We start from the raw sequence: 144179 nt of genomic DNA on the forward strand, positions 1-144179 counted from the left end.
GTGCGAAATGCAGCACATACGTGGCTGCGTGAAGCAGGTGCTGAGGGCGTCTCTTCTGTGACAAAGGAGGAACTGAAAACCCAACTCTGTCTATTTGTGGGAATAATCTGCTCTTGCAGAGCCAGGCTGTTCATCTGCACATCTTGAAGACATGTCGTGAATCTGACCTAGAAGCGGGTAGGGTGTTCAGGCATATGTCATAGGTGACACTTTCTGAAAAAAAAGTATGGGTGGGCGGAACCTTTCAAACAGAATCAAGTTAGAAATCACACATTTGCGAACACAAAAGCCCTTACCGTGGCTTTGTACCATAAATATATTTGCTGTGGTTAGCGCACCATTTGGGTTGCAGTTGCTTCATGAGGAGCAGAGAGTAGGGAGGTTAAAATTAGGCAGCTCTATCTCATGAAAAAATATGGGTCTGTCTGTTGTTCGATGCTAATTGTAATTCTTGCTTGCTGTGCACAACTTTCAAGGTCCCTGTGCTTAATTCTTGGAACAGAGTCCAGGATACAAAGTCCTATTAGCCTCAATATGCCATTATACCAGTGTTTGGCATCAAGAATTTCAAATAATACCACGAAGAAGGCCTCTCAACTCATATTAAGGCTGAAACATGTTGAAACTTTTAATTGGGCAGAGTGAAAACATCACTACTTTAACATATGAGGACTTACCAGCCACAATATATGAATACTCGTACTCTATTCTGATAGGTGTCAAGTGGTTGACCACTTTAAACCTGGGCTTTTGTCCTGCTCACGTGGTTTACTGACATCACTGATGTGTTTTCACCAGTATTTACTAACAGAGAACAGAAAGTGAGATGAGTACATTTTTATTCATCTGTGAAGGTCCTCTCAGGATGCTTCTATGGTCCCAACCCACTTTCACCTCTCCTTGTTATAATCTCTTTCTCTAGATCCCTCCTGGAAATGTTCTAAGGACATCTTCTTCATTTCTCAGGTTCCAAGGATGTAGACCTGCGGAAAGCCCCCTCTGTCCCCTGTGGTTAATTTGTAAAACAATAGGTGGCGGGCTCTCGGCAGGAGGACACAGCGGCTTCCACCATCCATTGCCCCTGCCAGCGCTGCACTTACAGTACCAACACAACTACTAGACATCACACCCCTGCAAGTGTAACAATTCAGACTATTCTAGGCCCCTGAAGCTGTCAGAATGGCTTGGGTGGCTGGTATTAGTGAATGTTAATGTATGTTTAATTAATAAACAGCTCTTCTTGCTCTCCTACCCAAAGCGGGCAGACAGTGCCACCATGTGGCAGACTGTCACAAGCGCTGGTGCTAAGATTTAAGTGCTGGTGCCTAGCACCGGAAACCACCGGCTCAAATGTAGCACTGTCTGTTCTTGAAAAAACTACTCCAGCAAGGGCATCTCTGCAGGTGCACATGGTTGTCAGTATTCCATAATGCTCACATTCTGGCTCCATGGTGACTGGATGCATCCCGTATTGTCACCAGACAATGTGTAGGTCTTCTACACAGCCAGTGCTTCTTTTCAGCCGGGCTCTTTTTTCTGCATCAGATATTTACCTAGAGCAAAAGAAAGAAAAACACACAAAGTGGAAAGCCTGTGGAAGAGGAAGATGTTAAAACATCAGAAAGAAAGCAGGGACCTGCTGAAGTAAGATAAAGTGGCAGGCAGAGTTTGGTGGTGGATTAAAGAGGCTTTGAGACTCGGCAGCCTTGGTATTCGGCTCACCGACACTTAATTTCTTCGGGCACCGCCACTCATTGGCTTACAAATTAAGCACTGCGAACAGTCTTTCAGCTTAACCAAAGGATTTTTAATGGTACTGTCTTTCTTGCTAGAGTTGCACACAGTATGCAGGGACCGGCAAGTAGCGCATTTCTCTGCTCGCCTGAGAGCAGCAGTCATGCCCGTGGCATGTAATTGGCATGGATGCTGGATTCAGCAGCCCATAGGCCGTCCTGTACAAGCTAACTGTGTGGAGTCAAGGTGAGTGAGGACAGACAGACCCCCTTTCTGCTCCTTGGAGGAGCTTGATTATATGAAGCAGATTTGTAGCATCCTAGGCCACAAAGGCTATAGATCTTAAGGGAAATTTACACTGCACACTTGCGGTCATTGTACATAAGGTGAAAACGTGTTTCATCAATGTTCTGCACTCATCCTGTTGCACAAGCGTTGCATCTAGACGGATTAATACCAATTTTAATTAATACATTACGAAGTTTGCAAATTTTCCTAACATTTCTCATTTTGTGATTTTGTGTAATTTTAAGTCACTTGCGATTCGTTCACAGAAAATGTCTCATTTGATAGGTGGTTTCTGCTCAAATCTTTCTCCTGACTTTATCTTGCATTACTTTTTTTAGGAGAGGCATTCTGTCACGTGACATTTCCATGAGAGATATCAGCAAGCAACATTTGTAAATATTGCAATTAACTCCCTCCGCAGAGCAATTTCTGGGGATTCTCCATGCCAAGTCAACAATGGACACAGTGTCCTCATCTCTTTCTCAGCCTATGAGAACCTCAGCCATTTCCATTCTGCAATGAGAACCTCAGCCATCTCCATCCTGCCACGAGAACCTCAGCCATCTCCTTCCTGCAACGAGAACCTCAGCCATCTCCATCCTGCACGAGAACTTCAGCCATCTCCATCCAGCAACAAGAACCTCAGACATCTCCATCCTGCAACGAGAACCTCAGCCATCTCCATCCTGCAACGAGAACCTCAGCCATCTCCATCCTGCAATGAGAACCTCAGCCATCTCTATCCTGTCACAAGAACTGTAGCCATATCTATTCTGCCGTGAGAACCTCAGCCATCTCCATCCTGCAACGAGAACCTCAACCATCTCCATCCTGCCACAAGAACTGTAGCCATATCTATCCTACCATGAGAACCTCAGCCATCTCCATCCTGCAACGAGAACCTCAGCCATCTCCATCCTACCACAAGAACCTTAGCCATCTCCATCCTGCCACAATAACTGTAGCCATCTCCATCCTGCCATAAGAACCTCAGCCATCTCCATCCTGCCATGAGAACCTCAGCCATCTCCATCCAGCATTGAGAACCTCAGCCATCTCCATCTTGCATGAGAACGTCAGCTATCTCCATCTTACCACGAGAACCTTAGCCATCTTCTTCCTGCCACAAGAACTGAGCCATCTCCATCCTACCACGAGAACCTCCGCCATCTCCATCCTGCCACAAGAACTGAGCCATCTCCATCCTACCACGAGAACCTCCGCCATCTCCATCCTGCCATGAGAACCTTAGCCATCTCCATCCTGCCACGAGAAGCCTCAGCCATCTCCATCCTGCAACGAGAACCTCAGCCATCTCCATACTGCCAAGAGAACCACAGCCATATCTATCCTACCACAAGAACCACAGCCATCTCCATCCTGCCATGAGAACCTTAGCGCTCTCCATCCTGCCACGAGAACTGTAGCCATCTCCATCCCGGCAGTAGAACTGTAACCGTTTCCATACTGCCATGAGAACCTCAGCCATCTCCATCCTGCCAAGAGAACCACAGCCATATCTATCCTACCATGAGAACCACAGCCACCTCCATCCTGTCGCGAGAACCACGGACACCTCTATCATGCACAAGAGCCGTATCTATCCTACCACCAGGGCCACAGCCATCTGCATCCTGCCACAAGAAATTTAGCTGTATCTATCCTGACACAAGAACCATAGCCATCTCCATCCTGCCACGAGAACTGTAGCTGTACCTACCATGCCACAAGAACCATAGCCATCTCCACCCTGCCACAAGAACCACGGCCATCTCTGTCCTGTCACGAGAACCAGTCATCTGCATCCTGCCACAAGAAATGTAACTGTATCTATCCTGCCACAAGAATCATAGCCATGTCGATCCTGCCACGAGAACTGCAGCTGTATCTATCTTGCCACAAGAACCATACCCATATTAATCCTGCCACGAGAACCATAGCCATTGCCATCCTGCCAGGAGAACAGTAGCTGTATCTATCCTGCCATGAGAACCATAGCCATCTCGATCCTCCCACGAGAACCACTCATCTGCGTCCTGCCACAAGAAGTTTAGCTGTATCTATCCTGCCACAAGAACCATAGCCATCCCCATCCTGCCATGAGAACCATAGCCATTTCGATACTGCCACAAGAATTGTAGCCGTATCTATCCTCCCACGAGAACCATAGCCATCTCCACTTTGCCACAAAAACCACAGCAATCTCCATTCTGCTACGAGAACTGTAGCCATACCTATCCTGCCACAAAACCATAGCCATCGCCATCCTTCTAAGAGAACTGTAGCTGTATCTATCCTGCCACGAGAACTGCAGCCATCTCCACCCTACCACAAGAACCACATCCATCTGCATCCTGCCACAAGAACCATAGCCATCTCCATTCTACCACGAGAACCATAGCCATCTCCATCCTGCCACGTTAGTTGTCGCCTTTATCTATTCTGCCCCTAGAACTGCAGCCATCTCCAACCTGCCACAAAACCCTATAGCCATCTCCATCCTGCAGTGAGATCCCTAGCCATCTCCATCTTGCCACGAGAACCATAGCATCCCCATCCTGCCTTGAGAACCGTAGCCACTTCCATCCATCCACGAGAACCATAGCCATCTCCATCCTGCCACGTGAACCACAGCCATATCTATCCTACCACGGGAACCGTAGCCACCTCCACCCTGCCATTAAAATCACAGCCACCTCCACCCTGTCAAGAGAACCAGAGCCATCTCCATCCTGTCATGAGAGCCATAGCCACCTCCGCCCTGCCATGAAAACTGTTGCCACCTCAAACTTGCCATGATAACCAAAGCCATCTCTATCCTGCCACAAGGACCATCCTAACATGAGAACTGCACCCATCTCCATCCTGCCACGAGAACACAGCCATCTGTATCCTACCACAAGCACCAAAGCATCTATATGCTGGCAGAACAACAATAGCCATTTCCATCCTATTGTGAGAACCATATACATCTCTATCCTGCAACAAGAACCATAGCCATATCCATCCTACCACAAGGACCGCAGCCATCTCCATGCTGCCACGAGAACCATAGCTATCTCCAGCCTGCCACGAGTACCATGGCTATCTGCATGCTGTTGCAAGAACTGTAGCTATCTCCATCCTACCATGGGGGCCGTAACCATCTCCTTCCTCTCACAAGAACTGTAGCCATCTCCATCCTGTCATTAGAACCGTAGCCACCTGTTTCCTGCTACTAGAACCATAGCCATTCCACCCTGCCACAGCAAACCTGTGGACAGAACCACAATCAGCTGAACCTGTGGCCTTGCTGACATTTTCAGAGTAAGAAAGGCCCAGTACACTTGTCCTTGAGAGCTGGAGGCCCACTGACTTCGTGAGCCTTGATCTTCCTGGTAAGAGATGATGATGCTACCCATTCCATTCCATCATACCCACTTCTGAACCACCTGAGCAATTCTTTTAGCCTAGTGCATCAGTTGGCAAATATATTTCCTGAGGCTAGAAAGAAATCAACCATTTAATCTCTCTAAAAGTCCATTGGTATGGGGGTGGTATGTTGTGGAAAACATAAATGTTAGACTAACCTCATCCTAAATCACCTTAATGTGGGTTGAAATGAAGTTTGTTTCATTGTCAGCGATCCAACTCCTCAAAGGATGCCAAGCAGAGCCATTGCTAACACAGTTACTGCTACTGACTGTTTTACCACATGGTAGCAGCCAGCAAGATATACTTCTTCCAGTGGTTGTGGAAGGATCCAGTGGGACAATAATGGATTACTACCTCTTAACTTACTCCTACCACTAGCAGTAGACCTAGGTGGCTGCTTGTTTGCCTTCCATGGATTACTACCTCTTAACTTACTCCGAACCACTAGCAGTAGACCTAGGTGGCGGTTTGTTTGCCTTCCAGATTTCCACACTCATCTGATAAGATGGGCATGAGCAGCAGAACTTGTCTATATGTACTCCCATTCTGAGGCACAGGAATGGCAGAAAGGGCTCCCCTTTTGATCCCTTAAATGTTGAATAACTGAAACTCATTGGTTAGCTGCACTAGGAGGTTTTGTCACACATATTGGTCTGCCAACCTCTTCGTGCACTGCTCTGAGCAACGGTGACCCCATCTTGGCTTTCATGAGACAAGTGGTAACGGAATCCAAGGGTGGTCAGACCAGTTCAGTGGTATGCTACCTATTATCTGCCGAAGGTTTCTTTGAGATGATTACATCTGGAACGGAAAGCTTCTCAAGTGTGTTTGGTGCACTTTTGAGTCAAATCATACTTTTGTAGGAAGGAGGAGAAGCGACATGGGGCAGATTTGTAATTTTCACCCTAGAGTAGATCACAGTCACTCAGGACGCTGTTACTGAAGGATATAGTACCTAGATACTAATGTGATCTACATAATCCTCAATGATTGTGTGATTGTTTCTCCAGGGGCGATTAGTAATGTTTAATCCAAAAAGGATGATAAATAATGTTTAACCTAGAGGCAATAAAGAGATAGAATTTAAGCTCCAATATGAGATGCTGCAAAGTAGGATAAGATTCATATTTTAATTGTTTGCATTGAAGGAAGTTTCTGTGTATACTTCAGTTCCACCTCTGGTCCTAAATTCTGCCAACAAATTTCAAGACCTCAAAATCAATTGTTGCTTCTTCACGGCAAACACCGGGGGGTCTAAAAAAATATAACAAGATTAGAATCCAGTGGACTTGTTAGAGAGATCCGGCCTCCGAATTCAGGGAGAAGTAGACCATCTTTAATAGTAATAAGGGGAAGTGTTTTGCATCGATTTTTAAGGGTGTGTACCCAATTTGATCGATGGCATGATAACCACGGATCTCTCCTACAAGTTGGCTGGATCTTAAAATCTTGTAATACTGTTTTGAGAATGTAATAGGTACTCAACATTGCAAATAAAGATTTGTCATGAAATGTTCCACACCATCCTAACTGATAATGCCATCATAAGATATGGGCCAGCCTGCGCTGTTGGATCAAGAAAAGCACAGCTTGGTTGTCATGGCACCTCTGTTAAACAACGCCGCCCAGTGGTTGCACGCTGGCAGTGCCCTAAGACGTGGAATGGCTGCCACTTACAACTGGAGCAGAAGAACCCAATTAATATGAGACATATCGTACAGCATTAGGCTACCTTCCAGCACTGCAGGCATAGAGTATCCAATCAGACGTACTCTCTACGGCTGAGTGGTTTTTTTTTGTAGTCCACCTCGTTGGGCCACCCCTAAAGCAGCATACGGAAACCTGCAATATGGGAGCTACAAACCAAGTTCCTGGTCTGTAATCGTACCCTGAGGTCTATCTTAGGGAGAAGATTGAAAGATCATTATTTCTTGGCCAGATGTAAAGGCAGGCACAGACTTTAGGAACAGTGACTTAACTTTTAGTACTGCCTAAAATTATTTTCCAAATGCAGCTCCACCCATGCAACACATACATCTTTTAGTAAGAATTGTAAGCATTTTGAAGAAGCATACCAATAACATTTCTTTAACAATACAGCCCTCCAACTTCCACCTACAACGGTTGGAACGCAGGCCGCTGTGAGTGTAGACCCCCGTTACTTGGGTGGATCCACACTAAGGCCCTCATTCTGACCTTGGCGGGCGGCGGAGGCCGCCCGCCAAAGTCCCGCCGTCAGGTTACCGTTCCGCGGTCAAAAGACCGCGGCGGTAATTCTGACTTTCCCGCTGGGCTGGCGGGCGGTCGCCTTCAGGCCGCCCGCCAAGGCCGCCCGCCAGCCCAGCGGGAAAGAGGCTTCCACGATGAAGCCGGCTCGGAATCGAGCCGGCGGAGTGGAAGCTGTGCGACGGGTGCAGTTGCACCCGTCGCGTATTTCACTGTCTGCGCAGCAGACAGTGAAATACATTTAGGGGCCCTCTTACGGGGGCCCCTGCAATGCCCATGCCAGTGGCATGGGCACTGCAGGGGCCCCGCGACCCCCCCTACCGCCATCCGGATCCCGGCGGTCGGACCGCCGGGATCTGGATGGCGGTAGGGGGGGTCGGAATCCCCTCGGCGGCGCAGCAAGCTGCGCCGCCTTGGAGGATTCAATGGGGCGGCGGTACACTGGCGGGAGCCCGCCAGTGTTGCCGGTCCGACCGCGGCTTTACCGCCGCGGTCGGAATCCCCATTGGAGCACCGCCGGCCTGTCGGCGGTGCTCCCGCGGTCCTCCGCCCTGGCGGTCTTTGACCGCCAGGGTCAGAATGACCGCCTAAGTGTGCAACTTTCTGTTCTGGGAGTTTTGTGCATCTCCCAAATCTGTTTTTTAAAATACTCTATAGATTTGATATTTGAACACACAAACAAATCTTAAACGTACTACTGTTTGCTTCGTTGTTTTTCAGGGCACAGCTCATTGTTACCATCAATGCAAGCGCTCCGTGATCAGTCACGTTCCACGGTATACATTGACGATACCCCACGAAGATCTTAGCTCACATTTGTTTCCAATCTATAGAACTGAAAGATCTGGGCTCTGGCCTAGAGTTGCATTATACAGATTACAGTGCTTTATTTTAATCAGAAAAACAATTATTACATTTTTAAAAAGCAACAGAACCTAAATGCTATGTTTAAAGAAGTCTAGACATATTTAAACATTGCCAACTTAATAAATTCATTATGAAAAATTCTTAAGGGGGGGCAGTTATTTTTTTCCCACTGAAGGAGGGCTCGGCATTAAAACGGTTGAATACCACTGGTCTAAGCTGACATGAAGAAGATCAGCTGATGATCTTGGTTTAATTTACTAAACTCAGTGCCAAAAGTGTTTCAAGGTACTAGGAAGTTCTGTAACACAGCACCCCATCCCTTCCCGCGCCATGATTAAAGCAGGACCTTACGCCTGATCCCACGTGGCCAGAGACAGCGTTTCCCTGACCACGAAGGTTCCATTGGTCTGTCTCTCACTGATTATCTGTAGGGTTTTTATTTCTCTGCACAGTGTGGCGTCAGTGGGTGCAGCACGCATACGTTTGACGTGTTTCCGGGTATCCCCCCTTTCTGGATGTGTCCATGGAAGACATTGCATTAAACGTACCGTACCTCTGGACTATATTATATGTAAGCAAGCAGACACACCTGAGCAAGAGTATAATTTATTAGAAATACAGGATAGTTCATCATATACAGTCAGGAATCAAATTCACAGTGGAAACATATTCTTTAGAGTTTATATAGTGCTTATTTTAAAGGGGGTGGGGGCTCCTTCTCTTCGTGGCTATTGCTAGAGTACAGGTCAGAGTGAAGTCTCCGACTTTCACATCCAAATCTTGAAATGTTGAGGGATGTGATGAACTTCTAATAAAAATAAAGGTATTTCAGACTCAACCCATCTCCCATAATGACTTTCTTCCGTTTTCTCTCCTCTGTCCACTTAACCTGAAAGCCTCCCTACATGGGCAGAACATCACTGGCTTCCTGGGTGAGGGGTTACTTTATCATATAAACGTTTTACCCCTGGACCATGGGTAACCGGTAGGATCCATGGTAATGGGGAGAGAAGGACCCCAAGTGTGCAACACTTGGTCAACTGCACTCATCACCACCACCAGGAAGGTTGAGTGGTGCAACATCAGCGCAGCAATTTAATCTAAGTGGGAGTCATGGCGCGCACTGACCAAAACCTGGACATCAAAAAATAAAATTCACTAAAAGCAACATGGGTTTGGCCTCCAGTAGGATTTATCAGTCCAGACAGATGCCGCTTGTCAGTAAGGTGGTTTTGTGATATGGAGGCAGGAAGTGACATCACTGTAACCCATTGGCAATCTATCTGTTCGCAGATTTTGTGATCCAGGAGGCAGGAAGTGACATCACTGCAGCCCTGGGGCAGTCTGCTGTTGACAGATTTTGTGATCCAGGAGACAGGAAGTGACATCCCTGCAGCCCCGGGGCAGTCTGCTGTCGACAGATTTTGAGATCCAGGAGACAGGAAGTGATATGGCTGAAGCCCTGGGGCAACCTTTCTGTCGCCCAGGGGTGGTCTCTCGATTGGTTTTGTGATCCAGAGACAGGAAGTGATATCACTGTAATCCTGGGACTTCATCTCTCAGATGTGGACATCACTGATAATGTCTGTCTGTGTTATTTAACTGTAAATGTGAAACTTGTGAAACTGTTTAACCCTTGGCAAGGTAGTTATTGGCAAGGCAATTGTCCAGCCCCAACTCCAAGCGCGTCTAGATACAAATAGCTGCCAAAAAACAGCATCTTCCAATCCCCTTGCAGACCCTGATTTACCATAGCAACTTTTTAACACAGAAAAGAGATTGGTTGCTGCCCCAAAACATGCACAACTATAGAATCCAGGCTGGGGTTACCCCTGTTGTTTGGAATGGAATGTTCCTGCCATGTACTTAAGTGCATGACTACATAATGGTTCCCATGGTTCATTTATATTCATTAATTGATGCCCATGGTAGTTTTAAGTGCCTATTTGTCAGAAAAGGTTCCAAGTGACCCCTCCCTTATCAACTTGTAGCTTCATTCAGCCCACTTCCCACACCCCTTTATCACTAGAGCAGTGTATTCCTCTGCCCTGCCCAGCAGCACCAACGTGGTTGGCCCCAGAGAAATTAGTTGTAAGTGAAATGCTGCTCACCTAAACATGCGTTTCAGTTGTGGATATAATCTTTTTAAGCGAATCCCTTTTGGAATGGTACAGTATTCATTTGCTTGAATAAAACTCAAGTAGACTTGAAAAAAACAGAAATATGAGAGGCCCTTAGGGCCGGGTCAGAGTCAGTGGCATAGCAGAGCCAGACATTATTCAAGGTAATTCTTCATTCTACATTCCGGTACTTTACATCACTGCTGCTGCTTTAGGTTCCAGCAGAAAGTCCTGCACATATATATAACTACATTGCTTAATATCAAGTGCTCTGTTTAGCTCATTACATTAAGTCATTACAAATATAATTTTCCTTTATCATCTAAATATATATATGTTATATATAAATATAATATTTTATCTAAAATATTGATCGCAAGATGTATGGTTATATTAGTTAAAATAATCAGTATTAAAAATATTAACAAGAACTCAAAAAACAATAATTTACATTTGTTGTTTCTCTTCAAATTCATTGTCCGCAGCATGCTCTGGACTCCAGGGCTCAAGCTTGCTAAGATGCTGGAAACCTGAAAAGACATCTGTCAGTGTAAAGAGAATAGTTTTTCCTCACTCTGTAATCTTTAAAATTTCCTGCCTCAAGTGTCACTCATCATGAGTGAGGCTCACGCATTTTGAGGCCACGCTGAGCCCTCTTCATGCCTGGCTGAATCTCACACCTGGTTGGGGGGGTTAGAAGCTGACTTCCAGGCACTGCTCTGTTTAGACCTCTTCAGACTGCCACAAATTCTATGATAGCTTGAGAGGGCTGCAGTTGGCCCTCCAACCAGTGGGGGACCACTCCCACAACACCACTAGCCATCTTGTCTCTAGGCAATTGTGTTTAATCGTGCAGGCTAGGGAAATCCCCTTTTTTGAAGGTAATGAGCATGCTTATTTAAATGGGGGTGTAGTTTTCTTATTAATTTTCCTTTTAGCATTTTCTCCGATTTAGCTGACACCCCTTCCTGTGGCATCACTGGAGTCAGACATCATCTGACACTATTTACTATCATACCAGGGAACATTCTAATTAGCATTCCAAAGAATTTCGGAGCTATGCTCTTTGTTTTCTATTCTTGAAACCGGCCTCCTTCCAGTGTTTGACACGACGACCCCTGAGAGATACAGTCTCAGCAGAATAAGGGTCTGATTTAGAGCTTGGCAGACAAAGGAGCACATTTAATAAAAGTGGCCCTGCACTGTGTGTAGCGCCACTTTTCTTGAGCCCTTTACCCCCCCCACCGCCAACATGTGTGCACTTTATTTAAAATACGGCGCACCATGGTGCAGGGTAGGGGACAATAGCATAATTTTTTATGACGTTATTGATGTACTCTGCAGGAGTAGTGCCAAATTATTGGCGCTACTCCTGCAGAATACGTAGGGCCCATTATAAATAATGGAAGCCCCCTTTTAACGCCTGCTCTGAGCAGGCATTATAAGTGCTGTACAAAATGACACAAGGAAATCTGTTGGATTTCCTTGCGCCATTTGTTTGGTCCCCCCTAACGAGGGAACGCCCCTTTGCATACATTATGCCTGGTGCAGGCATAATGTAGCGCAAAGGGTTACAAAGTGGTGCAATGCATGCACTGCGCCACTTTGTAAATGCAGTGCAAGGATTTTGGCCTCGTTGGGCCACATTAGCGTAAAGAAATGACACTAATGTGGCGCAAAGTGGTGCTAGGGGCTTATAAATATGCCCCAGAGTTTGCTATGTGAAAGTGCTTGTACCTTTTGGAGCTGAGCTCTGATAAGTACAAGAAATAATCAGTCCCCCCAGTTGTCACCATGAGACTGGACACTGCTTAGATGGTTACTATGCCTGCTACACAAAGTAATGAGGAGATAGAGCCAATGAGAGCGCTTGGAATGCTGGCACACCCTATAGTTGGTTGCCTTCGTTCTGGTTGGCTGAGAGTTTGAAGCCAGGGCATAGAGCACACATTGGGAGCGGGCGTCATTGTCAGCCATATTGGGTGAAGGCACAGGTACCATATTGCTCTGAAGCTGTAAGACCCTACAAGCAATTAATTACCCTCACCCTCACTAAATACCTTTGGCTTCAGCTCAGGCCCCTGTGGTGGGCAATTAACTTTGTTTAACAGTCACTGCAGAGGGTGATATCGACTAGAATTGGAATATATGTCTCTTCTTCTGAACTGCGTGTAAGATTAGTGCAACAAGTCATGCAAGCAATAGCTTTTAATTTGGCTCACAGTTAGTTTACATTCACAAATATAGCACTGCATTATGGATATATAGTGCTATATAGTGGTTCTGGTGATGTAATACATTTTGCCAGACCCTCAGATTGCCAGGATTGTACTGTAATACACACGTTTGTCTCTGTTCTCTTTATTACAGGTGACATCTGATGTTTCTGGGCATATGTAGCAAAGAAATGACATAGCTACACAAATGTAATATGTTATTACAGTTGACTTCTGATGTCACAATGACTGCTGCCAGAGCCAGCAGCTAAGGGAAAAAGCAAGTCACGAATCATGAGTGCGATGTGCTTTCCGAGAATTATGAGCGTTACAACCATCTGCTTGCAGTGCATTACCAATAGCTAAGTATGAAACTACCTATTTATTTTAATTTCTTAATATTTCTCAAACCTGTTGTTAACAACATCTATATTTTACTATGTATATTAAAATAATCTTTAACAGCATTCACTCCCCACACAAAATTTCTAGTCCACCTCCCCTGATGCAATCTTTCAGGAAAGGTGTCCGCAGGCATGGAGTGGCGGGTGTGTATGTGTGTGTGTGTGTAGGAATGAATAGCGGGTCCCACCTTAACACCCGCTTTACATAGGCTGCTGCACAATGCCATAAGAGTAGGACTGGGGCATTTGCTGGGGCATTTGCTGGTGCATTTGCAGGGGCACTTGCATGGTGGTGGTCTGGGCGGTGACGATGTTGAAGGGCTGCTTCCTCTTCTTGATCTCTCTGGCCATCTGGCACCAGGAGCAGGAGTAGCACCAGTACAGAATGCAGCAGTCACAGCAGATGGAGCCCTGGAGGTGGCGGTGTGGGATAGAAGATAGAGAAACAAGTTATTTTTATGTAAATTATTGGATTAATACTGCCATGAGGCCCTTCTAACATCTGCTTTTCATGGCACAAATATAATATCCATCAACAAACTTGAAATCACATTATATGTGTGTGTGTTTGTGTGTGTATGTATATATATATATATGCCTATGTGTGTGTATGTATATGTGTGTGTGTGTGTGTGTAAACTGTGATCAAGACCGAGAGGTCGAAACGCGTTGGTGGTGTCTTCTCTTTTTTATACTTCTTTCGATAGAACCAATAAAACTCTCCTGGAGTGCAACAAATCAATTGTCTTACAATTGTTGGTTTTGGATATGTCAGAGGAATGGTCCCTTCCTCATGTTTGCACCCGTAAAATTTGCACGCCACAAGGTGGACCTTGGATGGTATAATATATATATATATATATATATATATATATATATATATATATATATATATATATATATATAAATAGCTATTTGCAGTGAACCAGGTGTTGCCATAAGGACTTCTCAGGAAAAGTATAGCCTTTACAGATAGCGAACCACTCCTTGGGAGTGAGGAAAGCTGAATAGTGTTTACAAGTTTCAGCTTTGCTTTACAGTGACTGACCACTAGGTGTCACTGGATTTCAGCAGTGCAACTTTGCAGATTTATAGGGTCTGATGTATGAGATTTTTATTTGCACAAAGTGTTCATGAATTGCGAACCAAATGTTTGGGAATGAAAAGGAAATTTGCAAGTCGACCTATGTATTTATTTCAAACAGTGGTAGGCTGCATTCCAACCTAGCTCATCAATATTCATAAGGTCTGACATTAGTTGTGACTCACTACAACTGAATGCCATCATAGGGATTGCATTTTAAACAAAGTCACTTTTTTCTTTTTGAATGTGGTCTATTTTCCTTAAAGGAAACAGGCCTGCATTTGGAAAGAAAAGTTTTTTTCTGTGTGGTTTGTTTGAGCGTTTTCAGTGGTCCTTTGGACCACTGCCAACCCCAAAAAACGTTTTAACATTCACAAAGAGGACGGGGTCTCAAGGATCCCATTTGTAATTAGGTTAATACCCTCTTTGAGGTGCTGTTTAAATTTCAATGTTTTGGGACAGGATTTTGGTAACAAAACATTGATACATATCTTAATGAATCACTAATTGGAAGGAGCGTCCTAAAAACACTTCTTTAAAAAAAAATAGCAATATATTATTCAGTAACATGTTACCAAATCAGAAAATAGGTTTAGTGCATAAGAAAAAGCCATATTGCAATTGCAAACCAAGTCATTTTGTGAATCGCAGGCTTAGAAACTTGTAAAAAGGCTTTGTAATACATCATGCCCTAGGTTAGCTAAGTATTCATGCAAACAGATTGTACTGAAATATCATACTTCACCAACAGTACACTTTACACACAGCTTGTTGCAACATTATGGGCACAACATGGTTTCAAGGTCTTTAATTGTTTCACAGTTTGGCAGATCATCCATCATAACAACTTTTGCTTACCCCACCCACACACATGAAATGGCGTAAAAGCCACAGTATGAGCAGAGATGCGATGGAACAAGGCACCTGAAACCGAGCAAAGAACAAACTCACACCCCAGCAGAACAAAACAAGAACTAATTACCCAATGCAATCTGTCACTGCACAATACACCAGTCTATTCCAACCATGCTGCCACTATCCATTATGAACAACCTCTGAACAATATGAAACAGAACCAAATGCAATACCAACAGGTCACTCTGACTCCAGTCAACAAGTATCCCAGGACCATAAATTGCGACCATACTCTAAAAGACCATGCAAGTGTTAGGAATACACTTATCATAGTTCTCATAAAATGAAAAATACTGTAGTGACTCCTAGTGGCTACCAGGGAGACTGCAGGCTTCTTCCTGGCCCACGATCATACTGGTAGTGGAGGGCCCTCTGACATTAAAATACTGGTCCAACTTGAGGTTTCCTTAGAAATGCACAGGTTTGGAGAGATAATGTAGCATCCCCTGGCAGAAAATGTTTTTTTAATTAAAACTGAGCGCAAAATTGTGGATTCTAAATGGCAAAGGAACACCAGCTGATAGCAATGAATCTCTGAAAGACCACCAAGCAGCACAGCTACATCTCTGTCTGCACCTAGGGCCAGATGTAGCAACCCGTTTGCGAGTCGCAAACAGCGAAATTCGCCGTTTGCGAGTCGCAAACGTGGGTTTGGCATGCAGAAATGCATATTGCGAGTCGTTACCGACTCGCAATATGCATTTCCGACTCGCAAATAGGAAGGGGTGTTCCCTTCCTATTTGCGAGTCGCTGTGGGATGCAATTTGTGACTGGACCCCAAAATATTTTTTCAGGGCACCAAGGGACCACTCCCTGCCCTGAAAAAATACCGAAACAAAAGGTTTCGTTTTTTTTTGCAGTGCAGCTCGTTTTCCTGTCAGGAAAACGGGCTACACTTAAAAAAAAAAAATACTGCTTTATTTAAAAGCAGGTCGCGAACATGGAGGTCTGCTGACGTCAGCAGGCCTCCATGTTAGCGAGTGCCTATACTCGCAATGGGGCCGCAATTTGCGACCCACCTCATGAATATTCATGAGGTGGGTCATTGCGACCCCATTGCGAGTCGCAGTCGGTGTCTGAGACACCGTACTGCATAGCAAATTGCGACTTGCAATTTGCGAGTCGGATGGACTCGCAAATTGCAAGTCGCAATTTTGCTTTTTGCTACATCTGGCCCTTACTCCCCATAGGTTTCACAATCTGCAATAGCTCCTCAAACCACACAACAGCACCTTAAGGTACCTTCCCCTGGCTAACAACTAAGGATCAGGGATTCTACCTCAAGTTCCTAATTTAGGCAATATCCTACTCAGATACAATGAGACTCCAATCCAAAACTAATATTATTAAACATGAAGTACCTCAAAAATATATTTCTGTTCACAGACATTAGTAGCAATAGATATATCTTCTAACTAAAGTAGTTCTTTCTTTCCTGAGTGATTGGTCCCTGGTTGTATCCCCAACCCTTTTTAGGTCTTGACCCTTTCCCATCCATTGTGGGTTCTGCCCCATACTGTTTTATGTGAACTCCCAGCATCTAACAACATTTATCTGATCCTAATGTTTCAGATTATTTTACAGTGCAAGCAATATGCAAAGCATTATCCTACTTGAGCCAAATCTTAGACAGTTTTTCTGAATGTCTGTCTGCCCTCCAGTCAGGGATGGGTCAAAAAGAAGTCAAGCCAAACTTTGACTTGACCAAGATGTTGCCTGTGAGGAAAGAGAAGGTTGATGTCCACTGACTGTTTTGGCCATCGTTACTCAGACCTGCTCCAACCGGGAGCTTATTCATCTCTGTAAAATCACCATGAACAGCACCATGCGGCGCTCCTGAGGACGCTGCGTCTTTCTGCCGCTCGATAGATTTTCTGCTTGAGCAGCACCTTTCTCACCGCGAACGGTAGCGACACGCCGCGCCTGCCTGCATTGAGAAATCTCGCTGGGAAGCGATCTAGCGCTTGATTCTGCTATTAATGGCCCCTGAGGCTTCACTTTTTGGTGACAGATTTATTTTACATATCTCATATAAACATCCCCCCTAACAAACCCTTTCTTTAAGTGGTGAATTTTTTCAAGAGTTGATGAGGGGAACATACGGTCAGTTTCTAAACTCCAATTTTGGAAATAAAATTGATATTTATTTTTATTATAATAAAAATAAACAGAAATGTTTTTCAGTGTGCGCTGGTGCAGAGCATGTAGATCCCACATAGTTAAATGTTTTCTCTGCTAAACTTATTACTGAAACTCCTGCTGATGCCCCTTGGATGCAGGTGGCAGAGGTGAAGCACTTCTACTGAGTAGGTGGCTACTATTAGGGTACGGTTAGAGCAGGGACCCCCTCACCGTTCCTTGCACGGGGCCATCTAAGGTTTTGTTAGGTCACTGGCAAGAAGTCGGCTAGGTCCTGCATCACTCCCACACTGCTCCATGAAGACAAGACCTGACTCTTTTGGGGTCTCCTCCTTTGCTTACCTCAATATTGTATCTCTCGCGGACTGCGGCACGCATCGCCATGGAGATGGGTGGGCACGCTCCGCTGCAGCCAACGTAGCCCATGCATGTTGGGTCCATGAGAGGAAGACACAGGCACTCTCCAAAGTTGCTGACTGTCTGGCACTGGAAGCACGGGAAGCACCAGAAGGCGCAGCAGCCTGTAGGGGAAAGAGGGAACAATCACAAAGCCATCAGAGCTGAGGTCTTCAGTCTAGGGGAGGGGCATTGCTGGATAACCCATGTGAAGGAGGGCCACAGAGTGATACCAGGGAGGAAGGGAAAGGCGCAGAGGGATATCAATGGTGAAGGAGGGCCAGGGAGGGAAGCCAGGGAGGAAGGAAAAAGCACAGAGGGTATCCCACATAGAGGAGGGTCACACAGGGATATCCGAGGGGAAGGGCAAGAAACAGAGGGATATCTCTGGTGGAGAATGGCCATGGAGGGATACCATGAGGGAAGGGAAAGGCACAGAGCAATATCCCTGTGGAGGAGGGTCACAGAGGGATACCGTGGAGGAAGGGAAAGGCTAAGGAGGGATATGTCTGGTGGAGAAGGGCCATGCAGGGATCCTGGGGGGAAGTGAAAGGCACAGAGGGATACTCCTGGTGGAGGTGGACCACTGAGGGATGCCACAGGGGAAAGGAAAGGTACAGAGGTATATCCTGGGTGGAGGAGGGCCACGGAGGGATGCTAGGGGGGAAGGGAAAAGCACAGAGGGATATCTCTGGTGGACAGAGGGATATCTATGGTGAAGGAGGGCCATTGAGGGATACCAGGGGGACATACCACAGAGGGATAGACAGGGATTCCACAGTGAGGAAGGCAGAAGCGCGTAGGGATACACGAGACGTGGGCACAATATCCATTCAATCTTTAGAGCTTCCATCTTAAACCCAGGGGAGGGCTGTGGCAGGATATATCAGGTGGAGAAAGTGCATGAAGGGATGTAGGGGAGAAGCATAGAGGGATATCCAGTGTGAGGGAGGAATAGTCACTTATGTCTTCAGAGCTGTAGTCTTCAGGGGAGCGGTGCTGAGGGATATCCAAGGTGGAGGAGGGGCACAAATAAACACCAGTGAAAAAGAGGGGTATAGGAGGAGCCCAGGGTGAACAGTCCTGAGAGCTATCTCAGGGGAGAGGGAATAATCACTAAACCTACAGAGCTCCAGTCTTCATTTTCGGGTAGGGGCACAGGGGCACAGGGTGATAACATAGTTACTTCAGCAATGCCAAAAATGCTAAATTTCTAGCTAATGCAGCATGTTCCCTTGATGTTCTTGTGATAATCAACTATTTACCACTGTGTAATACTCCAACTCTTCAACACTTTACGACACCAGTCAACCACAAACTGTGGTGCAGATTATACCCTCCATTATCACTTCCAGTGCTTACTTCAAATGATATGGCCCATGTGATGTTTACACTGCTGCTGCCTGTGCACATACTGTTCTATCTGGGGATGAAACCAGCCCTTCTGATGTCTGTGCACTAAGGGGCATCTTTATGAGCCCCCTGCACTGCTCTTTACATCACCTTTTGTGACACAACAGTGGTGCACACTTCCAAATCATATTTGAGTAGCTTTGAATGGCCTCATAGATTTAAAGCAAGGCAAGGCAGAGCAAGTTGCTGTGTCGAATTACTCTGCGTCAGGGGGCGTTCCATGGGCACTTCGTGGGGGTTCACTACAAGACTGCAGAGACTTTTATGAGGGCTTTTAAGGGCAGATGAGGGACCCTCACTCACTTTTCTTCCATACATTGCCTTGAAAATAGTCTAGGGTGTATTTCCTCAAGCAAAACATGTGTCAGCTGGTATTCAGATAGTGTTTTCTGGCATTGTTGGCAACAGCAAAATGTGTGTGGACATGTATGTAATGGGAGGTGTGATTGCTAATTCAGATGGTACCTCTTTTGCGGAGAATTGGGGCTTCTAGCTGCGTCCATTTCCCACTCTAGAAAGAGTAGATGCATAGATAATGACGGAAGATATGGCCCATCGAAAGACCATTTACCTCTGCCTATCGCTCTACAAGGTCTAACTCCATAGAAGCTACTGCATAGTTCAGTGGGTCCTCCCACTCAGAGAGTGGGTTTGTCACCAAACTTAGTCCCCTAATAGAGCAGTAGATGATAACGATAGGGATACTTGGGCTGGACATCATACCACTTCATGAGCTAGAAAAGGACGAAGCCCAATTAGGAATCATAGAGGGTGCCGCCTTCCTGGACAAAGTCTGTAGGAGTCATCACCCTCGACTTCGATAGAACTAGGCTTTTCTTCTGCTGGAATAGCTTGAAATAGTCCTCTTTTCTCACTCTCATTTCCAAGGGCCTGAGGTTTTTTTCAGGTGTCCATTGGCCTACACTTGGAAAGCCTTTAGGAAGTCTGAATAGCCAACTGAATATTCACATTGAAAATAATAAAATTGTTCAATGTTCCACCATTTTGGAATTTGCTTACCCCTTAATAAAGTGGGCAGAAGGGCTCTTGACTCTGTTAGACTCCAACAACCTAAACTCAAGTAATCAACAACAGTTATGTCCACGGTGTCTCTTAGGGCCTGATTTATGAAAAGTTAGCGCCGCCTTTGTTCATTTTTTGATGCAAAAGCGGCACAAACTTACAAAATATAACTATAGTTTGTAAGTTTGCGCCACTTTTGCATAAAAAAATGACTTAAAGGCGGCACTAACTTTTCATAAATCAGGCCCTTAGATTCTACTTTCACCCTATTCTGGATATAAGCGAATGATGCCACCATTGTTTCAAGACTCACCCAAAGCTCAGTCTTTTCAGTGGGGATCTTGGGCAGACTTGAAATGCCAGCCTGTGAGGTTTCCTTTCACATGGAAGATATCCTTTGATTATCATTTACTGTCAGATTACTGCCATAAGTACCAGCAGAAGACATCCAGATTCAAGCTCCATTGTAGAGTTAGAGGAACAACCTTGTTATCAACAATTACTCAAAGATTCCACTCCCAGGAGTAAAAGGGAGATCAAATCTTTCCACAATTATCAAGGGAAGGATTTTGCACAACTACCATCAGTGACTGGAGGTTTTACACTCCTGACACCATTAATTAAAAAAGACTCCCACTACTCCCCCTATTTCATGAGTAAAATAACCCTAGCCAGATTCTGTTGCCATAAGTTGATGTAGAAATTACAAATTTGCTAACATGAACTAGTGAAGGATCCCACCGCTGTCACCATTTGCGTGTAGGAGCATCACAATAGTGAAACTATTATAAAGTAAACCATATATCTACTTTCATCATTAGTGAGAAGGAATAATCAAAATTCTGCTACCATTTATTAGTGAACAATCACAACACTGACACCACTAGTGAATAGAGCATTCATAATAGAAACACTGTTATCTAGTAAAGGATGCTGCCACAATTAGTGAATAGGCGAATCACAATCTTGCCACTTTAAAACAATGAATGATCCCATTGTGGCCACTACTAACTAGTGAGTAGAGGAATTGCAACCCTGCCACTTCTCATTAGTGAAGGATCCCATGATTCATGTTTAATTTGAGCCGTTGGTTGCAGGTGGCGCCCTCTGGCACTTATATCTCGACACCGGCACTTATTTTTCTTCATCAGATTTTGACCCAGAACAAGAGAAAGAAAAACACAAAAGAGTGAAAGAAGAAGGAAGAGAAAGACAGTAAAAAGTGTGACAAGGGTAAAAAGCAGGAGCAAAAAGGAATCAACAGGAGTGAGTTTGAGAAGCAGAGAATGTCAGGTGATGAATTAAAGATGCATGAGGGGGAATCAACACAATGCAACTTTGGTATTTGCCATCAGGAACTTCTTCAGTGCTGGTGACAGCTTCTGAACAAAAGAATGGGCCTGGCACATATTAGTCTACAGGTCATGCAATGCTCATAGTTGCTAATATGTGTCTAAGTAGGTATCCAACAATCATAATGATGCCACTGTTCAACAGTGGGCACCATAATGTAGACAAAATTGGTGAACAGCAGATGCTATTGTCTCTTGATCTGACAAGTAGGAGAGGCTGTCTGAGCTACCCAGTTGAAGTGACTCTCCAGTGGTGTTTACCATCATGTGGTGCCAGAGATCAAAGTAAGGCCTGATAGGGAGAACCCCATGTTGATGAAAGAGGGGCATCATTGAGCAGCCTCAAAGTGGGGTAACTTACAGACACTGCAGTCCTCACAGCAATCACAGAGGCCGCTGCTCCACTCTCTGTTGCGCATCACCGTGACCTGCGTGGATGTCACGGCGACAGGCTGGTTCACGTGTACCACATTCATTTTGCCCTGCAGGAGATAAGAATGAAAAAACGGAATGAGGGTAAAGAGTGAATGTGCTTAAAGTGTAGCTCCTGGTATAATCCCAGATATCCCTCATAATCCTCTGGAACAAGAGTCAATATTTAAAACAAAAAATGTGTTCGGTGGATGTAATGAGCTCATTGTACTGAGAACTGATCCTAAACTACATCAGGAGGAGGTAATTTACTAGGATCCATCAATCATTCTATGTGTTAATTTCAATTTGAAATTAACATGGTGGCTCAATTAATACCGATCCACCAATAATTATTTTTACAACCTCATCAAAACTACAAGTAATAACTTTTCAATCTGAAGGCAAGCAATTTTTGAAACATTTTGGAAAAGAATGATCCTGTCCATTCCACCATGCAACATATAGAGTAAGATTGGGACGCCTAACTACACCTTCCTGGCCATTGTCCCTTGGTCAACCTCCCCATCGACAGCTACCTCTAGTAACTTCCTGGTCTTTGCTCCTCTGCTTCCTGTACCATTCTCCACTCCCTATCCTCTAACCACACCTTCTGATTCCTTTCTAAGTTATATCAGATGTGTGAACAATTGTGAAGATCTTCCCAGGCAAATGCCACAATTTCTTTTACTGCAACAATCTGTTATAAATCCATCCCAGGGGTCTTAGGTCAACCAGCTCCGCATGAAAGCGCCAAGCTGTGAATTTCTGAAAATGGCTTGCACATAAGTTTAAACAAACCAAGAAGTTTTTTTAAATCTGCTTACTCTGTGCCAGACAAGGCCTTTCAGTGGCACTGTTTTCCATCCTATGCTCAGAGGAGCTCAGATAGAGCCCAGCAGATATGCCAGTCCATGGCCTGGCTCGGCAACTTCCTCCTCACTAGAAGCTCAGAGATTCTCTTCCATGTTACTACTGTGAATTCAGTTTAAATACATTTCCAGGCACTATGGTGAAACATCATACATTTCCATGAATGCGTTCCCCATGAGTTAATTACTCATAAGCCTCTTGGACAGTCATGTGAAATGCATCAAAAATATAGGATTTACGACGGGTAACCGTAAAACGGTGACGGAGTAATGCGTCCGCCGAGTTCTAAATAAGGTGCTTAATTTTCACACGAAAAAACGAAAAACGTCACAAACAACTCGATGTTGCAAAGACTATTGAACTTTGCGAAGATTGCAGAAACATGCGCATCACTCATCGCTGACTGTGACTGTGTACTCAAACAAGCAGTGTGTCAAACTCGTGACGTCACTGGAAGGAGGGAGCACACAAACATGTGCACGCCCTCAATCTGAACCACACCCCAAAGCCCACCTTATCGCACTGTTCTAGTGCCTACCTGGTAGGCTTTGGTTTTAATGAGGTGAGGAGCGCAAGGTGCATCAAACATCGTGACCGGCGCCAGTTTCTTGATATGTGTTTGCTGTGGTGGTGAACAGCCGTAATGTCTCTCCAGCTTTTGCACTTGGGGTGGCACACAGCACATCAGCACCAGATGTGTGATCAGGCTCTTCCACATTGTCATAGCAAACAGCATCCCAGTTCTTTTGAGGGGCTGTGGAAGAGTGTACATGACACATATTTACAAGGCATCATGTGGCACAAAGTTCAAGCACTGTGATGGGATATCATTTGACTCTCAAAGCTGATTACTTTGGAGACCCTCCTGAGACCCAGTGCCTAGAAGCGGACTTTATAAAGTAGTAGAAAGGGCAGAAAACGTACCTCTTTCAATTGAGCTTATAGAATTATTCGTAAATAACTGTCTACACATTTTTATATGTTGTACTTTTCCACTTTCTGTTTTCTTTAACACTTCCCTATGTTAGTGCTGTGAATCTGAAAGCCACAGTGAGTGCCATACAATATCAATAAATTTGAGTCCAGATTTACAATCCTTAAATGAATGGAGTCCTGCATAAAAAACTGCAGTGCAGCATTGCACGAAGGGCAGAAATTAGGGGGCACTAGATGTAGTGCATAATTTGAGACAGTGTTTTCTAGTGTTCAGCACCAGCACTTAATTGTCAATACCGGCACTTATAACTGTCTGCCCCATGGTGGCGCCATTTGTCTAATTTAGAGATCGGCAGAGTAACAGTTGTATATTAATTCAATATAAATTAAAAATGACTGATACCTCCACCAAAGCTATTCTTATAGATTTGGGGGCCGGAAATAGTTTTTACTGTCACAGTTGTAGGAGTGTGGCGATCAGTAGTTGTGTTGTTACTGTTATTGGCAGCGCTGGCGGGGGCAATGGGTGGTGCAAGCATCAGTGGACTCCTGACACGGGTCCTGGTACTTATTTGTTTAAAAATTAAGCACTGACCAGATGTAGTAAGCGTCGCCTTTGAGCTCTTGCACAAAAGTGAGCCAGCAGCGCCTAGCCTAGGATGAGTACTCAAGTTACTTGAGTAGAAGTTCCTACATGTAGCCCAGGGTGCAGGAGCTATTCATGTAAGATGCGTGTTCCGGAGTAAAAGAACATGTCACTCATAAATATATATGGGGCAATATACCGTTTGACCCCTTGCCTGAGCCTGCTGTCACTTGGTGTCAGGATTTGGGGCAAAGCCAGATCAGGCTCCTGAGTAGATTTGTATATATGTTTTTTCATGATGGCCGACACAGACACGCCTACTCTCAGCGGGGGTGGCATAAAGAGGTTAGATCACAGCGCAAGGGTCAACTTTCAGCACAAAATAGCGTTTGCACATGGAAGTTGATGCGTTGCTTCAGTCTGTGGCGCTTTCCGTTGGCCACGCGCCAGCGCAAACCTTTAGGAAATCTGGGCCTAAATCCTCAAAGCAAAATTAACCTCCCAAAGTGAGAAGTAGCAAACCTCACAGCAGCATATCTTGCTGCCCTTTTATTTTGTTGAAAACTGAGCTCAACAGCAATGCTGTTTCCCCAACCGTGTTGATAAAATACAGCACAGCAGCACCATGGGCCACATGCATCAAAGGTTTTTGCATTTGCAAACGGTGCGAATGGCCGTTTGCGAATGCAAAAATGCCTTTCAGTATGTATGAAAGACATTCGCTATGCGATTTTAAGGAATCGCGAAGAATGCGATTCCTTAAAATTGCGACCCCGTTTAGAGAATCGCAAATTGCGATTCTCTAAATAAGAAATCGTAAATAAGGAATCCTTATTTGCGATTTCTTAAGCACATGTATCAAGCTTTTCCTTAATGCGAATTGGGCATTAAGGAATCGCAATTATCACTAAGTAAAAACTTGGTGGTAACCATGTGCAAATTTTTTTAATGCATTAAAAATGCATTTTTAAAATTGACATGTAAAGCACACATTGCCCTTTGGCATCTAGGCGCCTTACATGTCCTGAAATATTTTTTTGGGGTGCAGCAGAGGGGTCCTTAGTCCCCCAACACCCTGGGGTTTTGCATTTCCTAAACTGAGAATTCCAATTAGGAATTCGCAATTTGGGAAATGCTAAAATTTTGCAAAAACTGGCCTACAGGCCCATAGGTGCGAATGGGGTCTGTATCGCAATTTGCGATTCGGTAATAGCATTTGCGATTTTTAAGAAATTGCTATTACTGAATCACAAATATGATACATACAATTTTGCAATTCAGAAATTGCGATTTCTTAAAAGTCGCTATTAGAGAATCGCAAAGTGGACTCTTCATACATCTGGCCCCATATGCTGTGTGGTAGCTGAAAACTCACACATTGGGAAAAAAGGTGGGTCTGCGTTTTCCTTGTTCTGATTGTCGGTGGTGGTACTGTGTGTATATGTCAGAATTGTGACTGCACCCATATTTGTATTATAGCTAAAGCAAGCGGAAAAACAAATCCAACAGGTTTAATTAACGAACACTACACACCCCGTGTTTGCTGTGGGCGTCTGGCTGTTTAAAGGTACAACAAATAAAGGCACTGAGAAAAAATGAAAGTACTATGTGCACTAGTACAGGGTTCTGCAAAGTCGGTCCTGGAGAGCCGGGTCCATGCCAGGTTTTTAGCATATCCACATTTAGAAAAAGATGTTTCAGAAATCTACATTTTTCTAAATGTGGATAAGCTAAAGACTGACTATCTATCTATCTATCTATCTATCTATCTATCTATCTATCTATCTATCTATCTATCTATCTATCTATCTATCTATCTATCTATCTATCTATCTAGCCTTCTATCTATGTATCCAGTTCCACTGAGCTGCTAGGGTCAGGGTCAGTGAGCGTGAAGATGGGATCAAATACATGGCTGAAAGGGAGGGAAAAATGAGGCATTTTATTGGCTTTTTTTCACCTTCTGGTTACCGCGTATAAAATCATGCACACGCCTCAGATGCAAAATAAGTGCAAGTTAAACTAATCAAAGGGAAATTTACTCTTTTACCTTATGAAACCTCAGTTGACTAATGTGACTAATGGGATCTCAGAAGGAATAATTATGTGTCACCATTTAGCTGAGTGACTCCATGAATTAAAACTTATAAAGGCTCGAAAGCAGTCTTTATATTTGGTGAGTAACCACTGCACACATTTACACTTCTTTCAGGTTGCGGGCACTTTGGTGAGAAGGCATGTTTCTTCTTTAGTTCTCTACTGTCTGTTTCACAGAAGCCACGCCCCAAACCCTCTGTGAGGGAGCACCGGACCCCAGTTATGGTAGTCTACGATGAAAAAAACATGGGGTGCATTTTCCTTGCTAGCATTAGGGCCCAGGCCACCATTGTTGCACACGGAACTGGGCCCAAGCAACCATGGAGGGGGCTAAATGTGCTTTTTATGTTGTTATATTTTACAAAAGCAGCAGAAAGACTGCTTTGGGCATCTGGCCTTGAAGGAATGGCCATGTTGAGTGGACCGCCTGCTTTGCAGAGCTGTAGGTATCATTGGTGTTGCAGCTGCATTGCAGACCCAGGGTATAATTCCAGTGCCAGTGGTTCTTTCAGCCTTGGAGCAAAGGCCCAAGGGAGGGAAACAATGAAGCAGAAGAGACACCTTGATTTAGGCATCAGAGAGTTGAGAGGGAGAGGGATGCTGTGAGATGGGATCTCATGTTTTTAACAAAGGACAGAGGCGACTGCAAGGCCGTAGCTATCATCAGTGAAACTGGTGCAGTGACACTTTTGCACAGGGGCCAAAAGATTACAATTATGAATGTTTTACAATAAAAACTTTCAGAAAGAGACCAGTCTTGTTTCGCGATTGAAGTGGTGGTTCGGACATAGTGCGGAAGGAGTGAAAGTAGGGGAGATAGCCTGCTTCTCAGGGCCACAGCCATCATTAGTGCAGCAGGTGGAGTACATTGGGGCCCACTGCCCCCCAATCATTGGGAATGGTGTTTTTGGTCAAATCTGTTCTTGTCTGATGTTGTTGCTTTTTTTGTAAATCCCACATTTAGTGTGGATTACGAGTTACAGAAAAGTATCCCTCAAAATGATCTCATGATCTCGTCCCTGCGATCATCGCTCCCACTCCCACTTCCCAGATCCTTGCCTTATAGTTTGGGCGGCCCAACTTCAAAACATTTTGCTTGGTGGGAGGGCTCAAAGCAAAAAAGTTTGAAGACCTCTGCCCTAAGGATTTACCGATTCGAGCACCTCTGTCGCAAGGGTCTCTGACATGGTTCAGCTTTTATGCACCTCGGATACTTCTTTTCTCATTTTCAACATCATTTATAATGGAATAGTTTGAACAAACAACAAAAGTGCCTATATTTCTGTCTTACTCACCTTTAGAACATGCTGAAATGCCCTGATAGGTGATTTGAGCACTATATATAATTCTAGAAGGGATACAAAGCAAACAGATTGCAGATATATTTTCACCTCTGCTACGGCTTCAATGAGCTATCCTACCAGGCAAGGATTATGCTCCAGTGAAAAGTCTTAGCCACATGGCGGGGTCATCTGATACCTCAAAATGGTGGGGTGGGGAGTGGGGGACCTGTGCTGCATGATTAGATAGAAGACATAAGGCCTTTAGAAGTGGACACAGTACTCAAGATGAGCCTATCAAACTGGACACAATACTGCAGATGAGACCTCTAGATCTGGACACAATACTGCAGATGAGACCTCTAGATCTGGACACAATACTGCATATGAGACCTCTAGATCGAGACGCAATACTCCAGATGAGACCTCTAGATGTGGACACAGTACTCCAGATGAGGCATCTAGAACTGGACACAATACTCCAGATGAGACCTCTAGATCGGGACACAATATTTCAGATGAGACCTCTAGATCTGACCGCAATGCTCCAGGTGATACAGCTATATCTGGACACAATACTCCAGATGAGCCTTTTAAACTGGCCAAAATACTGCAGACGAGACTTGTAGATCTTGACACAATACTCCGGATGAGACCTCTAGATCTGGACTCAATGCTCCAGGTGATACCTCTATATCTGGACCCAATACTCCAGATAAGACCTCTAGATCTTGACACAATACTCCAGTTGAGGCTTCCAGACAGATCCAGATTTGCATTGCATTTCAAATGAGGCTTCCAGAACCGCTCCAGGTGTGACCTCAGAAATACTTGTACCTTTCCAGGTGAAGCCTCCGAACTGGACTTAAAACTGCAGATGAGACCTCCAGAACATGACTCAATGCTCCGGATGAGGCTTTTAGAACTGGACACAATATTCAGGATAACTCCTGATAAAGTCTCTAGAACTGGACACAAAATTCCAGATGAGGCTTCTGGAACTGGAACCAATACCCCAGGCAAGTCCTCTACAACTGAACACAATACTTGAGATGAGTCTTCTAGAAATAGACTCGAAATTCCAAATGAGACCTTTAGATTTGGATAAAAATACTCCAAATGTTTAATTTAGTTTAGTTTATAGATTTGTAGAGCGCATGGCTACCCGGGGGCATCCCAGCGCTAAAGTACACCATGAATGTCGGAAGAGCCAGGGGAAGCAGATTAACTGGGAAAGAGAATGGTTTTCAACTTCCTCCTAAAGAGAAGTTCAGAGGATTCCTGACGGCATTCAAAGGGCAGGGCATTCCAGAGCCGAGCAGCCCTGATGGAGAACGAATTACCTCCCCATGATCTCTTGACCGAAGGGATGTAAACCTGTTGAGAAGAACGAGATCTAAGAGGTCTAAGGGGCGAGTAAAGAAAGATACGTTTTCTAAGGGAAAGGGGACCCTTATTGTGTAAGGCTCTGTGAACAAGACACAGAGCTTTAAACTGAATGCGCTGCTTAATCGGGAGCCAATGAAGAGCTGCAAGTGCTGGTTTAGCGGAAAGATGCCTTGGGGTATTCATGAGAAATCTAGCTGCCGCATTCTGCGTAACCTGCAGCCTCTTTATTACATAATCTGGAGAACTAAGATATAGGGAGTTCCCGTAGTCCAGGCGGGAGAGAACTAGGGCTTGTACAAGAATTCTTCTGGCAGCGAATGGCAGAAGTCCAAGAATCTTCCTGACACTTCTAATTAAGCCGAAGCAGATCGAGGAGATTCTTTTAGCTTGTGGCTCCATAGTTAAGCGTGGGTCAAGCAGAAAGCCGAGGCTTTTTACTTGTGTTATTGGAGGAGGCGGGCTGTGAAAAGCCTCAGAGTACATAGCCAGAGGGGCGGTAGGGGCGCCATTACCTATTATCATTACCTCTGATTTGCTGTCATTAAATTTCAGTTTCGACAGGGTCATCCAGTCTCCAATATCTTTCATGCAGTCGGCCAGGTTGGCAGAGGGGGAGTCCCTACTACTAGAGAGGGAAACCACCAATTGCGTATCATCTGCATAAGTGACCATAGAGAGGTTATAAGGAGCGACTACTGTGGCCAAGGATGACAGATAGATGTTAAACAAGGTGGGGCTTAAAGATGAACCCTGCGGGACTCCACAAGATAGAGACCTGACGTCAGACAATAAATAGCGATGCAAAACTTGAAAGGATCTTCCCGTGAGGAAGGAGGAGAGCCAGGATAGGGCTGAACCTCCTAACCCTATCTTGGAAAGTCTATCAAGGAGAAGAGTATGATCGACGGTGTCAAATGCTGCACTAAGATCAAGGCCTCTAGAACTGTCCCAGGTGTGGCCTCAGAGTTGTGCATAGCATCCTAGATGAGGCCTCTAGGATTGGACACAGTGCTCCAGATAAATCCTCTACAGCAGGACGCAATACTTCCGATTAAGTCTCTAGAACTGGACACAATATTCCAGATGAGGCTTCTACACAGATCCAGATGTGCATAACATTTCAGGTAAGGCCGGAGAAATGGGAAACTCGCTCCAGGTGAGTCCTCTAGATGAGGCTTCTAAAACAGATCAAAATGTGCAGAACATTTCAGATGACACCATGGAAAAACGACACAGAGTTCAAGTGAAGCCTCTAGAATTGGACACAAAAGTCTAGGCGAGGGCCAGAGAACTGGATAGAAAACTCCATATGAGGTCTTTAGAACTGGACACGTGACCCCAGAGCTCGGTATAACATTCCAGCAAAGACTCTAGAACTGGACACAAAACTCCAGATCAGGCCTCAAGAACTGGACACAAAACGGAAGGTTGAAGGTCATTGTTTCAGATAAGGCCGCAAGAACCGCCCCAGATGTTGCCTCCAGACAGACACAAAGTCCCGGCCGCGTCCTCTAGAACAGAGGGGGCTCCGTGATTCCTCTGAGGACTCAGATAATAATGGCCGCATTGCAACTGTTTTATTTTTAATTTTTACTCACATGTTTTGTCTAGGTACGTGGCGGAAGCCCTCCCTGACCAAACCAACACGTCCACAGAAAAGGATTCCTGCTAAAAGGCGCAGCCTCTGACGCGGGTTTCCATTAATCCGCTCACAGGTGCACAGGTGCGCTCCAAGAACCCTCTCCCGCCCCCAGGGGGGTGTCTAGGTTCTTAGAATGAGCGCCTCTCCCCCGGGTCAGGCCCCTGGTCGCCAGGTACTGCTCGATGACAAACCAATAACAAACATCACGTGGGCGCTGCTCCGAGGTGAGGGGCACCAGGCGGGGAGGCGTGGCCTCCAGTCACAGCGCCCCACTGACGTGCTGTGTGATATGTGGCAGAGAGCCCGTCTCTACGGTGGATGCTGGTTACCATACCGCCCAAGCACCTTCGTGTCAACAACATCTTCACCCCGCAGGCATCGAACCTGTCTGTGATAAGTGGATGTCCTCGAGAGACGCCTTCTCTGACATCTATAGACGAATGCGTGCCCTGCAGTGATCCATTATACTGAAATCAGCGCCTAAAGCGGCTTCAGTGTGCTGTGTAACCGAAGGGCGTAATTGGCGTAATCAGTTACATAGTAAATGGGAATTACTTTTTAAAAACATTTCTGTCTGTATCTGTCCACATTAATTTTAATACTCGTCTTTTTAGGTTTTTATCAGTAAATATTTGGCATTTTATGAAAAAATGAAGTTTTAACTGTCATATTTTCAGATTTATTTATTGATAAATGCATACTCACATTTGGGTTCCTATCAGCTTTTAGCACAACAAGCGGCCGCTTTTTCCCCACACAGCACTGAGCTCGTGTGAAGACACTAGCATTATTGTGCAAACACAAGTGTTCAGCCATAATTACTTAAGGAATCTGTACAGATCCTGGCTGCAACCACAGGGGCGTGGGGACACTCGGAAAACTAAACTGTATTTACCATAGAAAATCAGTCAGGTGCAAACACTGAGTCTTAATTAACATTAATGAGTAAGCCATTTTCTTTATAGTCAGTGAAACCCCTTTGCAGGGGCGCCCCAGTCCTCCAGAGGGTACAGGACACATCCAACCCGTGTTCCTTTCCTAATTTCTGTCAGACTTCCTTTGAGCTGCACAGCTACGAACACATATTTATAAAACGACATTGCTATATCCTAAGTTACTAAGGAACCTATGGGGGTTATGTACATAATCCCTCTTCTCGATACCATAAATTCACTTGAATTTAATGTAGATGACCATGTGCTCATTTTACAAGTACAAAAAAATGCATTTTGTGATTTATAAGATGTGAATTTACACAGACAAATGGATTTACTCACTAGTACAATTTTTAGAGCATATGGTAATTTTAGTTGTGTGACTATCTACTGACAGTGGAAAGTAGATTAACACCCATAATTTGCTAGTTTCTAGTGTGTGTGCATCTACAAATGTTTGTAAAGTACTCTCCAGCCCTGGGTAATGTCAAAGAGAGAGAACGGGAGAAGGGGTTTCCCACAGTAAAAGAAAAATAAAGTATTTACGAAGTCTTTACGCACGCACTAATGTACACTACGTACTCCACGTACGGCGGTGTAACTACTGATACAAGTGAGTACCCCTGAATATCTACGACAGTCACGTCTTCCCAGGGGTTTCCTTTAAACTATTGAGAATTCTTTAAAAAATTGGAAATTGACTCCAAATGTGTACATAATCCCAAAAAGTGATTGTACGGGCACACCTCTGACAACCCTTGACAACAAGACAATAGTGTGTGACGGTGTGAGCGAGATCTCAACACGTCAACACAAACGTATCTAGGTGATGCCTGCATTTTCACAAACCTTATACTTTTTAGAAGTTCGTGTGTAGATCAATAAATCCCAAAGCTGCTCAAATAAAACACACACGTATTGATTTTTTTTATACTTATATTTTTGTCCTATTATTTCTTACATCAATGACTCCTTTTCAAGTCTCCCCCTCCACCAGCGGCGTAACAAAACTTGAGGGGTCCCCCTTGCAAAGTACACAGAGCTCCCTTGTCCCAGTCGAGAGCTCTCAGGACAGGACAGGATCTCGCACCCCCCACTGCGGGGGCTATTGTTACACCACTGCCCTCCACTACTCTTTTCCATTAGCCTCCCCCTACTCCTCTCCTCTGCTCCCATTCTATGTCTCTCCCTCAACTCATCTAACAAAGGGCCTGATTTAGAGTTTGCGGATGGGGTTACTCCAGCACGAACATGAGAGATATCCCTCAACTTTTCACTTTGGTGCTCTACGATTACGTGTCTCCCTACACTACATGACCCGCGCACATTACTTACTCCATTTCTTCTATTTGCTTCTCCTTCTAACCTCCAACATCTCTCTACACCCTCCCAATCTACCTGTCTCTCTCTAGCTCTAACTTCCCCCCAACAACTTTTTCTCTTTCTATCTGTTTCTCCCTTTTTTTTAGGGTCGAGCCTGTGTGCGCATGTCCCAGCGCATGCGTCTCGCTTCCGAGACAATGTTGTATATAGAAAAGGGCTTGAAGCCCGCCTGCTGCTTGCATTTGTTGGTCTCACATCGCTCTTCTGTACAGGCTCCTCAATTGTCCAGTGCACGCAAAACTTAATTTCCTCTCATTTGTGTGGAGCAGGGACCAAGCACAGATTGACTGAAGTTAATCGGTGCGAATCCGAAGCCCCACTTACCACTGCCTGCTATTCTCTCCATAGTGCTTTTCCTTTACATATTTATTTTTTGTGTTTTACTCTTCCCCTGTCATCCATGCCTCCCTCTCACCTCCCACCCTCCCATTGAAATCTTCCTTCTTCTCTCTCATCCCCATCCTCCCACTTCCTTTGTTGCCTTAGATAAATATATGCACACTGGTCCCTGTAATTCAGTACCATTGTTTATAGCTTGCATTCATATCCTAATGAAAGCTCTTGTCTCTGATAACAAGTCCTGGGGTGTTTGGCTTTGCTAATGGTTTTAGATGGATGTGTTTTCGGATGACAAACTGACCACTGCCTTTAGCTGCACTAAACGTGCTAAATGTACACAAGTGGTGCATGGAGGCTGCAGTTGGATCAGGTTGAATGTGGTTTCCTGTCCTAGAGTAACAGGAGTGAAAATAAGTAACTTTTGCGAAGGACATAAGATAAAAGACCACTTTCCTTTCCGAATGCGCCCAGACGTGTTAATTTACAGTGCAAAGCAGGGACCATTCTCAGTATCCTTTGTTGTGTACACATGGGAACTGTGAAGTCACAGTCTGGCTCCTAACAATTCAGTACTATTCTTCTGAACATTCAAGAAATAACATGATCAAAGTGCAACACTCGCAGGTTGAGCACAGGAATGATGATGCTTTAAATTAAACGCTCGCCGCTGAAATATGCAGTGATGCTCAGGTCACGAGTTGAAATCCTAACAACCCCTACTCATCTTTCCATGTATTCGATGTTATTGGCCGTGATATAGAAGTTCCAAAGGAAACTCTGTCCAAAAACAAGTTATTCCTTAAGTGTGAATGACCTATTTTAAGTAAACTGAGTTTTTGTTTTCTAATTCTCTGTTCTCCTGTGATGCATTACACGTTTGACCCACATGCCCTCTCTTGTTTCTCTTGCACAGGCCATCCATTGAGCTTTTGTATAATTTTACTGTGATGATCGGTGCATGTGAGTTCCTGGGGGCCTTTTGAGAAGTATCTGGATTATTCAGTGGTTCATGGACTAAGGGATCACCAGGTACCTATGGAGTCATTTTGATGTGCGGTTTTGGGTGAATAAAGACTAGTGCCGTGTGTTCTTGTGCAAAAAAAATGACAAAGCCAAATAGGTCCTTTTGACTTTGCCAATGGTTTTTTAAGCTATGTTGCACAGCACTGTGGCTGCTGTGCAAGATGTTTGAAAGTAAAACATAAACAAGCCTTTACAATCCAACGGGTCTCACGTTTGTTTGTGTTAGAGCTATTAACGCTGTAAACTCCAAACTGGACTTTTCTGGACTCATTAACTAACAATGAAAAGTAAAACAGTTTCACATATGCGAGTCGATGATTGCCATGAACGTAAAGGAGACACAGAAAAAGAAACAGAAGTTCACTTGCAGTGAACCTTATCGGCAAAAGTGCAATTATCCATGTTAGCGGCAAAAGTGCAATTATCCATGCAACCAGTAAAAGTGCTATTATCCATGTAACCAGCAAAAGTGGAATTATCCGTGTAACAGGGTCAATGTCATGCAAAGCGCTTCACTTCTGCCCAGCGAGATCGTGCTGCGCAGGAAATGTAAAGATAAAGTAGCCCAGAAACCAGCTGAAAACACGGAGCCTCGTATGTTTTCAGTAGTTTACCGGTGCAGCCGAGGCAGGCTAAACACCGGAAAAGGCATGACGTATGCATGCCTTTCACAAATGGAATCAACTGATTTTTAAAAGTCAAGCTCACAATTTAATGAAAGTACCAGGCTTGACATAGGCGTGGTTAGAAGCCCACAGAGAAATCATGACATGGTCCAGCGCGCTTGCGCACGCTCGACTCTAAAAAGTGGTATAACATGGCACTCACTGACCACATCATAGCACTTTTTTTTTACATTCAGGTTTGCTGCAGAACAGTCGCCCTGCTGTATAACACAAATAAAAAAACATTGACAAAAACACTAGCTCCAACTTAGGCAAGACCTATTGGTGTTGCCAATGCTTGTTCCTCTGGCTTTCCCTCTTTTGTGTAGATTTATATAGAGCGATTTCTGCCCAAGAACATTGAAGCGTTTCACATGAGCACCGGTTACATCAGTGGCTTCACTACACAAAGTCAGATTCGTTTTTTTAGGCGAGAAAGAGATACTTGATTTGTCCAGAGTCACAGGATGCCGATCCGACGCCGGGAGTCGTACCTGGTTCCCCAGATCTAAAGTCAGCAGCTCTGTCCCCACCAGCCCCCTCTCTCTGCCCCTTCACTCGGTAGCTCACTTTTTCTTTAACTACTATTAAGAGACATTTTACGTACACAACGTTTTAAAAGTGGATGTTCCGTCAAGCACAGGCCAATGAAAATGTTAATATTTAATGTTAACTTTTCTACAGTGAGATGAACATTTTATATGTCGAATCATCGAATATAGAAATGAAACAGCAAAACCGAGTGAGAGACCAGGATTAGTAAAGAGTGAAAAAAAGGTGCAGGTATAGAAATGAGGAAAATCCATGATGTTGAAGGGAGAGAGTGAAGCCCTAAGAGCCACAGGAGAGGGGGAGTGATGGGGAGAAGAGGGGGAGTGATGGAATGAGAGGCCCGCAGTTTAGAGTTATGAGTCCAGGCAAATCTAAAAATCTGCTCCAGATTCTGTCAAAATCCTAACATCTCTCTCTCTCTCTCTCTCTCACTGTCTCTATCTCTCCATCCTCTCGCTTCTCTTATTTACATCTCTCGCTGTCTCTCTTTTATCTTTATCCAACTTATTTGTGTCTCTATCTCTCCTTACCTATCCCTCTGCCCACTCTCCTGCCTCCCAATTATCTCTCTGTCTCTCTCTTTCCCTTCTTTTTTCCCCTCTCTATAGTTATATCTCCCATCCTCTGTCTTCTCTCTATTTCTCTCTCATCACCTGTCTCCTGGTTTCTCTTCTTGCTCCTTTTCCTTTTATCTGTCACCCCTCTCGTTTCTCTTTTTCATCACTTCCATTCTCTTCTTCTCTTTATTTGCTCTCATCCTCTCTCTCCCACCTCCTTATTTCTCTTTATCTGTTTCTTTCTTTATCTTATCTCCCTCTTTCTTCATTCTCTCACCTCTTATTTCTCTCTTTCTTTTCTGCTAAATGTAACTCATTACTTTCTCTCTCTCTCCCCTTCTGAACCTGTTCTCTCTCCCTCACATTCCTCCCCGCCTCACTCTCACCCCACATGCTGCTCATTCCTAGGGGTGGCCAGCTTAATTACTTGTAATTATGCATAATTGTGTGAGAAGCGTAATCCAGCATTTAGAGCTATTTTCTTAGTGGGAAACTCACCCTTGCTTCCAAAGATGGCCTGAAGATGCATCTTGTGCTAAGAAAATATTACAGAACATGAACAGCAGTAGCCAGCAGCAAACCTCTCTCTCCTAATTTGCTGTTCCTGTCCTCCTGTGGTAGGATTTTTCCCAAAATACTCTTATTACTCAAAGTGGAGTAATCAAGTAATTTCTCTAATTTCGCATCACAAGAGTAATGAGAAATTACTGAAATTACTCCAGTTACCCCAGCATAATTAATATTACGCCCCGGACAACTCATTTCTTGTTTTTAACCCACCTCTTCTCCTTCTTTCTCTCTCACCAGTTTTCTCCTTTCCCTCTCCCTCCAGTTTTTCTTAGACTATTTACTGTAATCACCCCTACGTACCTCTCTTCCTCTGCGGCTGTGTGGTGCGTTGGGGGTGATATTGACAGTGTGAGTCAGTGCAAATCCTCTTCCGCCCCCCAATGCAATAGTTTCGTGCTTTTAGAGAACAGAAACAACAGTCTGCACCTGGGTCCGGCCGCGCGCAGGCAGACGAGGAGAGATTCTCACCTGAGATTCGCCCTCTGCCTGCTCCAGCCTGCATGCCACGTCACACCACCCTACCCGGTCCCCACACCTGTGACTCCAACAGTGAGTAGGTAATTTCAAGTTACTCTTTGATGCAGATTTAGCAATAATTACACAATTACTCCTGCTTGCGTAATTATCAGTAATTTGGGGTGGGAAAAAATCCTACCATGAGAGCTCATTCAGCGAGCGCGACCAGCCTCTTGTGCTCGCTATTCATGCTCTGTTGCATTTAGTGATATTTTTTAAATTCAATGCCCACATTGCTGAAATTGCCCTCTGGGTGAAGTGAAACTCTCTAAAGGTGAACACCAACAAAATCAAAATCATGATCTTCGTGAAGAGCACTTCAACTTGGGGCAACAGAGCTAAGACCTCCACCCCCCTCCACCACCCACGCCAATAACCTCAGGATCGTCATCGACAACAAACTCGCATGACTGCCCAAGTTAACACCGTCACCGCCTCATACTTCCAGACCCTGAAGATGCTGAAGAAGTTTTTTCAAACGGCTCCCAATTAGCCCCCGAAAACTGAGTGCGGAAATATCCTCTGTGTCAGCATCAACAGAAAACTCACCAGAAGGCTGCAGACCATTCAGAACTCGGCGTTCAGAATCACTCTGAAGCTCCCACGTCGCACTCACATCACATCGGCAGGTGCTCTACTGGCTCTCGGTACCCAACAATCCTAACTCCCCCACCACACTTACCCTGGGCCAAATTACCTTAACAATTGCATCTGCTTTCACAAACCTTCCAGACACCGATGCTGGTCTGCACTCCGACTCGCACACGTCCCACACATACGGAAAACAAGGTCTGGTGCTTCAGCCTTTTCCTACATGGCTCCTAAAGCACGGAACGACCTTCCAATACAGAGAAGAGACTCCCCCTTTCCTGAGCTCCGCAAGAAGCTGGAGACCTGGCTTTTCGAGTAGTCCCACTAGGCCCTGGCTGGTCTCACACCTGCTCAGCACCGGGACAGCCTCCGGGTGATAGGGCACTCTACAAATCAGCATAACATAACATAACACAAAATAACACTTGGCAAGTGAAGTGCACGGAGTGCCACACAGGGGGGGTGTGAGATGCCCAGAGTCACAGATTGCTGGTCCTGTGCCGAGGGGGGCATTAGAACGCTGGTGCCCAGGTTCTACAGCCACCCACTTAGCCCAACGTCCTCCTCTTCATGTGAGAGCTGAGGAGCATTGACAGAGCTGTGTGGAGCTCTTAATACTGGAACAGCCGGGAGAGCTGAAGGTCAGGATTGAGATCCACTGGCAAAGCAGTCAGTGGCTCCTAGGACTGAGGTCACAGGGGGTCCTGCGAGCCCGGACAAGGTACACTGGCGGAGCTGTGCGGGGGTCCTGGAGTCTCCACCACTGGAAAGGCAAGCGCAGGACTCAGCGCTGAGGCAGAGCTGTGTGGCTGCACTGTCCTGGTATTAGATGAACAAGGGATGCTCTAACTCCAGGACAAGGTACACTGGCGGAGCTGTTCGAGAGTCTTGGAGTCCCCACCACTGGAAAGGCAAGCGCAGGACTCAGCGCTGAGGCAGAGCTGTGTGGCTGCACTGTCCTAGTATTAGATTAACAAGGGATGCTCTAACTCCAGGACAAGGTACATTGGCGGAGCTGTGCGGGGGTCCTGGAGTCCCCAGCACTGGAAAGGCAAGCACAGGACTCGGTGCTGAGGCAGAGCTCTGTGGCTGCACTGTCCTGGTATTAGATTAACAAGGGATGCTCTAACTCCAGGACAAGGTACATTGGCGGAGCTGTGCGGGGGTCGTGGAGTCCCCACCACTGGAAAGGCAAGTGCAGGACTCTTCGCTGAGGCAGAGCTGTGTGGCTGCACTGTCCTGGTATTAGATGAACAAGGGATGCTCTAACTCCAGGACAAGGTACACTGGCGGAGCTGTTCGAGAGTCTTGGAGTCCCCACCACTGGAAAGGCAAGCGCAGGACTCAGCGCTGAGGCAGAGCTGTGTGGCTGCACTGTCCTAGTATTAGATTAACAAGGGATGCTCTAACTCCAGGACAAGGTACATTGGCGGAGCTGTGCGGGGGTCTTGGAGTCCCCACCACTGGAAAGGCAAGCGCAGGACTCGGCGCTGAGGCAGAGCTGTGTGGCTGCACTGTCCTGGTATTAGATTAACAAGGGAGGCTCTAACTCCAGGACAAGGTACATTGGCGGAGCTGTGCGAGGGTCGTGGAGTCCCCACCACTGGAAAGGCAAGCGCAGGACTCGGCGCTATAGCAGAGCTGTGTGGCTGCACTGTCCTGGTATTAGATTAACAAGGGATGCTCTAACTCCAGGACAAGGTACATTGGCGGAGCTGTGCGGGGGTCCTGGAGTCCCCAGCACTGGAAAGGCAAGCGCAGGACTCGGTGCTGTGGCAGAGCTGTGTGGCTGCACTGTCCTGGTATTAGATTAACAAGGGATGCTCTAACTCCAGGACAAGGTACACTGGCGGAGCTGTGCGAGAGTCTTGGAGTCCCCACCACTGGAAAGGCAAGCGCAGGACTCGGCGCTGAGGCAGAGCTGTGTGGCTGCACTGTCCTGGTATTAGATTAACAAGGGATGCTCTAACTCCAGGACAAGGTGCATTGGCGGAGCTGTAAGCATTGCTGGAAGAGTTTACAGGGTGTTCCAGCTGAGGAATGCTGGGCATCGGCTGAGACGTGATTTGAAGGGGTGCTGTGCACCAGGATTGAGGTGCATTAGCTGAGCTCGACTTGGATCCTGTTCTGAAATAACATTTTTGCAGCCAGGCTCTATGGTGACAACACAGAGCTGCTCTCACAAGAAAGTCATCCTCAGAGGTCGCGCCATCTCATCCCGTTATCTTTAATATTCAGAAATAAACACAGATGTTATTGTACCAACCTGACTCTCTTCTCCCTCTGTGCTCTGTCTTCTGACCTTGCTCTCGCCTCCACCTGCCGGTAACCGGGTCCCTTCTTAGTCCCGCCTGGAGGTACCTACGGCAAACTCTGCGCACGACTGAGCGCCACCAGGAAGTGTTGGCGCTTTACCTGCTCTGGAGGGAGCCAGTAAACCGTTTCTGCACGAATGTCTCGCCCACACCCCCCACCACCTCCATGACCTCATGACCTCTCCCTGCCTGCCACGACTTTGACCGCACAGCGCCTAGAGTGCGGAGACGCGCGCCTCTGCCGTGGAGACACTTAAACATGAAGTTCACAACAGCGGGAGGAGCGCGTCAGGGCTTAAACCCAGGGACATCTCGTAGCCATGGCGAGTCCGTGACACTGCCAGAGAAGGATGCTAGGGGAGGTGGTGTGTGCCTGTGTGTGTGTGAGAGAGGGAGACTTAGGGGCTGGTTTAGATTTGGCGGAGAGGGTACTCTGTCGCAGTGACAACGGGGTACCCTCTCTGCCAAGGTAAACGTGCACCAGCCTGATTTACAGACAGGCAGACCCTTTGTATGTCAGCGACAAAGACTACTCGTCTCCCGCATCCTTGTCAGACAGCCTGATGGGAAAAGGGCGGTGGGAGGTTTGGCCTTTCGACCACCCGCAAATTGTGTGAGGTCCAATGGCCCGTTTTCATTCTTCCATACCGCAGTGAAAAACGTGGCACAAAGGGAGAGTAGAAACTCCCATTGTGGGAAGGTTATTAACTTTTTTCTTTTTTTTTTAAAACACGCTTTGAGATTTTGTCTTTGACACAACAAAAACATGTTACAATTTTGATTGACAGTACTGTCATTTGGATGGCACCATCCATCAAACTTTTAATACATTGACAAGAACCACCGTGATGGCGGGTCCTGCCACTGCTAAGAGATGTCTGCTGGGCTGGTGGACATTTTTAAATTCAGAGTATGTCTTCTCCATCTGGGCAACAAAGTATTTTACTTCGTCACCCTGATGGAGTGATTACTTTTCTAAAAACCCTAAATCAGGCTCCTAATTAGTTATGTGACAGCGTTCATCAGGGAAACAGCATTTACAAAATGGCGCGAACCACGCACTGCGTTTACAACTCAGGCATTATACCGAAGGCGTCTTTACTACGCATATTGTTACAACTGCATGCTTTAGGGAAAGTGACACAGGACTTAAAGTCCAGCGCTTTCTATACTGTTGTGCAGACTGGAGTTGTGCACGCTGGTGTTCCGTCCGACAGTGTCGTTTTTTGGGTGTATTTTGGGCGGTGTTGTGTGGGTGACTCGTAATGCGGCGGTCTTCACTCAGCCATCACTGGCGGTCTTTTGGCGGCCGCTTGCACGGCGGTCTTCGGTAATGACTGCCAAACTCGGAATGACCACCCAAATGTATAGGATGTACAGTGGAATTGATTACACCTGATGGTGATTCTTCGGGTGTAAAGATCACCATAATCGTATATGGTGGACCTGCGTGGACTTTCCTATATAGTGGAATAAAGTTCTGGTGGGCAAGTCATCCTGGGCCTAGGGTGGGAGACGGGTCGGGTAACCGTGTTATATCAAAGGGGACCATTGCAACGACTATGGAGAGTCACTATTAAGATAATTATGTTCATTCATGTCAACAGTGTTCAATTAAAAAAAATTACAAAATAAATGAAATGTTAGCATTCCATGAACAGCAATGTGGGAACCTTGCAAAGGACCCCTAGACCCGCTGCCTGTTTCCCCAGTGCCACAAAGCCATGATTCAGAAGTGGGGTGCTTCTTTCTTAGCAACATTTTCCACTTTGAGTCTGCTTTTTCCCTCCCCTCTTGCTTCAGAATTCAGCAACAATTCAAAAGTTTGCAACTGCAAAACCAGTCGAAAGTCATTGATCATTTGCATAACGGCAAATCGATTCTCACTGCTCACTCCCTGTAGGAAACAAGGTGTGATAGGAATGTTTGAATTAATGTCTGCCACTAGATGCATCCCAGTTGTTTTTATACAAATCTAGATGGAGTCCAGTCAAATGCAAATCAGTCTTTTTTTAATTTTTGTTGTGCTCATTTGCCATGCTCACTTCTGCCTGACCACCTAGATCTCCGTCCGCCACTCTGATCCACCCATGAGGAGAACCAGGTTTCTCACTTGGGGAAGAAGGTTCCGACTTCCACGGACTACAATTTGCCCAACACTTCGTCTGGGAACCCAGTTGGCTTAATCATTGGACCGAGAAGGGAGCCGAATATTTCATAAGCCACTCAAACTTTCCCTTGGGTTCCTCTCCCCGCATTCACTTCCCAGCCATGTTATCAAAGGGGCCAACATTCTAGTTATTTTTGTTTGGCGGCAACGTGTGTCCATCTTACATAGATATGTGGCTGAGTTCAACGATTCAGCCTAAGAAGGGCCAGGGGTAGATATCCACTGCTTACAGATTTCTCTTCTCCCCAATACAATTAAATAAAACATTAGTTTGCTGCTATTGCCCTGGAGTAAACCCAGTTCTGGCAAACAACCGAAAGCAATCAATTCAGGGCTTACCTCCATGAAGATATGAAATATACCAACCTCTCCCCAGAAATGTTGTACTGGGACAAGTCACAAACATATGAAAATCATCTGCATCACCGCACATGGTCTTGGTGGTTTGGCATGGACTGGAGTAGGATCAAGGCTAATTTTAATATGGCTTGTCTTTGTCTAGAATGACACTGTGGGAAGAATAATAGGCTGGATGCAGCCCAAGTATTGTCCATTGGCTGAGAATAATTCAAGCATTCCACCAATCACAAGCATTTTCTTTTCAATACACCAACTCTGTCCTTTGTGATTCAATGTGTACTAACATGGAAAGGCTTTTCTGACTTGCAAAATATGCTTTACACTGTAACACATTTTCTTGGTCTCAAAGTCAGAGTTTTTGCAAATCACCAGGGCAAAAGGGTTTCCTATATTTGGTCATTAACAACACAAACATGTGTTTGTAAAAAACACATTCACCCATGGAACGAAATAACATGTTTATTATTAGACAACTTAGAGGCACTTTTTTTTTAAATCACACTTTCACCCTCAGGAGAACAGAAGACTAACAAGGGTTTAAACTCAAGATCACCTGGTACAAACCAGACTCTTACCTTGAATGCATTAGTCCAGTGGTTCCCAACCTGTGGTCCGGGGACCCCTGGGGGTCCCCGAAGCCTTCTCAGGGGGTCCGCGGGAGCCTAGAAAATTAGAAAATATTAACAAATATTGGCAAATTAGGTCCCCAGCTTCCAGTAATGACTCAGGCGGGGGTCCCCGGATTCCAATGATGATTCAGTGGGGGTCCCTGGGTTCCATTAATGTTAAAGTGGGGGTCCACAGAAATCAAAAGGTTGGGAACCACTGCATTAGTCCACCGAGACACAAGAGTCAGCTAATGTCCCAGCTTTCAGCCATGTTGATAGAATTATAATCTATTACCATCTTGGGTGTAGCATCTATGGTTGGCCTCGATGAACCCAGGGACCACACTCGCCAGGTCTCTTTCGGAGACTTACGCACCCTCCCCCCAAAACAGGCTCAGCAAGATGCCTGCTCATATAGAATGATCAATGAAAGCCAAACTGCTTTTCATCCGACGGTCCTCTTGCAGCTGAGCAACAAGTCTGCTTTTGTGCATGTGAAAAGGAGTGGAAAGCATTACTGCACCAATGGTTTCTTTAAGCTGCCTTTTGTTTCTTTTGTTCTTCGTTGTTCCAATGGTTTTCAGTGTCCTGCCTCCATATTTGGACATGCTCCAATTGATGATGGATTACATTCTATTGGTACGTGAATGCAGAGTCCAGGCCCAGAGCCTTGTGCTGGGTCTGGTGTTCTAAGATCAGCCAAATCAGTGAGGACCTCATGACGAGCACAGGGTTACGTTTTCTGTCTGGGGATGGCTACGGCCTTGTCTTCGTCCTTTCTCTTTTCTGTATGGATTGATTTGGAAGACTTGTGTATGTGTACATGCTTTACTGCAGTCTTGACATCACTACAGCCTGAATTATTATCTTATGTTATTCAACTGTCAGCATATCGTAGGTGTTACTCGTTCCCCCATCACCAAAATAAAGAAGCCACAAAAAGGTTGCCATTAAAAAAAAAACAGCTGAAGGCCACAACTTTCTGTGGTACTTCCGGATGTGTAGAAAGTGGGCATGAGAGGGTGTCCTCCCAATTCTTAATGGTTTGTTCCAAAGCACCAAGAAGGTGGTCTGCTTTATTCAATTTCTCCAGAAGTCCATTGGTATGGTGGTCGTACGTGGTGGAAAACTTAGTTTGACTAACCTCATCCCAAGTCGTCTTCATTCAAGTTAAAATAGAAATTATTTCATTGTCAGCGATCCGCCACCTGAAAGGAGGCCAGGCAGAGCCATGCTAACACAGGTGAAGTGTTGTTCCCCAAGAGAACTGCTGCTGACTGTATTACCACAGGGGTAACAGAGAGCAAGATATACTTGTCCCCAGTGGTTGTGAGAGGCTTCAGTGGGACAATATTCGATTACAACCTCTTAACTTACTCCTACACTAGCAGTAGACCTAGGTGGCTGTTTGTTTGCCTTCCAGATTTGCCACACTCATCTGACATGATGGGCACGAGCAGCAGAACTCCTCAATTTCTACTCCCATTCTGGGCCAATAGGAATGGAAGAAAGGGCTCCCCGATTATCCCTCGAATGTTGAATAAGTGAACTTCATTGGTCAGCTGCACTTGGAGGTTCTGTCACACTTGCCGGTCTACCAACCTCTTCCTGCACTGTCCTAAGCAACCTTTCACCGCATCTTGGCTTTCATGAGACAAGTGGTAAAGGAATGAGGGTGGGCAGACAAGTCCAGTGCTATGCTACCTACTATCTGCAGAAGGTTTCTTGGAGATGATTACATCTGGAATGAAACCCCTCTCGTGTGTTTGGTGCACTGTTTTGTCATATCATACTTTTTGAGCAGTGAGAACGAGGGAAAATCAAGGAAAGGGGACTCAAAAAACTGGGGGGAAAGCAGGGAGAAGACAGGAGCAAGAGTGATGCAACAGCGGAAGGAGAGCAGGCCCTCCGACAGCTCTACCTTGCACCGCAAATCGCTTTATAGCGCTTGCAATGCAGCGCCTTCAGCTAATCCTGTCTTACCTTACCGTTTGCCATGTAAGGCCTCCACCACTTCCCCTCGCTCTTCCCGCCTTTTTTTTTTTCGCCCCTTGCTTCAGGTATTTTGTGCCCCCTGCTTCAGGCCCCCACCACATTTCCTGCTGTTTTACCCCACCCTGCCCGCTCCTCTGCACTCCCGACCGCCTTCCCTGTCACCTCTCCCACTTCAGGGCCTATTTATGGTGGTTGCTGTGTGTCCGCACCATAGGCAAGCTGCCTGCGCCCCACCCACACCTGGACCACATCCAGTCCCCAAAACCCTGGTTCTCTCTCCACTGGCCGATACTCTGTCACTGAACTCCGGGCCCTGGCCCCCAGGAACCAGGACAATAACAAAGATAACAAGTGCTACATCTTCTCCCACTGGCTCACGGCTGGACGTTCACCTGCCACCACTGCCACTTCACCTGCAACTCCCAGACCAACTATGCACCAGAACAGCCTCCCTTCCAGCTTGAAAATAATCTCCAATGCCTGCAGATCAACGCCTGCTCACTCTGCAAATAAGCCACGGAAATCTGGGACACAGTATCCACATTCCAGCCAGACCCGATGTTCATCACCAGGACCTGGCTCACAGCCGCATCAGCTTCTGACATCACCTACACCACCCCAAAAGGATACAAACTGATTCACAAGGACCGCCACAACAAAAATGAAGGAGGCATCGCAACCTCCTGGGCTCCACCTTCAAAGGAGAGGAGTCTCGCCTCATGGAACAACTAAACTTCAGAATAAAAATGGACGCCAGGACAACCATCAGAGGAATGCTTGCATATAAACCACCTGGACTGAGACCCACGTTCTGCGGAGCCATTACTGACCTCACCGCACCCCTAGCCATCGACTCAACAGACTACATATTCCTAGGAGACCTGAACTTCCACCTGGATGACCCCAACAACTACAAATCAACTAATCTTCTAGACAACCTAAACAGCATCGGACTCAAACAACTAGTCACCAGACCTACCCGCACCGCAGGACACACCCTAGACCCCATCTTTATGACCAGCAAGAAAATCAAGTTCAGCCACACAACAGAGCTTACATGGACCCACCACCTGGTACATTTCACCATAGCCAAAAGACTGGAACCGTCCACCGCACCTCTGCCTCCCCCTCGCCACAAAAGGCATAAGGTCACAGAGGCACAATGGAACACCACCCTCCAGCCCAGCCAAAACCATGCACCTCTGGCAACCTTGAACGAGATGCCAGCAACTTTTCTGAATGGATCAGCAATGCCACTAACAAAGTCACCCCCAAAAGAAGCTCTGCCTCCAGAAAATCCAGCAGGCCCTCCAGTTGGTTCACCCCTGTACTATGCATGCACAAGAGAGAATGCAAAAGGCTATGAAGACAATGACATCACACTAGGGATCCTGTGGACTGAACCACCTTCAAAGATGCATTAAACAAATACCATCACTGTCTCAGAGAAGTAAAGAAGGCTGTCTTACTCAGCCACATCTAGGAAAGCACCACCGTCCCGAAGGAGCTCTTCAAGATCGTCAAAGAGTTCGCTCCCACCCAATAGCCTCAGGGAACACGATCCAAACTTCCCAAACCCTCTGCAATGCTCTTGCCAACTACTTCAGTGACAAGATCACCGCAATCTACATCAATTTCGTGCCACAACCTACCAACATAGATCATCTTCTAACTCTGCCCGAGGACTCCACCAGCCACCTCATCACAGACTGGATGCCACTTTCCACACACGAAACAGCTGCCCTGATGACCTCAACAAACTTCGGCTCACCCAATGACCCCTGTCCACACTACATCTTCAACGTGGGTCAGAAATAAATATGTAGTGTCCTCACACACATCTGCAACACCTCCATCAAGACTGTCATCATTCCAGAGGTATGGAAACAGGCAGAGGTCAAACCTTTCCTAAAGAAACCCTCGGCGGACCCCAGCGAGCTAAAAAATTACCACCTCATCTCTCTGCTTCCCTTCCCAGCCAAGATCCTGGAAAAAGCCATCAAACAAGCAACTCTCTGAACACCTTGAAAGGCAACCCACTGGACCCCTCCCAATGCAGTTTCCACTCCGACTACAGCACTGAGACTGCCCTCATCGCCGCAACAGATGACATCAGGACCCTTCAGGACCACAGAGAGAAAGCGGCCCTGATCCTCCTAGACCTCTCCGTTATGTTCAAAACCATCTCCCACTTCAACCCCACATCCTGATTCCACCACATCGGGATCAGAAGCAACGCCCTCAAGTGGATCTATCCATCACAGATAGCACCCAGAGGGTCCGTCTCCCACCATTCATGTCAGAACCTAAGAACAACATATGCGGTGTCCTGCAGTGATCTTCCCTCAGCCCTGCCCTCTTCAAAGTCTACGCAACACCGTTAGCCGAACTCGTCCGCTCCCATGGACTCAAAAACATCTCATATGCCGACGACACACAGCTAATGCTCTCCCAAGACCTCATAGCCCCCAGTAACAGTTTCAGCAAAACCATGACACATGTCGCCGAATGGATGAGATCCAACTGCCTAAAACTGAACACTGACAAAAGGGAGGTGATTACATTCGGAAGCAACCCCTCCCCCTGGAATGACTGCTGGTGGCCATCCTGGCTTGGACTTCTTCCAACCCCTTCAGACCACACATGCAACTTAGGCATCATCATAGACAGCAGACTTACCTTCAAACAACAGATAAACACAGTGGCCTCCTCCAGCTTTCTTAACCTCCACATGCTATGTAAGATTTTCAAATGGATCGCCTTTGAATCCAGAAAGACAGTCACCCAGGCTATCATCACCAGCAGACTGGACTACGGAAACACCCTCTATGCCGGACTCCCCACCCAGATCCTCCACCGTCTCCATACCATTAGGAACACATCTGCAAGACTCATTCTGGACTTCCCCAGAAAAGTACACATCATTCCCCACCTCAGAGAACTACACTGGGGACCTGTGCACAAGAGATGCAAATTCAAGGTCCTCACCATTGCATACAAAGCCCTCTACAACATCGGCCCCAAACTGAGAAACCACACACTCTCCTTCTACCAGACAACCAGAGTGCTTCATCCAACAACTCTTGCCCCCGGGCAGATCCCAAGAATCCTACGCAGGCACAACAGAGGTTGTTCATTCTCCTTCTTTGCTGCAAAATCCTGGAACCACTTCCTCCTTCACCTGCGAACATCGCACACCCTCCTCAACTTCAGTAAAAATACATGATATGGCTGTTTGAGGAGTAGACAACAATGCACTACCATCCTCATAGAGCGCCTGGATACTCATGTGGTGATAAGTCTCGCTTTATAAATCCACTGATTAATTGATTGATTGGGACCTGCTCACTGGGGTCGCGCTGCACCACCTTTAGGTAGGTATGGGAGGAGGAAGGGGCAGTAAAAGGCAGTATGTGGGGCTAGGCGGCGAATAAGAGGCAGCTTTTAGGAGTGGCAATGAGTGAAAAGCAAGTAGAAAGCAGTGAAAACAAGGTAAGGCAAGGTGAAGACATACAAAAAAAACAGGGGTGAAACACAAGGAGAAAGCAGTGAAAGTGAGGGAAAAGCAAGGTGAAGGCACACAAAAAACGTGGGGAAAGCAAAGAGAAAGCACACAAAAAGTTGGAGGAAAGCAGGGGAAAGCAGTGAAAATGAAGGAACAGCAAGGAGAAAGCAGTGAAAAGGATAAAAAGCAAGGAGAAAGCGCAAATCAAATGGAGGAAAAGCATGGAGAAAGCAAACAAAAAACTTGGGGAAGCTAGGTGAAAGCAGTGAGAACGAGAGAAAATCAAGGAGAAGGCACACAAATAAGGTGGAATAGCAAGGAGAAAGCACAAAGAAACATGGTGTGAAAGCAAGGAGAAAGTAGTGAGAATGAGGGAAAGCATGGAGAGGACAGGAGGAAGAGCGATGCAACATCATGGGGGAGCTGGGCCTGGTAAATTATCTATATCATCTTAAATGATAATGACGTCACAACATATGGGCAAGCCTGCGCTGTGGGATCAAGTAAAGCACAGACTGGTTGTCAGGGCACCTCTGTTCAACAAGGCCACCCAGAGGTTGCATCCTGGCAGTGCCCTAGGATCTGAATGGTTTGAGAAGCCATCAGAGGTGGTAAGTTGTTGATCATAACTGGGATCAATCAAAGGAGGCTGTTGAAAGGTTAAAGAAACATTACAGTTACTTGCTAAACCAAGTGTTATGTTGGAAAAGCATAGGTTTTTCAAGCGTAGCAAGCATGGGGAAGAGTGAGCAGTAGAGTATATATCAAAACTGAGAATTGTAGGAGTAACTTGTGAATGTGGAGCCAACATTGATATTTATATTTGTGACCAGTTTTTGTTTAACTGTCTTTCGCAGAAAATACAAGAAAGATTAAAAGCATTTTGCAACCCCATCCTGCCAGAGGTCATCGATTTGGCAAAGGGCGTGCAGCGTTCAATGGTGGCATCCAAGGCACTTCATAATGATGTACCAGTTAACATGGTGGTTGCTGATCAGACTAATTTGGAGATGATGAAGAGGAGATGTGCATGGCCAACAAATAAGGGAACAAAGGAGGAAATAATTATTCAAAGAGACCTAACACATTGTGTTACAGATGCAGATCAAAAAAATCATTTGAGCAACAATTCAAACTGTCCAACAATTGGAAAGCGTATTTCATGTAAAAAGAAAAAAGGGACACTTTCAGATGGTGTGGAGATCTAACAGAAGTCATGTGAAAATGAATGGTGTAGAAGTACCTGAAGATGTATGTGTTGAGAAACTTAGCAATGTGATGTTCTGATAATTAACCGTAATTCTATTTCACGTAGGACCTTGGTAAAAGGGCCACTGGTGCAAGCGAGCATTGGAGATGTGACTCTATTTGTGATGGTAGATTCAGGATCTCCAAATACAATACTGAGAGATTCCACATTGTATGAGAATTGGAAAAATGCACAACGTATTTCTTCTGCTATAAGCCCAAAGGCATTTGGGGAAAAACAAATTGATAGGGTGGGATATTTAGTGTCAGAAGTGAAATGTTTAGGAAGTAGGATTAAAACCAAGGTTTATGTACCTGCACAGGGTAAAAATATTAGGATGGCAGGATTTGGCGAAGATGGGAATATACTTAATGCTTGTAGCAGAAAATACAGTAGTACTTGGAAAATTGCCCGAGGGATATTGTGAAGAGAACAAGAATAAACATATTCCCATGGCTACCATTGTAGATAATTCTCATAAAGTTGAACAAATTTTGCAAGACCATGAAAACATTTTTAGGGAACAAATGGGAGAGGTTCAAGGGTTTGAACGCCATGTCAAACTCAAGCCTGGCGCGCAATTAACTGTTCACAAAGTGAAAACTGCACCAATAGGTGTTAGGGATGATTTGAAGAAGGTCCTAAAAGATATGTGCTCTGTTGGTATCACTGTGTCAACTGACTATTTTCAGTGGGTTTCACCTATTGTAGTGGCTAATAAAAACTGGTGAAATAAGATTGTGTGAGGATTTACACACACTAAATAAGTGTATAGTACTTTATTGTCATCCCATTCCCAGAATTCAAGAGTAGTGAGCAAACTTAGGTGATGGCAGATGTTTTTTTTATTGACTTGCGCTGTGTGTTTCGCTAAATTCCACTAGTATCTGAATCACAAGAACTTATAACTTTTGTGACACCTTTTGGGGCATACAAGTTTTTAAGCCTTCCCTTTGGTTTAGAGTTGGCTGCCAGTGTTTTCCAGAAGTCAATGGATATGTTGTTTGGTGATATGCAGCGTCTGCAAGCATACCAGGATGGCATCCTAATTTTTGCCAAGGACATGGAAACCCATAGCAATATCTTAAAGGATGTTTTGTTGAGTCTGAAACAGGTTGGGATGACAATCGCACTGAAAACATTTTGTTTTGGTGTGCAAGAGTTAGAATATCTTGCCCACACCATTTCAGCTTTGGGTATAAAACCGAAATTGTGTTTAATTAAAGCTATCAAAGACGCAAAGGAACCTAATGACAGGGACATTCTTATATCTCGCCTGGGATTGGCTGAATATTATGCTTGTTTTATGCAAGGATATGCTGAAGTAGTTGAACTGTTAAGGAAAAGGAGTAAATGTTTGTGTGGTGGAAGGAAGCAGAACAATCCTTTTGCAAAACGAAACAGCTCATTATAGAAGCTCCAACCTTACATGCACACAAATCTGACAGTAAATGTATGATTACAGTAGATGGAAGTTTGAGAGGTCTCAGAGCAGTTCTTAGCCAGTGATCAGAGGGCAAAGAACAAAGAGTGGGTTTCGCGTTGAGAACTCTCAAACATTCAGAAACATTCTACGGTACAATTGAGAGGGAGGCGTTAGCCTGCAACTGGGCAGTACAAAAATGTAGAATTTACAAATGGGGACGTAGGTTTGAATGGTATATTGACCACAAGCCTTTAGGTAACATCCTTAATAGTGTAGGAACTAATGCTTTGTCTGCCATGTAAGTAAGGTTGGTTTAAAAAATTCAAGATTATAATTTTGAGGTAAAACATCTTCCTGGTGGCAAAAATTTCCAGGCTGACTGCCTGTCTTGTATGTCTTTGGAGAATGAGGAGAAGGATGATGGTTTGGATGATACAGACTGTGGGGTGGCTGCGGTAGATGTGGTAAGCCAGTCTGAGAATAAGATTCCCAAAAACGATTGGATGCAGGCATGTTGTGAACAAAAGAACATGCAGGTTATGAAATTTGTGTTAAATGGCTGGCCGCAGACAAGGTGCCTATTTCGTGAGTTGAAAATTTTTTCACAGGTGGCAGACAAGTTGTCTGTAGTGAATGGTATAGTTATGGGTGGTGAACTATTTGTACCACCTGTGCGTATAGGGTATTGATTGTTGATGATGGCACACCAAGGGCATCTGGGAATTTCTAAGGCATCAAAGAGGTTGAAACAATACTATTGGTGGCCGTCATTAGATGTGAGTGTGAAGCAGTTTATTGACCAATGTTCAAATGCTTAGTTTCAGACAAACACTGGAGGAGCACCTTTATGCCTCATACTCTTTCCTGGTGCTCCCTGGGACAAAGTGGAATTCGATTTTCCTGGTATGTACTCTCTACTTCACAGCAACATGAGGTACTTGATATTAAAGACTGATTATTATTCAAAATGGACTTATGTTTCATTTGTTGATTCACCTGGCACTAACGCAGCCATATAATTCTTAGAAAATGTATTTGAGTTGGAGGGGGTCAAAGAGAGCTTGTCACAGTTAATGGGATTTGTTCATTTTTCCAAAAACATGATGTGAAACACATTAAGGTCGCCTTATACTCAGCAACATTTAATGGCCTTGTGGAGAGGGCCAACAAATTGGTGAGGGAAGGTGTACTATCAGCCACTGCGTCAGGTCAGGAGGTATTTTCATTTTTAAAGAAAGGAGTTTGGAGTTACAATATAACCACTCATAGTACGAGAGACGCAGCTCCATTTACATTGCCGAGAGGGCGCAAAGTACATACCAATTTGTGTCCAAAGTGGTTAGAGAACAAAAACAGGTGTCATCAGTCTGAGGGGACTCAGGTATCAGGTAGAAATATATAATTGCTGCCACAGTAGCTTTAAGGCAAATGAGATGAATAAACATTATGATGAAAAGCACACGGTCAGTGATAGCAAATTTGGGGCAGGGGGATCGGGTTATGATAAAAAACCCAAGAAGTAATAGAACGGATGAGTCCAAGTTATCGTTACTTATGCGAGTTGAAAAAGTCAATAAAGGATCTGTTTTAGTACAGGGCAAAGACTGGTGGAATAAAAGACAGTTAATAAAAGTGTCTGGAACAAGCAAGCAACATCAGGTAGAGTGAGACTGTCAGTGATGCTACAGGTTGGTCAGGGTAGTTGCAACCGGAGAATGCTATTGATCAAGGCTCTTCTCAACATCCTGTCAATCAAGAACTGACAGATTGTCAACCAATTACTAGTGGAAGGAAAACTAGCTCATGTTCTGTTGCAGTACCAGGTCGTTACAATGGTTATGTTATGTATTAAGGTATAATTTGTTATTTGTTCAACTAATCTTCAGTTCCTTTTTCTTTTCTTCTTTGATAGGGGGAAGGAGGTGTAATGGGTATGTTATGTTTTCATTTAAGTATGTTAAGTATGTAATGTTTTAATTGTAGTCTTGAGGTCATTCCGTGTCTTTTAAGAATGTATGTAATGAGAGTTCAAGGTTCGGACAGTGGCGGGTAGTTCAGTTGCTGTTGGACACTTGTGTGCTCCGGATGTATTACTTGTCATGCGCACTTATTATTGAAATAAATCTTACCTTCAACCAACACATTGTCCAAGATCAGTTCTCTACCGTCTCAGCCCAAAAACATTTTTTTTTCCAACCTATAGAACTGTAAGGTCTTCAAAACCTCAGATTAAGTGTCTCAAAGTGAATTATTTTGAAAATCATGCTCCCCTATCTTCAGCACAGTTGATGCTGTCAACATACAACTCCAGATGGAAGTGTTTTAGCTAAACCACAGTCAGTACTCTTCAGTGTCCACCTCAGCATGGAGGGTCTAAGCAGACATGAAGATCAGCTGGTGATCTTGGTTAAACTTACCAAACTGAGTGCCAAAACTATTTCAATGTACTAAGAAGTTCAATTACAGCCCACCCTAGCGGTTCCAAACCTGTGGCCCACGGACCCTTGGGGGGTCCGTGACAGTCTCAGGGGGTCCGTGGGCCCAGGCCGGCCCGAAGGCACTTCTACAGCTGGTGCCTCTCAATGCATGTTTTTATATTTATTACTTTATTTGTACAGCAGTTTGAAAAGATTAGGCAAAGTTTCTTGTACATCCAGGAGCTTTCAGGGAAAAATAAAAGTGTCAAGATAACCCTGGTTAGTAATGTTCCTGCTGGAGAGAGATGAGAGTTTTGTCTAGTGGTAGTTTTGACTCATCTAAGGTAGCAAAGTGGGCTGTGAACTACAATCAAAGAGCTGTATGCAAACTACATGACACAAATTAGAAAGTTATGTTTTTTTTCCACTCTTTCATTATCCTTATACTGCTAAAAAAAAGGTTTGCTTGCGTAGAAATACATTCTTATTATTAAAGTCAACGCTAACCACTGTTTTGCATCCTGAATCCTGAGTTTACTTCGCTAGACCACGTGCTCCTAGAAAATGCCTACGAGTGAGGATGAAATGTGAATCCTACAACTTGTAGTCCCCTGTAAGTGCTCCAACATCCTCGCTGCTACGAGAGGTGCTATAAAACAAATGAATTATATGTGACAGCGAGGCTATGGAGAGAAGAGACACCCTTATGGTTTTTCTTCCTTTCCCCACCATATATTTATGTGAAAAAGCCTTTTCAGATCTTATATACCTAAAAAAATAAAAACAGAAATCGCTTGGGAAATGTAGAATCTGACCTGAGAATTCAGCTTTCCTAAATAAAACCAAACAATGGAAGGTTTGTTGCCAGGATGCAGCACCATCCTTCACAATATTTTTTTTTGCACCCTTTTTTAATATAAAATAATTATATCTTTAGTAATTGGAGTATTTGTTTGGTGTCTGCTGGTTTGTGTATTTTTTTGTGAATTACTGTTTTAATGTTTGAAATTTCATTCTTACAAATTGCATTCCAGTAGTGGTTCAACTGAGGTCCTCAGGAGTCAAAAGGATGGAAACACTGCCCTACCCCGTCCCGCACATGATTAAAGAACAGAAATGAATAAATAGAACAGGGCAGAAAGGTCAGGTGGCACATTAAGTCACCAGGCCGTTCCACCCTACCCCACATGGCAGAGGCCGCGTTTCCCTGACCACGAGGGTTCCACTGGTCTGTCTCTCATTGATTATCTGTAGTGTTTTTTCTTTCTCTGCACTGCAACGTCAGTAAGGGCAGCGCACATACGTATGACGTGTTTTGGGTCTCCTCCCTTTCTGAATGTGTCTATGCAGGGCCAGCTTTTGGGTGGTGCGAGCAATGCGGCCACACCGGGCGCTGACCTCAAGGGGGCGCTGTGTTTAGCAATAACTTCCGCAACTTGTGATTTAAAAGCACCTGCTGAAAAGTTCCTTGTGCGTCCAGCTTTCAGGGAACAATTAAAATGTCAAGATACCTCTTGTGAGTAATGTTCTTGCTAGGAAATGAGATGGGAGTTTTGCCTAGCGGCAGGTTTGTATCAACATAAAGTGGCATAGAGGGTTAATATGCCTGCTGCCAAAAACAGAACTATTTTAGAAAAGTGGCGCTGCACTATGCGCCCCTTAGCGCTCCCCCGTAACACCACCATGTGTGTGCTTTATTTAAAATACGGCACACAATGGCAGTAGTTAGGGGACTAGCGTCAGAATTTTTTATGCTAGCCAGGCGCTTTGTGGGATTAGCCTAAACATTTTTTATGTTAATCCTGAAAAGCCCAAAGAGGCCCATTGTAACCAATGGAAGCCTCCTTTTAATGCCTGCTCTGATCAGGCGTTAAAAGTGCCAAAGAAATGACGCAAAGAAATCTGTCAGATTTCTTTGTGCCATTTTTTTGGCCCCTCTAACGGCATAATGTAGCGCAAAAGGTTACAAAGTGGTGCAATGCATGCAGTGCACCACTTTGTAAATATGCCACGGCGTTTTTGGCTTTCTAATGCCACATTAGCGTAAAAAAAATGAAGCTAATGTGGCGTTAGAATGCCATATTTAAGGCTCTTAAATATGCCCCTATATTTTATGTGGCTAGCTGAGCGGATTAGTAAAGCCAACCTCTACAAGCGCTTTAAAACACATGAATGTATGTGAAAGGGGGGCTATGGAGAGATGAGGGGCACATTAGCCGGGTGGTAGTGAGTGAAACCGAGGAGGAGGTCATGGGGTGGGGGGCGACAAAATTAACTGCCGCGCAGGGCGCCCCCAGTCCTAAAGCCGGCCCTGTGTCTATAAACGACATCTCATTAAACACAGCATTTTGCTGGACTACAATTTATGAAAATAAGCACACACACCTGAGCAAGATTAACATTTATTAGAAATATAGAATAATTCATCATATACAGTCAGATGGAAACATATTATTTAGGGTTTATATAGTGTTTATTTTAAAGGGGGTGGGGGCTCCTCTGGTTCTTCGTGGCATTTGCTGGAGCATTAATCATCCTGTTTTCACGACAAAATCTTGAAAGACTGAGTGATGTGATGACTTCTGATACAAAATAAAAGTCAGACAGTCCATCTGGAGGGGGCGCCTTCGGCACTCTTCGACAATGACCTATGGGGCTCATTGAGACGGCAAGGCCACACGTCAAAAATAAAGAGAAGTACTTCTGACAAAACTAATCCGGAGGTGAAGAGGGAAGTAACATTCACGCTGTGGGATATTTCAAATGCATTGAAACAGAGATGATTTGTTCATGAATAAAGTCAGCAGTGAGCTCAACGGAAGCACAGGTATAAAGTTGGATAGGTATTCAGGTGTTGAATTGTGTATTCTCCGTAAACACCAGAATAACACATTCCCAGCCCCCACTCACCGACAGCTGGACCGCAGCATCCATCTCCGGACAGAGGCACCTTAATACACTGCTTTAGGGGTCCTCAGATTGTGGTCATTCTTCTCTGTCACTCTCCCTGGTCGGCCTCCTTTCCTAATGATGCAGAATGACTGCCCCTCGTTTTCAAAGGGAGGCTGTTTGTCCACAATCATCAGCTGGCAACACGGACAGGCTGGTATGTGTCCCTTTTTGGTTCTAGAGTGGGTGAGCGGTCGCTTTATCATATAAACTCACCCTGGACCCAGTGCTTAATTTGTAAGTAAAATGGTGCCCGTGCCCAAAGCCCTCCTCTTAAACACGCTGCTGCTGCAATTAAAAGTGCGAGCACATAATACTGAGGCGGGTAATCCTGAAGCCACCTAGGGTCTCTTCAATCCATTTACAGCTACTCCCTGCCCATTCAGCTAACTCTTGCAGCTTCCTGCTTTATCCCTTTCTGACGCTTTTTCGTTTTTCTCTTCCTCCATTTTCCCAAAGTGACTTTTGCTCGCAATAAGTGCTTGAGACAGAAAACTAAGCGCTGGCCCCCAGAAATAAGTGCCGGTGGTCCACACCGGAAACAACAAGCACAAATTAAGCACCGCCTGGACCATGGGTAACCAGTAGGATCCGTGGCAGTGGGGAAAGAAGAGGACCCCGAGTACGCGACACTGGGACAAATGCCCTCATCACAGCCACCAGGAAGGGTGAGTGGTGCGATATAAGCGCAGCACTTTGAAGTACGTCGGAGTGCTGGCGCGCACTGGCTAAGATCTGGACATCAACAAATAAAAGGTATTAAGGGCAACACAGGTTTGGCCACCAGCAGGATTTATCAGTCCAGACAGAGGCCCGCTTGCCAGTAAGGTGGTTTTGTGATATGGAGGCAGGAAGTGACGTCGCTGCATCCCTCGAGTAGTCTGCTGTGGACAGATTTTGCGATCCAGGAAGTGACATCACTGGAGTCCTGGGGCAGCCTGTCTGTAATCCTGGGGTGCTCTGTCCGTCAATTGATTTTGTGATCCAAAGACAGGAAGCGATATCACTGTAGTCCAGGGACCTCATCTCTCAGATGTGAACATCACTGAGGTCTTCCAAAGTTATTTAGTTATAAATATGAAATTGTTTAACTCTTGGCAAGTTAATTATTGGCAAGGCAACTATCCAGCCCCAACCCCAAGCGTGTCTAGATACAAATAGGTGCCAGGGACAGCATCTTCCAATCCCCTTACAGACCCTGATTTACCATAACAACATTTTAACACAGGAAAGAGATTTGCTGCTGCCCAAAAACATGCACAACGATAGAATCCAGGCCGAGATTACCCCTGTTGTTTGGAATGGAATGTTCCTGCCCTGTGCTTAAGTGCATGACTACAGAATAGTTCCCCATGGTTCATTCATAGTCATTCATTGATGCCCATGGTGGTTTTAAGTGCCTATGTGCCAGAGAAGGTTCCAAGTTGGCCTACTGTCAAAAAATGGTTCCTCCTCCAAGTGACCCATCCCTTATCAACTTGTAGCTTCATTCAGCCCACACCCCTTTATCACTAGAGCAGTGTATTCCTCTGCCCTGCCCAGCAGCACCAACGTGGTTGGCCCCAGAGAAATTAGTTATAAGTGAAATGCTGCCACCACGTTACCCCTAAACTTAGTTTTCAGTTGTGGATATAATTTCTTTTAAGCTAAGCCCCTGCGGAATGGTACAGTATCCTTCTGCTTGAATAGAGCTGAAAGAAACTTGAAAAAACAGAAATAGGAGAGGACATCAGGGCCGGGTCAGAGTCAGTGGCATAGCAGAACCAGAAATTATTCAAGGTAATTCTTCATTCTACATCTCCGGACTTTATACAAAGCTGCTGCTTCAGGGGCCAGCAGAAAATCCTACAAATATTAACTACATTGCTTAATATTCAGTACTCAGTTTAACACAATATATTAAGTCATTATAAATACAAATTTTCTTTATCATCTAAATATATATGTAAAATCATTTCTCTAAAATGTTGATAGTGAGATGTATGTTTATGTTGGTAAAACTCAGTATTACAAATATTCAAAAGAACTCATAAAAACCAGTAAATTCCATTTGTTCTTTCTCTTCAAATTCATTGTCAGTCAGCCTGCTATGGACTCCAGGGCTCAAGCTTGCTAAGATGCTGGAAACCTCAAAAGACATCTGTCAGTGTAAAGAGAACAGTTTTTCCTCACTCCATAATCTGAAATCTTTAAAAATTCCTGTTTACGGGGACCTCAGGTGTCACTCATCACGAGTGAGGCTCACACATGTTGAGGCCACGTTATGCTTTCCAAGGATTATGCGATTTACAAACACTGGGCTTGCAGTGCATTAACAATAGCTAAGTTTGAAATTTCCTATATGTTTTCTTTTCTTATTATTTGTCAAACCTGTTGCTAACAACATGTATATTTTACTTTATATATCAAAATAAAATTCAAATACCAGGAAAGCATGATGTGATCTCATCTTTTACAGCATCTACCCAATACACTAAATTTCTAGTTCGCCTGCCCTGATGCCATCTTTGAGGAAATGTGTGCATATGCATAGAGTGGCGGGTGTGTGTGTGTGGGAGTGAATAGCGGTGCCCACCCTGCAGCAATCGGTTCCCACCTTAACACCCGCTTTACATAGGCTGCTGCACCATGCCATAGGAGTAGGGCTGGGGCATTTGCATGGTGGTGGTCTGGGCGGTGATGATGTTGAAGGGCTGCTTCCTCTTCTTGATCTCTCTGGCCATCTGGCACCAGGAGCAGGAGTAGCACCAGTACAGAATGCAGCAGTCATCGCAGATGGAACCCTGGGGTGGCGGTGTGGGATAGAAGATAGAGAAACAAGTTACTTTTATGTAAATTATATGATTAATGCATTAATTTTACTCTTTCAATTCAATGTAATATAATCATAAAGCACATTTAGCCGCTGTTTTACATGCCACAAGTATAAAATCCAGTTGCAACTTGAAATCAGTTTCAAAAGTAATCTTTCTATCTATCTAATTACATATATAAACACACCTTCTGGTGATGGACAGTAGGCATAGTTATGACCTAGTTTCCATAGAAAAAGCATTTTTTGTTTTGCCTATAACTTTGGCGCAGTTTGACAAATCTTTACGAAATTTTCAAAACTGGTTTGCCACTCAACTCAGGAACTCTCTTGACAGTTTTGGCGTGATCTGCCTAGTAGGGGCTGAGAAAAAGGGGCTGTAATAAAATGTGTTTTTCCAATGTAATTTCCCATAGGGATTTTGAACACAACTACAGCCCGAACCGCTAGACAGAATTACACCAAATTTGCAAGAAAGATAGCTTTTGGTCCAGAAATTGTGCTTTTTGTTATTTGGTTTAAATCCATTCAGTAGTTTTCAAAATATTAAAGGAAATCTAAATTTGTATATCGGGGTGGAGCCTAAGCACAGATCTCATGGTGAGATCTGATTGGCTGTCAGAACTTCAGCGAGGAGGTGATGGCAGCCATCTTAGGGCCCTAAGGTAGCTATACCTTGCACCTTCACCATGCACTGCTAATTACCCCAGATATTATATCACTCATGAAATTTTCTATGACATCATTGCTAATATCACTGTAATATTTGAAGTAAAATTATTGATGAAAAAACTGTGCATGGTGGGGGCGCGAATTATATAGTTACCATAGGGATCGAGTTACAGTTACTTGAAACAACTCTAACTATAACAGCTGAATTTCTTTGGTTTTGTGCGTGTAAAATCTGGACCTAACTATAATGTCCTTGTAACCTTTGTTATTTTAGTGAATTGCTAGTTTTTTTTTTTAATTCTATTTTTTAACTATAAAGTACCTGTAACCTATGGTCTTTGTTTTTTCAGTGAAAAAATAAATAAATAAATAAAAGTTAGGACCATTTTTTCCCCATAGAATAAGCGTATTTGTTTTGCTAATAATATTGCGTCATTTGGTGAATCTTCATGAAATGTTCAAAACTAGTACACAAGTTAGTCCTGCTGCTGTCTGGAAAGTTTTGGAGTGATTCGTCAAGTGGGGACCAAGAAAAGGGGGGGGGACTTAAAAGTTTTTTGCCCATGCAATGTCTATGGGGATTTTGCAATTTTTAGACATGGCTACAGCCCGAACCACTGAACAGAATTGCTCCAAATTTGGCAGAAAGCTAGATTTTGGTCCAGAAAGAGTACTTTTTGTTATTTGGTGTAAATCCGATCACTAGCTTCAGATTAACAGAATAAAATAGACATTAGGACGTGGATTGACCCGCAGGCCCTGATTAGCTGGCCGCAACATGACAGAAAGTTGTAGCCACCATTTTCTTTGTTGCTTGGCCAAGTCAGGGAAAAATAATGTGTAAAGCACATAAGGGGTCAGGATACAGGTATACTGACAACATAGGACACATGGAGGAGTCCCAGAGGGACCACTCTTGGTCAAATATTGCCACAAATATTTTGGCTGATTTGCGGATCCACTGCGGTGCTCAGCGTGACCCTGCGCGTAACTTCGGGATGGATCCGAAGCACAATAAGAAAAAAATATATACCCACTCACACACCAAACCCCCGCTGCACACAGCCTTTGGCGTGGGGTTAAGTGCATGCCGAGGGGGGTGTTGGTTACATGGCCTGCCCGCATGCTGGAAGCCATTTGTGGCATGGGGTTGGGTGCATTTTGGGAGGGTGGGCTGTAGTATCGTACGGTAATTATATATTTCTTTGCGTTAAGGAAAAACATTCAAATTCACTGAAAAAACCCCAAAGGTTACAGGGACGTTATAGTTAGGTTAATGTTTTACCTACCAAAATGTCATTTTCCTATTGCAATCCCAGTCATTTTGTGAATCGCAGGATTACAGACTTGCAAAATGGCTTTGTACATCATGCCCTAAGATTGCTAAGCATTCATCTAAACATGTTGTACTGACATGTCACCCTACACCAACAGTACACTTTAGGCACAACTTGTTGCACCATTAGAGGCACAATATCCGTCAAGCCATTTCATTGGCTGATTGTTTGCCAGCTCAACCATCGTAAAAAACGTACCACACTCACATACACATGTAATGGCATAAAAGCGACAGTATGAGCAGAGATGCCATTTAACAAGACACCAGAAGCCAAGCGAGGAACAACCTCACACCCCAGCAGAATAAACCAAGGAGGAATGTCCTACGGCGATTACACAACGCAATCTGTCACTCAACAATCCACCAGTCTATTCCAACCATGTTGCCACTATCCAATATGAACCACCTCTGAACAATATGAAACATAACCAAATGCAATACCATCATGTCACTATGACTCCCATCAACAAGTATAATAATGGTAACATAGTTCTCTTACATTGAAAAATACTATAGTGGCTACCAAGGAAACCTCAGGCTCCTTCTGTGCCCCTGATCATTCTGGTAGGAAAGTTTTAATGAGGCCCCCTGTCATTAAAATACTGGTCCAAATTGAAGCTTCCTTTGAAATGCATAGGTTTGGAGGGATAAGGTTGAGGTCCCTTACGGAAAATTGCATTTTTTTAAATGAAAACCGAGCGCAAAATTGTGGATTCTAAAAGCTAAAGGAACGCCAGTTGATAGCAATGGATACTCTGAAGGACCACCAAGCAGCACAGCTACATCTCTGTCTGCACCTACTCCCCATAGGTTTCACAATCTGCAATAGCTCCTCTAACCACACAACAGCACCTTAAGGTATCTTCTCCTGGCTAACATCTAAGGATCAGGGATTCTAACTCAAGTTCCTAATCTAGGAAGCATCCTCCTCAGATACAAAGGGACTCCAATCCAGAACTAATATTATTAAACATGAAGTCCCTCAAAAAAATGTTTCTATCCCAAGACGATAGTGGCAGGACGAACCTCAGGAACATCTTCTAACTGGAGTAGTTCTTTCTTTCCTGAGTGATAGGTCACTGGTTGTATCCACAACCCTTTTTAGGTCTTGAACCTGTCCCATCTACTGTAGGCTCTGCCTCATCCGCCATACTGTTCTACGTGAATGACCAACTGCTAACAAATCTGATCGTACTGTTTCAGATTATTTTACAATGCATGCAATATGCACAGCACTATCCAACTTGTTCAAAATCTCAGCCATGCCCTTCACAGTTTTTCTTCATGTCTGTCTCCCTCCGGGTCAGGGATGGGTCGAAAAGAGCTCAGGCGCAACTCTGACATGGCCAAGATTTTGCCTGTGAAGAATGAGAAGGTTGAGGGCCACTGATGCTTTTGGCCATCTTTACTCTGACCTTCCCCAACTCCAGTCAGCAAATTGGAAAATGTTTTCTTCTTCCTGAATATAGATCTCTCAATCACTAATCAGATCAATTCACCTGCTTCCCTCAGCTGTGTCTGCTGAGGATAATCTTCCCACTTCTAGTGCATTATTTCCAAGAGCTGCTAGTCAATGCATTTATATTCTCATGACTGGATTATGGTACTACATGTTACCTAGGAGTCCCTTGTGACATGCTAGTGTATAAAGAACCTTGCAGTGAGACTCCTTCATGACTTTTGGGAATCTGATCATGTCACATAGGCCTGGTAAAGGCTACACTTCCTTTGCCACAGTACATTCTGTTTAATGCTTTCTTCCAGGTATACCATGCATTTAACCTTCTGTTCAGTGTGTTCAGTGCACAAAAATAAAGCACCATCTGTACATATGTAAGCTTTGCTCAAAGTCCCTGGCCCTAAAGGTGATTCCCAAGGGTAGGTGCACTTGTACTGGCAGTCACACACCCTCTACAGCTTGCCTTCTAATTTTAATCACCTTCTTTCGAAAAGGTCTTAAGATTATTTCTTGTTTGCTGAACTCTCCTCCGGTTGATTTCTTCAAGTCACACTGCCATTGAGCCTTCAGGCGTAAGTGGCCCTTTAGGGTCTGATCAAACACTCAGCTAATCACATCGAGGATGTTGCTCTATCCGTGTTTCGAATGGGGGTGTGTGGAATTCCGCGGAGTAACATAAAAACCCGATTCTGCGGAGTTCCGCTCACCTGCGTACACATGGAACTTGCTTGGAGTAACAGAACCACGTCTCCTCATTAGAGAAACATACCCAAGGTTTTGTCATGAGGCTGAACAGTGAGGGAAATCCTGTTCATAAAACATGTCAGGGTACACATAAATGTCCCCTAAGAGTGTAGCCGCTCCAGGGAAGACCACTCCAAGCCCTGGCCCGATACCCGTCACAGCAGCCATTCTAGTCCTATTGTCTCAGGTCTCAGTCCATGGCTCTCCTAACCCTCCAGCTGTGGCACATCCAATGGCCCGTTGCTCACTGCTCCACCAGACGCTCCTCGGTCACTTACAATCCATAGGTGTCATGGGCATCCCTACCCTTAATTCTGGCTTCCAGTTCCGGGAATCAACAGCTCCTTGCATCCCTTGGGACTACAGCTCCTGGTGCACACAGCAAATGCTGCTTGCAAGCTCATCAGGTCCCACCGTCTGGCGACAGGTTCTGGGAATGCAAAGGTTGCCCTACACCACTCCCATGGCCCCCTGGAATAAGTAAGACATGTGCAGGGAACCTCCAAAGTATACATGAACCTAGATAGCAAGTTAAATCTGACATGTCCGCAGAGCAGAAGCACCATGAAGAGCAGAATCGCCCTCTATGATAGATTTTTACTTTAATATTTTATGATGGGCGTCTTGTGGCTTCTTCGCAGTGCTATGAGATTTGTGGCTGCCGGTCTTCTGGTGCACCTAGGCTGGCACTGGTTGCCTGGATCCTGGGGGCATTGCACATGAATTATAAGAAGCACATAGAAGGGTGCGCAAGGGGTGCAATACAGAACAGTTCACTGTATCAGCAAGTTGATTACATTTGTGGTTGCTGAATACATGCATTTGGAATCCAGGGGCTGGCGTTTCACGTTTTAGAAATGTTTGCTGATGACCTCACTTGCTTTGAGTGCGGAGATAGTCATCCTAGAGCAGTGGTTCCCAACCTTTTGACTTCTGTGGACCCCCACTTTATCAGTACTGGAACCCAGGGAACCCCACTGAATCATTATTGTAATCTGGGGATCCCCAATAAATCTTTACTGAAAGCTGGGGACCTAATCTGTTAATATTATTACATTTTCTAAACAGCCGTGGACCCACTGAGGAGACTTCGTGGACCCCCAGAGGTCCCTGGACCACAGTTTAGGAACCACTGCACAGCTATGTGTGACTTTCGTCCGCAGTGTCTTCTTTTCGGTGCTCTGTTTTCATTCATTGTGCTGCAGTTGCCATTAATCTCTTTCATGAACTTGAGTGGTGGGGCTGGTGCTGAACCTGCCTCCTTTCATGCGGCATCACCAGTGATTGCCCCTGCACGTTCAGCCCTCCCCTGTCCCGGGATCTGACTTTAGAGTACCCCCCCCATGAGGTCGACAGCTGGCCATTCGGCTAGCGCTTTTTACAGTTTTAAATTTTGTATCATTTTAACTGGTTTAGGCTTTTTAACTCACTTTATTAATGTATACACATAGATACTACCTTACTCTTGCTGGCGTGTTGGATGGCATACTGCTGCTCTTTCTGTCCCCGTTTGACCCTAACCCTCTCCTCTTCTCCTCCCCCCTTGTCCATGTTCAGTGACCTCGGGCAGATTTTTTTTTGCCTCTGTTCCTTTTGCCTGCCCTTGTCTTTTGGTTGCTATTGGTGGCTAGTGAAGCACTCTAGCGGACGTTCGTTCACGGAGGTCGCCATTTTTCCTCCTCTCCACTAGCACACCTCAAGTCGCCATTTTATTTATTCAGCGGTCTAGTTGCCACATTTCCGCTATTCCAGCCTATATCTAGACCCGATGCAGTCAACGCACAGTGGACGCGCACAGCAGATGCGCGCAGCAGGCGTGCCTTAGGCAAGCCCGTCTGTGCCCGTCTGCGCCTGGACGGGCCTTGGGTCTGGTCCCCCTGTCCTTTCCAAGAGGAAAGTAATCTTGTACTCTTCTGACCTTCTCCATACTCTTAGGTTGGCCTCCCTGGGCACATGTACTCACAGTTTCGACCCCACGAAAGTTACGGGTCATTGCTCCATATGCTATTGGTCCCCTGGCCAGAATCGGGTAATGAATCTCTGGTCCAGGAGGGAAACACGTGTACCTTCCTCCTGGCAAATTGTCGCTCCTTGGCAGCACACAAATTGGATATAAATCTGCTCTTGAGTGAGCTCTGACCCTCAGTTCTTTTCCTCACAGAGACCTGGCTTCATGAGGGCTCTGCCCCTGATGTTGCCTTAGCCATACCACATGGCTATTTGATAAACAGGCTTGACAGAGAGTCCACCTGAGGTGGGGGAATTGCTATTATTTATAGAGACAACTTAAAGGTTATTTCATATCCTACGCAGTTAGTAGGCTGTGAAAGCATGTATTTCTCCATCACATTGAATCCTCAGTTTACTTTTTCAGGAGGTCTGGTATACCGTCCCCTGGGCCCCCCTGAAACCTTTCTACACTCTCACTCAGAACACATTGCTGAGTTAACTTGCACTAAACCCAACTTCACGTTGCTGGGTGATTTTAATATTCATGCTGAGGACCCAAATAATTGCACTGCCAGATCCATACTCCTGGATATGTACGCTCTAGATCTAGTGCAAATAATTAAGGGTCCTACACATGTGAAGGGGCACACAATCGATTTAGTGTTCACCAACATTGAGAAGCTGATTTCCATACCTCCCCTCCCTCTGGCCTGGACTGACCACTTCCTTATAGCCCTCAAATTGCTCATTCCTATTAGTAGAAGACCTTCTCATACTACAGTTCAACCCTTCAGATGCTGGCATATTCTCAAAGCCTGCACCTGGATTACGTGCTTGCTAGAAACCTTCAATGGTTGGATTACTAATAGCCTAGACGTGCTGCTTCCCTTTTCTACTAAAGCCGGAGGATGTCCTAGGAAAGCCGCTCCATGATTTTCCCCCCACCAGATGGCCAAAATCCTATGATGATTCCTTAAAACATGAATATAGGAGAGCCATTAGGGCTTACCACTTAGAAATTAAATCAGCCCTATCTACTTGCTATGCTGCTAGAATCGAGCTGTCGTCAAACTCCCCTAAGTAGATTTTTCAGCTATTTAAAGAAATTATCCAGCTGCACCAGAATTCTGTTCTCATGGAGGCCTCTCAGGAACACAGCAACAACCTTGCAAGGTTCTTCCAACAAATTTTTTTAGATATCTATTCAACTCTCCTTACAGTTGTCGTTCAGTCCTCGGAGGTGATAGGCCACCAGACCATGTATCCTACCACTTTTTCAGAATTTCTTCCTATTTCCGAAGATTCGGTGTTAAAGTCACTTACCACTCTTAAGTCAGGTTCCCCATCGATCCAGCTCCTCCTTACGTGTTGGCATTAGGTGCTCCAGTCATTGTACCTGTTATTACTAATCTTCTGAACTCCTCACTGTCCTGGAGCATAGTACCGGAACAATGGGAACATGCCATTGTCAAACCCCTCCTGAAAAAACCTAACCTAGACACTGCCTTGCCAAGTAACTACAGACCTATATCATTGTTGCCTGCTCTATCCAAAATAATTGAAAAGCATGTTAATACTCAACTATCCTACTTTCTGGAGGATAATAATATCCTTCACTCTACTCAGATGGGTTTTACACCCCTTCACAGCACAGAATCAGCTTTGATTGCAGTCACAGAAGAGGCTAGAAGGTGTCTGGATCAGGGTACTGTAATGGCAATCATTCTTTTGGATCATAGTGCTGCATTCAATACTGTTGACTCTGACATATTACTTGGTAGAATAAGACAGGTCGGAATATCTGGTGCTGCCCTGGACTGGATTGCATCCTTTATGAAGGGTAGATCGTTTCAGGTCTAATAACCATTTCATCTTTAGAGCTTTTATCTTAAATCCAAAGGAGGGTGTGGCAGGTTATACCAGGTGGAGGACATGCATGGAGGGGAGAAGAGAGACGCGCAGAAGGATATCCAGTGTGAGGGTGGAATAGTGTGGTAAGGTTCCTATTATGGTAATAGAACTGCGTGTTTAGGGCTGCAGCACCGGCGGGAGTAGGTTATTGGGTCAGTCCCACATCGTCTGGAAGCTGTCAGCGAAACTTCTGGCAAGCTGGCAGTGCCTCAACTACCCTGAAGAGGAGGAGGTGACTTGTGGCAACCTAAACATGGCACTCTGATTCCCCAGGGAAGTCGTGGAGAACAGAAAATACCCCTTTCCCTCAGTGACTCACACATGCCATGGTAGGACACAAGATGCAGAATGGGTTTCAATATATTTATTGAAGCAGTTGCATACTAGTGTAAAATACGTGGGCTGTGATATTTAGGCAGAAGAAGCATAATACGGTCATCAGCATTACAATCAGAGAGGAACAAAAACACCCCCACCATTTTTTATGATTATAAAAGCATAGATATTCCTAACCTACACCCTATGTCTAAAACCTGAGAACATAGTGGTGATAACCCCTCTGTCATACACGGTCTAAAGAAGCGACCTCATCCCCCATACCTAGAAAGGTTAGCACGAGAGTGCCTGTTGTCTGACAGCAATCCTCTCCGGTGGCAAGCTGTCAATGAGATGGTGTGCGCCTCAGGACGGCCACGAGTGGAATGCCCTCTGTCCCACCTAGGCCTAAGTGATGTTTATATACTAAAATATGGGATGTTCTAGACACAGTCCTGACCTCTAGCAATTTGGACTGTCTCCTAAAATCATGGAGGGGCAATATAAAATGGAACATCATGTACTGAACATGACAGCCTTGAATAGAGCACAACGTGCAACGTGTACGAAGGGCTGATAGAATGTGTAGCACAAGCAAAGCCTCACTAGTAATGATATCAGTAAAGTAAAGTATGTGAAATGGCACAAGTGATGGGCCTGCAGCTAACATAAGGATGTCCAGCCCAGGAACTAGAGTGAACCCACAACAATAGTCAATTAAATCTTCAGAGCTGTAGTCTTCACTCTAGTGACGCAGTACTGAGGGATATCCAAGGTGGAGGAGGGGCACTGATAGATACCAATGAAAAAGGGAGGGGCATAGAAGGATACAAGGATGAATGGTGCTGAGAGATACCTCAGGGAAGAGGGAATAATCACTAAACCTATAAAGCTCCAGTCTGCAACCTAGGGGTACAGGGGCACAGAGTGATAACATAGTTACTTCAGCAATGCCAAAAAATGCTGCTGCATTTCCCTTAATGTTCTTTTGAAAAACAACTATTTACCACTGTCCAGCTCCTCAACACTTTACGACACCAGTCAGCCACAAACTGTGGTGCAGGTTGCACCCACCATTAGCACTTCCAGTGCTTACTTCAAATGATATGGCCCATGTGATGTTTACACTGCTGCTGCCTGTGCACTAACTGTTCTGTGTGAGGGTGAAACCTGCCCTTCTGCTGTCTGTGCACTAACTCGTCTGTGTGAGGGTGAAAACCCAAGGCCAGACTGGCCGTACCAGACATCGGGCATTTCCCGGGAGGCTGGAAGGGTGAGGGGGTGCTTTTGTTACTAGGGGGGATGTTTTGTAGCAGTGCAGCAGTTTTAAAAGCACTGCAGATTTCCTTGTATTTCCAACAGTTTTCAGGTAACAATAAAAGTGCCAACATTCTTCTTCTGATCAATGTACCTGCTGGAGAGAGATCATAGATTTCTTTAGTGGAAGTTTTTACTCATTTACGTAGTGCTGATGGTTAATGTTCCTGCTGCAAAGAACGTGTACTATGAAGATTACAGAACAGTATTTTATGTGCATACTTCAGTGGAATCCTGCTTTTGTCATAAAGATCCTTTTGTTACTGTAGTTCATAAGGTACAGTCATAATCTAGCACAGTGAGCTATGAACTGCCATCAAAGATCTGCATCCAAACTGCATCTGCATAGCACAGGATAGAAACGTATGTTTTTTCACAGCCTTTGATTACCCTAATTTTTCTAAAAAGAGTTTGTTTGGGTAAAAATAAATTGTTATTAGTAAAGTCAACTCTAACCACTGTGCTACGTTATGAATCCTGAGTTCATGCTTCCACAGATCAAGCACTCTTAAAAATGTCTACCAGTATGGATGACGTGAATCCTACACCTTGTAGTCCCCTTTATCCTATGTAACATTTTCTTTACACTGATTTGCACTCATGATTCATTGTCTCTGTATGTGGGTGTGAGGTAAAGTGCTCCGACACCTGACACTGGTAAGAGAGGTTTTATAAAACAAATGAAATACATGGGAGAGGGGTATAAAGAGATAAGAGGCATATTGGGAGGGTGAGGGAATCATTGGTAAGGTGATCATTTGCTATGCTTTAAAAACAAATACAATTGAATATATAATGAAAAATGTGTTCTATAATGCACCGCTTTTGCCATTTTCCTCAAATTTTCTTGGGAGGGCGATCCCCCAAGCCCTATTGTAGTGGTCAGGCTTGCTCGTTGTGCAGCCTAGGGGGCTGGTCTGACAAAATTTGACAGGACTGCTTTGGGTTCCTGCAAAACCGGCACTGCTGCCGTCTGTGAACTAAGTATTCTGTGTGAGGCGGAAACCTCCCCTGCCTCTGCATTAAGGCCCTCATTACAACCCTGGTGGTCGGTGGAGAAGTGGCGGTAATACCGCAAACAAGCCAGCTGTGAAAAAATTGGAATTACAAGCATGGCGGTGACTGCCATGCACAACTGCTACTTCTCCACTCCGACCGCCAGGGTGGTAAAGACCGCTGGGCTGGAGACTTCGGTCTCCAGCCCGGCGGCTGTTACTACACGGCCGGCGGCATCACGACCCCGCATACCGCCATGGATTTCGTGGGGTTCTGTACCGACACGAAATCCATGCCAGTAGGCACTATCAGTGCCAGGGGATTCCTTCCCTGGCACTGATAGGGGTCTCACCCCCCTCCCCCTCCCCAGAGTCCTCCCCCAAACCCACGACCCCCCCACTGCCCCCCAAATGTGTCAGGACCCCCCTGCCCACCCCCCCAACATTGACACACACCCACACCCCCTACACAAATGTACACTACAACTACACATACACGTACACTTACACCCACACATACACACATACAGACACACATATATACACACATAAAGACACACATACACACACACAGTCAGACACACACACATTTTCCAAACACACAACACACCCCCGCATGCATAAACGCACTCACACACACCCTCTACACACTCACACTCACACCCCCATGCACGCATGCAACACACAACACCCCCCACCCCTCCCTCCCCTAACGGACGATCACCTTACCTGGTCCGGTGATCCTCCGGGAGGGAACGGGATCCATGGGGGCTGCTCCGCCGTCAGCTCCCAGTCACCAGAACACAGCCCATCGAATCCTGGGTTGGGATTCAGTGGTCGGTGTTCTGATGACGGGGCGGTGGAGGTGGAACAGCCTTCACTTCCCCACCGATCGACAGTATGGCTGCTGGCGGCTCTCCGTCCGAAAAAGGGCAGAGGGCTGCCAGCAGTCATGATACGCTGTGTGGAAAACCGCTTGCATTGGCGGTCTTCAGCATGGCGGTACCTCGGGGGTCTGTTGAAATGAGTCCCTAAGTATTCTGTGTGGGGGTGAAACCTGCACTGCTTCTACCTAGGGTCTAACTGTTCTGTGTGAGGGTAAAACCTGCCCTGCTGTTGCCTGGCTTCAGCCTGTAGTATATAAGGGTGTAACCTGCACTACTTCTGATTGTAAGTGATTCTTGGGCTGTTTCTTTGTGCCCCAAACCAGATCTGTGCTAGAGGGATGCTTGCATTGCTGCTGAATTCCTGTCTGTATTCTATTTTGTGGGAAAACCCACATTCAGATGCTCAGCACTACAAGACTGAAGAGACTTTTAAGGTTACTTTCTTTTCAGGGTTGATGAGGAGCCCTCACTCTCTTTTCTTCTATTCATTGCCTTGAAAACACTGTAGGGTGTATTTCCTCAAGCGAAACAGATGTCAGCAGGTATTCCGATAGTAGTCTCTGGCAATCATGGGAGCAGCAAGCCATTGTAAGCAAGATGTGTGTGGATATGTATGCAATGGGAGGTTTGATTGCTAATTCAGAGGGTTCCTCTTTAGTGCTCTGGGAGACATGGGGCTTCTAGCTGTGTCCATTTCCCGCTCTAGACACAGAGTAGATGCATAGATAATGACCGTATATATGGCCCATCTTCATGCCCCTTATTTCTGTCTATCGCTCTACAAGTTTCAACCCCATAGACTCTACTGTGCAATTCAGTGTGTCCTCCCATGCTGTGAGTGGGTTTGTCACCAAACTCAGTCCCCTAGTAAACCAGTAGAGAACAAGTTGGCTGAAGCTGGGCACCATTGTGTACTCATCCACTTCATGAGCATGAAAAGGGTGAAGCCCAGGTAGGAACCATATATGGTGCCACCTTCCTAGTCCAGGTCTGTAGGAGTCACCCTCAACGTTGATAGAATAGGCTCTTCTGCTGGAATAGCTTGAAAGAGTCCTCTGTTCTTGCACTCAATTCCAGGGGTCTGGGGTAATTTCTAGGTATTCATTGGCCTACATTTGAATAGTCTTTAAAGATTCTGAATAGCCAATTGAATTCTCACATTGAAAATATTAACATAGTTCAACTTTCTACCATTTTGGGATTTGCTCACCACTTAATAAACCCAGAGGGAGAGCTCTTGACTCTGTTCAACTCCAACAACCCAAACTCGAGTAATCAAGAGCAGCTATGTCCAGGGTGTCTCCTAGATTCTACTTTCACCCAGCACTGGATATAAGTAAATTATGCTACCACAGTTGCAAGACTCACCCAAAGCTGAGTCAGGTAGACTTGAAATGCCAGTCTGTGAGGTGTTCTGTAAAGAATGCCTTAATTATCACTTACTGTCGAATTACCGCCATAGGTACCAGCAGAAGAGGTCTATCTTCAAGCTCCATTGTAGAGTCAGAGGAATAACCTTGCCACCAACAATTACTCAATAATTCCACTCCCAGGGGTGAAAGGGAGATCAAATCCTTCCGCAATTGGCAAGGGAAGGATCTCGCACAACTATCATCAGTGATTGAGGGATTCACACTCCTGCCACCATTAACGAAAGAAGATTCCCCCTATTCTGTGAGTAAAAAACCCTGGCTAGCTTTTGTTACCATAAGTTGATCTAAATATTACAAATTTGCTAACATGAACTAGTGAAGGATCCCACCGCTGTCACCATTAGAGTGTAGGAGAGTCGCAATAGTGATACTATTATAAAGTAAACCACATATATACTGTCATCATTAGTGAGTAGGAAGAATCAAAATCCTGCTACAAATAAGTAGTGAACAATCACAACACTGCCACCACTAGTAAATAGAGCAATCATAATTAAAACACTGTTGTCTAATGAAGGTTGCTGCTGTCACGATTAGCGAATAGGCGAATCACAATCTTGCCACTTTAAAACAGTGAATGATCTCATTGTGGCTACTACTAACTAACGAGGAGAGGAATTGCAACCCTGCCACTTCTCATTTGTGAAGGATCCCATGATCTGTGCTTAATTTGAGCCGGTGGTTACAGGTGGCGCCCACTGGCACTTATTTCTCGGCACCGGCACTTATTTTTCTCAACAGGCTTTGACCCATAACATGAGAGAGAAAAAAACAAAGTGAGGAAGAAGGAGAAAGAGAAAGATAGTAAAAGAGTGAGGAAAGCAGGAGCGAAAGAAACATGCAGGAGTGAGTTTGAGGAGCAGAGACTGTTGGGTAATAGATTAAAGATGCATGAGGGGGAATCAACACAACACAACTTTGATATTTGGTATCACGACCTACTTCAGTGCTGGTGGCAGTTTCTAAGGAAATATTTGAGCCCTGGCACTTATAGGTCTACAAGTTATGCAACGCCTATAGTTGCTAATGTGTGTATACGTATGTATCTATGAATCATGATGATGTTACTATTTAATAGTGGGTACCATAGTTTAAACAATGTTGGTGAGCAGCAGATGCCACTGTCTCTTGATTTAATTAGTAGGTGAGGCTGTTTGTGGTACCCAGATGAAGCGACTCTCTAGTGATGGATGCCATAGTACGGCAGCATCCCTCTCCGCTCACCAGTGCTAGTATGACTGGTTACTACACTCTGAGCTCCTGAGCTCTAAGGCCAGCATCCAGACTTCAAGGCTAGACGGAGAGTGATCCAGAGTGTTCTGTGCACCACTATCCCACTATTCATTACCTGTCGCCTACTCATAACTAGGGGTTGGTGGAACTCGGGGAGTTTCAATCCATGACATTTGGCAGAGATTTTGCAGAATTCCGCCAATGGAAGAAAAATATGCAGCCCGCACTGCTCATGCTATTTAGCGCTAGTAGCGCATACAGCGATGAAGGTCAGGGCGAACAGCACAATGCACTAGGAAAGAGTGCATTCTATTCCAGTTGATTTTGGTGCTCCTTCAGTAGGAAAATCTACTTGAGGGGGTAGCAGTTTTATCCAAAAGGCAGTCCTCTGGCCATGACCGCTAGCAATTGCTGGGGACTGCCCGCATCAGAAAAATCGCACAGGGGACAGCAAATCTCACTTACGGTTGCCAGCTGGCATATTTTGAAGCCTTGTGGGAGAAAGAATCCGCCATGCGGCGATTGACAGAATTTGGCCAGAACACTGCATTTTAGATTAAGACGGAGTGGCCAAAATTCTGCCAATTTTGCAGGTAGAGCAGAATATTTCACCCACCCCTACTCCTAGCAACTCTGCTGTCTCCAGGCATGACAGACATAGGCACTACTGGCTTCCAGTCTTTTGTGGCTCATATGGTGCCAGGAAGCTAGGTAATGCCTGAAGAGGAGACCCCAATATTGATGAAGGAGGGGCATCACTGAGAGGCTCACAGTGGGGAAACTTACAGACACTGCAGTCCTCACAGCAATCACAGGTGCCGCTGCTCCAGGTGTTGCCGCGCATCATCATGATCTGCGTGGATGTTATGGCGACAGGCTGGTTGACTTGTACTGCACTCATTTTGACCTGAAGGAGATAAGAGGATAAAAACTGAATGAGGGTAAAGAGTGAATGTGCTGAGAGTGCTGCTCCTAGTATAATCACAGAGTCAATATTTAAAACAAATAAGTGTTTTGTTGATGGAACGGACTCATTGTACTGAGGACTGATCTTAAACTGCATCAGGTGGAGATAACTTACTAGACTCCATCAATCATTCTATGTCTAAACTTCAATATTAAATGATCATGGTGGCTCAATTAATACAGATCCACCAAGAATTATGTTTACAACCTCATCAAAACTATCAATGAATAACTTTTCGAACTGAAGGTAAGCAATTTTTAAAACATTTTGGAAAAGAATGATTCTGTCCATCCCATCATGAAACCTACAGAGTAAGAGGGGGGAAGCCTAAGCACTCCTCCCAGGTAAAAAAAAAAGGCAGTGCAGTATTAAATGAAGGACATAAATTAGGGGAGTTCCAGATGCAGTGCATATTTTGAGCCAGTGGCTTCTGGTGCTCGACACCAGCACTTGAGTGTCAACACTGACACCTATGCTAGTTTGCCACATGGTGGTGCTATTTGTTTAATTTAGAGATGAGCATAGTAACAGTTGTTAATTCATTTAATATATATTCAAAATGACTGAGACCTCCACCCAAGCCATTTTAATAGCTTTCGGGGCCGGAAATAGTTGGAACTGTCATATTTGTTGGAGTGTGACGATCAGTAGTTGTGTTGTTACTGTCACTGACAGTGCTGGCAGGGGCAATGGGTGGTCCCAGCTGCAGTCGCAGCTAGCGGGAGGGAGAAGGGGTGGCGCAGCGGGTTGCGCGACCCAAAAAACTTACCTATTTGGCCGCGTCACCGCCAAACCACTCCTTATCCGCAGGGACCAGCTCCCAGCCTGCCCTGCGTCCAGTCCCAACAATGCTTTTATGCTGCAGGCATTGTATCACTACATTCTATTGTAGAGAAACCATTTTAGTGATGTTTGTGGGCACGGTGTTTTAGCAACTAGCCTGCTGCTTGTGCCCTTTAGGCTAGTCACATTTTATCTTATTTAATTTATATTGCTTTTAGAAATGGCCACATTTGTGGTGATGTTTGATTTTCCTTTATCTTTCTGTCCTTTCACCTAGGAAAGCATTTACATTGTTTTAGCACATTCTTTCACTCTGTGCTTTTTCAACGCTGACAAGATAGAGTTGTTGGCACAAAGTGGTACATCACGCCTCTAACATTTCACAGACGCATACATATTCTTACATGGGGATACTTATATATATTCACTAGAAAAAACAATGGTTAGAAGGACGTTATAGTAAGGTTCAGATTTTAGACGCACAAAACCATAGATATTCAGTTGTTATAGTTAGAGTTATTTCAAGTAACGTTAAGTCATGTCCTAAGGTAACAATAACAATTAGATCTAGATAGTAAAACTAAAGTTGAGCTTGTAACTAACAAAATCTATTACAAAGGCATTCAAAAATTCAGCCTGCTTCAATTTTGTGACATTAGTATGTTTTATTCCACTGAAAACATTGTTTTAAATAAGGCTCCTGTAATTTATAACGTATTTAATATTACTGGAGCTTGTTTGTATTTCTTTATTTTTGTCTTTCTTATTTTGAGATTGTATTTACTGTGCATAACACCAACATCCTGTGAATTTGATATGAAAATTGAACATAGCAAGGCGTATTTTAAGATCCTATTACAGCATGTTTATACCCAAGCTGAGAGGTCCGAAAAGTATACTTACGTCCCTTTTATGAAACACACCTTTTTTAAAGCAGGATCTAGTACTGAACGAACAGGTTGGTCTGCCCTCAAAATGTGTTCTGTTTCCCCATCCATGAAGCAAGGCTCGAGGCAGGCTAGAGCTGCATGCCTGTCTCGGGCTCAGCCCTTGCTCCATGGGGCCTGGCGAGCCAAAACAGAGTCAAGTCACGCATAACAGGCACTGAACTTTCCCTCCTTGTTGTTTTTAAAGATAAAAACCACTGCATGACAGTCAAGTGACCACATGACACCCAAAATGGTGCTTTTTTGCCATGTGTCTCTGCAGCTGAGCTGAGGCACAATTTTGTGTGTTTCTGTTTTTAAAATCAGGGGAAATGAGTAGGATTATCAGTAAATTGTCTCTTGCCTTCCCTTATGCTTTACTTTTTTTGTAAGTAAGACATTTTGATATTTTGTAGACGTATCTTGTCAGATTCAATTAACACGGGATAACTGATATTTACTGGGCATCCTGTACTAATTTAGGTCATGAAATAATTGAACCTAAAGCATTGTCCTTTGGTGGTGAAAGGAATAATTTGTCTTTCCTTGCTGCATAATTTAGTCATCCCGCTGTATGATTTGGCCCTCAACTGTCACATAATTTTCAATGTTCCTGGCTACACCACCTGCCCTTTGCAGAACTTTCACATTTCTATCTTCTGTTTTCACCTGGAGTTCTCCACTGCACTATGCAAGGTTGCCCCATCTCTCAAGCCTTGGTAGGATTTCTGGCCAGGCTACAATCGTCGTGCCAAGCAGCCTGGCCACAGATGTTAACTCTTTCTTTATGCCTGCCAGCATTTGCCCCTAGCCAACTTTGTCAGTTATTCGCTAGGGTGACGAGGCGTCCCAGATTTGCTGGGACAGTCACGGTTTATCAGAAGCTATTCTGGCAGGGGTCAGCACATTGGGCTTATGTCCCGGTTTTTCAGGGAGGGTAGACTGAAACCAGGGAGAGGCACATTTTCATAAGTTCAAAATCAGGACTAGTTAGCAGCTGCTCTCAAAAAGCAATTTAACCAATAGGTGTGATAGCGGTTTTAAAAAATTGCACTTTGTTTATTTCCTCAGAGCCTGATCTGTTTTTCTAGCTTTATTGCGTGCTGTCATTCTGTGCCCTTCGGCTGCTGAAAAATCGTAGTCCTATTTTAGTGAAATGTCTCTTTTTTTGTTTTTTTTAGGTCGAACATAAGTGTACGACCTCTTGTATACTTTGAAGTACATTTCTTCTGTGAGCTTCCAGTTATTTCAATTTTTTGTTTCAGTTTAATTTCAAAATCCTTGCTTGCTAGTGGTCAGTCGTGCCTCCTTCTGTGTGGGTGCAGGGACCAACTACTCTATAATTACGCTTTGTTTACCTGGTCTGTAGAGGACTTTTTAAAAAAAATGTGTTTCCTTCTCTTGTCCAGGGAAGCCTCCCTTTTCATTTGCGAGCATTCTTTCTCTGAGCTTAGCTGTAAACAGGGCTATAAATCAGGCTGTTATCTTGGTCACATTTGGTCTTTGTGGGCTCTCTGCACCCTCTCTCGGCTGTCTGGCTCCCACCCTTCCTAGCGTGGATTTTCTTCACCAAGTGTGCCTGCCTGTGGTCCCGAGGGCGGAGGATCAAATGTGATTGCTTATAGTCTAGGCACCCAGCTCTACCAGGGATCTGCAATCCTTCGAGACAGTGCCCACATCTGCTCCATGCCATCAGTTCACACACTTCAATCCCTCAGCTGTGCCTTTGCCAGAACCCGACACACACTGTCTGCCAGAGCACCTTAGCTCTTGCAGTCGGTACACTCTGCTGCTCCAGTACAAGTCCTCGGGTGCAGCTCCATTAGTGCACCTCAACTCACACACTCCGAGCCCCTCACCTTTTCCGGAACCCCACACATGCTGTCTGCCTGAGCACCTCAGATCTTACAGTCAGTACACTATGCTGCTCCAGTACCTCAGGGACCTCAGGTGCATCTCCATTGTGTACCTCAGTTCACACACTCCAAGCCCCTCAGCCGTGCCTGTGCCAGAACCCCACACACGATGTCTGCCAGAGCACCTCAGTTCTTACAGTCAGTACTCACTGCTGTTCCGGTACTTGGACCTCAGGTGCAGTGCCAACAGTGCTCCACAGTTCACACACTCCAAGTCCCTCAGCCAGGCCAGGATCCCACACACACTGTCAGCCAGAGCACTTCAGTTCTTACAGTCAGTACACACTGCTGTTCCAGTAATGGGAGGTGCAGCTCCATCAATGCACCTCAGTTCACACACTCCAAGCTCCTCACCCATGCAAGAACCCCACAGACACCGTCTGCCAGAGCACGTCAGTTCTTACAGTCAGTACACACTTCTGTTCCAGTACTGGGAGGTGCAGCTCCATCAATGCACCTCAGTTCACACACTCCAAGCACCTCACCCATGCAAGAACCCCCTACACACTGTCTGCCAGAGCACTTCAGTTCTTACAGTCAGTACACTCTGCTGTTCCGGTACTGGGACCTCGGGCACAGTTCCATCTGTGCACCTCAGTCCACACACTCCAAGCCCTCAACAATGCCAGTGCTGGGAACCCCACACACGCTGTCTCCCAGAGCACCTCCGTTCTTACAGCCAGTACACACTGCTGTTCCAATACTGGGACCTCGGGCACAGCTCCATCAGTGCACCTCAGTTCTACCCCGGCGAGGTCACCTCCTTTCCTGTTCTGGGACCCCACTCACCTACAGTTCCGTTACAGCAGCTCAATTCTAATATTCAGTCCCAAAGCCAAGCCAATACTGGACCCAAAAGAGCAAAACACAGCTTTGCTAGTGCTCCTCAAGTCTAACATCCAACACCACTGTTGATGGGAACCACCACAGCTCCACCAGAATCCATTCATTCTAACATTCAGTGCACATTTCTTTTCAGTACTAATGCTCACACACTCGCCCTTCACGACTTCTTGCTTCTGTGGTTAAGAAGCAATGCCACCCCCATACAGGGCCCCACTCGTAGCTTTACCAGGGCACCTCTAGGATAACGCTCGTCAACACTGGCACTACAAAACTAGGTTCCACACATAGCTCCTTTAACATACCTCACTTCTGACCTTGTGTGCCCGTTACTATTCCAGTACTGCAGCCCACATACACCTCTGTCAGTGCACCTCAACCCTAACCTACAGCGCCCCATTATTCCAATACCAATAATTACACGGCACTCCATTTCTCATTCCTCACCCACTGCCTTTCTTTTATTCCAGCACTGGGCCAGTACACAGCTCTGTCTATACCTACAATCCTGATCCGAAGCACCCCAATATTGCTGTTTTGGGGTTCAAGTGCAATTCCAGTAATGCACCTCCTGCTGTTCTGCAGTACCCCCTGCTGTTCCACACTCTGACTTCTGTTTGAGGACACGGGGAGCCAATTAAATCTATTCTTAGCTGCCATCTTTATTTGGGAGGGTCTCTTTTACTTATCTCACTCCATTCTTTCCTTTACTCTGTTTACTCTCAATATTTTCTTTCTCCCTCACTTTTCTCTTTCCAGCTCTTAAAATCCACACGTTAACAGTTTTGCTCTTTCTTTCAACTGTTTATTTCTACTCCTCTCCCTTTTTTCATGTCCCCTCTTCCTCTTGCTACCTCCTCTTTCAAACCTGCAAAAACTTGGTTATTTCTTTCCTTGTTTTGTTCCTTTCTTTTTCTTCATCAGACGTTCATTCTTTCATTATTTTTTCTCTTCCCTTCATTCTTTTTGTCTTTTTTATTTGCTCTTTCTAATAGACGTTCCTTCACTTTTTTTTTTAGACCTTTCTTCCTTTCTTTCTCTGGTGTTTTTCTTATCTTTATCTGTCAATTCATGTTTTATTATAAATCCCTCTTTTTCCCATCTGTATGTGGAAACCACAAGTTAATTGGCGGGACCCGAAATGTCAAAGTGGTTTTCCAATTCTGTGTCTGTGGGAAATGTGTCAGTACATACATGTCCCTGTTCTTCCGCTGCTTGTTTCTCTCACCATCTCTCTTGTTGTTTCTCTAATGTTCATTTATCTTTTCACACTTCTTTCATTATTTTTTCCTTTTTATCTTCTGCTCTATAGTTTTCTTCCCTTTTTTCTCACACGTTTGCTCTCTATCTTCTCTTAGTTGTATTTTCATTTTCTCATTCTTTCTTTTATTCTTTGTGACCCCTTCTCTTTCTTCCTTTTGTCTGTTGTATTCCTTTTGCTTCTCTTTTTGTGCTACTTCCACTTTCTCTCCTGAGGCCTAGTTATCAATGGAGCAACAGGTGCAGTGGCACCGGGGCTCAGAGACCTATGGACTGCACTCAACTTTAATTACGCCTATATTTTCCTAACAAAATTGCAGTGAACCATTTTCCTTTCTTACTCCAGGGCCCATGACACAGTTACTATGCCACTTGTCCTCTCCTTCTTTACTCCAGACTCCCTCTTTCATTTCAACCTTCAATCCGTCCCAAATTGTATTTTTGTTATGTGTTTTGAGCATTACATTCTAATGCAAAAGGTTTATTTCTGATAAAGGTTTATATGATAATTGTATATGTTTTACTATAGCGGAAGAAGGTAAATGGAAGTGCTTTAGTTAAATGCTGGGGTAGTGGAATTATATGGCTGGAAAGAGGCAGGGTTGGACAATTTATGTGGCAAGAAAACTCCAGTTATCAATTTACAATGCCAATAGCTCTAACTCAAGAAAATGCTAGACCTATTGTATTGCAAATGCTTTTTTAAATATCTGGTCACCCTGTCATTCACACCTAAATGGAATCCTGCAATGGCTGTGCCGAGCTCCTGGACTCATTGAGGTGTGAGATGAACCATACGTCCGTCCTTGTGCCATCTTTGTTCCCTGTTGATGAATGGAACGCAGTCATTGGTTGATGCTCAGCCTGACGCTGTACGTGGCCTCACGTGACCCGTGCACGCACCGGATTCCCACCACCTGCCGCTATTATTCCTTCATTTTGTGGTAGCCGCTCATTCCTGCGACACCTGGGGGGTAAAACGGGGGACTGGGAGCCCAGCACTTGATTAAGCTTTGCGCACATCCATTGAGTACTGAAATTGCTCAAATAAAACCTCTCGGGGTGTTCGAGAGGCTGCCTCTGGGCCTCTGTCTGAGGTCAGTTCCTATTAGCATTCTTTGCTGGTTTTTCAGTTCAAATTCTAAATGATCTCATGCTTTTTCATCTTTCCAGGACAATTTGTTGTTTTAATTTTTTTTGTTAAGGGAGGGTGGGTGATTCTCTTACCTGGAAATTGTTAAGGGTTCTCACCTTCCAAACCTTGTTCTTGCCAATTTCCTTTTTTTTATTTTCATTTTAGGCTTCTCAAGCATGCCTGCACTGCGCTGTGGGCGCTCCTGTACTTTGGTGTTGATTTGCACTCTTCGGTTGCTACTCCTTTCTGTGCTGTGCCTTTTCGGCCATCGCATTACTCTTTGTGGACATCTTGAGGCGCCATTTTGTGCAGGTGTGTGCTCTGACTGGCCAGTACTGGGCGTGTCCATGATTTACTCAAAGCAGGTCGCAGAGCTCATGAGCAAAGTTAGCGTTCGGGGTGCCACAGAGGTGTTTTCCCAGCCCTACTTGTTTATCATCTATATGGCACACCTAACCAAACCTATTGACTCTTGGGGTGATTATCATCTCTTATGTGAATACCCAGCTACTCCTTACATTTGCTTTTGCCATGACAGACATAGGTTCCATCTTTCATCTGTCTGCAGACCTGCCAACCTTGAAATATTTTCCACAGCATGATCCTTCAGCTGATATACGGGAGTGGGTGTCACGTGTGGGGCAACATCGCGAGAAACACGTAACATGCTTAATCTGAGAATTATCAATAGTTTATTAATTGCTGCATGTGTATTTAATGGTTTGAGGTGCCCAGCATTGGCCCATGAAGACTTGAACTGTGCCTAATGTTTAGCACAGCCACATAACATAAATTTACATACAAAATAATCTAGATTAAAATACTTTATATATGTAGTGAATTGTCTGATCACATGGCTGGTCGGTGCTAAAAGGATTTTCTTCATAGGAGCACTGCACTTTTCTGTACTGGTCTCTCACACCACTGATATAGCTCACAACTGCAGTGCGCACTAAACATGTAAAATCAAGGCCTGGGCAGAGTTCTACTACGTGGAACTCTGCGTAGTGCTGAAAAAACTCTGCTGAGTTCCGCGAGCGGTGGAGTGCGTTGTAAAATCAGTGCAAATGGCACAAAGTGCAGCACAAGAGGGCGCTGCTTCTTTCTGCCACTCAAGTAGATTTTCTAATCGTGCGGCAGCTAACTCAAAGCGAGCGGTTCGTTTCTCACCGCAAGCTTTTTCAGTGCAAGCGGTAGCGACCTATCATTACTGTCCATGTTGAGAAATCTTGCCGGGAGGTGACCTAAAGTGTGATTTTTCTTGCTTGCACTCTTCAACATAATGCTGGCAATCCGCGAGAGAGGAAAAAGCCCACGCCACTCCACAGAGTTTTTCTCGGAACTCCCGCTACGTGTGGAGTGGGCAGAGCTATGCGAACTCTACCAGTGGAGCGGTATTCATCTCCCACCCCTAGTAAAATCCTCACAGACTGACCATTTGGAGCTGGCATATGCATTTTTCCCAGCTGTCACCTGTCTGAATTGTAGCTTTGGCTGTCTGGAGCTGTTGCAAAAACCAGTAAAAATGTTTAATTGATGTTGTGTCTGAACACTGGCGTGACTGACTCAGTGCAACAGCTGCCCAGGGCATTTAGAAGTACAAAAGGTGTTGGTGGCCTCATAGAAGAGAGCAAGGACACATCATACTGAACAAATTATTACAGCAATCCTACAAGAAGCCCAAAGAACACGAGCTACAAAAAACAGAAGTGGAACAGTCTCTAACAGCTGATTAATTTAAAATCATACCTGAACTTTGTGTGAGCAGACCCCGATAACTGAGGGGGTCATTCCGAGTCTGGCTGTAACTGAACCGCCGCCAGGGTGGCAGTGCAGACTGCCTTATAACGAGTGTGGCGGTTTGGCTTGTGCCAAACCGCCATTTCCCCGTTCCTACCGCCAAGAATGTTGGACCGGCCGGGCCGGGTGAGAGCATCTCCGACCTGGCGGATCACCCAATACCATCGCCGGTATTCCAAGTCCCCTTTCTGCAAGGGATTCCATGGCAGTAGCATCGCCACAAAATCCCTGGTGGAAAGGCTACTGGAACAGGAATTTGCATTCCTGTTGCCGGTAGATGACTCCCCCCCCCCACTCACAGTAGTGTCCCCCATCCCAGTAGTGACCCCCGATCCCTGTACTCACCCGCAACCCCGATCCCCGTACTTACCCCCACCCCAATCCCCATACTCACCCCGATCCCCGTACACACACACCCTGACTCTCACTCACAACACCCTTACACTTATGCACACCCACACGCATCATCATCACCACATTTACACACAGACACACACGCACGCACAAAAACTCCCCTCCCACCTCCCATTCTTGACACGCATACCACTCACACACACCCATTCACCCCCACTCACACACCCCCATGCCCCTCCCCTTGCAGAGGACACTTACCTCGTCCGACGAGGTGCTCTTCTCTGAGGAGACGGGACCCGGCTCTCCCACCCCCAGCAGCACCCCGACATCAGGACACCGCCAGGCCATATTACAGGTCGTAATACGGCTGGCAGAGTCCTTTTGGTGGGGCGGGCCGGTGATGGATCCGCCTCTGCACCGCCGACCGCCAGCATGACTACTGGAGGATTTCCGTCCAAATTGTGGCCGAAATCCTTCAGTACTCGGAATATGGCGGTTGGAGGACCGCCAGCACTAGCGGTCCTCTGGCGCCTGCAACTTCATCGGTCTAAGTAAAAGACCGCTGAAGTCGGAATGTCCTGGAGCTGAAATTCAAATAAAGTCAGGTCTGGCCCAACAAATCTCAAATCATAAATCAGAGGCAGTAAACGCAGAAAGAAACAGGCCTCTTAACCAGCAAAGCCTTGGCAGGAGCAGCAGCCCCCAACAAGGACAGCTCACAGAAACCTTCGGAGGATACAATGTGAGAATTAAAGCAGACGCTACTTTTCACTAACACCTGAGAGGGGCAGGGGATGGCAGCGTTTTTCGAGCTTGGTAGTCAAAACTCTACAATAAGCGCTGTGCTAGCCACAACCACCATTTTAGCTGAGGTTTACAGGAAGGGCTGCTTTCCATGCCTCAGCTGAGTGATTTGAAAACCCAGGCATGGATTTCACGTTTCCAGCAATTTTACAACAGGGTGAAAACCTACTCCATGCAGGGTTTTCCAGCTTGCCCTGAACTCTCATTTTCACCGTGTGATATCACCTCTTCATCGGGAAACATTGTGAGGTGAGCTGATATTGTGTGAATTGGCAGGTATGTGTCTGGCAAGCTTCCCAGGTCCACGCGAGATGGGCTGCTCCAGTCTAGTAGGTTTTTGAATACTTGAAATCTTGTTAATTCCATTGTAAAACAGGACTACAGGTCACAAAATTCAGAGTTAAATACATGGACTGCAGCAACACATCACAAATGGAACTGGGAAACGTGGCAGCTATGCCTTGGTCATGAGACAGACATCTACTATGCAATAAAGACGAAACTGAGATTCTCCTATTTGGATACGCACGTGAGCAATGTGGTAATGGAGTATCCATGATAAATGGATACATAGACTCCAGACAGTACAAAATGTTGTGGCACGCCTCATGTTGTGCATTAAAAGACGGGAATCTGTTACCAGGGCTTTGTATGAATTCCAATAGCTCCTGATTAAGAAGAGGACGTGTGTCAAGGAGCTGTTTTTATACATTGAACTCGATACAATTGGGGCCCACAGTATTGATTTATAGGATCCAGCATTATCAAGCAACCTCCGCTCTACGTTGGCAGTCTGGGTTAAGGTATTTCCAGGGAAGTTAGGTGCAGCAGGGAGTTGCTCCTTTTGGAGCTTGAAAGCAAGGAATGGAATTTTCTTTCCTACATCCTGAAGACCATCTCCCAGGAACCCCTGTTCGGGAAGCCATTAATTTTATTTTATTTTTTGCCTTAGTGTGACTTCAGAAATGGGACACTCCACTGACTAGCTGAGTGCGTTTATAAAGTTATCATTTATCCACTGATTGATTCATTCATTCTTTCATTCAGCTGTAGTCATCAACTAGGTCACCGGGTCAGCACTGCCGCTCTGTCACATAGTCTGTGTGATCTTGCCTCTTCCCTCCTGATCAGTTTTAGACTTCCTAATTCTAAGCAGAGTTTCTTGATCTGCTTTCTGAGCTTGTACTGGCTGTGGGCCCCATTTAAGTCCTTCTTTTGTTTCAGTTGTTCAAGCATTGAAACCTACCACCAGTGCTTGTTTTTGGAGGCCTCTTGTGGCAACTGATGGTACCAATCAGCTGCACCCACCTCTTTTCCAGCAGCAGGCTGTGTGTCTGCCAGTATTTAGGGTTTGTGCACGCCTCATGAGCCAAACTCAGCCATGAATTATTAGCCAACATGGGTGGAGCTAAATGGTTTTCTATAATAGACTTGAGATCAGCTTATCACCATGTAGCATTGTTCAAGGCATCCCAAGAATTGACAACTTTCTTCACGTCATTTGGAGCCAACAGATACATAAGATTACTGTTCGGACTGGCATCATCTGCCATTGTTTTTCTAAAGTTGATGGATAATCTCTTCTGTTGAAGGTTGAAGGCTTACCAAGAAGACATTTTGGTCTTTGCTAATATTTTGGAAGAACACAATCACATTTTAGGAAAAGTAGTTACGGTTTTATCAGAGCGAGGCATGACATTCAGGTGTGATGAATGCAAATTTGCAACTAATGAGTTAGACAATTTCAGTCACAGAGTATCTGATTGTGGAATAAAAACAAGGTTTTTCGTGATTAATGCCATTGAAGAAGCCAAGGCATCTGTCGATAGAGACTCCTTGTGCTCTTTCTTGGGCTTTGTAGAATATTACGCATGTTTTGCGTCAGTCTATGACCATGCTGTTGAGCCATTGAGAATGTTATTAAGGAAGGAATGCAAGTATGTAAGGTGTGGGTGCGATCATGAGTCAACACTTCTCAAGAAAAGAGCAGACAATAGCCTACGTATCAAGATCTTTAAAGCTGTCTGAAAAACAGTGTTGTACGATTGAACACGGAGCACTAGTGTGTGTAAGTGGGATGTACATAAGTTCAAGATGTATTTGTGGGGCAGTAAATCTGAACTACATACAGATCGTAAACCTTTAGTTCATATTCCCACTGGTGGTAAATGCAACAACCTGTCATCTAGGCTGACTAGATTGGTTTCAATGTTGCAAGAGTATACTTTTCTTGTCAAACATGTATCAGGTGGTATGAATTTTCGGGTGGATTGACTGCCACGGATGCCAATAGAAAGTTTAGATGATGAATGTATGATGGATGACATTGAATGTGTGGCTGCAATAGATGCTGTCCACAATCAGAACACTGCAGTTTTAAGCAAGAAAGATTTGATGAATGCTTGTCAAGCGGATGAGGTCTTGTCTAAAGTTAAGGAGTACATTATACAAGGTTGGCCAGGAAAAAAGATGTCTAACTGGAGAGTTGAAAACATTTTCCCAAGTCTCAGAAAACAGATCCATTGTGAGCGGGTTGGTTTGAGAGGAGATTTTCTTGTTACTTAAGAACAAGGGGTGGTGGAACAAGAGCCAACTGATTAAACTTACACAGCAATAGGCCAATATCATATGCAGTAAAAGTGGTTCAATTGTTGAAGCGGATTGGAGACTCTGGGTTCAACCCACAAGGTAAACAGTATTTGGACAAAAGATTGATTCAAAAATATTGAGTCACAGAAATTTTGAGTTTTAATGTTGACAGTAATATCAAATTTTAGGTAAGTGGTATAGTTTTCTATAATATCTGTGTTAATATCGTTGTCAATAATATCTGTATTGTTAATATCGTTTTCAATAATATAGTTGTAAAAAAATAGTTTTTATTATCTTTATGTGTTTAACTATATTGTAATTGCATATGTTTTAGACTGTAAAATTGTTGTTAATATATATAAATATAGTTTGTAATTTTAATTTGGTTATAATAATTTATTTATTTGTTAATAGGAGTTTATAGTGTGGTAGCTGATTGTGAGGTTTGGTGGGGTATAGGGTGGGAAGTTAATTAAGTTTAATTATTAATTATATTTTAATTATTAAGTGATAATTATGTACATTTTGTAATTCATATATTTTTATGTTGTATGTTATTTGCAAGTTGTTGAGTTTGTAGAGGTATAGGGTAAGATGTTAAGTAATAAATGATTAATTATTAATTAATTATTGATTTAATTGATAAATATGTAAATTGTGTAATTATATATTTTTAAGCTATATTTTAGGTGTGGGTTGTTGGGGTTTCCTGGGGTATAGGGTAAGGAGTTAATTTTGTAATTGTCTAATAATGAAGTATTATTTATTAATCAATTTATTGATAATGACATATGTAAATTGTGTAATCATTATACTTTTTAATTTGTATTTTAGATAAGGGTTGTTGCGTTTGTAGGGGTATAGATGGAAAGTTAAGTAATTATTAATTATCAATTTGTTATTAAAGTATTAATTGAATTACAATTATGTTAACTGTTTAATAATTATATATTTAATGGCATATATTAGTTGTTGGTTGTTTTTGTAATGTAATAGGAAGTTATTGAAGTAATACTTATCAATTACTGATTTAATACTAGTTATTTTATTACTTAATATGTGAATTGTGTTATTGTTTTTTACTTTAACTATATTCTAATGTGCACTGCTACATTTGTGGGAATATAGTGTGGGAATGTAATTAAATAATAAATTAATAACTATTGTATTTGTTAATAATTGTTTAAAATATTAATTATGTAAAATGTTTCATTGTTTTTAAATTTATATACATTTTTATATTAACATTCTTATATTTTTGGTGAATTAATTGAGTCATTAAATTATGTTATGTGTTTTAAGTTAATTACTTTCTTTACTGCTGCACAGACTGGAGAAGAAATAGTAAATGTTACCCCTCTGGAGTCCAGGGCTTTCCCTACTGTTGCACTGACTGGAGTGGGAATTCAAAATGTTACCCCTATGAAATGTAATGCTGTTATTACAAGACTTCATTTTATTTATTCATATTTTGAAATTTTTTTTAATATTATTTGATTTTTTTAAATTATGTGTGTGTGCATATATATATATATATTCACTTAAAAAACTAAAGGTTACAGGAACTTTATTGTTAGACTCACATTTTAAATGTACTAAACCACAGAAATGCCTTTGACCTGGCACAACTCACCTGCAACAACACACCCACACCGAAGATCCTGAAATGCATCCTCCTCAACATCTGCTCCCTCCACAAACATGATACCAAAATCTGGGACCTCCTTGACAGCACCACCCCGGACATTGCATTCCTCACCGAAACCTGGACCAACACCACCTCTGGCCTGGACATTGCCATCGCCAGTCCCCAAGGATACAGGATCACCCGGAAAGTCAGCCCCAGCCACCCCGGGGGTGGGGAAATCGCCGTCGTCCACAAGTCTAACATCCAACTGAGAACACACTCCGAAGACCCCATAAGCCTGATGGAACACCTTCACTTCAAACTTCAGACAAGTCCAACGTCCACCCCCAGGGGAACCCTCATCTACCGCCCATCCGGACCCGGTGCACCTTTCTCCGACTCCATCACAGACAGTATCACTGCGCAAGCCATCGCAGCCTCCAACTACACCCTGCTGGGAGACATCAACTTCCACCTCGACAACCTACAAGACCCCAACACCGCATCCCTCCTGGACAATCTCCACAACACAGGGCTCCGACAGACCGTGAGGAACCAACGCATTCAGCAGGACACAACCTCGACCCCATCTTCACACCGGGAGCCTCCGTCACCTTCAGCCACACCTCCGAACTTCCACGGACAGACCATTGCTGCATCCATTTCACCTTCAACACACCCAGCATCCTCAGACCCCAACACCAACCATCCTGTAGAAGATGGGCAAGAATCACCGTGACCAGCTCACTGCCACCCTCGCCAACTCCGCCCCTCCATCGCATACAACGACGACCAGAACATCGCTGCCTGCACCTTTCACAAATGGATTGCCGACTGCGCCAACACCATAGCTCCCCTCAAAAAGAACAACAGCAACCACGCCAAAAAGCCAGCTGGTTCACCGCAGAACTCCGAGAATCCAGACACACATGTCAACGCCTCGAGAAAATCTGGAGAAACACCAAATCTACAGAACCCCAAATCAACTTCAGAGCCTCCACCACCGCACACCACCATCTCATCAAAAGCACCAGAAAGAAAGCAATACAAAGAAGAATCTCCTCATGCACACAGCAGCAAGGAACTCTTCAGCATCATCAAGGAGTTCACCCAACCCAACAGCGAAGCAACAGACATCCCACCCTCATAAGATCTCTGCAACAAACTCAACACATACTTCCACCACAAAATCAAGACCACCTACGACAACTTCAGCGAGGACAACCTACGTGCAGAACCCCCTCCACTGGAACCCGACACCAAAAAAACAACGATCACCAACTGGACCCCCCCTCACCACCGAAGATACACTGAAGACAATGAGGACCATACACTCCGGGGCCCCCATGGACCCATGCCCCCACCACATCTTCAACAGAGCCGCTGAAACCATCGGCCCCAAGCTCCGGCTAACCATGAACCGCTCCTGAGCAGGCGCCTCCTTCCCCAACGACTGGAAACATGCAGAGATCAACCCTCTCCTCAAGAAACCCTCGGCGGACCCCACCGACCTCAAGAACTACAGGCCCCTCTCCCTGCTCCCTTTTCCAGCAAAAGCCATCGAGAAAGCTATCAACAGCCAACTCGCCTCTTTCATCGAAAACCACAACATCCTCAATGCCTCCTAATCTGGCTTCAGAAAAAACCACAGCACCGAAACAGCCCTCCTAGCCACAACGGACGACATCCGCTCCCTGCTGGACAAGGGAGAGACTGCGGCCCTCATCCTACTCGACCTCTCGGTGGCCTTCGACACAGTCTCCCACCACACCCTGATATGCCAGCATCAGAAACAAGGCCCTCGACTGGATCTGATCTTTCCTCTCCAGCAGAACTCAACGAGTCAGACTTCCCCCTTTCCTCTCGGACCCCACACCTACCACCTACGGAGTTCCCCAGGGATCCTCCCTCAGCCCCACGCTGTTTAACATCTACATGGCCCCGCTAGCCACCATCGCCAGAAACTACGGACTCAACATCGTCTCCTATGCTAACGACACCCAACTCATCCTCTCCCTATCCAACGAACCCAACACAGCCAGACACAACTTCCACAAAGGCATGGGAGCAGTCGCCAACTGGATGAAAAGCAGCTGCCTACAACTCAACGCAACTGAAGTACTCATCATGAGCTCTCAACCCAACGTGTGGAATGACTCCAGTTGGCCCCACCCACCCTCGGAAGCCTGCCCACCCCCACGAACCAAGCCCGCAACGTCGGAATCATCCTGGTCTCCAAACAACATGGACCACCAAATCAACTCAATTGCATCCACCTGCTTCTGCACCCTCCACCTCCTACGCAAGACATTCAAATGGATCCCCCTCGAACACAGAAAGTCCGTCACACATGCCCTCATTACCAGCAGACTGGAATACGGCAACCCGCTCTATGCCGGAGTCATCAAGAAACTCACCCACAAACTACAGAACATCCAGAACGCCACCACCAGGCTGGTCCTCGACCTACCTCAACACTGTCACATCTCCGAGCACCTGCGCACCCCACACTGACTCCCCATAGAGAAAAGAATCACCTTCAAGATCCTCACCCACGCACACATAGCCCTCCACAACACCGGACCAGTCTACCTGAACAGGTGACTCAATTTCCACGTACCCCACAGGACCTTACGCTCAGCCCAGCTCTCTCTCTTCAAAGAACCCTGCATCAGAAAAACAAGAACAGGGGTTCGCTCATTCTCCTACCTCACCACCACAGCCTGGAATGCCCTACCACCCCACCTCAGACAGACTACACCCCTCCTCAACTTCACGAAAGAGCTGAAGACATGGCTATTTGAAGACATGGCTATTTGAAGAACCACTGCACTGATTGATGCCCCACCCCATCTTCAGCGTCTTGAGACCCTCAAGGGTGAGTAGTTGCGCTTACCAAACACTGATTGATTGATAGACTTAAAAAACTAAAGGTTACAGGAACTTTATTGTTAGACTCACATTTTAAATGTACCAAACCATAGAAATTCACCTGTCATAGCTAAAGTTACCTCAAGTAGCTATAACTCATTTCCTAAGGTAACTATAGCTCGCGCCTCCGCCATGCACAGTTTTCTGCTAAATAATTTTACACAAATGTTACATTGATATTATCAATTATGTTATCAAAGATGTCATCTGTGATGTATTATGTGGGATAATTAGCAGTGCATGGTGAGGGCGCAAGTTATAGTTACCTTAGGGCAAAAGTTATAGTTACCTGAGATAACTATAAAAGGTGAATTTCTATGGTTTGGTACATTTAAAATGCGAGCCTAACTATAACGTCCCTGTAACCGTTGTTTTTTTAACTGAATTTCTATGGGATTTTTTTTTAACTCTACTTCCTAACTATAACATCGCTGTAACCTTTGTTTTTTTCAGTGAATTTCTACAGTTTTTTTAACGCAAAGTAAATTTCATTACTATACGTTAATCCAACCGCCACTGCGCACAGCCTTTGGCCATGCGCAGCAGCGGTAGGCCGCACAGCCTGGCTACGGCCAACCCCTATAACTACCTAATCACAATTGTAAAGCCTCGTTACAATTGTTTAAAGCCCTGGGAAGGTTGTGGTCCCAGGTGATGTGGGGGGCCGGGTGCCCCCCTCTTTTTATTTAATCAAAGCCTCAGGGAGGTGGTGGTCCCCAGGGCTGCAGGGGACTTGGTGCCCGCCCATTACAATTGTTAAAAGCCCCAGGCTGGTGGTGGTGGACCCCGGGGCTGCGGGGGGCCCTGGCGGCCCCCCTGCTTTCATTTCATCAAAGCCCTAGGGAGGTGGTAGTCCCCCCATGCCCATGGCACTTGGCGCACGCGGGAGCTTTAGATTCAGCAATTTCCGCTGAGAATTAAAATAAAATAAATCTTGCTCTGGGGGTGTCCCCTTTTGTTTTTTTCATCTTTTTTTCTGGGACTTGGCTGACGCCGAGTCCCAAGATGGCTGAAAAACACTTTCTTTTTGAAGTGTTGTCAACCAATCAGATCTCAGCATGAGATCAGGAGGGTTTGCAGTGCCTTCGCGTCCCTCTATAAACAAATTTGTTTTTTCTTCAATTACTTAAACACTACTGAACAGATTTACACAAATAATATAAAAGTTGCTTTCTGGACCAAGAGCTACCTTTCTGCCAAATTTGGTGTAATTCCGTGTGCTTTATGGACAGTGCGCATTCTGAGTGTGCTGGAGTGCAAGGATATTTGCCTCGGATCCCTTAAAGGAGCTCAGGCCAATATCCTAGCACTGTTTCCGCCAGTCAGCCCAGCAGGAATGCGTATTGCAATGTTCTCGCTGACCAGCCAGGCACGAACATTCTAATACGCTCAGGGGGGGCATCACTGCCATTGCGGTGGCTACTCGCTGGGGATTTGGTGATCCCGTGGTGAGACCGCCAAAGTCATAATTAGGCCCCTAATTCCTGGTTGAAAGGTATGTATGATGTGGCTCAGTTTGAGGAAAGGATCTATAAATAGAATGTTAATTTACAATACTTTGAGTCTATCCCGTGGTCCTTTTCGTGACACATGATAACCTTGAATGTGTTTATTTATTTTAATATTGTTTTATCTACGTTTCTCAAGGACATCTTATATGTTTCAATATAGCTATTTCCTGTTTTATTTCTTTAGTTAGCTAACATGATTGACATAACATATGTGTAGATATGGTATTTGAATATTGTTTTTTTCTTTTCTTTTTATCTGTTTATTCTCTTCAATTTGTACTTACTTCTGATTACTGCTCACTAGTTATTCTTTTTTTTCCTTTATGTATATGTTGTACACTTTAAGAATATGTAATGGTATATGTTTTGCGGTTGGTTGGCTCCTTTTTGTGAAAATTTAATGACGAATTGTGATACCAAAAAAAGATAAAAGTGATTACTGTTGTGCTAGTTTAAATGTGTCATTGACGATGAAGATTGTAGACCTAAGGTGAGGCCTACCACATCAGTTTGAAAAATAAACTTGTAAACTGACATGCCTTCAAAAAACAACCTGTTTTTAATCTGAAACTGTCTTTGGCAAGTGCACACAGGTCAACTGGTTCATTTGCATGGCAGCTTTTATCTAGCCTGGTTCTAGCCGGGTCTCTTTAAAAAGTCAGGCCCTGGTTCAGCATTCTCAAGAATTTGCCATCACGCGCACCTCTGTCGCAGGGGTCTCCGACGTGGCTTAGCGTTTACACATCTTGGATATGTCCTTCCTCCTCTCCGCATAACTTTTGCGAATTAATTTTAACAAAGGAATAAAGCGCCTTTGTTTATATTTCTGTATTATTTCACCTTTAGAAGGTGCTGTATTGCCATTGGGGGTGATTTGATCACTGTATGTTATTTTACAAGGACTACAAAACAAAGAGATTATTGACTTATTTTCACCTCTGCTATGGCTTCAAAGTGCTATCCTACCAGGCAGGGCTTATGTTAGAGTGATAACTCTTAGTCACATGTTTGGGTTGTGGGGTACATCAACATAGGGGGCTTGTGCCGCACGATAAGCTAGACCTGTACACAATACTCCAGATGACACCTCTCGACCTGTACACAATACTCCAGGTGAGACCTCTCGACCTGCTGCAAAGATGGCCTCAGAATTGGTAATAACATTCCAGATGAGGCCTCTAGAACTGGGAATACTCAGAATGAGGCGTATAGAACTGCTTCATATGTGACCCCAGAAATGTGCATTAATCTTTCAGATGAGGCTTCAGGAACTGGACTTAAAACTCTAGATGAGGATTCTAGAACACAGTATTCCAGATGAGACTTCTAGAGGGATCCAGATGTGCACAACATTTCAGATGAGGCCATAAAAATGGGACAAACTCAGATGAAGACTCTAGATGAGGCCTGTAGGACAGATCCAAATGTAAACTCAGAAATCTGAATAACATTCCAATGGAAGTCCCAGGAGCTGAACTTAAAACTCCGGATGAAGCCTCTGGAACAGGACACAATACCCAAGCTGAAGCTTCTAGAACAGCTCTAAATGTGAATAACATTTCAGATGAGGCCACTGTTCACAAACTCCAGATGACATCTCTAGAACTAGACATAAAACCCCAGATAAGGACATCAAAATTGGACAGAAAACTCCTGATGAGGCTTTTAAAACTACAAAGAATATTCTAGATGAGGCTTCTGAAACTGTTCTAGATTTTAGCAAAGCTCGAGGTGAGGCTTCTAGAACTGGAAACAAAATTATAGATAAGGACCACAGAACTGGATAGAACACTCCAGATGAGGCCTTTAGAGGCTTCTAAAACTGCTCTGGATGTGGCCTTAGAACTGGACACAAAGCTCTAGATGAGGCCTCTAGAAGTGAACACAAAATGCAAGATGAGGCTTCTAGAACTGGACACAGCACTTCAGACGAGGCCTGGACACAAAACTTCAGATGGGGCATCAAAATTCCAGATGAGGCCTCTAGAACCAGACACAAAACTCCAGCTGAGACCTCCAGAGCTGGACACCAACTTGCAGATGAGACCTCCAGAGCTGGACACAAAATTGCAGATAAGGCATCTAGAACTGGATGCAAATTTCCAGAGGAGACACATTAGCCTAGATGAAGCCTCAAGAACTTCTCCGGGTGTGGCCCTCAAGACAGAAACAAAGTCCCAGCCGAGTCCTCCAGGAAGACTCAGGGCCTTATTAAGAGTTTGATGGATGGGTTACTCAGTCAAAAATGTGAGGGATATCCAGTCCCCTGTATTATGATGTGAAAAGAAAGCAAAACCAGGGCACTCCTAATAAATTTATTATCCGGCAGCGTTACCACACGCACAACGCGTATTGTTGAATTCTCCCTGCCTCTCGTGACCGGCGAGAGGTCAGGTGTGGGCTTATCATGGCCCTTATACGTGACATCCCATAAATTTCGGATGCCGTACTCCATACAGGCCGTACATCTTCAAAGACCGCCATCTCCCTATGTGATAAGTGACATTTTAGGACACTGTTGTCGTCAACCATTCTCTTGCCTTGAAAAAGTCTGTGTGGACGAAACACGTGTTGGCTGTTTCTGAACTCTTCCAAACATGAGGATGTGATTTTCTCTGAACATTGATTTAATTTCTCTCAGTACAAAGGAATAAAGAACTCTTCAATTTATTTTGCATTGTGGACTTACTATTCGGAGTGCCCTGGTTTTGCTTTGTTTTCACTTTGTATATACAGCACACGACATAGGAGGTTTCTTTGTATACTTTCTGTGTTTTGTGAATCTGATACCCATGGTGGTTGGGTATTTACACCAGGTTGGCACCCTCTCCAGGACTCTGCATTCTCTATACGAACTTTGTTGCTCTTCGTTTCAGATGTGCGATCTCGCTAGCATCAACCACCGTGCAGTAATGTTTCACTATTATGATGTCAATGGGATATCGTGGGACTGTAATATGGCAGACGGGATATCCATCATGTTTGTGACAGAGTAACCCCATCTGCTGAACTCTAAATCAGGCCCTCACTGATTATGATGAGGACTCAGAGATATTAGTAGCCACAGTAGAGTCACAACTGGTTTTTATTCGTACTTACATGCTTTGTTTAGGTTTGTGACGGAAGCCTGCCCATCCCAAGAGTCCACAGAAAGGGATTCTTGCAAAACAGGTGCAGCCTCTGACGCTCACAGGTGCGCTCCGAGAACCCCGTCCCGCCCTCAGGGGGATGTCTCTCTTTTTAGAAAGAGTGCCTCACCCGTGGGAGCGCCTCTCCCCTCTGGCCAGGCCCTGCCTCAGGGCGCTAAGTCGGCCTTCTCGGCAGCTACAGCTAGATGCCAAAGTAGCAACAAGCATCATGCGGCAGACCTGGGGGGGGGTCAGAATGGGGGAGGGGGGCGTGGCCTCCTCTGACAGCATTCTAATAGGATAGGTTTCCTTTGATCTACTGAAAACTCAAAAAAAAAGTTCAAAACTGACTCCAAATGTGTGGATAATATGACAAGAGTGAATGTACGAGCACACCTTGACTCGGAGACAATGATGTGTAATGGACTGAAGGTGTGAGAGATCTCAGCAGTCAACACAAATGTATCTAGACAACGCCTGTATTTTCACAAACCTTCTATTTTTGAGAAGTTCGTGTGTTGATGAATAAGTCCCAAAGTTGCTCAAATAAAACGTGCATTCATTGATTTGTTATAACTATAGTCTTGTCCTAATACGTTTTACGTCTATGTTCCTTTTCAAGTCCCTCAACGTCCCTCCTGGATTTGTAAAAACTAAATAAGGTGCCTGTATAAAAAGCAGAGGAATAAACATGATGTTCTGAAACATCTGAGCAAAAAACAGATAAATTGAAGGGAGAGAGTGAAACCCTAAGAGCCGCAGGAGAGGGGGAGTGATGGGGGTGAGAGGGTGAGTGATGGGGAGGAGAGGCCCGCAGCTTAGAGTTATGAGTCCAGGCAACTCAAAAAGTCTGCACGAAAGTAAGTCAAATTCATAACATCTCTCTCTCTCTCTCTGTCTCTCTCTCTCATCACTGTCTCTATCTCTCCATCCTCTCGCCTCTCTTATTTACATCTCTCGCTGTCTCTCTTTTATCTTTATCCCACTTATTTGTGGCTATCTCTCTCTTTTCCTGTCCCTCTGCCCCCTCTCCTGCCTCCCATTTATCTCTCCGTCTCTCTCTTTCACTTCTTTCTCTCCCCTCTCTTTACTTATCCCTCCCAATCCATCTCTTCTCTCTCTTTATTGACGGGGTTGGTCAGTACAAACCCTCTCCCTCTCCCCCTGCAGTGGTTTCCTGCCTCTGGAGAACGGAAACAGCAGTCTGTACCTGGGTCTGGCCGCATCCAGGCACTCGAGGACTGAATCGCATCAGTCACTCATTCTCTGCCTGCTCCAGCCTGCATGCCACCTTCACAACACTCTGCCTGGTATCCCCCACCTGTGACGTCAACAGCGAGTAGGCCTGGGTGTAATTTCAACTACACGGGAGTAATCGGAGTAATTTTGGTTATACCACATTACTCTTTGACACAGAATTAGCAATAATTATACAATTACTCATGCTTGTGTAATTAAAAGTAATTTTGGGGAAAAAAATCCTACTGTGGGCGCACATTTATCGGGCGCGAGCAGCCTCTTGTGCGCGCTATTCATGTTCTTGGTACACTTAGCGATATATTTTTAAAGCAAAATGCATTTTCCCATCCATTTTGGAGGCGACGAGGCATTTTCTGCTAAGAAGTAGTGCTGATCGCAGAATTAGTCTTCTCGCGTCATTATGTGGAATCTCGCTGAATTCTCAGGTAATTCCTCATCAGTATGCTACACTGATTTACGTGAATTATGCCCACCAGACATATATCCGTGAGGCATCAAGACTGCCTGAACTCAGTAGTTCACAACAGTAGCTCTTTAACTTCATGCACCTGCTGCTTTTTTTGGGGGGGGAGGGGCAGGGGGGGTTAAACTTTTCCCCAGTTCTTGAATTGCAGTTTAGGATTGAGGTGCATAAGATGAGCTATGTACAGGAATCGTAGAACAAGAATGGCAGCGAGTGCTTTAGGGTGGCGGTAAGATACCTTGTTAGAACTCTGTAGTGTCTGTTTGGTATTCTTGTCGGAAGCTAAGGAGCTCCGTATATTCTACTGGTGCTTCGGCCCATACAAACCTGTGAACATGAAGGGGGTTCGACATCTATGGAAATGCACAGTTATACAAGGATCCTTCCTAAATCGGACTCTTTTCAATGCATACATGATCCCTCTAGCCAGCATCATCCGCTCACACGACATCAACGTCCTCTCCTATGCCGACGACACGCAACTCATTCTCTACCTCACTAACAAGACGCCCAGTGCTTGGATCAAGTTCAGTGCCTGCTTGACTGAAATCGCCCACTGGTTGAAGACAAACTGTCAGAAGCTGAACACCAACAAGATCAAAATGTTGATGTTCACGAAGAGCATGTCACCTTGGGACAACAGAGGTAAGACCGATAACCCCCTCCACCACCCACACCAAGAACCTCGGGATCGTCATCGACAGCAAACTACGCATGATTGCCCAAATAAACGCCTCTCATTGCCTCATACTGCCATACCCTGAAGATGCTGTGGAAGATTTTCAAACGACTTCCATTCAGATCCCAGAAAACTGTCACACACGCTGTTGTCACGAGCAAACTTGAGTACGGGGACATCCTCTAAGCCAAGCGCCACTACCTCCGCATACAGAAACAAGCACAATTAAAACTCCTCCCCGACACTTTCACTGACCCAGCATACCTCAACAATCGCATCTGCTTTCACAAACCTTCCAGACGCCGATGGTGGTCTGCACTCCGACTTGCACACGTCCCACACATACGGAAAACAAGGTCTGGTGCTTCAGCCTTTTCCTACGTGGCTCCTAAAGCACGGAACGGCCTTCCAATACAGAGAAGAGACTCCTCCTCTCCTGAGCTCCGCAAGAAGCTGGAGACCTGGCTTTTTGAGTTGTCCCACTAGGCCCTGGCTGGACTCCCACCTGCTCAGCACCGGGACAGCCTCCGGGTGATAGTGCGCTCTACAAATCAGCATAACATAACACAACACAAAATAACACTTGGCAAGTGAAGTGCACGGATTGCCACACAGGGGGGGGGGTGTAAGATGACCAGAGTCACAGATTGCTGGTCCTGTGCCGAGGGGGGCATTAGAATGCTGGTCCCCAGGTTCCAAAGCCATCCACTTAGCCCAAAGTCCTCCTCTTCATGTGCGAGCTGAGGAGCTTTGACAGAGCTGTGTGCAGCTCTTAATACTGGAATAGCCGGGAGAGCTGAAGGTCAGGATTGAGATCCACTGGCAAAGCAGTCAGTGGCTCCTAGGACTGAGGTCACAGGGGGTCCTGCGAGCCCGGACAAGGTACATTGGCGGAGCTGTGCGAGGGTCCTGGAGTCCCCACCACTGGAAAGGCAAGCGCAGGACTCGGTGCTGTAGCAGAGCTGTGTGGCTGCACTGTCCTGGTATTAGATTAACAAGGGATGCTCTAACTCCAGGACAAGGTGCATTGGCGGAGCTGTGCGGGGGTCCTGGAGTCCCCAGCACTGGAAAGGCAAGCGCAGGACTCGGTGCTGAGGCAGAGCTGTGTGACTGCACTGTCCTGGTATTAGATTAACAAGGGATGCTCTAACGCCAGGACAAGGTACATTGGTGGAGCTGTAAGCATTACTGGAAGAGTCTACAGGGTGTTCCAGCTGAGGAATGCTGGGCATCGACTGAGACGTGATTTGAAGGGGTGCTGTGCACCAGGATTGAGGTGCATTAGCTGAGCTCGACTTGGATCCTGTTCTGAAATAACACTTTTGCAGCCAGGATCGATGGTGACAACACAGAGCTGCTCTCACAAGAAAGTCACCCTCAGAGGTCGCGCCATCTCATCCCGTTACATTTAATATTCAGAAATAAACACAGATGTTATTGCACCAACCTGTCTCTCTTCTCCCTCTGTGCTCTGTCTTCTGACCTTGCCCTCTCGCCTCCACCTGCAAGTAACCGGGTCCCTTGTTAGTCCCCCCGGGAGGTACCCAAGGGAAGCTCTGCGCACGAATGAGCGCCACCAGGAAGTGTTGGCGCTTTACCTGCTCACAAATGAGTCAGAAAACTTGTTCTGCACGAATGTGATGTCTCTATCACACCCACCCCATCACCTCATGACCTCTCCCTGCCTGCCAGGACTCTCCGACCACACAGCGCCTAGAGTGCGGACGGGCGTGCATTTGGACTGAAAAACGAACTTCAACAGCAACCTGGCCAGCGCCTCAGGGGGTAAAACCAGAGGCATCTCATACACATAAATGTAAATAGGACGCAGGAAGCAACTCTCCGCTGAAGCGCCTCGAGCAAGGAGCGCGACAGACTGCACACATTCGTGGAGAGGAATGGGCCAGAACCAGGCTTTACTGGCCTCCTGTGCGCGAGCTGTCCAAAGTTGTATTTTGCCAACCGACGTGCCTAAAACTAAGCTTTTCGGTCGGGTAACACCAAAGTAGTGCACCCTAATCTCTTCAATTACCCTCTTTACCCTACACAAACATTCAAAGGAGTAAAAATAAAGAATCAGGGATTAGGGTGAGCAGATTTTGAAAAGCAAAAAAACAGGGATTTGTAGCAAACATAGAAGGAGGACTATTATTTGACCGAGGCCCGGTTTGGAGTTTGGGGAGAGGGTTCTCTGTTGCAATAGCTATGCAAGACGGAATGTGCACCAGCCTGATTTACAGACAGGCAGAGCTTTTCTATGTCAGCGACAAAGACTACTGTCACTCGCATTCTTGTCAGACATCCTGACGGAAAAAGGGCAGTGGGACGTTTGGCCTTTCACCACCCACCAGTTTAGAGAGGGAGGTCCAGTGGCCAGTTTTACTCTCCAAGTCACCCTCTACTGCAGTGAGAAAAGTGGCGGTAAGGAAAAGTTAGAACTCCCGTGATGCGAAGCTCAATATTTTTAGTTTTTTCAAAAATCGAATCTTGGTTTGGGATTTTGTTATTCAAAAACAAAAACAGGTCAGTAACTTTACTGAAAGTACTGCCATTTTGACGAAACCATCTGTCAAACTTTTAATACATTCTCAAGAACCACTGTGATGGCGGTTCCTACCATTGTTAAAAGATGTCCACTGGGCTGGTGGATTTTTCTAAATTCAGTGTATGTTTTATCTTAAACATCAGCTTGTCATTTTCATTGGGTGCATACATGTACTACAACCCATTAGGTAAAGATTTTGGACCTGATTATGGACGGCCAGCCTCGTGGTGGCTGATGGACCACCGCGGCTGTGGCAGTCCAACCGCCACATTACGAGGTTGTCAGGCAAACCCACCAACCTACCACCATCCCCGCCAGGATGTCAGATCCTGACAGGCTCTCAGCGGTGCAGGTTGTAATCAGCCAGGACAGTGCTGAACTCAGCACCGCCCTGCTGATTACAACCTTGTACTCTGCCAGCCTTTTCATGGCGGTTCAGCTGCCATGAAAAGGCTAGCAGAGCACAAGTGCAGGGGGCCACATGGGGCTTCTGCACTGCCCATGCCATGCGCATTTCTAGGTGCCCCCTGCATGCGTCAGCATTGCCGCTGGCTCTATTATGAGCTGGCAACAATGCTGTTGCACCTTTGCCACTGGGCTGAGCAGCAGAAACCTTGCTTGGGAAAGTCACAATGTGGCCGTCAGCATGACGGCAACCACCCCGTTGGGAGTTTGGTGGACTGGTGTGTCCATCTGCCAAACTCCTAATCAGCCGCTAATACTCAAATGCCTATGTATCACCCAGGGCCGGCTCCTCCATTAGGGCAGAGGAGCACCCCCCCCCCCCAGCAGCAGAAGCTGCAAACCTTTCACCACAAAAGGGATAATAAACTAGGTTTATTATCCCTTTGTGGTGAGAGGGGCGGGGCCATGGAGGTGACGGGCAGTGAGGGGAGTGCACTGTGCACTCCCCTCAGAGCGCATGTGTGTTTGGCCGGCCATCTTGGACCGGCCAAACAGACATCCACACAGGGCTCTCTCCAGCCGGGCTCTGAGCAACGTCAGGATTGGCCGCAGGGCAGGCTGGGAGCCTGTGCCTGCCTGCAGCAACTATGAGGGAGAGAGGAGCGACGTGTCAACGGAGGAGGGAAGTTTTTATTAATTAAATGTTACCACCCCCCGCACGTGCTGCACTCGCTCTGCCCCTTTACAGGTCAGCGAGTTGCAACTGGTGTTATCATCATTTTGCAAGATAGCCTACAAATGACCCGACACAGCCACTTAATGTCAAAATACTCGCCTTATCTAAGAGATGGTTATTAGAGGCCAAAATAGTGACCATTTGCCATGGGTGGTTCAGGTTAAGCCAAGGACAGGGGCAGAAGCAGAGCTCCTGATCCCCTAACAATTGGTAAATGCTGTGAGGCAAGAAAACAGGCGGGGCTTGTCATTCCCCATTCTGGTCTGAAACAGGGAGGATGAGCGGATGAACCCATCACAAATAATGAAGAACTCTCTCTCCGACACAATAACCTTAACAATGATAAAAGGTACCATAATATTTTCTACTGCAGATAACCTATTCAAATTAAGTCAATGTCAAACATGGATGATAGATGGGACATTGAAAATGTGCACCAAACCATTTACTCAGATACACTCCATACATGGTGAGTATGAAAACACAAATATATCATTCATATATGTCCTGCTATCTAATAAAGTACCACTTACTGCAAACTCCTAAACCAGATAAAATTAAAACTAACTACTCCCCACATAAAATGATACATTTTGAACAAGCCATGATTCAAACTATCCCTTCACTTTACCCTTATACAGCCATATATGGCAGTTGCTACTTTTTTAACCAAAACATTCGGAGACTCCTCTAACAATCTGCACTAAGTGCCTGACTACAAGTGTGGCGGTTCTGGGACCACCATACTTGTGGTGGCTGTCGGTTTTGGCCGCCATGAAATGGCTGGCAGAGAAAAGATGCAGGGGGGGGCCCTGCACTGCCCATGAACTTGGCATGGGCAGTGCAGGGGACCCCCTGCCCAGCACTGGCAATGCTCACTGTCTGCTGTGCAGACAGTGAGTACTGCGAGGGTGCTGCTTCGCCCTGCGGGCAGCAGCATGCAGCTGGCTTGAATTCGAGCCGGCGACAATGCTGCTGCCAGTTTCCCACTGGGATGACGGACGGAAGCCTTGGTTTCTGTCCATCAGCCCAGCGGGAAAGTCGTAATGGGAGCCCGGCGGGGAGGTAGCCAGTATGGCGGCAGTCACCCCGTCGGAAGTTCGGCAAACTGGATGACCCGTAATCAGTCCCTAAGTGTAAAATATCCAACAAAAGCCAATTTGCCATTAAAATCAACAAAAATGATTTCACTAGCCTATGTCCCTGTCACAAAGGTAGCTACCCACTACAACTTACTTATTACTTATAGAAAGTCCTATCTACCAACAAAACAAACTAAGGGCCTTAATGGATTATTTTGAAGACACGTGGGGTGGCAGAATGCACTCTCTCGTCACGGATGCCAATCCAAATACCAATTACCGTGAAACTACAAATTTATAAAATTCATAGAAGCCCTACAAAAAGAGCAAAGCCACCAGCAACTATGAACGGAACCTAAAGATACCAAACAAGGCAATAGAATGTATGACATGCTAAACTGTAAAGTAACATGTTGTTAACAACAAAGGAGTACACTACTTAGAATCAATAATCAAAACCCTATTGTAAAAAAGAAATTACATACACAATACCCAATAAGCCAAATGAAAAATCCAAACAACTAAAACAATTTGTAACTAAATATTAAACAAGTTTTTTTTGTACACCAGCCAAAAAGTATACAACTAAAATTGCAAATCAATAGTGATGGATGGCAACAGGGCTGCCTAGACGTGTTTCTGTTTGGCTCCAGCAAACATTGCTGTTTGTCCTAAGGAATCCTGTGATTAAGTGTTTCCTCAATCCCCCCCAGGCAGTGTGTCTGCAGTGCCGCACACCGTCTTGCAACTGGGGGCCAGAAAGGGCCTCTAGAATGAACGCCGGGCCAGAGGGTAACAGCACTGAAGGGCGGCCTGGGCCTGAGGCTACGATGCCGGAGCACCAGTGCTGGGGGAAAGGGCCCGCACTGAGGCTTGCCCAGACTCGGAAGTCGGCAGCAGTGGGTAGGCAAGACCAGCTGCGGAAATCCTTGGGTCGGCAGTGAGGAGGGACACTGGACAGCCCTGCGGCGGTGAACTGGTGTGGTGAGCAAGTAAGCCCTGATATCCTTTGCATGAGGAGCCTGCGGCCCGACAGAAGCGAGGACAGTGGTCTTTGAGCCTGACAGGTGGCCTACTCAAATGGATGTTGCAGTGGAGAATGCCAGGCCCCAGGGGAAACAGTGTTGAAGGTCAAACAAGGCCTGGGAGTAAGACACCGGAGCAGTGTGGTAGCAGCTTTGGGGAACAAGGCCCACACTGAGAGCTCCCTGGTTGTGGATGCCGGTGACTGCGCGAGAACAGGACCTGTGGCACCACCCCCTGAGTTGGTGGCGTGATGGGGGGCTCAGGAGAGTCCCGCAGAATTGCACTGGTGAGGAGCTCCAGAGAGCGGTGAGGGCAGTGTTGGTGTCCCTGACGATAGCATTGGAGGAAGAGTAGGCCACAGGATGAGTTGTGCAGTTGGGGATGCAAGGGTGAGCCTGCCCCGGCCTGAGATCCCAGGAGGGATCATTGGACTGATCTGGAAGCATTGTGGTGGCTGGACAATGGTGCTGATGCAAGGCCTGCCCAGAGAGGAGAGGTTGGTGAGGTGGAGCAATTGATTGCAGGTGGAAGAGGGCCTACCTGGTGGACAATAGTGAGGGGGCGATCCATGGTTCAGTGGAGGTGGAGCACTGCATTGCTTGCTGTGGATGGGCACTTCGGCATGGGATGTTGACACTGGTGAGAAATATTGTCTTTCTCTTCAGAGTATGGGGCTTGAGAGGCTGGCCTGGGTCCCATAGCAATGGCAAACAGCTGAAGTAGTATCAGACTATCGGGGCTCGGATGCAAATAAAAATGGGGAAGGACAGACTAGTCAGACAGGCCTAGACAAACAAAATAGATAATGAAACCCTCCCCTGACAGATTTCTACAATGGAAGAGCATCATTCCCAATGGACACAAGATGGGAAGATTGGGGGTGAGGGGGGCAACTTTGGCCGACCCTTTGGCTGAGATTAAAGGAACCCCGAAGGTAATGTTGCTTAAAATTAACACAGTGGCCATTAAGGTTAGTCTGCTCCGCACTGACTCTCAGAAAATGGCGGAGAGGGTCATGGACATGGAGTGGAATGTTGCAGTGCTTCAGCAGGAGGTGGATGTGTTGAAACCTAAGGTCACTGCTCTGCAGTCCCAATCGGTCAAGATGGTGGAATGGATGGGAGACTCGGAAGGAAATTAAGGTAAAAAATTATAAAGGTTCAATAAGCACAAGTTGAGATATAACTTTTGCAAGATTAAAAAGAGTCTTAAATCATAGAATCAACAGTTGCCTCTTGTTCACACGAAGTACCTGGTTTGTTTCAAAAATAACATACACAGAGACTGCAGAGGAGGAGTCGGTGGAAAAATAGGGTGTGCATCAGATTTTTCCAGAACGGCACAGACAGGCGCAGTTTCTTTTCATGCTGTAAGGGGATTTGCGTCGATTTCCGGCATGCAGTCTTGATTCCTCACTGCGATGTGAGGATCTTTTTGACACCCAGGGACGATGTGGGGGAATCCTGGACGTGCGGGAAGAAGTCACAGGTGTTGAGTCGATCCGGTAGGCGATGCATAAAATTTTCTGTTGCACAGCAGGGGCTGAATCGATTCTTCACTCGGGAAGTCGGGCTGCGTCATTCTGGTTTGGCTGTGCGTTGATCCGGTAGGCTTTGTGTTACATTTCCGGCCACAAAGCAGGCACTGCATCAATTATTCACTCGGGAAGTCGGGCTGCGTCATTCCGGCTTGGCTGTGCGGCGATTTCTCGGTCGCAAAATGGCTGAGCGTCGTTTCCGGCAGGCTGTGCATCGAGTTTCCGCGCACAAGGAGTTTCCTGAAGAGATAAAGGCTCTCATTACGACTTCGGCAGTCTTTCAAAAAGACCACCGAAGCCACGGGCGCCACTATACTGGCAGTGCTGGCATCATTGGTGGATCCCTATTATGACATTTCCGCTGGGCCAGTGGACGGAAACAGCGTTTCCATCCGCTGGCCCAGCGGAAAAGTCACATTAACATTGCAGCCGGCTCATAATAGAGCCAGCGCCAGTGTTGATTTGAAGAGGGGTGCAGCAGCACCCGTCGCACATATCACTGCCCGCAATTCAGGCAGTGAAATGCGCGATGGGGCTATGCCTGGGGGCCCCTGCACTGCCCATGCCCAGTGCATGGGAGTGCAGGGGCCCCCAGGGGCACCCCGAGTCCCCCTTACCGCCAGCCTTTCCATGGCAGTGTTTACCGCCATGGACAGGCTGGCGATTGGGGACTCATAATCCCCAGGGCGGAAGCCTGGCGGTCAAGTGGAGGATCCGGCTGTATGGCCGTGGCTAATGCGCCACGGTCATAATACACTGGCGGAACACTGCCAGCCTGTTGGCGGTGTTACTGCCAGTGTACCGCCGGCCGCCAGGGTCATAATGAGGCCCAAAGTCTTTTTGGCCCTGAGACTTCAGAAAACAGTAGGCAAGCTCAATCCAAGCCCTTGGCAAGCACTTCTCAGCAAAGTCAGAGGGCAGCAGGGCATCAGTTCTTCTCAGCAAAGCAGTCCAGATGAGTCCTATGGGCAGCCAGGAAGTTCCTCTTGACAGGTTGCGGGCTCAGGTCCAGAAGTGTCTGAGTTGGTGGGGTCAGGGACCCAGTTTATGTACCCGGAGATGCCTTTGAAGTGGGGGAGACTAAGAGTGGCATTGAAGTTCACCTATCAGTACAGGTCTGTCTGCCAGGGTCAGATGGATTTTAAGTGCAGAGAAATACTCACTTTCTAGAAGTGGCATTTCTAAAATAGTAATATAAAGTCCAACCTCACCAATAAGCATTCTGACCATACTAAATATGACCCAGTTACCCCTTTCTAACCAGAATCTACCATTCAAACAGTATATGAGGGTAGTCCTAATGTTAGCCTATGAAAGGAGCAAGTCTCACAGTAGTGGAAAACGAATTTAGGAGTTTTCCACTACCAGGACAAATAAAACACACATGTACATGTCCTCCCCTTTACCTACAAAACACCCTGCCTTGTGGGTTGCCAAGGGCCTACATTAAGGGTGACATATTTAGAAAAGGGGGAGTTTACGGCTTGGCAAGTACTTTTAAATGCCAAGTCGAAGTGGCAGTGAAACTGCACACACAGACCTTGCAATGGCAGTCCTGAGACATGGTTAAGGGGGCTACGTATGTGGGTGACCCAACCAGGTCTGCAGGCCCACTAATAGCATTCAATGTACAGGCCCTGGGCACATGTAGTGCACTTTACTAGGGACTTACAAGTAAATCAAATATGCCAATTGGGAATGCACCAATGTTACCATGTTTAAGGGAGAGAGCATATGCGCTTTAGAATTGGTTAGCAGTGGTAGATTGTGCAGAGTCCTAAAACCAGCAAAAACAGTGTCAGAAAAGTGAAGGGAGGCAGGTAAAAAGTTGGGGGCTGACCAACAGGTCTCCATGGCATTTCTGCAGGAAATGCATGTGTGGGGGAATTGCATTCGATATTTGAGGCAACAGTGGAGAGGACAAATATTTGCTGCGACCTCTGTGATAGTCTGATTATGCAAGAGGGGCATTGATTCGGGTGCCACTTGGAGTGCTTTTTAGTGCAAAAGGGGTGATTGTGGATGCTGAAGAGCAATTTGTAGCTCTGTATGGCACCTTGGATTCCAGGGAAATTTGTGTTTTAAAAGTGTATGTTGCCAATGTGGATGATGCAGGATATTTCAGACCAGTGGCAGGCACAATGTGCCCTACTTGAGGGTGGAGCTGCTGTTGGCAGGTTATATTAATTGTGCTGTTGGAGTCCTGGAGGCTTGGGATCGAGCAGAGGCTCCATGCTGAGGGGGATAAAACAGGCAGGATGCTAGCCACTCTCCTTAAAAAAGTGGCTCCCGGGGTTCTCATTGCTGGGATCAGAGATGTACGCGGAATGGAGGTGTACACTCTGCAAGCCATCACAGGAGTGTGTGTATGCAGCCCCAGCGTTGGGCTTTGATCGGAATGTGGTGGAGTATCTGTGTGCTCTCCTGCTGGTCTTCCTTACCAAGGATGACCGAAGGAGACTAGATGCCCCTATATATACAGCTGAGATTGTGGTGACAATTAGGGCCCTGAACGCTGTCAAGGCCCCAGGAGGGGATGGATTGCTGGTCGAGCTATGCAAATCCATGTCAGGGGAATTTGCTGACTGCCGTTTACCTGTTTATAATGAAGCCTATGCCTCAGACGTGTTACCAGAGAACATGAGAGAGATGCTTATGGTGATGTTGCACAAGCCCGATAAGGATGCGTTGGAGGTGGCATCCTGTCGCCCACTCTCAGTGTTGAATGATGATGTGAAGATCCTCAGTAAAATCCTAGCATCTGCTGACACTGGTGCATGAGGACCAGTGCAGCTTTGTCCCTCATCAAAACACATTATGTAATTTATGATGCCTGTCGGGCTTTATAAGCTCTGCTACTGGCAGGAGATGAATATGCTCTAGCTCTGTAGGACATAAAGCAGGCTTTTGATTTATGGGTTGAGAATATTTGGGACAGGTGCAGAGGAACATGGTTTTTGGAGACTCCAATCTCCAGTGGGCGCTATTGTTATACAAAAGCCTGTTGGTGAGGGTGCGCATTGGACGGATGGTGTCAGGGCGATTTCCACTATATAGGGGGACTGGCGATGGAACCCCTGGCATGTAGGCTGGAACTGTATTATGTGGCTGAGTGTGAAGGTGGGTTCCACCAGACGTGGTTTTTCTGTACGAGGATGACGCATGTGTGTATTCGCGTCAGCCGGTATATTCGGTCAAGATATTACTGACAACGCTGTCTGAATGTGGGACGTTTTCTGGGCTTCGAGTGAACCATGTGAAGTCTAAACTGTTCCTGTTGGGTGCCCTTGCTGACATGCCACTGGGGGATCTCCTGGAGGTGGATTTCAGTTGGAGACTGACTACGTTTGTTATCTCAGCATTCAAGTGATGAGGGATCCTGAGTTGTTCCACTGATTAGATATGGGCAGGATGTTGGTGGGTCTCCAAGCATCAGTGAGTTTCTGGAACACTCTCCGGCTATTCCTGATGTGTAATATAGCCTTGGTCAAAAAGATCATGTTACCATGCTGTTTGTATGTTTTCCAAGGCACACTGTATGATAAACCCAAACAGACATCTAGGTGGCTGGACAGACTTATAGTAGAATTACTCTAGGACAAGGGGAGGAAACGGATGCGGCTTGCTACATTCTAGCGGACCTGAAGCCGAGGGAAAATTGAAGTGCCATGCATGGAACTTTATTTTCTATCGGCCCAATCGCAGCATGAAGTCCATTGGCTAGATGAAGGGGGCAACTGGGAGAAGAGTTTATTGGAAGGGAAGCATGGAGGGACCTGTGTGCCAGAACTCCTAATGTTAGGAACTAGTGTCCCTAGTTACGTACCATATGTGGTGGAGCAGGTCTGCCGGGTTTGGGAGCGATTGGTGCCGGAGGGTGATGAAGCAAGCTCCCTATGCGCTGGATTTGTGCATCTGGATTCTAAGGCCCTTTGTGTGGATTGCATGGCTGAAGTTGGAAGGCGGGGTCTGCGAGACACTGCAGGATTTATACTTCACTGACAGGTTATCACACTAACAGATGCCGTGGCAATCTTTAACTTAGGGACTGGTTAGTTTATACAGTTTGCTGAAATAGCAGACACAGTGAGAGGTATCTGGCCCACATTCCCTGAGGAACCTCAAGGGGCCAAAACTCTGGTGGTGTAACATAATCAAGGGGGTGGAAGGTGGCTGGTTTAACAGGTCTATAGGGCACTGCGGGAGGATGCCCCTTCGCCTACACTGGCAATTAAGAGTAGAAGGCATGAAGCCCTGGGAGAGCAACTAGCAGACTTGGAATCAGGGCTCATGTATGAGGTGCGGAGGGGTACTTCTACTAATGGCCGTTTTAAGCTCATCCCGTACATTTTATACACCAGGTGTACAAGGCTCCGAAACTACTATGCGCTATTTACTCTGGGCTTTCGGCCTCATGTCCACACTGCTCCAAGCAGACGTGAATTTTCTGCACATGGTGTGGGGGAATGCCCTATGGTTCAGGACTACTGGTGGGCTGTGGTGACCACGCAGGAGAGGGCATCAGGATAGACACTTGATTTGAGTATTAGACTGTGGGGCTGATTATGAGCTTGGCAGACGGAAACATCCGTTCGCCAAACTCCCAACGGGGAGGTCGCCACAGTGCTGGCCACCACTTCAACTGCACCATTATGACTTTCCCACTGGGCTGACTGGCGGAAACCAAGGTTTCCACCAGGCAGCCCAATGGGAAAGGTGTGGCAGCACTGTCGTCTGCTCATAATATAGCCGGCAGCAATTCTGCCGCACGTAGGGGGCACAAGCACCCTTGAAATGCGCACTGTCTACAAGCAGACAGTGTGCATTTCAAGGGTGCTGGGCAGGGGGACCCCGAAACTGCCCATGCCATGGGCAATTCCGGGCACCCCCTTGGCCCCCTGCACTTGTTTTCTGCCAGTCTTTTCATGGTGGTGGACCTGCCATGAAAAGGCTGGCAGAGAACAAGGTTGTAATCATCAGGGGGCGCTGAGTTCAGAGCCGCCCTGACTGATTACAACCAGGCCAACTCTCAGCCCATCATGATCTAGGATCCTGGCGGGGACAGCGGTAGGTAGGCGAGTATGCCCTCCAACCTCGTAATGTGGCGGTTGGACTGCCACAGCCACAGCGGTCTGACTGCCACCTTGAGTCTGCCAGTCCTAAGACCGCCAGACTTGTAATCAGGGCCTGTGTCTCCTGGGAGTGGATCAGACTTGCAAAAGCAAACATCTTAGCAAGAGGTTCATACTGTTGGGATTAGTGCTAGCAGAACACAGGATTCCCATTAGGTGGGTATCGTCATGTCCACTGCTATTAGCGACCTGGGTACGGGATATGGCGGAGTGGGCTGGGCGGAAGAAAGGCACATCAGTAAGGCAAGAAGGGACAATAAAAAGGCAGATGTATGCAGGCTTGGGCAGCTATACTTGCCGAGCTGCTGGAGCCACGAGATGCGAGCCCCCCTGAAGAAAGGAGTGTCAGGTGGAAGGGACTGTGGACTCACGTGGACAGGATCCATAATGTATGGGGAACAGGGCCACGAGGTCCCGAATGGCCTGTAGGTATTGATGCCACTGTATAAGTACACTCCCTGTTCAGGATTGTAGGAGTATTTGAAAGTAGATGTCCTGTCGCTAATTCTGGCAAAGTAAAGCTGGGGGCGGGGAGGATGAGGGATGTTGTGGATGTTTACCTTGTACCACAATATGATATGACGGAAGTAAGACAATTGTATTCATGAATGTTACAAATAACATTAAAAAAGTAAACAAAAAAGACTGATGGATACATTTAATATGTATATTAATTAGTTAAAAACAAAAAAGTCATCAAATCACAAAACTACAGGTACAATAAAAAAGAAACAGTTAAATCCAACACATAAAATGCAATATAACAAGTACCAATCACATCAGATAATAAAATATAGCATTTTTGTACCAACAAAAATAACAAATATAACTTACTTGTTTTTAGCTCCAGAACTTTCTCCATACCCATGTAGTCAGACATATAATTCACTGAAAAAGGAAATAATATTTAAAAAAAGCCCTCCAAAAAATGCAAAAATAAAACAGGCCCATTTGAAATCTAACAGAGCAGTCCAAACTTCTGAGTAACCATAAAAAAACGAAATAAAGTAAAAAAACATAAACATTGCTGGAAACCAAAAAAATCAAAGGATACCAACAGTAAAACCTGGACATACACAACAGCTTCATACCACACACACACCCTCCACACGCAACCTCCACCCACCCAACACAAACTCACCACACACACCCCCCAACCTACTCACCACCTGGACCCCCACCACCGATGAAGAAACTGAAAAGACAATTAACTCCATTCACTCTGGCTTCCCCTCCGACCCATGCCCCCATCGAATATATAACTAGGCCAGCCCCACCATCGCTCCCAAACTCCAAGCCATAATCAACAGCTCATTCGAAACCGCCACCTTCCCAGACCCCTGCAAACACACGGAAGTCACCGCTCTCCTAAAAAATCCCAAAGCCGATCCAGACGACCTCTCCAACTACCGCCCCATCTCCCTCCTCCCTTTCCCAGCCATGGTCACGGAAAAACTAGTCAACTCCAGCCTATCCCACTTCCTCTAGGCAAACCACACACTCGACCCCTCCAAATCTGGGTTCCGCAAGAACCACAGCACGGAAACCGCACTCATCGCATGCACCGACGAAATCAGATCCAGAGTCGACATGGGCGAGACCGTTGCACTCATACTCCTGGACCTGTCCGCAGCCTTTGACACTGTCTGCCACCACACACTCCGCACACGACTTCACGATGCTGGGATCCGCCACAAAGCCCTGGACTGGCACACCTCCTTCCTCACCGACAGAACCCAAAAAGTCAGTCTCCCACCCTTCCAATCCTCCGCCACCAAAATCACCTGCGGAGTCCCACAAGGCTCCTCCCTCAGCCCCACACTCTTCAACATCTACATGGCCCCACTAGCCAACATCCTCAAACCTCATGGAATCACCATCCTCTCATACGCTGATGACACACAACTCATCTTCTCCCTCACCCGCAACCCCACCACCGCCAAAACCAACCTACACGCTGCACTCCTTGACACCGCTGCCTGGATGACAGCCAACCACCTTAAACTCAACTCCAAAAAAACGAGTTAATCATTTTTGGCCCACACAAAAACACTTGGGACTCCTCATGGTGGCCCACCATGTTAGGCCCCGCACCCACCCCCGCAAACCACGCACGCAACCTCGGCACCATCCTGGACCCTTCCCTCTCAATGGCCCAACAAATCAACGCCCTCACCTCCTCATGTTTTAACACACTCTGCACACTGAAAAAAACTTTCAAATGGATCCCCACAGTGACCAGAAAGACAGTCACCCACGCACTCATCAGCAGCAGGCTAGACTACGGCAACGCCCTCTACGCTGGCACCACACTCAAACTCAAGCGCAAACTACAGCGAATCCAGAACTCAGCAGCACGCCTCATCCTCGACCTCCCCCGCCATGAACACATCTCACCACACCACAAATCCCTCCACTGGACCCCCATAGACAAAAGGATCACCTTTAAGATCCTCATCCACGCACAGAAATCCCTCCACAACACCGGCCCAACCTACCTAAACGAAAGAGTGACCTTCCACACTCCCACACGCCACCTCCACTCCACCGACCTCTCTCTCGCCACAGTTCCTCGCATCAAACACACCACCACTCGAGGCAGATCTTTCTCCTATCTGGCCCCCAAAGCCTGGAACTCCCTCCCCACCCACTTCCGCAAGACCCAGGACCTCTTACTCTTCAGAAAGAGCCTTAAAACCTGGCTTTTCGAACAGTGATCTCCCCTCCCCTCCCACCCCCCACCCCCCACCTCCCCCTGCGCCTTGAGACCCTCACGGGTGAGTAGCGCACTCTATAAGTCTCTTTGATTGACTGATTGATTACCTAATAAGTATGTTCACTATAATTAACAGTACAAATTCTCATATGACATACTGATTTATAATTTCTAACATTCAATCAGTTATACATCCAATATTATAGCTACATAATGTAAAAATATTAAAATTAGTACATAAACTCAAAGTACAACAATAAATAATCACATTATTAAATAGAAAAAGTTATTTAATACTATATGTTCATTATGCTATGTATCAATTTTATCACATGCACAGCATAGACTCATATAAGATTAAAAACACAAATATTTAAATTATCCTTATAATTACCTACTTTAGAATCCATTACAGTACTTTTGTCTAATTATTAATAACACATCAAATAACAAACCAAAATGCATTATAAAATCAATATTTTTGTTAATTTTTAAAGATACATGTATATTAATACACTTTAATTACATGTTAAACATAACTATTAACATGTACCAAACCATATTAAGAATATAGTAAAACATTAGATTTTAAAATATAATTCTTACATATTTTATAAACAAATTATTTATTAACATTTTTAAATTGTTATTGATTCCTAAAGTAAAACAAAAAATACAAATTGATGTTAAATTCTAACAAATAAAATAAAAATGGGAAACATAAATTTAAACATAAGTAAATATTTACGAATTAAAACTAGATTTTATTGTATACATAAAAAATACTATTTAAAAATTAAACAATATTATTTTGTAAAATGTTTGAAAAATGATAAATAATTTTTCAGTTTTCCCATAATTATTAAAGTGCATACACACAAGTTAAATTGAAAAAAGTAATATAACTCAATTATAATTAAAAATCATAGCAGTTTAAAAAAATATATATTATGTAAAATGTAACATACAAGCAATAATCTTCCCACAATTTTCTCCTAAAAATCCAACATCCCGCTCCTCTAATATAATTACATGTACATTCTAAACATTAATCAAATTTATAATAATTTTTTTTTTTAATTTGTAATGACAAGAAAAAATTACAAAACATACAAAGAATTTACATAAAACTAAGAAAAGCACATTAAAAAACATACTTATAAATTAACCAATAAAAATGCTATATTACAGAACAATATCTTCACAAACTATATTTTTACATCGGTATTAAATGATGTTAAAAACAACACTTGAAATTGTATTCTTGCCTCTGATATTCCTGCCAACTATATTTTTGACTTCACAATATTCTTGACATGACATTTATGTATCATGGTGTTTTTTACTTGATATTTTGTTCAAACACTGCCTTGCTGTCGCACACCCAAGCAGTAGTACATGTGTGGAGGTCTGCAGCAAGAAAGGCACCCTGTGGGATAGGAACTTGCTGTCTGAGGTAGGCACACTAGCTGGCTTTCAAGGTTGTGATCGCAGCATTATAAGCAAACTTGCGGCTCTTTCGGTGGGAGATGACTTCATGACATTCAGAGACCTTCAGACGGAGTACGTTAGACCACTGTTGCAACCACTTATGTCAGGTATTCTTCCTCCCCCAAGTTGCCCCATACAGACATCCATGAAAAGACACTCACAACTGTATAACATATATATATACACACAGGTGCTTGCATACACATACACTCATACATACACACATGCATACATAGACCCACTCAAACGCACACACTTACATTCTCATTCATACATGCAAACACATTCCATCACAGTGTTCCAAATGTTACAGATAGGTGTGTGGAGGGGTGTAATATGCTGCAGACTCCACACCCCAGTTCTCCCCACAACTCAGGAGATGAGAGTTGCCACCTGCCGTTCTGTGCCTCCTCAGTCACAGTACAGCAGAGGATGGGCAACTGCGGGGAAGCAGCAGGCAGGAACCTGATATGAGGAGGCAGGCTGGTTGTTGCGAGAGTAGGGTCGAGGTAGGTGCAGGCAGACAACTCTTATGCACATTTATTGTCCCTACGTGCTCCCCCGCCTTCTTGATAAGGCTGAATCAATGATAGGAGGAAGTGGCGAACCACTGTTTGGCCTCAACTTCTAGCAGAGCTCAGTGCAAGAACGTCTCATTAGTTACGTTAATCTTTATTACTCCTAGGTCTGTTGTCCTCATCCCATTCATCACAAGTGAGGTGAATCCACCTCAACAGACAGAAAATAGAGCAGACGAATGAATGCTCAAAGTAATTGCCCCTCCCCTTAGGGCTGCAGCCTATATAGGTGTTACTTAGCCAGTATTCCTCCTGAACTACCAAGTATACCATATGAAGTACGGCAACCCGGGAGGGAGGAAGGGGCGTGACAAATGGGATGAAGACAACAGGACCAGGAGTAATGAAGATTACTGGTAAGTATTGAGACATTACCCCCAGCTACACCAAGTCCTCATCCCCGTCATCACAAGTGGTGAATACCAAAGCAGAACAGGATGACCTTCATACACAAAAAGAAGACACACCAAGAAACAAACCACCATCATACTGCCACACCCCATGATGATTTATTAAACAGAATAAATGCCAGCACATCGAAGAAGTATGGAATTCAACACACAAATCCCAAAATTAATATCCTCATGCAAAATATTCTGCAATGGGTAATAACTCACAAGTGTATTAGGAGTAGCCCATGATGCTGCTGTACACATTTCTGAAATCAAAACCCCCTTCAACTCAGCCCAGGAAGCTGAGTTGCCCTTGTGTGGAACAACCCTGAATACCAGCGGAGGGAGGAGTATCTGACAAAGACTAGGTCAAAGAGATCAGCAGCTTAATCCAGTTATTGATTGACAATGAGGAAGATTTGTCATCTTTGCTGGAGGCCACAAATGTCACAAACGAGAGATCTGCCTTCCGAAAAGGCTTTGTCCTGTCAAGATTCAAAATGGAACCCATCACATTTAGCAAACGCCAGTGCACCTAAGCCTCACAAACCACCTCAGCAGAAAAACCCTCGAAGAATCACCTCCTCGACATTGTGAAACCGGGAAGGACCCTTGGAAACGAATGAAGGATCCAGACTGAGACCTACACCATCTTCAAAGGAAGTCAGAAATGGCTCCCTGGCCAAAGGACCTCCCAATTGCCAAACTCTCCTTGTCGGGGTGATTGCCACCAGGGAAACCACCTCAAACATCAAGAACTTGATACCAGCAGATTCTTTAGTTTTAAAAGGCTGGGGGGCCAAGGGCTTCAGTACCGCGGGCTAATCCCACAGCCAATGAAGAGGTTTCACCAAAGGCCTAGAAAGGGAAAAACTGTGCAACAATTGAGCCACCAGATCTTCCACGGCTGAAAAATTCCCCCAAAGAGCCCAGAACGCCCAGATGGCCGTCCAATGGACACGCAAAATGGAAACTGGAAGATGCTTCTCAAAGCCTTCCCACAAAAACTGTTGGATATTATTCAAATTAAACTCCAAAGGTGACACGCACTGGTCACACCACCTCCGAAAACTGCCCCAATGAGTTTCATAAACTTTTAATGTTGACGACGTCTGTGGCATATGAATAGACACCGCTAAATGTTGGTGAAGGCCCTTGTTGTGTAATCACCTCTTCTTAACTTCAACACAGAGAAACACGTAGTCTCTGGAAGGAAGAAAGAGGGAAGACCTGAGAGTGGAGGGATGACAAGGGATCATCCAAGAACCTTGAATCACTAAGGGCTTGTGCATGGGAAACCATGTGCGTCTGGGCCAGAACGGGACCCCCTCGGGACCACCATCACCATTATCCTGTCCTGCAAGAACAGCCAGGCTAACAACTTGGGAATTAGGGATGTAGGGGGGCATACAGAAGATGATTTGGCCATGGAAGAGGCAGAGAGTCCGTTCCCCATGCCCCTTCTTGGGGATTCCTGGCACGAAACTTCAAAACCTGTGCATTGTTCCATGAAGCAAACACGCTGAGGAATGGAACATCAAACCTCTCGCACAGCTGATGGAACACAGCCCCGGTCAAAGACGTTTCCTGGGAGGAGGGAAAGATCCAGCTGAGGGAAAGTGCAATAACCTTGTGCGCCCTCCTGATATGGACTGCCACAAGTGAAAGTAAGGTGCCCTCTGCCCAGTGAAAGAGGAGAGTAGCCACTGCATTTAGTGATCTAGACCTGGTGCACCCTGATTGTTCAAATAGGCTACAGCAAACATATTGGCTGCTGTGACCACCAGATAGCACCCCACAAGATCCTGATGACAGCCTAGTAATGCCCTCTAAATTGCTGTGAGTTCCCGCCAATTGATCCAAAATCACTCAAAAGCCCTCTGATGATCTCTCCTCCAGAAACACATTTTAATGGAACCCCTTGCCTTGGTCTGCAAGTGAAATTTCCTGATTTGTCCCCTTCTAGAGAAAGGCTTAGATCCCCTGGCAGAAAGCTCTCTTATTTTCTTCCTTGGAAGGGGGACGGTCTCAATTCTGAGTTCTCTGGGGAAAACACAAACTTTTTGCAGTATCCCTCCTTGACTATACGGAGTAACGAGTTGCCTGAAGCGGATGCCTCCCACTTCGTTAGAAAGTATTGTCTCCTGCCTCTGATTGCAAACCCCTGACCAATAGCCATATAGTTGGACTTTTTGTCAACACTACTCTTGTACTGGAACTTCCCCTGAGATTGTTGTACCTGTCTTCACAAGGGCTTCCAAAAAGAGGACTAAGGTTTTGTACTTTCTCCAAAGGAGGTTGCTTCAAAGACGAAGCATGCTTCTTCTCTTCAAAACATTTATGAATCTTCTTCCAATTCAGCTCCAAACAATTGGTTTCTATAAAAAGGATATTCTTGTGCTAAAGCCTTCTGAGCCAGTCTTTAAGGACCATATTATGCCAGGCCGCAATGCATACCCCCCTCCCACCCATCCCCGACAGGGCGTTGCTCGCACCACATCAAAGCAAGTATTCCACCTCCCTTTCAAGATGGTCCAATAACATACAACAATCTGAAGAATCATCCAGGGAACAAAACAACTGCTTAATGTCAGGAATCAAAGACTGAGCAGCATCAGTCCCATAAATGCCAGCAGGAAGGGCCAACTGGGAGCCGGAATAAGCCCTTTTTAGAGCAGGGTCAAACATTTTGTCAACATGGTCCTTAATGATGGAGTCCTCTGCCAATGAGGTTCTCTCTACAAGAAGTGCTCCAAAAGAACCTATAGGAATAGAGTCCGGTGAAGTCTGGTGCATGTCTTTCAAGGGATATAGTTTAGCCATAAAACGTGTCTATATGATCTTATCAGGGGCCTTCCACTCCCTTCTAAAGACTTCTATAAAATAAGAATGGACAGGGAAATCCAAAGGGGAGGAACACTGGAATTGCTCGAGCGAAGAACTAAAGGATGTCTCTTGCATCTCTTCCTCTGGAAATCCATATTATATATGACCTGAGCAATCAACTCAGGCAACAAGACTCTCAAAATATTATTCCCCTTATGCTCCTCCGCCACTGTACTCTGTTCCCCAGAACCAGAGAAATCAAGGGAATTTGTTGTTTATCCCATACTGTACCCTTATCCGGTCTAGTTCTACCACGCTTCAATCTCACCTCCTTGCCCTTTAAATGCCTTCTTGAAGAAAGGAGAGACTAAAAATGATCGAGCGATGAGGAGGTCGAAACTACACAACTTTGTTTCCTCAAATGTTTTCCCATAATGCCACCAGCTGGCCCCAAAGACCAGGGGATGGAGAGTCAGGATCCCGAACTGGCCAATTACAAGAGTATTATAACAAACTCTTTCATTCACAACCACTATGTGGACTTACCTTCTCTTTGTGCCAGCCATTTAACTCCCATTTGGCTGGAACAAAGCAGAGAGAGCAGACGATACAGGCACAAGCGTCCATCATCCCGCGCATGCAGCATCTGAAACCAGGAATTAACTTTGCCCCCTGCCTTCGAAGTTACCACCTCACCAAACATCTCCAAATTTGCGTCTCCCTACAGTCCCCTTCAGTCAGGGAGACGCGTAAAAAGACGGACGCACTCCCGCCCTGCTGAAGTTGAGACCCAGACCAACCAACGCCCTACAGCTCGAGTCCAGCAGGAACCTCCTATCTTCACCTTCACATCCTCACCATCGATGAGACAGAAAAAAGAACAGGAGGAATGCTAGAAAAGTAATTCCAACAGAGGCTCCAGAGTTATGGGGAGGGGGAACTGCATTGAGCATTCTTCGTTCTTTTTTCTTGTGGTGAATGGGATGAGGAAAAGGGGGACCAAGGGGTAATGTTGGTCTACTCTAGGAATTTCTTGATCTTGTAAAATCATGAGAGCCTGATGATTAGTCAGGGCCTCCTTGTACAGGTTGAACATGTGGCTAATTTCAGAAGGCATAAAAGGGAAGTATCCATACTGGTGGAACGAGACAAAATCAATCCTTTACTTTTGTCTATTATGAGACAGTGAGCTAGCAACCATTCACTCTTTTTCCAATTCCTAAAATACATTTTCACAAGTCTGAAACATGCATAATCAGTTTTGAATGAAACCAGCTTGCTGAATTCATATTTGTCTTTCACTAACATCCTCTCATCGTAGCTTTGAATATGTCCTGTGTGATCCTCTCTGAAAAACCACGATCACTAATGATGTCGAAGCAGGAGTTAATCTCACTGTTGAACTTATCCAAGGTCTACTGGTGTCAAGCATGGTAATGCGGTTCTCTTTGCAGGAAGTGCAGAGGCCGCACAGCCCCACGTTCACCCGTGGCCACCCAGTCACCACTCAGGCATGTGTAACAGAGTGAGTAACCGTGGAAAGCGAAGGGTTTGGAACAAAAAATAAATAAAAATGTAAAATAAGTTGGACGTCCGTAAGAAACAAGGGGCCTGATTTATCACCGTCCACTGTATTTAAATTTCCGTAGGATATAATGGAATTGTAATACAAATGTGACAGAGTAACCCCCTCCACCAAACTCTAAATAAGGTCCAAAGTCATAAATTCAATTGTTTGAACTGTTTTGCTCTTCCTTCCAAAACAACCTGTTGACTTCAAACTAAGCCTACCAGAAGGTTTTTTGCAGATAAGGGGAATGAGTTGTCTTTCTTAGGGAAAACCTTCCTTTTCTTAAACAGCTTGACAAACTAAAAGAAAAAACATATCCATTTGAACAAACTCTTGTTTTGTTGCAAAATAGCAAAAACACTATGGTGGTCCTACTTGTGAGTTTGGAAGTGGACTGTCGCTTAGTTCTGGAGTTTTATCTGACTTCTTGGAGCTTTTGTCAGACTTGAAAGCAAGATAAATATAGAGTTTCCTGCCTCATTAAACAACATTATGCAATAACTACTTGTGGCTATGAGTTCACAGATATTACCACAAATATATGCATGTATTTCAAAAAAGCAACGTACACATTTGGTGCATAATGCACCTGCTTTGAATCACATAACTTTACATAAAACAAATAAACTTTGAGGAGTCGTAGTGCACGGATCGCCACTATTCAAAACCCACCAAACATATGTGTTGTTAAATTAGGGGCTGATTAAAAGTTTAGTGGAAAGAGTACTCCATCGCAACAGCTACAAAGTTCCATCTCCCCTAAACTCTCATCCTGCACTAGTAAAATGTACTCCATAGGTGTAAAGCTTCCTCTGACGGCCCAAGAGAGCAGGGGCCATTGGAGTTAAATCATCTAACCTTCTGCCTTATCTAGAGTGGGTGGCCAGATTGCTTTTTTTTTTGTTTAACTGTTCGTCACCACCTGGTGGTGAGGGGCAATAAAAGAAGAAAAATGACCCCTACACTGTGGGAGAAAATCCCAATGGTGTGGGGGCCATAAGTTTTCTAAATTTCAAACACAAACTCACGCTTTGAGAAATAAACATTAGTAGCATTTAGCAGGCCATAAATACACGTAGTACCATATACGAGGGGCTTACAAGTAAAATTATATGTGTGAATCAGGTGTTAGTAATGTTACCATGTTTTAGGGATTGACAACATGCACTCTACTACTGGCCGGCGGTGGTAAAGTGCACAGAGTCCTAATCTTGTACAAAGGTAGCATTTTTGGAGCGACCCCGCAGAAAGGCCATGCCCAACATTTTAGTATACACAAACTCTTTTTGACAAATTAGTATAAGTTTTGTGCAAATATTTCTCAGCAACTATTAGCAATGTCTCCACACCACTGGAGACCAAGCTCCAGGGTTGGGGTGGTTGGCTGACAACTCCCCTTTGCTAGGTTCAGTATCAGGACTTCCAAGAACAGGAAAACACAACTTAAAGGGCTGTGTTGTGTTGTTTTATGCATGGTTGTGTTATGTTACGTTGTGTTAGATGATGTTATGCTTTGTTGTGTTTGTTCATGTGGTGTTAGGTTATGTTATGTTGTGTTTGCTGTGTGGTGTTAGATTATGTTATGTTGTGTTTGCTGTGTGGTGTTAGCTTTTGTTATGTTGTGTTTGCTGTGTGGTGTTAGGTTATGTTATGTTGTGTTTGCTGTGTGGTGTTAGGTTATGTTGTGTTTGCTGTGTGGTGTTAGGTTATGTTATGTTGTGTTTGCTGTGTGGTGTTAGGTTATGTTGTGTTTGCTGTGTGGTGTTAGGTTATGTTATGTTGTGTTTGCTGTGTGGTGTTAGGTTTTGTTGTGTTTGCTGTGTGGTGTTAGCTTATGTTATGTTGTGTTTGCTGTGTGGTGTTAGGTTATGTTATGTTTGCTGTGTGGTGTTAGGTTATGTTGTGTTTGCTGTGTGTTGTTAGCTTATCTTATGTTATGTTTGCTGTGTGGTGTTAGGTTATGTTGTGTTTGCTGTGTGGTGTTAGCTTATGTTATGTTGTGTTTGCTGTGTGGTGTTAGGTTATGTTATGATGTGTTTGCTGTGTGGTGTTAGGTTATGTTGTGTTTGCTGTGTGGTGTTAGCTTATCTTATGTTGTGTTTGCTATGTGGTGTTATGTTGTGTTGTCTTATGCTAGGAGAAAGCACAACTCACTCCCTGAGGCTACACAGGAGGAACTGGTATTTCGTGTAGCAGAGGGAGGTCTGCACCTCTAGATGACGCCTTGAGGGCCTGTGGCTGTGATTATCTCTGGAATGTGCCTAGAAGCAACGAAACCTGCTCCCTGGACCTGCACTGTCGTCGGCTGCCGCCCTGAACACCCGGAGAATGGCCGGAGGTGGCAGGCGGCGAGGGGAGCGGCTGCAAAGGGCGGGTTACTGACGTCAGCAGCTGTGACACCATGGCACTGGCAAATGTCACAGCACCATCAGGACGTTCATCATTAAAGAAGGAGCTTGTGATGCCTTGTGCTAGACAATATGTGCAGCTGTGATCAGCCGTTTCGCCTTTTCACCTGTATAGCCCCCTGTGGGCTCTTCAGTTATGTAAGTGGCTAGCCTGAGGTTGGGCCTAGGGAAGGCTCCCCAAAGAAGCCTCTCATTCTCCCAAGCGGCAGGAAGAAGGCGCCTTTGGTTGTCCTGTGCCTGTGTTGACCCTCCCCTTTTGAACTGGAGACCCATGTCTTTGTATAACCTCACCCAGAGGGAGATCTCTCAGGAGACATCAGTCCAGGTGCAGAGCCCAACAAAGTCCCCCACACTACCCACCGACCACCACATAGGTGACAGAGAAGATGAACTCTTAGTGGTACAGCCTGAACTCAGGTCATGAACTCTTAGTGGTACAGCGAGCAACTCAGGTCATGAACTCTTAAAGGTACAGCGAGCTACTCAGATCATGAACTCTTAAGGTACAGCGAGCAACTCAGGTCATGAACTCTTAAAGGTACAGCAAGCTTCTCAGGTCACAAACTCTTAAAGGTACAGCGAGCTACTCAGGTCATGAACTCCTGAAGGTAGAGTGCAGTGAGCAACTCAGATCATGAACTCTTGAAGGTACAGTGAGCTACTCAGATCATGAACTCTTAAAGGTACAGTGAGCAACTCAGGTCATGAACTCCTGAAGGTACAGCGAGCTACTCAGGCCATGAACTCTTAAAGGTACAGCGAGCAACTCAGGTAATGAACTCTTAAAGGTACAGCAAGCAACTCAGATCAGGAATTCTTAAAGGTACAGCAAGCTACTCAGGTCATGAACTCCTTAAGGTACAGCAAGGTACTGAGATCATGAACTCTTAAACGTACAGCGAGCTAATCAGGTCATGAACTCTGAAAGGTACAGTGAGCAACTCAGGTCCTGAACTCTTAAAGGTACAGTGAGCAACTCAGGTCATGAACTCCTAAAGGTACAGTGAGCTACTCAGGACATGAACTCCTGAACGTACAGCGAGCTACTCAGATCATGAACTCTTAAAGGTACAGCGAGCTACTCAGGTTGTGAACTCTTAAAGGTACAGTGAGCAACTCAGGTCATGAACTCTTAAAGATACCGCAAGCTACTCAGGTCATGAACTCTTAAAGGTACAGCGAGCTACTCAGGTCATGAACTCTTAAAGGTACATTGAGCTACTCAGGTCATGAACTCTTAAAGGTACAGCGAGCTACTCAGGTCGTGAACTCTTAAAGGTACAGCAAGAAACTCAGGTCATGAACTCTTAAAGGTACAGCAAGCAACTCAGATCATGAACTCTTAAAGGTACAGCGAGCTACTCGGGTCATGAAGTCCTGAAGGTACAGTGAGCAACTAGGATCATTAACTCTTAAAGGTACAGTGAGCAACTCAGGTCATGAACTCTTGAAGGTACAGTGAGCTACTCAGGTCATGAACACCTGAAGGTACAGTGAGCAACTCAGATCATGAACTCTTAAAGGTACAGCGAGCAACTCAGGATATGAACTCCTAAAGGTACAGCGAGCTACTCAGGTCATGAACTCCTGAAGGTACAGTGAGCAACTCAATTCATGAACTCTTAAAGGTACAACGAGCAACTCAGGTCATGAACTCTTAAAGGTAAGGCGAGCTACTCAGGTCATGAACTCCTAAAGGTACAACGAGCAACTCAAGTCATGAACTCTTAAAGGTACAGCGAGCAACTCATGTAATGAACTCTTAAAGGTACAGCAAGCAACTCAGGTCATGAATTCTTAAAGGTACAGCGAGCAACTCAGATCATTAACTCTTAAAGGTACAGTGAGCAACTCAGGTCATGAACTCTTAAAGGTACAGCGAGCTACTCAGGTCATGAACTCCTGAAGGTAGAGTGCAGTGAGCAACTCAGATCATGAACTCTTGAAGGTACAGTGAGCTACTCAGATCATGAACTCTTAAAGGTACAGTGAGCAACTCAGGTCATGAACTCCTGAAGGTACAGCGAGCTACTCAGGCCATGAACTCTTAAAGGTACAGCGAGCAACTCAGGTAATTAACTCTTAAAGGTACAGCAAGCAACTCAGGTCAGGAATTCTTAAAGGTACAGCAAGCTACTCAGGTCATGAACTCCTTAAGGTACAGCAAGGTACTGAGATCATGAACTCTTAAAGGTACAGCGAGCTACTCAGGTCATGAACTCTGAAAGGTACAGTGAGCAAGTCAGTTCCTGAACTCTTAAAGGTACAGTGAGCAACTCAGGTCATGAACTCCTAAAGGTACAGTGAGCTACTCAGGACATGAACTCTTAAAGGTACATTGAGCTACTCAGGTCATGAACTCCTGAAGGTACAGCGAGATACTCGGGTCCTGAACTCTTAAAGGTACAGTGAGCAACTCAGGTCATGAGCTCCTAAAGGTACAGTGAGCTACTCAGGTCGGGAACTCCTAAAGGTACCATGAGCTACTCAGGTCATGAACTCTTAAAGGTACAGGGACCAACTCAGGTCGCAGGAAGAAAAGAACAATAACAGGCTCTGAACAGTAATTTTGGGCCAATTTAAATATTCAAATGTTCAAATATTGTTGCTTTCCTAGCCCTCGAGGGGGCGTGAAAGGAAACTGTGCCTTTCCAGATATTTGCTTATTGATATTGTTGTGCTCCATGTATTCTCACGTTAGGACCTTTTGGTAATATTAGCCCATGTTAATTGAGCCATTTCTTTCTCCCCTCTACTTTTCTCTGATAGTATCAAGTTGTGGTTTGTGATTAAAGAACTTTGGGACAGAGTTAGATTTGGGCGGATGGGTCACTCTGTCGCAACGGTGACAGATATCCTGCTCGTCAAAATCTAAATACCACAGAAAACAATGTTGTAACGGAGTAACCCCTCCCCCGTGATCCAAATCAAGCCCTCAATCTTCTTCTAAGTTGTGTGTTTCTACTCCCCACCACAACCCTGAGAAAGCCTTGGACTGCCTGATTTTGCTATTCTGAGGTAGTCAACTGTTAAGGGAATGTACTTGGTGTAATTGGGGTTTATGAGTGACAAAAATCCACAGGACATCAGCTGTGAAAGTCCTCCATTGTTACAATCTGAGCATAGTAACCACTTAGCGCCCTGTTCACACATGACCCGTGCACATACACAATCAATCACAAATGACAAATTGTTGGGCCTCATTTAGAGTTTGGTGAACAAAGACCCTGTCCATTAAACTGACAGTCCATCTGGTCTATTTAAATTAAGGTGATCTTGTTTCAGCTGTCAGTGGCCACTTGGCTCTGATTGCAGAAATCTTACACGAATGGCCGATTGGACTTTGGACCATTGGTGTAAGTATATCAGACTGTTCAAACTACTCAAGGAGTATGTTCTAAGGTATTTGTGTCCTTTCAAACAGCTGCGATACGTCTGGCAGTCCCAAACAGAAAATAAAAATCCTTCAACACTGGGAGAAAAAAATCCCAGTGTCTTGGGGTCAATAGTGTTTTGTTTTGGAAAAACACACTCCTGCTTTGGCAGTTTGTTTTTGGAAAACAAAAAGGGTTTCTTAGTGCTTGCATGAAGCATGGTGACCACTTACCAAACTTTCAGTGCTTTCAAAGGAGGAGGTACAAGTGTCTCCTCTGATGTCTTAGAGAATAGCACCAAGCTATTGGAGACGTCTAAAAATGGATGCCTGTAGCCAGTGCTTAATTTGTGCTTGTTGTTTCCGGTGCATGGCACTGGCACTTACTTTTGAGGGCCGGTACTTATTTTTCTGCCTCAAGCATTTACTGTGAGCAAAAGACACATATAAGAAAGACTGAGGAAGAGAAAAACGAAAAAACGTCACAATGGGAGAAAGCAAAAAGCTGCAAGAGTGAGCTGAAGGGACAGGGAGTGGCTTAAATGGATTGACGAGGGCCGAGATGGCTTACGCTGCCTCAGTATTCAGTGCTCACACATTTAATTGCAGTAGCTGTCTATTTAAGAGGAGGGCTTTGGGCACTGGCACGTTTTTAATTACAAATTAAGCATTGGCTGTAGCCCATGAGTGCAGTGGAGTATATCTCTCTGCTGTCGTGGTATAATGCAGTAAAGCCCATCAGGGTCTAAACGATCGCCTTTGTTTTCACTACCCTGACTGTACACACCTCAGCTCCCTGCCAAACTACAGTGCCTCTTATTTGAAGATTTTTCAATCACTGAGAAGCCGGGAAATGCTCTTCAGCGAGAGTTCACTCTTGCCCCATAAGCTTGTCATTACCATCCAACCACTGACCTCCAAGACACATCAACACCAGCGTGGCCCTGATGCACAACCCATATGCTGAAACACTTTGATTCACTGGCCCCTCACTTGGGGTTAAACTCGCTATGATGACACCTTGCTCAAGAGACAAATGTTCACCTGGTAAACTTTTCATACATACTCATCTTTAGTTTACCTTCCAGTGTCAAACTCTGGAAATTGCTATTCAATCAACAGTGTAAACTCAAGGGATCACTGACAGAATATTGTGTAAAATATATCGAGGGCCAAACTATTGAGAAGGTGAGTGCAAATAGCTAAGTATAGATTTACTATTCCTTACTCCACATCTACATACCTTGAAGAAATATATGTTGTCAAGATACATATATGTGGAGCTATATATAGTATAACTTTGCTTACCAATAGAAACTTACCTTCACAACATTTTTGTCCTCCATGTTCTTGACACAATATATTGTCTCATAATATTTTTGTTTCAGATATTCTGTCTAAATACCAACTCAAGTGCTATCACTTTGTGGACTCTGGGAAATCTGGGTTATGGGCAACTAGAGAAAGCAGCTGCTAATTAACAGAAAGGAACTGATGTTAGCTCAAGGCCCACATACTCAGCCAACAGTGTAATTGGGATTTTCAATAGAGTTGATCATAGTATACATCTAAACCATCTTTCATCCTAATTAGGCCATTGAGTAGCTGTCCTTGAGTTTACACAGCTTCTATCCAATCACCCGGAACAGATCACGCTTGGCAACTTTGACTCCCCAAATCCTTCTTGAACTGCATAACCCATAGAGACATTCTTATCTACACTGTTGCTCAAAAGATAATAAGATGGTCAAAAGACCCAGTCAAGGCTCTGCAACTGTATTTTCAGGTCTATGCAAGCTATATTCAAGTCTAAGTTTGGTTACATAAAAGAAATAAATTCACCTTGAAGCCAGGTTGTTGGCAATTTCAAGCTTCTTGACCACCAACCTCAATCCTTGACTGCACTCAAACTAGTACAAATTATTTAAGATCCAGACTATCTTTTAGGGACTGATATAGAGTTTAACGGAGGGGGTTACTCCATCACATACGTGACAGATATCCCGTCCGCTGTATTACGATCCCATTATATCCTATGGCGGATAGGATATCCATCACGTATGCGACGGAGTAGCCTCCCTGCCATACTCGCAATCAGGCTGTAAGTAAGGATTTGTCCATGTAGTTGTGACTTTGCCATTGTCTTGTTTGTAATGTAGGTACTAATGAACCCCAGTCGGGTGGCCTTCCTACCCAGTGAGCAAGCTACTGATGTTGACACGAATCGGTTCTGTGACACAAGCATGTGACATGAACTCTGGTGCATGTGACACATGAACTGGCGCATGTCACATGAACTCTGGTTCACGTGATATGGACTCTGGTACAGTACCATCTCAAGGTCACAGAGGAGAATGCCAATGTTCCTAGACTTGGTTATCCCAAAATGAATTGTGTACTATTCTTTGGGTGAGTGTAGGAACACTGAGGGCATGATTGACTATGGTAAACTTACACTGTTCTATTAGCTTACAATTGTTTGCAATTCACAAAGGAATTTTATGAATAATATCTTTATGACTGTGGACTATCTGCACTTGTGGCGATTACTCTTCATATAAAAGATTGGTAGTCGTAATAACACTACTCATAAAATTGCTTTGTGAATTGCATAAAATCATAGTTACACAAAAGTGTAAGTTTACCTTTGTGAATCAGGTCCTCAGTGAGAATGTGATCATGTGAGGGTTATAACTCTGAGATGAAATTCATAGATATCCAGGAACACTCAGGAGTATGTGGTAGTGTAGTGGCAGGGGCATTTTCTTGGAAGTAAAGCTACTACTCTAAAACTATCCTCGCTTACATATTTTCTTCGAAACCCTTCCTTTAGGCCTTTCAACAAAATCCATTGTAACTGTAAGTGAAGTGAATAGTTTCCATAGTGACACGTTTAAACCACAAATGGAAAAATGTTGTAATACATCTATCCAGACAAAGAAGCCTTGTGTCCTAGTGATGAATGATGTGCCATGATACATTTGAAAATGTGTTACATGTTAAAATACACACAAATGTAGCAGAGCAGTTAGGTGATGTGTTCATTTAAAAGCTAAAGGAACAGGAATCATTAGTAAAACATGGAGTGAAACGTGTGTGTAATGTTCTGTTTTCTCGGCTTGAGGACAATGTGCAGTCACTATAGTAGTAACAAGAGAAAAAAGATCTGTCTTGATAATACCAGTGAAGACTTTGGGCCTGATTTAGAACTTGGCGGACAGGTTACTCCCTCAGAACAATGATGGATATCCCGTCCCGCGAAACCTAAATCCCATTATAGACTATGGGATTTAGATTTTGGTGGATGGAATATCCATCACCATTGTTCTAAATAAGACCCTAAGTGCCTAATTTAGAGTTTGTCAGACAAGGTACTCCAACACAAGTGTGACACAGCGGCCCTGTCTCTAAATCCCTAGGTTCACTCACTCTAGGTAGGGTTGAGCAGATTGTCATCTTCCTGATGGTGGTCCCCCTGGTAGCTCCACCATCTGGAAGCTTACTCCACTGGGACTGAATGAGTAGAGCTCATTGGAGTAGGACAGCAGGCCAGGTTTAGCTCGGATAATCTGATGAGGTTTTTCTGTCCATCACCATCAGATTCTTCCTGTAGAAACCAACAAAAAAAAAGAAAAATGGCCATCACACTCTACGGGAAAACTGTCAGGGTCTGGGCGTTATTAGTTGTTTAGTTTTTTTGTGCATGGCTTAATGCATGATGACGTCATGCACCAAACATGCATTGCCTTCAGAGGAACCGCCCTAAAGGTGGTTCCTCTAGAGGGATGGAGATCACGGCTGTTTTTTTAATAATGCCCCTGGATGGGCCAGGTTCCAGCGGCATTGTTTTTTTTAAATAGGTGGGCCTCCTGCCCCTCTCCCCCACAGCGTTGGGGACCACCACTTCCCGGGGGCATTTGGTAAATTTGGTGCAGGGGGAAGCGTGCCCCATGTGGCCAGGGGACCACCACCTCACATGAGCAAAATGATTTTCTTATGTGGGGGAGGCCCAAGGCCTCCCTACAGTCCCAGGGACCACCACCTGCCTGGGGCTTTTAACTAATGTGGTGTGGGAGGAAGTGCACCCTACCCCGCAGCCCTGGGTATCACCAATATAATATAAACTAACACAAAGCAAGGAAATCAGAGTGAGGGGCAGGCCAACAAGCAGAAAGTAATGGGTGTGCTGCAAACCCTTTTTAAGATTTATTTTTAGTTATGAGAGATTTTGCAAGCAGAGCACAAGCGCTATGCAGGTGAAACCTAAAAAGGGCAGATGGGATGATACTCCCCACAGTCCTCAGGATCCTTGATAGGAAAAGGGTGAAAGGAAGATCAAAGACTTGTCTTAAACATGTTGGTTTATAAAAGTGTATCAAAGATAAATTTGTTATGAGGGAAGTTTGCATATATGTAACAAGTAAGTCTGTAAATGACATGCAGATAAAAGAATGTTGTGTTATTTTCTTGCAACAACTAAAGAGGCACCAGTATAAAATAAGTAACTTATGGATCACAAAGAAATTAAATTAAACTTAAAATACTAATGGGTTTGGGTAGTAATTTACTTAGTTTTAACACATATTAACATGCTACAGGCAGAACTCTCATACAGGAAGCATGATTTTTGGACATTATGTAATTTGGTACATAAATCAAAAGATTGACAGACAGATATATTGATAGATGGTAGACCAATCAAATAATAAACAAATACACTGATGAGTGATACATTTATAGATCGATGGAAGAATAATAGGTGAATTGATTGCTGGACTCATAGACTTATCAATTGATAAATCAATGCATGTATAGACTGATGAACTGAAAGAAAAGTATGCTTTTCTTGACTGAGGGAGCAGTCGCGGCTCGCAACAGTGAGAAGGGGCGGGGCGGTACGTGCGGGGTGCTCCTCTGTCCCTCGTCGCGCTAGGCTCCAGACACAGGCTCCCAGCCTGCCCTGCGGCCAGTCCTGACGCTGCTCACAACAGCGTCAGGATTGGCTGGCAGCACCCAGCCAGGGCGCTGTCTCCAACCCGCAACACAGATCCTACTGCGCGCATGTGTGTTTGGCCGGCCCAAGAAGAGCACTCCCCCTCGCTGCTCATCACCCCTGTGGCCCTGCCCCTTTAAAAGAAAAGGATAATAAACAAAGTTTATTATCCTTTTCTTTTAAAGGTTTTGCAGGTGCTGCTGCTGGTGGGGGGCCAACACTCCTCCGCCCTAATGGAGGAGCCACCCCTGCTGAGGGGTCACAGGGGGTAATTTGACCATGGCACAATTAAGGTCAAGGCTCTGCCACCATAATGTGGCACCGTCAGCCCTATTTAGAGATCCCCACATACCTGGCAAAGGTTTATGTGCTGTGAAGGAAGCAACCACAGCTGTGCTGTGACATGTTCACACGTTGATAGACCAACAACAGATTGGGTGCTCAATTGATCTACTGATAGACTAAAGGAGTAATAGATGTACTGAAAGACCTATGGACTGATAAATCAATGTATTGATACATGAGGTGATAGGTTGACAGCTACCATGATGGACTGGTAGCTAGATCAATGGTTTGGTGGATCAATGGATTCACAGTTGAATGATGTAATGAACTCATAAGCCAAATGATTTTTAAAACAAACTATTGAAAAATTAATTAACTGATATGTCAATACATTTATTAACTGATGGATTGATAGCTGATGTAATCCACAGGGCTATAGATTCATGGGTGGACAGATAGACTGATAGACTGATTGATATATTACAGAAAGATAAATTCATGGGTAAACAACAGATTTGGTGAGAGACAAGTAGACTCACGGACTGAACGATATACTGATAGATATACAAATTGATGCATAAATATATATAGATGTACACAAAGAGCAATGGATTGAGAAATGAGGTGTGCAAGATAACAATGGACCGGGATGCGGCCTGAGTAATCATCAATGGCTGAGATAATTTCAAACATTCCATCCATCACTTTTTTGTATACTTCAGTGTGCTGCCACAGGACACAATACCTAGATGCGGGGCCCATGCACACAGTCTCAGTGGAATCAAGCTATACATGGCTGATGAGCCCATAACCAGGGCGAAACCAACCTGGGTTGCTTTAGTTCTTCTTCAGGGAGGACCTGGCCTGACATTTCCGGGTGCACCGTTCCTATTGGAGCAGGGTCAAGACTGAGTTGCATAAGGCTGGGTCCACACTGAAAATAAGAGGGTGTGCAAAATAGCAATGGATTGGGATGCGGTCTGAGTGAATACCAGTGGATGAGAGTAATTCAAGCATTCCATTCATCACTTTTTTTTAATACTTTTGGCATCCTGTCTCGAAAATATATATAGGGATAACACATGCCTACTCAACGCATAATGTTCATGACCTAACATGTCTTCTTTGCCATTATATGTTCATATAGTACAACACATGTGTCTATATTTTTTTTTTATCACAAGTGTACCAGCACTTCAAGTGTAAGAGTGGTTACCATTTATGTGGTGCTAACCTGGTTACCTAGAAAGATGTCAGCTGCAGTCACTAAAGAAACAAAGTGTCATCCTGCTTCCAGGACTTCACAGATTGGTCACAGTGCTGCCAAGTTCTCTTAACTATGGTTACCCCCGATTGTCCACAACTGGGTGCTTATTACTACCTATGGCGCTCCTTTTATCAGCCTTAGAAGAATGTCAGTTTGAGTTTGCCCTGCAAGGACTCACACTGAAGCCTTCCTGGTTGCACGTGGTCGGTACATAACCAGCTGAACCTTTCAACAGTGTATGGTATGGTGAAATGCAGGTTGTACAAGAATCCGCAGCAGGGACGTGACCCTTGTGAGATATTTTCTGAAGAGTCAGTCACATCTGTGACCAGCTGAAGACAGAGAGATCTTTGCAGCAAGTACACGAATTACCTGTTGTTATGTCTGTGTTACCCACCTCAGCCTTTCATTCTTCTTTTCTGGGGGGATAAAATGAGTCCCCACTGCACTGTGTAATTCTACCTCTTATCACCACTGTGGTGAAAAGTCCTGCATCATATAGGTACAAATGCCTTTGACCGAGTGTATCTCCCATGAAGCGAAGAGTCCCCCAGGCACTCCCTGGCACACAGCCCCTCTGTATCCATGGCCCAACGAAGGACCCCCTCCCCTCCCCTGAGCCATGGTTCCAGGCCCATGCGTACTGCCCCTGTCAGCAGTCTATGAATGACTCCCTCCTCTGAGACCGGGTTCCAGGCCCCTGCACACTGCCCCCTCTCAGTAGTCTATGAATGACTACCAGCCCCCTCTCAGTAGTCTATGAATGACTACCTGCCCCCTCTCAGTAGTCTATGAATGACTACCTCCCCTGAGACAGGGTTCCAGGCCACTGCACACTGCTCCCTGGCAGCAGTCTATGAACGACCCCCCCCCCCCCTCCGATGAGCCAGGGTTCCAGGCCCCTGCACACCGGCCCTTGTCACCACTCTATGAAGCCCCCCGAGACAGGGTTTTCGGTCCCTGCTCCCTTCCCCCTCTCAGCAGTCTAAGTAGCCCCCCCTCCCCCCGCCTCCTCAGAGACATGGTTCCAGGCCCCTGTCAGCAGTCTATGAAGGCAAAGTGCCTAGCGCCCTGAGACAGAGTGCCAGGCCCCAGACACTAACACCCTGCTTCAGGTATTGTAGTGACAGTGCCTGTGGGTGTAGGTCACGCCCCTGCCCCCGCACCAACCCCCCCACCCCCCGGTTCTGAACTTGATCATAGCTCTCAAGCAGGTGAACGTCACCCTGCGGACAAGCAAAATCTCTGCATTGGACCTCAAAGTTTCATCTCCACTGGGACCACCCTCTGAAACCAGCCACTCACCCGCCAGAGACTCAAAAGGTCGAGGCGTGTGTGAGGGGCAGGTGAAGGGCTCTAGCCCCTTCATTCATGCACCAGTAGAGCGCACAGCTGCCTCCAACAAAGAGTCCTCCCGGCGCTAGCTGAGAGCTCTAAAGAGAGGTAAACCCGAGAATGCTGCAAATGCAAGTGCCAGTTAGACAGGTTTCTAAAAAGGAGGGTTTGAGGGTATGCCTTAAAACAGATTCAGAGGCACTACACCGCAAGCTGAGCCGCAGCGCATTCCACAGCCTGGAGGCCTGCTAAGTGAAGAATCTCTTGCATCTTCTGGCTTTGTCAATGTGAGGAACTTGGAGCAGTTTGAGATGATTAGTTCTCAGGGATCTGGATTGGAAGTAGGGCTTAAATCTTCTGCTAAAGCAGAGACCTTCATAAGGGAAGGCCTGGAAGGCAAAGCTGAGTGCCTTGACCCAAATATTAACTGTTGGCATAATCCAGTTTGGCCATAACCAAGACATGGACAGTCTTTGTCTGAAAGTCCTCCAGTATAAGGTGGATCATCCCGTTGAGAGACCTATGGGTAGCAAAGCGAATTGTGGATAAAGACTTGATTAGGGACTCAAAAGTGAGATCTGAATCATATTTAACCCCTAGGTTCCTAGCCATCAGTGCCAGAGGGGGAGGCGCCCCAGTTCAGGCAACCACCATAAGCTCGCTTCTGTAGAGGGCTTGGTGCCACAGAAGAGGATCTCAGTTTTCTGAGAAATCAGTTTGAGACGGCTTCCATCCATCCATTCCACCACTGCCTGCAAGCAGAGCTTGGAAGAACTCAGGGTTAATGTCGCGTTTTCATGCAAGGCCAAGAGGAGCCGGGTGTCATCCGCATAGAAGACATCCCGCACCCCCCCAGGCCTCAACAGTTCAGCCAGTGGCTCAAGTTAAATGTTAACATAGGTGGGGCTAAGCGCGGAACCCTGGCACACAGCGCCATCTAGTGGCTTGGGTGAGGAGGTAAAAGGTGGGAGGAAACTGCTTGAGGGCACTCTTTCATGAGGATGTGAGCCAAGGCAGAGCCTGGCCTCTGATTCCAACTCTCCCAAGTCTGTTTAACAGGATAGCATGGGAAGCCGTATCGCAAGCGGAGGACAGATCCAAAAGCATGGCCATTACTAGGGAGTGCCAGTAAAGATTTTCCTTAATGAATTCTGATACCTTGAGCAGGGCAGAGTCGGTATCGTAGCACCTACGAAATCTTGAGTGGGAGTCGTGCAGAAGGAGGTTGGACTCTAGGAAGTGTGATAATTGCTTGTTGACTCTTTTCTCCAAAAGTTTATTAACTGTGGGAAGAAGCGAGGTGGGTCTAAAATTGCTAAGGGTTTTTGGATCGACAGCAGGATGCCGATGGAGCAATTACGCTTGTTTCAAAGTTACAGGAACCAAAACCAATTCAAGAGAATTCATCAGCTTTTTGAGCTCCAGGTTAACCACAGCGGTGGTGAGATTTAGAACAGCAGGAGAGCAAGGGTCCAGAGGGGAACCAGATGTACACATTGCAAGTTCTTCCAGGGAAATAGAGTCAAAGCTAGCAAGAAGAGGACTAGACTGAGTGAGGGCTGGGGCCCCATGCCAGCAGGGACCTGCACAGAGACTGCTCCTAAAGTTTTCTATGTTATTATAGATGAAATCAGAAAGATCTTGACACAGTTCCATGGGGGGGAGAGAGAACATTTTCTTCAGGCGTGGGAGAGAGGAAGCCGTTCACAATTTTAAAGAGTTTACAAGGTTTATCAGCTGCCTCAGAAGTGGAGGAAGCAATGAAAGATTTCTGAGCTTTTCGGGTGGGGTATGATACCATTTCAGCGCGGCTTGGTAAATTACTTTCACCTCTGTATCATAAGCCGTCCTCCATCTCCGCTCAAGTCTTTTGCATCAAGTTTTTTCCACCTTATTTGCATTTGAAAATCACTGTGCAGAAGGCTTAGACCTGTTAGTTAGTAGTGTTTTTTCATGGGGGCAATATTGTCCAATGCTCCGACCAGCCGGGTATTGAAGCTACACTTATAGGGGTGGGCTGTAGTGTACCCACAAGTGGGGATTTTATACCAGGGTCTGGGTGCTTTTCTAATCGGCCCTTGCACCCAACGAGGGGCAGGAGAACGCTGACAACAGAGCTTAATTTGTAAGAAATTAAGTGGCAAGGCCCAAGGTAATACTCCCTGGTCCACTGCAGCTGGAACAACCAAGTCTCTGTTTAACAGCAAGCTGAACTTCAAAATTTATCATTTTTAAAAAGCTATATTAAATAGTTTAATGCTCTCCTAGTGACTGTTTCTTAAAAACACAATGCGCCGCCATGTGGTGGTTTTTCCTAAATATGCGCCGGTGCTTACAAATAAGTGCCGATGCTGAGCACTGGAAAACACCGGCACAAATTAAGCCCTGGCTGAAAGGGACCAGACAATGGTCGGACCAAGAGAGCTTCAGCGTAGGCTTAACCAGAACTGATGAGAGGTTTAAGCGAATGAGATCAAGAGAGTGACCTGCTTTGTGAGTGGCTTCCATCACAAGTTGCTCCAAGCTGAAACCTTCCAGAGAGGGTGGGAACTGCCGCGCGGGTCTGGTATTTCGATCCCTGCTCCTGGATGGGTGCCCTGCACACTGCCAGTAGGTGTGTGTATGGGGGGGGGGGGGGGGGGCAGGAAGCGCAGACCCTCTCCCCCCGGGGGCTTATACCCATGCATTGCCCTACTATAGGTGGGGCCCTCTGAAGCAAGGGGCCCCTGCACAGAATTCCTCTGTCTCTGGGCCCCCTTGAAAGGTGGACCCCCTGCACATTGCCCCTTGAAGGGATGTATCTCCCTGTGCAGGGCCCTCATGCTCACTGCCCTTCTGTATCTCGGTTTCATGTCCCCCCCCCCCTAGTTTCATTTCTCTCCTTTTAGCGCAGTAGTTTCACTCTTGCCCTTTGGGTCCCTTGAGGGAAACTCCGCGGCCCCCGGAACAGGTTTTTCCGGTGAGGGTGGAAGAGGGCGAGGGAAGGTGGCGGAGGCCGAGGGAGGAGGGACGGGGCTGGGGAGGAGTCCGGTGTTGTTACCGCCGGTGCTCCTCTGTCCAGTGAGTAACAAAAAATGATAGCCCCCACCCCTCTCAGCAAAATGTGATGAGGGGCCCGTCTCCCAGATCGCAAAGATATTCATGGGTCTTGGGGTCAAGGCTACAGGCCCCATGCAGAGGTTGAAGAGGCTGGGAGAAAGGACAGAACCTTGTTGAACCCCCTCTTCATAGTAGGGTCTAAGAGAAAGGGCAGAACCTTGTTGAACCCCTCTTCATAGTAGGGTCTATGAGAAAGGACAGAACCTTGATGAACCCCCTCTTCATAGTACAGTCTAGGAGAAAGGACAGAACCTTGATGAACCCCCTCTTCATAGTAGGGTCTGGGAGAAAGGACAGAACCTTGTTGAACCCCTCTTCATAGAATGGTCTAGGAGAAAGGACAGAACCTTGATGAACCCCCTCTTCATAGTAGGGTCTAGGAGAAAGGACAGAACCTTGTTGAACCCCTCTTCATAGTAGGGTCTAGGAGAAATGTGGGTGATACTGGAAGAAGCAAGATTGTCTGCTCAAACTAAGATTTCAAGGTGTGCAGAGGACATTGTTGAACCCAGTGATTTTCATGCCACCATTTTCAGCAGATAACACCAGGTGAACAAATATGCATGGCAACACCACAAGGGTCGGAGATACAGAGCTTGGACCAGGTGAGTATATGTGTTTTTACCACATTATTCCTCATTCTGAGCTGCAAAGCTCAGAATGAGGAACACCACTGTAGGAGGCTGGACTGGCTTGTAGTGAGTACCTAGGGGTACTTGCACCTTGCACCAGGCCCAGTTATCCCTTATTAGTGTATAGGGTGTCTAGCAGCTTAGGCTGATAGATAACGGTAGCTTAGCAGAGCAGCTTAGGCTGAACTAGGAGACGAGTGAAGCTCCTACAGTACCACTAGTGTCATATGCACAATATCATAAGAAAACACAATACACAGATATACTAAAAATAAAGGTACTTTATTTTTATGACAATATGCTAAAAGTATCTCAGTGAGTACCCTCAGTATGAGGATAGCAAATATACACAAGATATATGTACACAATACCAAAATATGCAGTAATAGTATTAGAAAACAGTGCAAACAATGTATAGTTACAATAGGATGCAATGGGGACACATAGGAATAGGGGCAACACAAACCATATACTCCAAAAGTGGAATGCGAATCACGAATGGACCCCGAACCTATGTGACCTTGTAGAGGGTCGCTGGGACTATTAGAAAATAGTAAGGGTTAGAAAAATAGCCCACCCCAAGACCCTGAAAAGTGAGTGCAAAGTGCACTAAAGTTCCCCAAAGGACATAGATGTCGTGATAGGGGAATTCTGCAGGAAAGACACAAACCAGCAATGCAACAACAATGGATTTCCAGTCGATGGTACCTGTGGAACAAGGGGACCAAGTCCAAAAGTCACAAGCAAGTCGGAGATGGGCAGATGCCCAGGAAATGCCAGCTGTGGGTGCAAAGAAGCTGCTACTGGACAGTAGAAGCTTAGGTCTCTGCAGGAACGACAAGGGCTAGAGACTTTCCCTTTGGAGGACAGGTCCCTCATGCCGTGGAGAGTTGTGCAGAAGTGTTTTCCCGCCGAACGACCGCCAACAAGCCTTGTTGGCTGCAAATCGTGCGGTTAGTGTTTTTGGATGCTGCTATGGCCCAGGAGGGACCAGGATGTCGCCAATTGCGTCAGGGGACAGAGGGGGCGTCGAGCAAGACAAGGAGCCCTCTCAGCAGCAGGCAGCACCCGCAGAAGTGCCAGAAACAGGCACTACGAGGATGCGTGAAACGGTGCTCACCCGAAGTCGCACAAAGGAGTCCCACGTCGCCGGAGAACAACTAAGGAGGTCGTGCAATGCAGGTTAGAGTGCCGTGGACCCAGGCTGGACTGTGCACAAAGGATTTCCGCCGGAAGTGCACGGAGGCCGGAGTAGCTGCAAAAGTCGCGGTTCCCAGCAATGCAGTCTGGCGTGGGGAGGCAAGGACTTACCTCCACCAAACTTGGACTGAAGAGTCACTGGACTGTGGGAGTCACTTGGACAGAGTTACTGGATTCAAGGGACCTCGCTCGTCGTGCTGAGAGGAGACCCAAGGTACCGGTGATGCAGTTCTTTGGTGCCTGCGGTTGCAGGGGGACGATTCCGTCGACCCACTGGAGATTTCTTCGGAGCTTCTAGTGCAGAGAGGAGGCAGACTACCCCCACAGCATGCACCACCAGGAAAGCAGTCGAGAAGGTGGCTGGATCAGCGTTACAGAGTTGCAGTAGTCGTCTTTGCTACTATGTTGCAGTTTTGCAGGCTTCCAGCGCGGTCAGCAGTCGATTCCTTGGCAGAAGGTGAAGAGAGAGATGCAGAGGAACTCGGATGAGCTCTTGCATTCGTTATCTAAGGAATCCCAAGAGACAGAGACCCTAAATAGCCAGAAAAGAGGGTTTGGCTGGCTAGGAGAGAGGATAGGCTAGCAACACCTGAAGGAGCCTATCAGAAGGAGTCTCTGACGTCACCTGATGGCACTGGGTACTCAGAGCAGTCCAGTGTGCCAGCAGCACCTCTGTTTCCAAGATGGCAGAGGTCTGGAGCACACTGGAGGAGCTCTGGGCACCTCCCAGGGGAGGTACAGGTCGGGGGAGTGGTCACTCCCCTTTCCTTTGTCCAGTTTCGCGCCAGAGCAGGGCTAAGGGGTCCCTGAACCGGTGTAGACTGGCTTATGCGGAAATGGGCACCATGTGTGCCCATGAAAGCATTTCCAGAGGCTGGGGGAGGCTACTCCTCCCCTGCCTTCACACCATTTTCTAAAGGGAGAGGGTGTAACACCCTCTCTCAGAGGAAGTCCTTTGTTCTGCCATCCTGGGCCAGGCCTGGCTGGACCCCAGGAGGGCAGAAGCCTGTCTGAGGGGTTGGCAGCAGCTGCAGTGAAACCCCGGGAAAGGCAATTTGGCAGTACCAGGGTCTGTGCTACAGACCACTGGGATCATGGGATTGTGCCAACTATGCCAGGATGGTATAGAGGGGGCAATTCCATGATCATAGACATGTTACATGGCCATATTCGGAGTTACCATTGTGAAGCTACATATAGGTAGTGACCTATATGTAGTGCACGCGTGTAATGGTGTCCCCGCACTCACAAAGTCCGGGGAATTGGCCCTGAACAATGTGGGGGCACCTTGACTAGGGCCAGGGTGCCCACACACTAAGTAACTTAGCACCCAACCTTTACCAGGTAAAGGTTAGACATATAGGTGACTTATAAGTTACTTAAGTGCAGTGTAAAATGGCTGTGAAAAAACGTGTACGTTATTTCAATCAGGCTGCAGTGGCAGGCCTGTGTAAGAATTGTCAGAGCTCCCTATGGGTGGCAAAAGAAATGCTGCAGCCCATAGGGATCTCCTGGAACCCCAATACCCTGGGTACCTCAGTACCATATACTAGGGAATTATAAGGGTGTTCCAGTAAGCCAATGTAAATTGGTAAAATTGGTCACTAGCCTGTTAGTGACAATTTGTACAGAGAGAGCATAACCACTGAGGTTCTGGTTAGCAGAGCCTCAGTGAGACAGTTAGGCACCACACAGGGAACACATACATATAGGTCACAAACTTATGAGCACTGGGGTCCTGACTAGCAGGGTCCCAGTGACACATAACAAACATACTGAAAACATAGGGTTTTCACTATGAGCACTGGGCCCTGGCTAGCAGGATCCCAGTGAGACAGTGAAAACACCCTGACATACACTCACAAACAGGCCAAAAGTGGGGGTAACAAGGCTAGAAAGAGGCTACTTTCTCACAACCACACACAGGCCCCAGCCAGCTTCTGTGTACTGGAATTTCCCAGCTTCATTATTACGGCATCAACAACCGGGGTCACACTAAGGCCTCCTTTGTCATGAAAATGTTTGGTTCCAGTGATCATGCAAATTCATGTTTACAGCATCACAGGCACTGTTCGCAAAGCAGTAATTCGTTCACAGCCTTTGTTCTCAGTGGGGCGGCAATGCAACCATTGAGGAAATTTTAATACCATCCACACCTTTTACTGACTAAAGAAGCTTAGCCCCATCACCCAGAAATCTTGTAAAAAAAGGGGCCTCAGTATGGAAAGCACGATCACCATGCACAATTGGTAAAGCACCTTCCCTGGCATGTAGGTTGCACGCAGATCCGTGCAGGAGGTGCATTCAGTGACTGACATATCCCTCTGCAATTGACTCTGATCCATATGTTTACTCACAAGTTTCTGCAGTAGGCGCTGTAACCGACTGAGCTTTCCTGATGGAGTCTGAGTCTGTGACCTGCAGCATTAATAGCTATCTCTGCTGCAGGTGCATAGGTGCCCAGTTGTCAGCCTGTGAAAATATCTTGTGGCCTCAGACTTAAACCTGTCTCTACAGTCAGTGCATTAACCCGCTGTGCTGTCTCACAAGGACTGGAACCTCTGACCTGCAGAATACACATTGGGCCCTTGAAGAGGTGCTTAGTCCTTCTCTAATATCCCTCTTACGTGTCAGCCTGCAACATACAGAACATGAGAATACGCCAGGTAGTTGTACTTACATCCTTTTCTCTCCATTGGCCTTTTTTCAAGCTATTGTTCTCTTTTTTTTACAGCCTGTCCTTTCAGCTTAGTTTATCCTTTTTTATTTTTGTGAATTTCTCTTTGACTTGTTTTCTTCTGACTTTACTTTCTTCTGTCATTCTGGTCTAAATCTGTCCTTTGGATTCTGAATTCTCCGCGTCACTCCACCTCTCATTCTTGTGTGTTTTCTGCTGGTTTCTTTCCCTTTGTGTCGCTTTGAAAATCCTCTCATTTTCAGTCACCATTTCTTAGCTGCCCTTATCATCTCATTTCTTACTGTGTTCTGCTTCTCTACGGTTGCTTGCTCTTACCCTCTTGTCTTTGACATTTTCTTGTCTGTGCCTTTTACCAACATTTCACCCTTTTCCCTTTCCTCTCTGTCTTTCTTGTTCCTTCTTTTGCCTGCATGGGCTGAGGTGAAGTCACAAGGGAGCAGCATCCCACCGCAGCTGAGCTTGTCCTTGAAAAGACCCCTGTACAAAGCTCACAGCATTGCTAGAGGGGCAGGGGAGCAGTGGGATTAGAACAGGGCTGTGCATTGATAAGGTCTGAGATCTTGGATCCCAAGGTGCACACTAGTGAGATACTCAGATATTAAATATGTAAGTATATGAATACTTAGATGTTAAATATGTATTTGTACAGGAATGCACATTTCTGTGATTTTGCCTCCCTCCATTTTGTTTGTTCTGGATATCATTTTTTTTTTTTTACTTTTCCCATATCTATAGCCTGCTGAACAGGCAACAACTATACGTGCTCTGTCCAAATGGACAACAGATATAACCCAAGAGGCTAAAAATGGCCTTCTGATAGGACAACTGTTTGTGCGGAGCCCATGCACAGCTGCACACAGTACCTCTATGGGATGTAGGAAATAAGGCAATATTGATCATTCCCCTTGGAGTACACACTGACTGACTTTGAGTGCATTTATAAGGCACAGAAGATGCTGTCGCAGATCACTTCTTCTTCACACATTTTGATGGTCTCTGGTAGCCTAAAAACACCACGATGGGAACCAATCTACCAAGCACGGGATGCCCACAAAAAGACAATAAGATTTGGAGGGGGTGAGCGTATAATGAGCTCAAGAACAGTGGTGGCTAAGACTGTAACCAACACTTTTATAAGTGCCCTAGGATATAATGCACTTGTAATGAGGCAGACGGGATTTCCTTCACGTTTGTGATGGAGTAACCCATCTGGGAAACTCTAAATTAGGCCCAAAATGTTGTACATCAGTCATTTCCAGTAATCCGTAGCTGAATCGTCTTGTACTGAAGAGGCAGCTGTATTTTAAATGTGCCTCAGTGAAAATTTAAAAGAAGCCATATTGCAAGTAGGTAATGGACTTTCCAAATCAATTGCCCTGATAGTTGTAACGTTACAATCAACACAATTGGCGTCAAGAATAGAGACAGCGTTCTAAGAGAAATGTCATCTAAATGTAGACAAATCTATTAAGGAAGAAGCAACTTCTCAAGAAGAACTGCTGCAGCTCAGAAAAATCCAGAAATAAAGTGCTTACCCTCCAAGAGCTGTAAGCATGTGTTTATCAGGTTTGCTGAGCCGCAGCTCTGTATCAAGGACAGCTATTGCGATTACAGAGCGTGACCCTCAGATACAACACGTGACACTGCAATGATATATGTCTCCTAAATAAATATGGGTTTTGCTTTTCTCTGACAGCAGCACCCATGGGAGGAAAGTAGTCAGGGGGAAGAGGTTGCTGGATTGCAGTCCAAGCCATCTCTCCGGTTCTCTATCCATCATTTCTTTTTAAGATTTATGGACCAAAATTACGTTTTGTAAGCTCACAGCTCCCAAAAGTAATATTTAATTATTCATTGAAATGTATTATTTATATTGT

General features: G+C 45.4%; 1 protein-coding gene across 1 annotated transcript; it reads right to left on the bottom strand.

Annotated features, from left to right (window-relative positions):
• Nucleotides 1–9119: 9119 nt before the first annotated feature.
• Nucleotides 9120–100548, bottom strand: LOC138266888 (cornifelin homolog A-like). The gene is made up of 4 exons (XM_069215616.1): nucleotides 100424–100548; nucleotides 74784–74904; nucleotides 17750–17928; nucleotides 9120–13680 (listed from the first exon to the last, which is right to left on the bottom strand). Exons 2-4 carry the CDS (start codon nucleotides 74896–74898, stop codon nucleotides 13471–13473), a joined length of 504 nt encoding a protein of 167 aa, XP_069071717.1. The 5' UTR covers nucleotides 74899–74904; nucleotides 100424–100548; the 3' UTR covers nucleotides 9120–13470.
• Between the last annotated feature and the right edge of the window lie 43631 nt (nucleotides 100549–144179).

This window comes from Pleurodeles waltl, chromosome 12 (assembly GCF_031143425.1).
Source record: "Pleurodeles waltl isolate 20211129_DDA chromosome 12, aPleWal1.hap1.20221129, whole genome shotgun sequence".
NCBI classification, from domain to species: domain Eukaryota; kingdom Metazoa; phylum Chordata; class Amphibia; order Caudata; family Salamandridae; genus Pleurodeles; species Pleurodeles waltl.

What these genes read in the sequence shown, in the direction of transcription:
- LOC138266888 (XM_069215616.1), bottom strand. Translation starts at nt 74,898, where the DNA reads ATGAGTGCAGTACAAGTCAACCAGCCTGTCGCCATAACATCCACGCAG. An exon ending in CTGTGAGGACTGCAGTGTCT is followed by an intron (nt 17,929 to 74,783) that starts GTAAGTTTCCCC and finishes TTTCCCCTACAG; the next exon opens with GCTGCTGCGCCTTCTGGTGC. An exon ending in GCGAGAGATACAATATTGAG is followed by an intron (nt 13,681 to 17,749) that starts GTAAGCAAAGGA and finishes CGCCACCTCCAG; the next exon opens with GGCTCCATCTGCTGTGACTG.